Here is a 116,819-nt window from a genome sequence, read left to right as displayed (position 1 = left end):
TGGCAGGCCAGGTGTTCCCCACAGCAGAGCCAAGCTTTGAGGAATGATGTGGGGCAGATGCAGAGCAGCTTGCTGGGCTTTTTGTCAGCAGCTCTCCAAAGCACAAGAGCAAATGGCAGGCTGAAGACACGGAGTGCTAGTAAAGCGAAAAGTGGCAATTCTTGTTAACAATCCAGAGTAGTTACTGTGATGTGGAATCAAATCACCAAACGCTGAGCATACTGACTTACACTTCGTATTGTTTGTGTTGGTTACTGTGAGGAAAAATAGGGGCTGTAGCCAGGGTGTGCTCGAAGCACTGAACAATATTTTGAACAGACTGGAGGGGGAACTAGTCCTCTTTGTATGAAAGCACAGTTCTTGTCCTCACTAGATGCCAGCCATAGGGTTGATGCATTGCACTAGTAAAACTAAACCACGCCATAGCTTGCTGAAAGCTCGGCTTCATACTAGCACAGCACAGAGGAATGACTTGTTCTGGTACAAAAAAAATCCAAGGATAACACATGATTAGATTACAGTGGTGCAAAAATCTTGCATGTAGACCTCATGAATTTCCAGGCACTATCATGTTGTCCAAACATTTTAAAAAGAGTTTAAAAAGAGTTCCAGTGCTTTCTGGGGTTTTGGGTTTTTTCTTTCTTTTTTTTTTTTCACTTTATGGATATGGCTTGTTTGCAGCAGTAGCTTTTAAATTACTGCCCCTTTGGATTCCAAAAATTACTTCTAACTGATACATGTCATCTTGAATTGCTAGTACAGAGTGTTCAGTGAAGCCAGTTTCACAGGTTCAATGCCTGTGAGTCAACCCAATATCATGATAAGGACTCTAATCCTAAATTGTTTTGTGTTTTTTTGTTTTGTTTTTTGTTTTTTACCCCATGTATTGGTTTGTTTTTTTCATTTTTGAGTCTTGAGGTTTCAGATTTTCCAGTTTATTCCTGGAATGCTAGTTGCTGAATAATGAAAAGACAACTGAGAGCCCCACAATCCTAAAAGGTGATGCTTAAAAAATAATCATAAAAATGCAATTGTGAGATGAATGATAAAAATGGAATTGGTGACTGTATTTAATTTAGCACTGAGCCCAGCAGAAGCTTGAACTATGACTCTGTTTCAGTTGTATGGGCATTTTCCTGCTGCCTTTTCTGTCACCAGAGACAGAAAAGGGTTCAAGTGCAAGATAGGTGGATAGACTGGGAATGTAACCAAGCAGCTGCTCCCAGTGCTTCAGAAGCAGTTTTGTTTTAATCTCATGTCATTAATATTTTCCTAATTGTATTTTATGTAACCACATTCTATATCAACAATATATAATTATTAGGAAGAAAGAAAAATGGTTCACTAGAATATGGGGGCAGAGGCGTTTTTATTTTTAAAAAATACAAACATAATTTATATTATGTACATTCTGAATGTGCTCCTCACTGAAAACTGTGGAGCTTTAGAATCTGAGACTCTTCAAGCAAACAATCTACATACAATAGGAAGGACAGGGCTCTGTAGTTGCATGAATTCCTGTACCATGTTTTAGCAAAGTGTTCCTGGAGGTAAACCACCTTGTTGACGATCGTGGGAAAACTTTATTTACTCACATGTTCTATCAAGAGCTTCTTCTTGTATTCCTGATAAAATTTGTATGGATTTTTCCTTTGTCTATAGCCTTAAGATCTAGCAGAAAGTAAGTTGAGTGGTGTCAGGGCTGGTTCTTCTTAAGCCAAAACACATGATGGAAATGGGAAGAGATACTTCTAGATGTGGGTGTCATGTCTAATAAGAATTAAAAAAACAGTAAAATAAAATTTCTGCTGACTTTGCTGTCATTAAAATAAATCTAAGTATCATAATGACTCCTAGAGGAAATGATGGCTTGAGGGATTTTAGAAGTTGTGTTACCAATTCTCAATAGGAAACTTTTCTCTGGAAAGGACATAAAAAAAGAAAAACAAACAACAAAAAACTATAGAATCGAAAGAAAATTTTAGTACATAAACCCTAAAATTTCCAAATAGAATAACTAGAAATTACTTGGAATGTCTGAGCTGGTTGGTGCTGTATACACAAAGGAAATGGGGATGACAAGCTACTTTGGTATCTCAGTCCAGCTCCTGAAAACCACTTCTTTATTAGCATTCACTTCAGCAGGTCTCAGTATTTTGCTAAGCCTTTAGCATGACTGAAAATGTCTGGAAACAACATTCCACCAGCATGTAACTTCAGTCACCAACGTCTGAGCACAACAACATGGTGGTTTACCACTGCATTGCCAAGAGTGGGTAATTTCTACACGGGGCTGAAGATCGGTCACAGAAACTGGGAGGCAGAGTTAGTACTGCCAGGGGCTGCAGAGGCATCACTGCTGACCATTACTGGTCCTCACCTGCTTAGACAGATGTCATGCCACAAGCTAGGTAAAACACAGCTGCCAGGAAACCAGATAAGAAGTTACTCTGATTGCTGAGCAGGGAATTACCTGTCTGGCTTTCGGTGTCTGAGAAGGGACTGAAGGGAAAGGTCAGCACTTCCTGTGAGATGGCACTTCTCACAAGGTGTGTCAAATAACTAACCATCAGGACTAGTACAGTGCTGAAAGGTGTATTAGTAGAGCTAAGGTAATGCCTTTAGGTCCAGGAGAGTAGCTAATGTCAGCACAGTTTAAACTACATTTAAACAAAGTCTGGCTAGATAAGTGAATTTCAGGAACTAAAAAATAAGTGTCTAGCAAAACCAATCTGTCCTGGTCCTAAGGTTGCCAAGGGGAGGAGTGCTCAAAAACTTGTTTATTGATCAGGTTATCTACAGGGCTTTGAAGTAGCCATTGTCTCTAAGAAAATCCAGGGAAATATGAAAACATAGCACCATAATGATGGTGTTTAGGCTCCCTGATAAATTGTCGATTTTATTCAACTTAAATCCCTTTTTAAAAAAGGATTGCACCTGTGTTTTGGTTTGTTTTCTTCCAGAATTGGAGCCAGGAACTGAAACACTAAAATACTATCATCACTTTCTATGGTATAAAGGAGGAATAAAATGGAGGAGCAAAAGCTGTTTATACTAGCATAATGAATAAGCTGGCATTTAGCAGGAGAAAGTTCAAACAGATAATACCCTGGGAAAGTTCAGTGCTGAATGCTGCAAAGAACAAAATTTGAAAACAAACTCCAAAAATTCCATGTTCCTGCCTTAATTTTTCTTTCACTGGCAAGCAGAGTTTACGTAAGTAAATCCTTTTGTTTTCAGTCAAATTGTTCCATAACTGATGTTTCATAGCTGAGGACTGCAATTTTGTGCAAAGTCAGTTAACAAATAGTAAATGCAGAGGTACGTAAAATGTGGAAACAGATTCAAAGCCCCAAATTCTTCTTTTGACTTTATTGAGATTATTTGGATCAGGGTTGATAGCAAGCATTATATAAGAAACAGTTGTAAGACAGTTGAAGGCTGTAAAATCCCTTTTCAAAATGCTTTGTTACCATGTAATTGTACCTCTTTCAGGTTGCAGTCCTGTTCTGCTGAGCCTCTGTGCCCACACCCAGTTTGTCTCAGGGGGCATCTCCAAATCTGAGGGATTGTGCTGGACACCTGTATGACATGTCACACACTGGCTTTTTTCTTACCTAGTGTGCAGCTTGACACAGTCTGGAGGGCAGAGTAAGTTGTGCATCAGCTTACCATTTATGGGGTTTTCAGCTGTTTCATTTTCCTTTAGGAAGAGAAATACTAAACAAGATTGAGCCTATATCAGCTGCAATTTACTCATCTGTAAAATGGACTTGACATTTTGTAACTTAGTGTGGGGTGAAAAGTCACTCATATTTCAATTGACGTTGACAGGAATTTTAGCTGCAGTGATTGAGTACTTCTGACTGGCTGGCATTGCTAGAAAGTTAGGAAAGTGAGATTCTTGTCTGACTAGCTGGCAGTGAAAGTGGCACCGCAGCTCCTGTGTGAGCTGAAGTGCTTCAGCTTTGTGTTGTGTGCAAGGTAAATTGCATGTGAGAACATAACTGTTTTCTGGCACAATTCATGTGTTTAATTCCCTTGGTGGAGGATGCAGTGCATACTGCAGCCTGCTGAACCAGCCCACTATAACCATCCATGGGGGCAGGTTTCATTTTGAAAGGGAACAAAATACAGTAAGTGAATTTTTAATTGAAGGTGAGTTCTTTTTGTTTAAAACCAGGATGTATGGAAAAAGTATAAGCAGTGGCAAATCTCTTGCTAGGCTACCTGCCTAAACTTTCCATGAGCCATTATCAGCTCCTGAAATGCTTCACCTGAAAGTAAGAACCTTTGAAAATATAAGTACTGTATATATAACTTATATATATACATACATATACATATGTATATAACTTGTCAAGTTCAAAGCCTGAGAAAGAAACAGAAGATTACAAAAAGCAACAGTTACTCTCCTAAATAAAACCAACCTTCCAGTCTTTTAACTAAAATGCTAGACAACCATTTAATGTGCTGGGATTTGCAAACAAAATAATTTGGTTTTGTGAAAAGGTTTCAACCTTGAATCTTCAATTCCGTTTACTTACTTGTCAATGTTTTATTTTGAGGCTAATCTGTGAATTTTCTTTGTTCTCAAATTTAAAATGGTTGTTTTACATATAAAAAAACAGTTTCATAAGTCTGGAATAAATACATAGAGGCTTGCAGTATTTCATCTGTCTCCTCAAAGCATCTTTAAATTAAACTTCAAGAGCAACTACGTTAGTTCATGTATTTAGTGAAAATGGACTAAAAATTCTGAGAAATACTGAGTCACATTTTGTAAATATTAATTGCAGGGGGGTTATTGCAATTCATTGCAGAGATTCTTTTTGCTTTTTTTCTGGACTGAATACAGAAGTTTCACGTTTGATGCCTGCTCTTTGTCATGTAACTATTCTGCATTCAACTTTTGGCTACAGATTATTTGCATCAAAGTAAACAGCATTAAGACTTAATTCACTGCAGCACTGCTAATAAACACTTGTTTTTATTGCTGAAACAAATGTAAATGTATTGACGCTAAACAGTCACTTCACACTCCATAGTTTAAGATCTTTTGAAACTCTTTGTGATGTATTTTACCTCCATGCTGGGCATGCCTTTTAATAAAATCATACTTCTAAAGAACTTAATGATGTGTCACCTACATTTTATATTCATTGCTCTCTTCAAACCCCACTTAATTTAAAGCCTTTATTATTTATGTGAATAGAAAGTTACAAAGTATCAGAACAACCTAGGAGGCAGCCCAGGGGCTACTCCCCTTCAATGATTCACTTAAGTTCTGCCTGCCACCTTTTCCCAGGAGTGATAAGGAATCCCTGTTGGAGTTGCAAATGCCACCTGAAGAGTGCCAGACACTCTCATCCTGCAGCCCAGCACCCCTGAACCCTGCCAGCACCCAGAGCAGCATGCCAAAGCTTGGTTTACAGGTCGGGCAACCTTTCAATACCAAAGCCTTCCTTTCTTGGCATCCACCTGTTTTTCAGAGGCTAGCACAGAAATCTAGGTGTTGGCATTAGGGAGGCCAAAGGGGTGTGCAGCAGGGACCTGGGTGAGGAGGAAGAGGGCAGGGAGGAAGGGATGATCGCTTGAGATAGCAGTGGATAGCAATGGCTTGCAAGACCCTTATACAGTCTTCAGGCCACCACTTGGGCCAGCCTGACTTGTATTTTAAAGTGTTTTTGAAGCGCATCACATTCAGAAAAGTTTTCTGTGCTTCTTTTTCTAAAAATGACAGGCAACCATATAATGAGTTTTGGGGTTTTGTTTTTTTTTCCATCTTCATTTCAGAGGTTTTGTGAGAGATTTAACCAATTAGATGTGTTTTTAATAAACAAATCTAGAGGCTCATATTTCTTTTCTTTTGTCCTTAAAGTTGGAATGCTGTCCTACAGACAATTGAAAACAGCATAGTCCTAATAGATTAAATCTGCTTGCACTAGTTTTAAAAACACATTTTGGCTCTTGTTATCAGCAGAAACAAATTATAGTCTGTAGAAAACAAAGAAAATATGTACATGCTAGGATACAGTTTGACTCTAATTAGCATTAAAGACCTCTCAAACGTTTTGGGGTTTTGGTTGGGTTTTATTTTAATCTTATTATACCTGTACAGAGTGTCTAAAAAGATCTGGGACTTTTAAGTGAGCTTTATAACTGTATTTTAAATTTTAAAATCTGGTGCTCTGACCTGGAATAACCCACATGTAAAGAGAAGAGCTTTGTCAGAAGAGATGCTGCTTCACTTGGTTCCCACAGATCTGGACTTGCTACCCTGAATTCAGTGGTCCTCAAAAGTGTGGCCTGGAGACCATCGGTGTGCTTCCCCAGTCCGTAGAACCAGAGAGAGCAAGGTTTTAAGTCTAAAAAAGTCTGATGGTACTGATGTGTGGGACTGACTCCCCGCGGAGCTGAGCTGAACCCAAACTTACTCAATTACACATGTCTGTCCCTAAACCTAGAATAGAACTGAACCATCCTTCTGAAATCTTGCTGAACTCAGACCAGAACTGGAAGAACTTTAGCTAGGGCTGAACCCAAACAGAACCACAATAAAAGGTTTAAGGGCTTCTCTCCTTGGACTTCAAGTATTACCTGTGTGCATCCTTATCCTGTAAGTGCAGAGTACCACCAGCACCTGGGGTGTTCAGCTGAACATGAATCCAAAACATCAGTAACACATTCAGTTTCCACTAGGGAATTTGCAGCACTAGGTATAAAACAGTGGAAGGAAACACATTCTCCCTTTATTCAGACTTGGACCTCTGCTGTCACCCACCCTCTGCCTTACCAGGCTTATCAGTTCCCTTACACTGCTTTCCTTCTTTTATTTAGACTGTAAGCAAAGACGTGACCAAACACAGGCTGCAATACTGTTGGCATTTACACCAGTGGGAACCGGAGCTGCTCTGTCCATATCCATACATTTTGCTAACTTTCTAAGATATTCTTGGACAGTATAAAATAAATAAACCTAGTTGCTTCACCTGGCAAAAAATGTGATGTAACTGCTTGTCTTCATTTTCTATTTTAAAATGTAGGCACATCATCTGCAATTAAATGCAGCTGTCGGGATTACAATGATGTGATATTTTTAAGTCTCCAAGTCTAGCCGTTCCAATTCCAGATATAATGCAGTTGCTTAGATTGTGACTGAAAAAGAAAAAAGGAAAAAAAGCTGGCAATCAGCAACAGAGGAAGCACAGAAAGGAAACTCCCCGCAGCTGTGCAGCACTGCGCTGAGGAACGATCAGTAAGAAGGTCTCTGGTGCTCTCTGCTCCCTGGTGCCTGTTAGCATTGTTTACAAATGTACTTTCTCACAAATGGTACTACAAAACTATCCACTACATGACAGTGTAAAACCGCCTCAACTGTGCTTTGGCTGCTCCAACAGCAGCATACTTCATGTCTTACGATCATGAGTTACTTGTGTGGTTTCCAGTGCCGTCAAGGTCATAGTAAAGATGCTAATGCATCGACCTGAAAAAACCCATAGGAGTATTTAATTTTATGTCTGTGTTCCTAGAAGGCTAACGTGTATGCCTGAGGAAAAAATCAACATTTGCCTCGGTTTAACAGATGTATTGTAATATTATTTATCAATTATTCAAAAGCAATTTAAACCTTTTGTATCAAATTTATTGCCTGGAAATAATCCTAGATAAAGCATTATGTTGATTAAATAAAAATATTGATTTAAAATTGCCAAATAAGTAACATTTCTGCAGAAGCTGGCCACATATTGAATGTTTTTGGGGTGGGGTTTTTTTTGACATTTCTTAAATCCAGCGAGAAAACTTTGCTCTTAAGACTGCACTGTTCCATTCTGCACTCACATAAATTCTCCACTCTGCTGTCAGCCACAGGAAAATAAAAGGAAAACGATCTAAGCTCCCTCAGTATGACTAAGTGTGTGTCTTCATGCAAAATCTGTAGATAAACACCATATTAAGCATATGCAGTATGTGAGCTGTCTCAGCAATACTTTCAGTTAACATTTTTCCATGACAAGTATTTCCTGTGTACGGTATCTAGGGAAGGCATGTAAAGGTTTCCATAGCTAACCCCCAAATACCCTTAAATCTTCCCAAATCTGTACCATCAGTCTGAAGTGACTGTACAAATGAGATTCACACGGTGGCAACATTTCTAGCAGCAGCTGCAGCAACCACCTTTCCGGCTTTTCCAGAGGGGAGGCACTCGCCAGCGAAGCAGACCGCGGCTGGCTCACTGGTGCTGCCTGCAGCTACCAAGTAGTGTGTTCCATCACTGCAGGACCTTGGTATTTGTTTTTCCCTCTTATTGTTACCGCGATCCGGACAGGAAAGGAAAGGGCTCACACTGCTCAAGCCCGCGAGCCACCCGATGCCTATGTGAGGATCGAGAAAGGTTCTTCAATGATATGATAGGAAATGACTCCACCTTATTGTTACAGATCGATGAATCACAGCTTTCGCTCATCTACAGTACTTTCGTTTCAAATATTCATATAAAAGGATGTGAAAAAGATGTTTTTGTATTTGATAGTAGATGGATTAATCTATGAGAACGTGCACTCATGCCCACAGCACTGCGATAGGCACAGGCTGGATCTTACTGCACAGTTTTCATAGGTGAAAGTTTCTTCATTTTTAGGCTGTTCAGATTATAGTAATGGAGCTAAATATATACAGCATTCGATATAACATTGCTGTGTGTGTGATATGGTGGTACCAGCACCTGCATGAAGTCTCGTTTAGCACATGCATGCAGTTAGGAAGCGACGTCCCTCTCGACTAATAAAATCAGCAGTGTCTAATGTCACGAAAACTCAGGGGTTTAGTAATTTCTAATTTAAGATACACTCGCTAAACAAACAACACGCCCCAACCACCCACCCAGATGCTGAGCCTACAGCAGCTCCTCCAAACCCCTGCAGTGGAGCCCCCTTGGCGGAGACAGACAGACAGACAGACACACACACACACACCGGTGACAGCAGCAACTCGCGGAAGGAACCCGCTCCTCCCGCACTCGGGCTCATGTCCGCTCCCCTCGTCCGACCGGAGCTCCCATCGCACCCCCAAACCCTAACGCGCAGGCCTCCCGCCCGAGGCCCACCTTCCCGGCCGGGAGGAGGGGAACGACGCGGCCGCGCGTCCCTGCCCCGCTGCCCACAGCTGACATGGCGGCCGCTCCCCCCCCCACTTCCCCGCCCCGTCCTCAGCGGGGCCGGCAGTGGCGGCCCTTCCTCGGCCGGCCCGCAGCAGGGCGGCGGCGGCGGCTTCCGGCGAAGCCCTCTTGCCTTCAACAAAGATGGTGCTCCCCGCGCAGGCTTCGCGGGCGCTGGGGTGCCCCGTGTAGCTCCCCACTTCCCTCTTGTAAGTACTGGCCGAGGGTGCTCTCCCCTCACAGCCCTCGCCGCCCCGAACGCTCTTTCTCCCGCCAGCTCCGCGGTGCAGTACTGGTGGTCCCGCTCAGCTCGACCCGGCCCTCCCTATCTCCTGCTGCCTGGGCGCCGCCGAGGGGGCAGCAGAAGTAAAGGCGTCAGGCCGAGTAGTGCCGAGGGGCCGTACGGCGCCGGCCCCAGCACTGTGGGGCCGGGCTTCCGCGGGGCGGGCCGGGGCGGCGGGGGCCGCGGGCTGGCGGGAGCGCCCGCCCCTACTGCAGCCGCTGTGCTCGACGGGAGGGCGGAGGGGAAGCTCGGGGGAGGCTGTGGTGTGGTTGCCTGACGGTGGGGCCGCGGCGGGAGGTTCGGGGAGCAGGGACCGGAAGGTCGGGCAGCTGGGCGCTGGGTGCTGCAGGAACGGCGGCTGCCAGACCTCGGCCACGGTGAAATTGAAAGCAGAACTTGATCTTCTTGGGGGTAGATGTTTAGTCTGTAGCCAAACGCACCCATTGGTTAGGCAGGGGTACCTTAGTCGTGGCAAAGCAGGCGCAAGGGAACGCACTCGCAGTCATGAGCACCCCAGTGCAGTTGTAGTTTGGGCAGATGCCAGTGTTTCTAGCCAAGAACTAAGGGAATGTGCTTTTTAGGATCAGAAGGGGTCTCTTTAGGGTCAAAGCTTTAGAAAGTTTTATCCCTGTTCGTGGACAGATGCTGTGTCAGGTGTGGAAAAATGCATACCTGCCTGTATTGGTGTGGTCATGAGTCAAGGACTCTGCTGGTGCAGCAGGAGGGTGGGGGTGTGTGTGTATTAAGTTTGTCTCTACAATGGAAGATATATATTTTTAGAAGGGCCTGGGTAAGGTTTGAGATATATTTTGGGTAAACAGACACCTCATATTTTTACTTTAGCACCAGCATTACTAGAGAAAATTAAGTTTAGAGCTTACTTTGGCTCCCTAGATATAGACTGTGATTAAAATTAATTTAAATTAATTCTGTGTTGTGCTGACAAAGACTTGAAGAAAGAAAAATCTTTAAAAGTCAGTACACTCCATCCTGGAAATTTACTGGGCCAATGACCTTGGTGTTAAGGGCTTTAAAACCTCAGTTGCGCTCACTCTGCAGTCAGTGAGCCAGAGGCCTGTTTCAGCAGAAATTCGCCCTTCAGATTCCTGGCTTGATAGGTATTTTCTAGTGCCTCGAGGTGCAAACAGAGATGGTTTGAAAGGGCCTTATTTTGAAAAGTGTTGACCTCTTTGGTCATGAAGAAGAGGAGCTCATCATGTGCTATACAGTGACTGGAGAAGTCAGTGGTCCTCATCTGGCACATGGGTGAGGAAGCTCCTGAATGGGGATTCTCTGTGGCCTGTGAGAACATGAAGCACAAGAGCCTCATAGCAGCTGTGACAGTTTACTGTTGGGGTTGAGATAATGCCCTCGGAGCTGCTGCTGGGAGCCTGCTTTGGACTCTGCAAGTGCTTTGGGAGCTCAGGGGCAGTCAGGGAATCCCTGAAAGGAGAAATGGTGGGGACCTGCTGCCTGAATTTTGCTTTAGCTGAATGATTGCTCACAGTAATGTAAATGTAGTATGTTACAGAATCTTCAGCTTCACCTGTCCTAAATGAGCATCCTAACATCAAATAATGATTCTCAGAGGGCTGGAACACCTCTTCTGTGAAGACAGTCTGGGAGAATTGGGATTGTTCAGTCTGCAAAAGGCTCCAGGGAGACCTTATACTAGCCTTCTAGTAGCTAAAGGGGCCTAGAAGAAATCTTTGAGAGGGACTTTTTACAAGGGCATGTAGTGACAGGACATGGGGGAAGGGCTTTAAACTGAAAGAGGGAAGATTTAGATTAGATATTAGGAAGAAGTTCTTCACTATGAGGGTGCTGAGGCACTGGCATAGGGTGCCCAGAGAAGCTGTGGCTGCCCCGTCCCTGGCAGTGTTCAGGGCCAGGCTGGACAGGCCTTGGAGCAGCCTAGCCTAGTGGAAGGTGTCCCTGCCTGTGGTAGGGGGTGTCGGAACTGGATGGTCATTAAGGACCCTTCCAACCCAAACCATTCAAGATTGTATGAAATGGGAAAATACAGTTCTTTTTCTTGCCTGCTCTTTTTTCCATCTCCTTGCTTGCAGCCATCTCATCTCACTCTGTGATGGTGTTTGATGTTTGAGCAGTATTTAGCAAACCAGCATTTTTTAAGGACATGTGCCAGGATAGCTTTTGATTGATTCCCAAGTCACCCCTAGACACATGGTAGGCACCTCAATATTCGCTCTGGTATATGAGAAACTTACTAGGTGCCATCCAGCAATGTTTCAGCACTCAGGGGAAATGTTTTTGTAAAGTGGCTTTATCAGAGGGTTTTCCAGTCCTGCTCTTGTGGTCCTATGCTCTTGCATCCTGTGCAAGATGCCAGTTACATGCCTATATGTTGTGTTGGTTGCCAACTTCAGATTTCAACAACCAGACCAACCAACCAACCTTTGATGGGGTGCTGGGAATCATTCAGCACCTCTGATGATACAAAGGCTTCAGGAGGTGTTTTATAGAAGCTGTGGAAATCTCTGCCTCTCCTTGTATCCTTGAGCTGAATGAAGTGCTGTTTCTGCATGGTCTAGCTGTTCAAACAGCAGCTTTTAGTTTAATAATCAGAAACTCTCTTGGTAATCACACTCAACACCTGCTGCAGTTTTTTGACTTCATTATATAGTCATCTGAAAGTATTTAATTGTATTACTCTGTAATTTTCCTTTTCAAGTGCCATCAGTGGGCCTAGGGTTATATTTGTCATTAAGGACTGGACATCTTGATTCAGTTCATAGGTCTGGCATGGACTCCAGGTATGGTCTTGGGTGAGCTGTTTTTTCTCTCTGGAGCTTGGTTCCTCTTCTATATAGTGGCTATAAAATGCATCTTTTTCAGCTTTTGGCTAGTCAGAGTGTTAGTCAAGAGAAATGGAAGCTGGCAGAAGGCATCGGATTGCTTCTTGTGAACACATTAGAAGGCTAAACACCAGGGAGGGAGAAGAGATACTTAAGCTAAAGAACAGTTTTGGCAAAACAAATGCTTATAAATAGAAGGTGGATAAATTTGAGATGGAAATTTAGAGAAAATTTCTCATCCTCAGATCAGTCGAGTTCCAGAAGAGCCTTCCTGGATGAGTCAGGGGGATGATAAATTTGAGGTGGAAATTTAGAGAAAATTTCTCATCATCAGATCAGTCGAGTTCCAGAACAGGCTTCCTGGATGAGTCAGGGGGAAGAATGACCTGGTACATAAGGGACATTTTTACCTCTCCTGAAATTAAAATACATTGCGTAGGCCAAAGCTACCTGCTGACTGTCTCTGCTGATGATGTCTGGCACTGCTGTAACAGGAATAGCATCAGAGCCACAAGTAACAGAGGTCAGGTGTAACATCTCTCTACCTTTTTTTGGGTCCTTAAGAAAGGACTGGCAAATACTGTAGCTGCCCTTTGTATGGACCTTGACCACTTAGTAAGTGGAGTTATTTGGTATGGTTTTTATTCCAGGAAAGGACTGGTCTTCACAGTGCCAGAAGTTCTCTTCCTGTCTCATACTTCCTAGAAATGGCTGAATTTTAGCTTGTGAGATGGTGAAATCTGAGCAGAAATAAGATGGTGGGGATTATTAATGGTTTTCTCAGGTTGATGATTCTGAGTTTGGCATTCTTTCTAAAAGTTGCCAGGTATTAAACATTACTTCTGGATGTTAAAGGTTGAAGTATTTTCACCTTCATGCATTTCCTTACTCCTTTTCTCTGCTTTAGGTTGCCAGATGGATGCGAGAGACAAGCAGCTTTTGCGCTCCGTGCGCCTGGAGCTCTGCAGAGAGGTGCTGGTGGATGGAGTTGTTATTCAGTATCTCTACCAAGAAGGGATTCTCATGGACAGTCACGTTCAAGAAATAAAAGCCCAAACCACCAGTCAGAGGAAAACTATGATGCTCCTTGATATTCTCCCCACCAGAGGACCCAAGGCTTTTGATGCATTCTTGGATTCTTTGCAGGAGTTCCCATGGGTTAAGGACAAGCTGGTGATGAAGCGTAAAGAAATAACAGTCCAAGATCCTGCAGGTAAGGCCAGAATTATTTTTACTGATAGTTTGAAGCTTGTTCTCAAGATGTAATTTTGAAAGTATTGAATGTACCAGGAACTTCAAGTTATGCGGTGTGTGGATATGGAGAGTGATACTGAGAAAAGGGGACAAACTGCATTTCCTGTAAGTCAGCTAAACACCAGGAAGTATTGCAAAATTTGGGCAATGAGCAAGGTTGAGCTTCAGGAGACCAGGAGATGATAGGAGAGGCTGCCCTGGGAGAGGCTGTGATGTAGGAGGATGCAGACTCCATTACCTCAGAGGGAAGAGACTCGGTAGTTTTGACTAGCTGCAGAACAGACTTTTCACTATCCACACCTGATTATTGCTTGTTTAATGTTTGCTTTATAGTGGCTTGTTTCTGGATTGGTCATGTTATCAGAATTTTTATTTACTTACTTTTATTATGATTTTAATGTTGCATTGATTTAGTACTATATGCTAATTTAGAGTTATTTAATTTATTATATGTAACACGTTTCAAATACTTAGGATCATTACTTCCAAAATTACTAGCCATTGCTTGGTTGTAAAACAAATGTAGGAGCTAACTGATTTGGTAGGTGTTATATAATCAATTTTGTCAAATCTCTGGCTTTCTGACATTTACATGTACTTCTAAAACTAGTTTTCTGGACCTGATGTTTGTTCAGAAGTGATTTCTTTACCAACCTATGCGTGCAGTTGTTGGGCTGTTTTGGAATAAAGACGGATGCTTAAAATGCACATTTCTTGCCCTAGACTCTGGCATCATGTCGTGGCTGCTAACCTCATGTTACCACTGAGATAGCAAAATAGTCCTCACTTGGGAGCAAGATTTCTAAGCAGTCTGAATAGCCTTTCTTCAAGCTTGCCAACTCTTGCTGTTTGAGTTTGGTCATATGCATTTTGATGCACATGATGTATGGTTTTCCAGTGTCAATGTGCCTTGCGTGACACTGAAAGCCTGTGAAGGTGGGTGACTAAGACCCACTGACCATCTCCTGTGTCTCAGGAGCATTTTGTCAAGATCTGCTGGACAGATCTAACATTATCCTACCTTAGGACATTTTTAGTGGGCTATTGTGACATCTTCTCTTCCTGTTGTGTCTCTATGGAGGTAGCTTTATGCTTGCTTGGTAACAGGTAAATAATTTTCAGAGTTTGGGAAATAAATGTCCTGTGCTGCCCATTTTTTTCTGTAATACTGCAAGTTCTCAGCACAATGCAAACTTGTGTGTTCTGGTAAAGACCTTGCAGGCTGTTATGACAAATCCCGTCATGCTAATGCTCTTTATTTGCCTTACAAATCAGGCTGCTCATTTGCTCATTGCTGGTTAAGCTGTTGAATAATCCATACAGTTCTAGAAAAGCAAACACAGCCATGGAGTATTATTTTTTTACTAGAAAAAATGCTTCTGATTTTTGTTCTTTTGATTGTTGTGTGGATTACTTGTTCCTGTTCTTGATTGCTTGTGGCTAGTGTGCTGGATTTATGTCTGTCAGGTTCTCTGGTTTCGAGTGGGCTGACTGTACTTGATAATCCTATTGCCAAATTTTATGTGTAAACTAGAAGAGGCTTCCACATTAGATCAAAGAATACTGTTAAGTTTACTGTGGCAATCCAGAGTGTAAGAACAGGATAAGAGGCAGCTTGCCAAGGATTTTTTTTCTTTTCTATATATTTAGGCGTGTTCTTTAGAAGCCAAAGAGAGCACCATCTGTGCCCTAATATATGCTGAGTGCACCCTGGAATGAATTGGAAGCTACGGCTGCATCATCAGTGCTGATTACATGCAAGGAAATATGGTTTGGAATAAAAAGCCTTGCGTTGCATTCTAAACAACAAACTTGTAAGCTTTTGTCTAGGCAGAATACTTGAGCAAATGCTTGGCCTTAAGCATGGAAAAAGCCATTGGCTCTAAAAAAACTATAAGCATACTTAAAATTAAATATGTTCCTTAGTGCCATGCTAGATAACTTCTGCCCTATTTGAAACAGTTCTTACAAATGGTGATTTGTCAGTTTCAATTTCTTTTCAAGGATCCATTTATATTGAAATAAGCCTGCGCATACACTTTACCTTTTTCTTAGGCCCTAAAACTTTAAAATCAAAGTAGGTTTTATGGTCCCAGATTTTTAAATCTTTTTTTTTCCATTGAATCGTGCATATTTATGGAAATGGCATGCCTGCTGTTCACTTGTTTATGCTAAATTAAAATTCTGTTTACTCAAGCAAAATATCCTCAGTTTTTGCAGGACTAAGGACACTTGGCAAGTTTTTCTGTGAAGGAAGGTTTTATTTTGTAGTCTTCCACTTCTCATTGGCTACACGTAAGACTTTTAAAGTCAGTAAAAGTAGACTATTAGGTTTGCTGTATCTGAATGTGAAAACTGGCACATGCATAGTGATTTTTAAATGCAGACCTTTGGATTATTGTGTGTTTTGTTCAAAGAGATCAGGCTTTCTATCTTTGCTTCAGTTGATATATACAGTTTGTTGTATCCCAGTTAAAAATAAAATAAATCACAACTGTAATTGTTGAGAAGCTTTTAATTTGTTTTCTTCCCCTAGTAAAAAAAAACCAAACAAGCCCAAACCAGAAAAACCCCAAACAACAAACCAACTGGACGAAACAGGGACTTCAGAAAGACAGAAATAAAAACATTTTTGGTGATGTAGTGTAAACAGATCTGATGGACCAAGCAGCTGTGAAATGGAAGACAAAGTCTGAGACATAAACAAGACACTGCCACTGACTCACTGGGAGCCTTTGGGCAAATCCTTCTGAGGAAATGTATTTATTGATTCCTAACTTGTGTAAGGAGTAGCATAGAATGTAACTGTAAATTGGCTCAGGATTCAATCCGGAGTGTGCTGTTTGGCTACATGTAAGTAATTGCACTTTAAAATCTGCGGCATCCTGAGTCTTGTTGCTGAACGTTAGTTGACTTAAAAGAATTTTGTATGCTGCTATCTGCTGTAGTTTCAAGGAACACAGAACACCCTAATCCTGCAGAGCATGAGGAATAGTTTTTCTATGGGAACCAGGAGAGCGACGTGCAGACAGCTGGGGCCACTCGCATCTGTGTAATTGCAGCAAAGAGACCCAAGATTCCTTTCCCTTCCTTATTTACTTTATGCACAAAGTCGTTCGCCTAGGGTCACCTTTCTCTGATCTCATATGGATCTGTCTGATGGCCAGAGCTCTGGGAAAGCCTTTTCTTAAAGCAGGGAAAGCATCATTGTCAAACCCCAAAATTTCAAGAAGAAAATATAAAGCTGTGGCTTTTTGGAGGTAAGTATCTGTGACTTTGATTTTAAGATGATAAATTGTGTTCCTTACTTGTCTAAGAACCCATGATAAAACAGTTCACCCTGTCCATTGCAAGACTTAATCGCTATAAACCTCAACCACAGCATGAGTTCCTGGTTTTGAAGATCAAAACTTCTGCTGTGGTAAGGGTTAACAAAAATAATGTGGGTCTGTTTCATTGGGAAAAGACTATTCTGCTTTTTCTGCCCTAGTTTGGATAACTTTATGCCTTTGTCAGGAACATAAATCTTCAATCTAGTATTATAATTCCTATGAAAAACTGCAGCTGTTGGCAACAGAATTCCGTTCTTTCTAGGAATGGCAAGCAGTTACCCAACATTTTTTGCACTGGATAAAAAAATACAATCTTCCATGGTGTTTCTTGCTCAGAATGTTTTTCTGATCTCTCTCTGCTCAGAAATTCCTCTGCCCAATTATTATATTTCTCTCTGTACTGTATGTTGCTGTAAAATTATTTACTTCTAAAAGTGTTAGTACTGCACTTCTTAGTAGCTTAGATGATTTCTCCATTCCACAGGAAATCACAGCATACTGAGAAAAAGTCTGAGATACAGCATTTGCCAAAGGAGTCCTGCAGCAGCTGTCGCTGTCTGGGAACACTTAGTGAATTTGGGGCATGGAGTTACACAGAATTGTCTTGGAAAAGCTGTTCTCTCCCAACTAAGCAAGGAATATTTTCTAATGCTTGATTTTGCTGCTGTTGTGGTGCCTCATCAGCAGTCTGCATTAGGGTCCTGTTAAACTTCTGTGTTTTTTTATGTGAACAGATTTTGGTATGTTTGGGGTTTTTCCCTGGATGTGTGGGGAGCGTGTGTTCTCATATAGCTATATAAAGCTTTGTATTGTGTAATCCTTTGGACGAGGTATACAAATACAAAACAAAGCAAAATATGTACTTCTGTTGAGAAAGCACACACTACCTCCCCCCTCCCTGCTTTCTCAAAGTCCTTTTTACACAGCTGGATTGTAGGTTTCTAAGAAATAAGATTCAAATGCAACAGCATTAGGACATGGGAAAGTTTAGTGTCTCTTCTTACCTTTTGTTGGCTGCTTCCTGCCCTCTTCCTGTCTTGCTTCCTCTCATGTCTAATGCAGTGAGGAAACAGCCTGGTCTTTGCCTTTTCCATTTGGATGTCAGATAGGAGAGCAGCTGATTAATTCCTTTTCTCTAAAATGGTGGCAGAAGACAGTGGTTTTTTTCTTCTCTTTCCCTCCCCTTTCTTGTATAGTCCAGTGGCAGAAGGGGGAGTTTCCTGCTGTGTATGTCTGAAGGAAAGGGATGGGCTTAGCAGCCTTGGCCACACTGGATAGACCTGGAGATGAAGGAATGCCCTTGTGCCACATCCCAGTCCTGGAAGCTATAGAAAATGTTCTCTGCAGAGATTCAAAGGCATCCTCATAGGAGAATTTTCCAAACTCTTTTCCACATTCCCATCTTCCCTGAAAATTGGGTGTTACATTTATGGCTGTGGCTGTGTTCTGACTGCAGCGAGATCTGTGAAGTCTGACACTGAAGGTTTGTGTCCACACTCAATATTAACAGCATGCATCATGACATGGACAGGTAATTAACTGCCCTGGTTCTACAGAGTGTTCTGTGTTATGTATTTTGGTTTTAATGTGTGTATGAATGTAAGATTTTCTCCTTTTTTTACAGTTAAAGAATATTTGCTTTGTTGCTTTTTCACTGTGTTAATAAGCAGCTGTGTTTGTGCTGCTTACATCTATGGTTTTCACTTTGAGAAGCCCAAATCTCTTGCACTGCTGTTAAGACCTGTAGTGTTTCCTGCCCAATCTTCAACAGTTTCTTTCAAGTAAGCTAATAGAAAGATACAACCCTACTTGGTGTCATCCTCAGTAACACAAATGTGTGAGGCTAGTAACAATATAGATTTAATAATAAAAATACAGTCCCTGGAAACAGATGAGGAGGAGTGAGTTCTGGCAAAAGAGGTGTTTGGGCCAGCTGTGCCTGATCGACTATTCATAACCAGTGCTGCGAAGAGGAAAATGTTGTTAACTGAGATTGAAGACTCCTTGGTGTAGGGAATGGAGACATCCATCTGCTGACCAGATTTAATGACTTCCAAAGTTTGCTGTTTCCCCTGTGACTGGATCCAGGATATCACAGAGGATGCCAAGGCCTGGCCAAGCATCAGACTTTGTGACTCTTGTGTGGGCACCAGTAGTACTTCAGCAGATTAAGGATGACTATAGGGTTCAGAGATCCCATGTGAAGTCGTGGAGCCCAATCAGTGTTCTCCACTCTGCAATTCAAGGGGAAAAACCTGGGCAGAGGGACTCCATCCTGCATATTCGCATCTGTCTTTGCATCTGATGTCATGGCAGCACTTTGGACTCTTATGACCATGGGACTTTTTTCACCTTTTCAAGAAATGGGGGCTGCTAGGGACAGGTGGGATCAACTCTATAGTGGCGGGAAAAAGCGTCTTGCCCAGGAGGTCTGCACAGTTGCAGCACTGTGGTGTTGTTGGATTTGCAGAGCCATAGCAGGATAGTTCACACAACTGCAGTGACATAGTGCATGGCCTCAGGTTCTTAGACAAGGTTGCCATTGCAGTAGAGTGTCTTGAATGCACAGAGCTTTACTATTCCCTGAGCAACAGGCTGATCAAGAGCTTATGGATTAGGATCAGAAGGGAGCTCCATAAGAGAGACATCGTGTGGCATCTTTTATAGGGCTTCCCAAATGAAAGGAGGTAGAGCCTGGAGAAGGGAAGATAGCAGCTTTCCAGTACCTACAAAGAGGATATAAAGAGAAGACAGGGATAGGCTCTACACAGCAGTGCATAGCAGGAAGATGAGAGGTGAAGGGTGTTAGTTGAAACGGAAGGTTCTGACTGGCTCTAAGGAGAGTTTTTCATCATAAGTGGGATCAAGAAGCAGAACAGGGGCCCAGAGAGGTTGAGCAGTCTTCATCCATGGAGGTTTTCAAGACCCATCTAAATAGAATACTGAACAACATAGTTTGATCTCAGAGCTGACCATGCTTTCAAGAGGAGGTTGGACATGAAGCCTCCTGAGGTGTCTTCCAACCTGAATTTCCCTGTGATCCAATGAAGCCTTCTTAAAAGAGTGTTGCTATTGCAGGCCCTGGTTCTCAGGAAATCTTTAACAGCCCTGGTGTCTATTGGGAGTGTGACACAGTACAGCAATCCAGGGAGGCTTCTGGAAAGCAGAAAGGGCAATATCTTGATGAATGTCCTAGATGCATGTTGTGATTTAAGCCCAGCCACACAGCCTCTCTCTCACTCCCCCTATTCCTCCCCCAACTCCAGGAGGGACAAGGGGGAGAATCGAAAGAATGTAACTCCCTCGGGTTGAGATAAGAACAGCCCAGTAACTAAGGTGTAACACAAACCACTGCTGCTACCACCAATAATAATAATGATAAGGGAAATAACAAGGGAAGAGAACACAACCGCTCACCACCCACCAACTGATACCCAGCCCGACCCAGCAGTGATCAAATCCTTCCAGGTAACTGCCCCCAGTTTATATACTGGGCATGACATGCTGTGGTATGGAATACCTCTTTGGCTAGTTTGGGTCAGGTGTCCTTCTCTGCTTCCTCCTGGCTTCCCCTCCTCCCTGGCAGAGCATGAGGCTCAGAAAGTTCTTGATCAGAGTAAACATTACTGAGCAGCAACTAGAAACATTGGGGTTATCAGCGCTGTTCCCAGGCTGAAAGTCAAAACCACAGCACTGCACCAGCTACTGAGAAGGAGAAAATGACTGCTACTGCTGAACCCAGGACAATGCAGAAACTAAGGGAGGTGCTCTACTGGCCTGGGTACCCACAAACAAAGAACAACTGTCTAGGAATGTGTTTGTTTATATCCATCTTGGCTGCAGTTATCATGCAGTGCTCAAGTTTAAGATACTGGGAGAAGAGAGGAAAGCAAGTAGCAGTGTAAAGGTCCTGGACTTTTGCTTGTTCATAAAACTAGTTGATGGGACACTGTAGGAGACAGTTCTGAAGGCAAAAAGCACCCAGGGAGACTTAACTAATCGTCAGGGAAAACTTTATCAAAGCACAAAATTGGTCCTGGAAAAGCATCAGGCATGGAAGGAGATCAGCTTGGCTGAAAGGGAAGCTTCCCAGTTGAGTTGAAATTCAAAGAGGAATTGTCTAGGAGGTGGAAGTGAGAACAGGCTACCCGGGAGCAATACAGAAGCATTCTGTGGGCTTTTAGGGATAGAGTTATGAAGGGAAAAGCTCATCTGAGTTTGAAACCATTCAAGGATATGAAGGGCAACAAGGCGGGCTTCTACAGGTATACTGGCAGTGGAAGGAAGACTAAGGCAACCCCTGAATAAGGTCATAGAAAAGGCTGTGTCTTCATATATGAAGTCTGCACTGTGTTGGCCCTTGTCTGTGTGCCTAGTAATGGAATTTGGATAAGGGAGATTATGTTTATAGTAGAAGGTAATTTAGTTAGGAACTACCTGAATAGAGTGGACATATGCAAATCCACGGAGCTGAATGGAATGTGTTTGAGAGTGCTGAGGGATCCAGCCTATGTCTTTGAGAGACTGTTTTCTGTCATGTTTGTTAGGCTGTGGTAAGTCAGATGCACGAAGTACAGTAACATGACTGGGAACAGTCAGCTTGGGTTTACCACAGATAAATCAGACTTGTGCAACCTGATTCTTGCCTTTTGTGATAAAGTATGTCATTTAATTGACTTCAGCAAGGCTTTCAGCACAGTTTCATACCATTCTTGTGGCTAGCTGGGAAGAAAAGGGCTGAATGGGTGATTGGTGGTTCAGTATCCATCTAACTGAAGGCTAGTTCAAGTCAAGCTCCTCAGGGCTGACAGTGGGACTGATCCTGTTTAACCTTTTTGACGGTGGCTTGGGTGATGGGAGGAACTGCATCTTCAGGAAGCTTTTAGGTGAATTAACTTTGTTGGCACACTTGTTAGTTGGTGTTCTGGGATCTTCTGAGCTGTGCCTAATGCAAAGGATGACTCCAGGCCTTGGAGTGCCACATAAGAGTGGCACTGCCTCTCAGAGGGATCCCAGAAAGCTGGATGAATGGGCCACCAAGAACCTCATGACGTTCAGCAGAAGTGTCAAGCTGTGCACCTGGGATACAGAATTCCCACAGTATAATGCTAGATGGACACGGACTGGTGGGTTGCAATTCTGCAGAAAAGAAGTTGGATGTCTTGATAGAAAGCAAGTGTGATGACGAAGACTAATCACACACAGGATTGCATCAGAAAGAGCAAAGCCAGCAGGCTGAGGGAAGTTATTATTCCCTTGTACTTGGTACTAGGGGTCTGTATTTAAAATGCTGTGTTGGTACAAGGGAAACATTGACAAACTACAGTCCTGTGGAGCAGCACTGAAGTGGTTACTTTAACATGAAACACAGAGGCTGAGACAACTGAGTTTGTTCTTGGAGAAGGCCAAGTAAACTCAGAAAAGGTGGAGTCAGACTCTTCCCGTAGGTGTGCAGCAAAAGGAAAAGGAGTGGTGGCCACAGGTAGTAGCAAGGGAAATTCTGATATAAGGATATAAGAAAAAAAAAATATGACAAGACAGGTTAAGCACTGGCCACCCAGGGTTGCGGCTCAAGTGAGGCTGCCCAAATAGGCTGTGGAATCTCCATGCTTGGCGACAGTCAACACTCGGCAGTAGCAGTCCTGATGAGACTTTGAAGCTAGCCTTGCGAGTCCCTCCCAACCTAAATTTTTCTGTGATTCTGTAAACTTGGTATCATACTCAGTATGTGAGTTTTTAATCCATATACAACTAGTGATGACATAGGACACTTTGGATATGTATGCATGACTTCCAGTTCAGATTATTAATGTGCTTTTTAAATGAATTGGAATATTTGAATTAGATTTTTTTTTTCCGGGTGAGTCTAAACAGGAAGATGTGCTCTGGGTGTTCACAGTGTCCATAGACTAGAGCCAGTTAGAAGTGAAGCCTTCCAGCTTTGTAGAGTCTGAACAGCAGATTCTTAGCACCATCTGTGTCATCTATAGGGTCTCTCCTATTGCTCCATACTGCTTGCTAATATAAACACACTCTTTTCTGCCCAGTGGATGAGGCAGTTTTGCCCATAAACACCTGCAAAATAGATGTAGATGTGCATCATATCAGGGATGCTGTTGCATGCACATAAATGCCTTTAAAAAATTATTTATTATTATTTAAGTCTTTCTATTTCCCAGAGTTTATAGTACTGTTTCTCATCTTGGGGTATGTTCATTCTAAATAGCTTACAGAGTTCACTACCTGTAGTTTTCCATTAGACAAAATAATCTTAATTGTCTGTTCAATTTCCTCTTCAACTTGCATCACAGTATGATAAAATTGTGTCAGTGTCTTATAGTCCCAAAACCATGCACAATTACAGTCCTCTGTGATCCTTGAGATCTTTTGTTAATTGTTGCCAGCTTTCCTCTGGTGGTCTTGTTTCAGGGTGTGGCAAGGGAACCATTGAAAAAGCTTTGTACAGAGAATAAAATTGTTTTCTGGAATAGACTGTAAAACTTTCATGTAAGGACTTGACCTGCAGCATGATAAAGCCACTTGTAAACATGAAAAAACAAGACACAGTTGTTATTTTTGCATTGTGTCATCAGTATAGACATTCTGTTGATACTAATTAATGGTCCTTGTGGACCATAGATAAACACTAATATATGCTCCCAAGTAACTGGGAGACCTTCCTACTGAAGACTTTGTAGACTTCTTTTAATGAAAGTTTTCTTCATCAACCTTGTCCTTCAGAGCTGGCCAGCCCTTCTTTTAGCTCTTCCAGAATTGCCTTGTCGCTCTGTCTGAAAATGTTTAATTTTAGTATTTCCATTTCATGAGGAAAATCTATTATCTTTCCTAAATTTGGCCTCTGAATTTGGCTGTTTATAAAAGCCCACAACCAAGCAGCAAACACACCCACCATAATTTGAACGTGTTCTGGAGGCTGCATGGCCATCCGGAGTCAGTAAAAATGTTAACTAGTGCCTCACAGTGAAAGGTGAACTCCAGTAAAGTCAGAAGGCAGAATCTGGTTGACCAGAACAGGACAAAGGTCTTGCCACTGATGACTGAAATGTTAATTGTATATGATTATTGTATCTTGAAGCCCTGCCTGTGTTGCCATATGCAGCTAAGCTTTCCTTCCAGATTTGTTTATGATCATGTATATGTTTATATGAATGAGAACTAGAGCACCTGAATATCAGTAGCTGTTACCTCAGAGTGAAGCAGCTGTGGTTTATCTTGTTAGTTTATCTTTATGGTTTTGTATACAAGACTTTTAAAGCCAATTTTTATCTATTTGGCAATTGTCTGTGTAAACAGAAAACCAATCTTGTTGCTTTTTTAGCCACCAGACCATTGTTTCAGTATAATGTCTGATCTTTGTAGTAAGTTTTCTTCATGCTCTTGCTTTGTCTGTGAATGGATTTGTGTTGCCTCATAACACTGATGTATTGGCAACAAGTTGTATGCCTGTTTTGACAAACACCTCTGCTGTGAACTGAAGCAAAGCTTCTGTGTTTCTTCCAATCTACATTTAGAGAAGCTGATTTATAATATACAGTTTATGTGTGCAGGAAATAAGCTTTAATGCATTGGGTCAAGGGGAATAAATTGCCATTAATGCACCACTTCTTCTGTCAGCCTTCTTAATCTTAGTGTTTCACCACCTGGCCTGGGATTTTCAAAAGGACTCACAGTTAACCCAAGCTTACCCAACCCTTCTTCCCTCAAGGTCAAGGGTAAGCTCCCCATGGCTTTTAAAAAAGTCAGTTTCAGTCCTGTGCTGATGCTTTTTAAGGTCTTAGCTTTCATTTGTAGTTAATAATATGTTGAGCTCTTTAACAGATGGCCTGTTTCAGTCTCTGGATCTCTCTAATAACACATGTGCTATGGTTGAGTGAAAAGTTTGTACACAGGTAAAGGGTTGACTGTGCCCCTTGCCAGCCCTGGGGGTCTTTTCCTGGCTCTGGTAGGAGGTGGGCTTCCTCTACGGGTAGCTGGTGCTGTCTTTAAGCAAGAGCATATGAATCCTCAGCAAAATAACTGTTGAGAAAGGAAGGTTGGAACAAAAAGGAAACCCAGTACTTTCTAGTATTTCTGTGTGAAGAAAGTATTTCTTTAAATATGTTTTTATTTACTGTAGGGGATGGCTGTGTTTGCTCAGCCTTTCAAAGTGATGAGACATATTCTTTATTCTTATTCTTCTTCTGTTTAATTAAAAAGTCATGTATTTCTCTGTGTTCCAGTTCTCCCACAACCCACCGTGAGGTTAGTTTCATCTTCATATCCTTGAACAGCAATTGCTGCAGTTAGGGTTGCAGAATGCTCTCATCATCCCCTCTGTTCATGTACTCACGGTGGATCTGATGAGTTCACCTGCAAAATGCTTGTTCTAAAAGAAATGTCAGATTATATCTAGAAGTGCTAGCCAGCTGTTTGCAGTAGAAATTAACTCAGGATTCTTGGGGCATTCTTCTTGCAGGCACCTGGGTCCAAAACCCTTAAATCTTTCCCCATAGAGCTGCTGGCTGTGCTCACAGACAGGTCCCCAGGCACCACAGCTTTTGCCATTGGCACTCCTCAGGCACTTCAAAGCCTGCTTTGGGCAGGTCCCATGCTGTCTGCCTCTCAACAGTGCCGAGCCGCATGGCACCTTGTCACAGCCAGTGTCAGGACATGCGGCCAGGAATTCCTCCGGTGTTCTCACCTGCCGGGCTGGATCCTGTGGGTGCACACAGGTTGGATGGGGCTCCATCCCTTCCAGCAGCTGGCAGCGACGTGCAGCTCTTTGCATGGGATAGTTTAATATTAATATGACCCCACAGACAAACAAGTAGGATATCACCCTGTGTCACCTGGACGTTTTGGACACACATCTACAGTTGATAAGAGAGGTGCCCTTCAGCTGTGTTTTAGAAAATTGAGCTGAAATCTTGAATTTTGACTGAAGTCCTTCCAGTAGTTGAAAGAAATGTATCTAAGTCCCAGAAAGAGATAAGATAGGGCTTGAGTTGCTCTCTTTCTCGTTTCATCTGGGCTAATTGAGGCAGCTTTTCAGTTGGCACACAGGCCTCTCTGAATCCCCTTCTTAATGCCCCTAACTTTCCCCAGAAATGGTGCATGGATTTCAGTGAAATAATTCAGACCTGTTCTGCAGAAAGGGAATTGATGATAAACCTGCGTCTCTGCCTTGCACCTGAATGAAGGAGAATTGACTCTGGGAGTCTATTTTTCATATGTTGCTATTTGTTTATATATTTAATTTGTCCTAGTTCTCACATGTAGCAGTGTTAGTGTATCTTTAAATTGTTCAGCTAGGTGTGTAACTTTCCTTTTCCTATACAAAGGATAGATACATACACTTCACTTGTCTCTTTAAAGTTGTTACCTGTGTTAGGGATTTTGCAGCTTCCAGAGTGACCACTGTGTAAAATACAGGTAAGAAAGAAATGAGTAATATCTATTTAGCACAAATGTCTGCCATTTTATTAAAAGGCTGTTACCATACTTTGGTTTAGATAAAATTAAGTTGGTCAGCTGCTGGTTTTCCACTGTGTTGATCTGATATCTCGCACAAAACAAAGGCCTGAAGGGAGCTCCTCAGTCTTCAGAAGGTGATGGTCATCTTACATGGTGTCCATATCTCAATTAGTGGAAACATGTGCATTGCTAAAATTTGTTTAGTTGGAATAGCTAGTTAAGAGGCCTGAGATAATGTATTTTTCTTGTCAAACTCAACCTGCAAACATTTATTTGTGTGGCTATGCAGTTATTATGCTTGTTGGCTTCTGTTGGATTATGTGGATACTTTAGTTACCCACAGGATTGGGCCATAATGTATAAACAGAGTCTGTAGTTGTGACAACTATGTTTCCACTGATGGATGCACAGGGGGATATTGCAGGGTTGTATGTGTATTTTTTTCTGTTAGCATGTTTCTTTTGGTTTCAATTTCCCACCTACAGTAGTGTAAAGAATAAACATCAAGTAATTAAGAGAAAAAAATGAATCTCAGTAGTGTGGTGCCTTTCCATTCAGACTAATATCAGGAAGAATTGAAGTGTAAACTCTAATGTTCACTTGAGTTTCGTGCTCTAGCCTGCTGCATGACAAAGTGTTTGCCTTGCTAATGCTGATCAGAAGCATTCCTAGTGTGATTACATGTCCACTGCAGTGTTCATTTTGCCTTTGTGTGAGGTATGTGCACCCTCATACAAAATTCTTAGCATACCAGGCTCTGGTTTAGAAGATTTCTCCCTGTTTGTTTTATGAAGATGGATAAGAAGGGAAATGTGATATACAGCCTTGAATTTATGATTTAAGAGCTTTCACTTCAGCTGCTTGGTAGCCCATGCACTTGGTAAAATTCTTGCTGTATCACTGGGTATTTTTGTTGACAGGGACTATATTCTGATTAAGGAAGCAATGCACTGGGTTTTCCTCCTCTTGTTCTGCCTACACAAAGGTGCTATCACTTCCCATTCAAAACCTCTTTGGTGAGTGCTGAAACGCTTTGGGACTTTTTTACAGAAAAAAAAATCTTGTTAATGATAGCAACAGTAATCCCATGAGGTTCCCTGCAAGTCTTCTGTAATCACCTGTTGCAATTACAGTGTTAGGAAAGGCAGAACTAGGTTTTTGCTTTTGTGAATAAGCCTTTCACATTGGTCTTAGACATCAGGCTGTGTGTACTTGTTAGTATCCAGCCCTCCTGATAGTGTCCCCCCAAGATGAAGTTCACCATGGTACACTTCTTCAGGTTGGTTTTTCAAGTTCAGCATTCTTTTGTTGAATACTATCACATATTGGGTAACTTTTGTCCATAAAGCTTCAGAGGAAATATACAGGATGTCCATGTCTTGATGCTGCCTTCACATTAACTAATTTCCCCTGATATTACTTGTGCAAGTCACAGCATTGCTAGTGCTTCTTGTACTAAATAGTACACTGTCTAGTTAAAATTGCAAACCCTCCAGTTTATGTACAGGTGCTATTTTTGTGTGTGTGCTGTCCTTATCCTGTAGGTTGATTCTGGGAAACTGTCATCATGTCAGTAATATTGTCTGAGATACACACACCCAGACAAGTCTGGAGCTTTTCAGACTTCATCACTGTCTTGCATTACTGTCTATGGGATAATTATGAACTCTTTCCACACAAGGCTGATGAGTACCAGAAGTCCTGGGTTTGGGGATCTAATAACTTTTCATCGGGGAACATCAGAGCAGGCACAGTCCCAAAGCATGCCTATTCCTGGTGGGGAGAGTGAGGTGGTAAGAGATTCTGTACTGCCAGGCATTAATGAGCCTTCTGATTTGGCACCAGCTGACATTTTTACACCTCTAGGCTTTGCAGTGATAAACAAAGTCCTTCTATTCTATGCTGTAAGTGTGGCATTTTTGCTTTTTGTATTGCTTAGTTTTTATACAAGTCATTGCCATGGCCCTTTTTCTTCCAAAAGAGTTATCACTATTTAGTTACTCAGACTGCCAAGTTAATCTTATGCATCAAAAAAAGCATTTATATTGTCATATTATTAATGAAGAGTTACCCTCTCCATAGATTAAGTCCTTTGGTTTATTGAATAAGCTCATAGAGGTATAAAAAAATCCCCTGGAAAGCCTCCCCTTTGTAATCCTATCCAATTCAATTCAATCCTCTTCCATTCAATCTTCTGATTTTAAATGGCCCCCAAAATCTTCCAATTTTAAATGTCCCCATTTCTCCTTATCTGATTCCAGTCATGACTGAGCCACAACTTCTGAGCTTTTCCCCCAGTCTGGATAGATTTTTTTCTTCTCAATTTACTATTTCCATATGCATAACCCTTTCACTGATCAGTTAATGTTATACCATATAGTCAATCTAATTCTGAGATGCAAAGCCCATTGATTATACATACCAGAGAGGAGTTTAATGGCATTTCTGTGAACAAATCGAACAACTTCTTCTTTAAAGATCTTAAAGCAAAGTTATTTCTTGGACCTTTTTCTAGGATTGCATGTCCTACTCTTGTCAGGATATTTGAAATGGGTATGTTACTATTTCATGTCCTTTCTTATCAGCTTTTGAGTCCAATGATATGACAAGGTTAAAAAACGTATCATCGGCACATAGAATATATAAGGTGTGAGGAAATTACTGCTTTCCTTCACCGTAGAGAACTGCTTTGATTTATCTGAATGCTTGTTTTCTGCGTGTGTCATGGTTTAAACCAAGTCCACACACAGCTCGTTCACTCACTCTCCCCCCTCAGTCCCCTAACTCCTGGAGAGTTAGGAAGGAGAATCCAAAGAATGTAGCTCCCATGGGTTGAGATAAGAACAGTTTAATGGCTAAGGTATAACACAAATCACTACTGCCATTACTACTACAAATAATAATGATAAAGCCAATAACAAGTGAAGAGAATACAACACCTCACCAGCCACCGACCTATAACTCACCCCACCCTGCCCAACCGAGCACCGACCAATACCTCCTCCATCCCCAGAGCTCCAACCCTTCCCGCGTCTCTCGGTTACATCCTGGGTATGACGTGCTATGGTATGGAATACCTCTTTGGCTAGCCTGGGTCAGGTGTCCTGTCTCTGCTTCCTCCCGGCCTCCGCTCCTCCCTGGCAGAGCATGAGCTCAGAAAAGGCCTTGGACAAACCAAACATTTGAGCAGTAACTCAAAACATACTTGCTATCAGCAGCCGTTCTCAGCCCGAAAGTCAAAACACAGCACTGCACCAGCTACCAAGGAGAAAAATGACGGCTACTGCTCAAACCAGGACAGCGTGACACTGAAATTTGGGTTTTTGGTTATAATTTCTTTGTTGTGTTAAAAATTGTTAACACCAAAATGACCCTGAATTGTCTTCCTTCTACAAAAGCTGTTCATCTTTGTTTTGCAGTGGTAACATTCATGCTGGTGATTGTGGTCTTTTATCTTTTCCAGGTTGTAATATATAAATTCTAATGTACAGTTGTGATTGGTGCTTTGTCCTTAAATTATTGCAGCTGTGCAGCAGACACCCACTGATTCCTGATCTCAGCTGATGGGCTTGCTCCTCGTACTATGCTGTGTAGATTTTCTCACCTTGGTTTTGGAAAAGGAGCTTTCTGAAGACTTACTCATAATCCTATCCTACCCTTGCATAGCCTACATTACAAACTTACCATGGTTCTTTGCTGTTGCTCTGTAAGGGCATATATGCTTTGATGTTTGGGTTTTTTTTCCTACCACGTGTGGGATCCATTATGTTATTAGTAATATTCCTTCTCCTACAGTAGTCTTGCAGTTGCCCAGAAAACTTCCTGATTCATGAAATCTTAGCTGTAAAAGGGGAGATGCTTGAGGTTTTGTTCAGCATTTCCCTAATAAACTCACTGGGTTGAGTGATGATGAAAGGACAGCCATACTGGGTCTGTCTTGCTTAATATACTCACCACATTAAGGAACTCACCATTGACCTTTGCCAGGCTCTGTCAAGCTGTACACCCACAGCACCATGAAAGGAAGCTTGACTGGGGGAATCCCAACAGTGGGGTAAGACCTCTTTCCACTCTCTTCTTCTGTTCTGTGTCCAGACAGAGAGGTGCCAGGTGGCATTTTTGCTGTTTTCTTAATATGTCTTTGGGAAATGGTGTCAGAGATGCCTTGTTTGAGGCTCTCCTTTGCCTCCCCCCCTCCCCCCGCCCCCCCCCTTCTTACATTATTTGACTCTCAACCCTCTCTCTTTTTATCTTGATCATCATATACAGTCACTTTCTTGGTTTCCCCACATCTGTCCCTCTGATGCCTGTCTCAGGTAGGAAAGCCAGTCAGGAAAGCATAAGCTGAGAGTGAACATTTAATTACAGGGTTTTCAGTGGCTTCCTTTTTAAGCATAGGTTTTAGCACTCAGTTTGATTTTTTTTTTATTTGACTGGAGGTAGCTTATCAAAGTTCTGTCTTTTAACACCAGAGTCATCATTATTTTCATTCAAAGTGATAATACAGCACATACCTGAAGAAAGCGCATATCCCATGTCTGGAAAACCAAAATGAATTACCTCAGACATAAAGGCAGAAGACAATCACTCAAAACAAGGTATGATTTAGGATCAAGATACGGAAAATGCGCTATTAGATAATCTTCCACCACCATTCCAGATTTATAAAATAAGTATTGGCATCTGCACACAAACGTAGTTGGTGCTTTAGGAATGCCAAAGAGGATGTAGCTATTTGACAGAACTACAACCTATTCTATGTTTGGTTTTGCCTACAGGTTATGAGAAGGTGTTGAGAGCTATTCTCAGCTTTGAGTGGGTCACCCTGTTTTGGTAGCTTGAGTTCAGAATATACATACATACCTTAATAGTTTAGGTAGCTGAAAAGGAACTGGTGATTCTGGCAGACCACAGTTCTCTCACTTTGCAGTGTACCTGGATGGTGAACCTGTGGACTTGAGAGGAAAACCAGCTGAATCTGTTGCTGTTCTTTGTGTTTTCTAGTGGGGAAAACTACATTACTGAATTATATTTAGTACAGAATAAAGCTACACTGCTTGTCTTTAGAAGTGTTTTATATCACTTACATTTTTCCTTCCGTACAAGTTGCTTTAGGCAGCGCCCAGTTGAGCTAAGTCTCCTCAGAAAAGCTGATTGCGCTTTGAACAAGTAGTATGTAGCAGCTGGAGCTTTGCCCCAGTACAGAAATTGTATGTGTTACATTTATACTGTAAAATATGCCAGAACTTAATTTCAGGGTAGTTTTCTTTGTGACTTAAGCCGGAGGAAAAGCTGAACTTTGCCTTTTGTCAACAGCTGTTTTGTAGAGTTTCAATTAATCTTCAAAGCCTAGTAACTGGTCTAGTTTCATTACACATTCTTGAAGTGGAACCTTAAAGGATCATTCCCACTTGGAGATAAAGCCAGCTCTTTCTCCTACAAGTTGAAGATTCAAGTTTTGGTTTGTTTCTTGCTTTTGTTCTGAACACAAAGGAACTTCTCTAATATCAGAAAACAGTAAGGAAAAGGTGCTCTTGATGTGTGAAGTCCCGTTCATTCTGTGTTTCCACATTATATTACTTCATAGTTCTTGTTTTCTTATGGACCATGAGAAACATGAACCACAGGTAGAATGTATTTTGCAAAGTTTCTGGTAAACCAGTTAACTCCTGAGAACTAGGCAAGGCTGTCTTTTTTGTCACTAGGTTGTCTTTCTGTGATAAGTTTTTAGGGGCTTTTTTGTTCTTGCTGTGATTCAACAGCTGGGTTGTAATCTGTACAGAAAAAAAATATAGTAATACCTTTAGACAGTGACATGAAAAATCATGTAATTTGCTAATAATTTATTTAAATTGCTGTAAAGAATCTAGCCTATGGAGTAGAAGGCACTAAATCACCTGCCAATTTGTATTATATACATCTCAAGGTGAAGGTGCTAGGTTTTAGGTCTGCTCTCTGGTTTGCCCTAAGGAAAATGCAGGGAAAATCAGGACTTCAAACTGAGTTAGTGTTAGGTAACATCTCAGAGTAGAAACATCTCATATTCCCACCAGGCCCTGGAACTAGTAAGAGAGCTCCTGTTAAGAAGGACAAAGCTGCCAGGCTCCTTAAAGGCTAGCTTTTACAGAAGCACATAGATAAATAAATAAATAAAACCCAACTTGAAAGCCCTGATCTCACATAGCCACTTTGTTCTTAGGCCCTGAAGCCTTTACAGTAGTTCACGTTTTAAACTCAAAAAGAAGATGGAGCTGACTGGTATGATCCTGAGGATCCTTAGGGCCCAGGGGATCCGTGTTCCAGAGGATGCACTTTCTGAAGAGTTGAACTTTTCTTGCAAGGTATCTCTTGCTGCTGGAAGGGAATTTTAACACCGTGGATGATGCCTAGAAGTGCCGGGTATTCATAACTTACCATGGGAGATGTTTTTGTTAACTACAGCACAGGTTTTTTAGGGTTTCAGCAGATTGTGATCAGCACCTTGGATTGCATTTGGAAGATAAGAGGAAACCGGTCTAAAGTATACACTGTCATTTGACTGAGCTCATGGTTTCAGTAGCTGCACAAACCTCAGTTTTCCTTTAGTCAACCTGTTTTGATTTGATTGTATGATATTACACATAACCTAATGTTTTTGTCTTGCCCCACTCCCCTGGGACTGAGATAAGGTTTGCTGCTGGTAATGTCTGGTGCGTTGTCATGTTCTGCCTCAACTTGACTACTTTTAAAAATGGCACTGCATAATTGACTTTTCAGGAATTGTTGCTCTTTAAAAGGGTTCAGTTTGTTCTTATCAGCAAGCGTCATTGCTGCTTTATGCTGTTTTCTCAAAATTTCTAATCTGAGAGATTTATGACACATGAACTTCCCAAAATGCTCTGTAATCTACTTGACATGGATCTTAATCTTTGCCCAGGATATGCTGACTACCCATAAAAATTGTTTGGAAAAGGAATTTTCCCTCTCAACTCAATAGCAAATAATGATATAAAAAAGTTAATGTAACTGTCTGATCCGCTCCTGTGGGTGGCTGAGATGGTCTGCAGTCACACATGCCATCTTATCATTCTTCTAAAAAATGTTACCAGAGAAAATGGCTTTTAGATGATTATTTACATGGCAGTTGTGCTTGTGGAAGGGATACTTAAATGAGGAACTCTGGTCTTGATCTGGACCATGACTAAACTTTGTCTGGATGCCAAACCCAGATCCCAAAAATCTGCTGTCTCCTGAGGCCATGCGTAAGAACAGTTGCCCTTTGCCCAGGGTGTCTTGGGGGGTAGCTGGAGTACGCCATCCTCAGCCACAGCCAAGGCAAATGGGGCAACACATGGCTTTCATTTCTAACTCTTGAGAGTTAACATTTTCAAGTTTTTCCCCCTCCCTCCATCATGATGTACATAGGGATTTTTTTCTCCATGAAAACCAAGGGCAGTGTGTTTGGCAAAATGTTGCCAGGATCAGGGCATTTAGGTAAAACAGCAAGAAGTGTTGTTCCTGTGGAGAAGGAGCTGTTGGTGCTGGATCAGTAGCGAAGGTGAGGGTGGGCTGTGGACATCATGGCCTGGAGACCAGCCTGGAGAATAGGCCTGCACAGATGGCTTGTTCAATTTGTGCCTTCCTTGACATGCAGATTTCCATTTATTTGTAGTACTGAGCAGGATTTTTGTTCTTTAAAGAATAGTTTGGTAGCTTTCATGCATTCATGATTCTTGGCTCACTCACCCAGGTTTAACTGTGCCTTTTTACTGCCCATCTTGCAGGTCACAAATGCTCTCCTGATGTGCTGCTGTTGAGTTGTCTCTGAACACCCCGTGCCCTCTCATCTATGTTTTGTTTTATGATCTGGGCTGATCTGGTTCAGTTACCCGAATGCCATATGTCTTACACTTCCAAAGATCAATTCTTTTGTAGATTGAGTGCAGTAATCTCCCTTCCCCCTTTAAGATTGCTGAATTTACTCCCTGCCCTTATAATCACTGTATATGGTCTCTCAAAAGACTTCCTCCTTGAGTATCAGAAAGCTACCCTAAGAGCCATTTGCTTACATTTTCAGTAGATGGCTTCTTCAAAGCACTCCCAGATGTGCCATCCATCCAAGTAATATCAGGCTGGTTAGTTTTAGAGCTTATTGAGAAACATGAAATAATCCCCATATTATTGGGTTGTGAATAAAACCTTTCCCATGAAAAAATCCATCCCTGGTTTCTTAGGGTTAATGGTTGCATTTAAGAGGAAAGCTTGTTTTGATACTTGAAATGAAAAAGAAAACGGGAAGAAAAATTGCAGTGTGCGTTGGTGCCCCCTTGGTTTCACTTTGGTGCTGTGTCAGTGCAGAGCATTAATTGGGCAGGAGGTTGTTTTCTTTAATCTTTCACATTTGCTTTTCACTCTCACTGTTTATTCTCCCTTTATTCTGAGCAGCATGCCAGGGTGTTGAAATAACTCCCTTGGCCTATTCCACCAGTCACTCCCATGTATTTCTAACCTATATTTGCTGTCAAACTTGTAGCTCTGATTTTCTGTATCCTACCGATGTCTGACGGGGCATACATCTGAACTTTGCTGTCTCTGCTTGTTTCTGTCATCACATCAAGTGCTGTGCAGCTCCTTTTCACTTCTAACCTTACATGGAGAGCCATCTTCTGTCTCTATGTAAAGTATCTACAAGTATATATACTGTAAGTAGTGTGGTGGTTATTACTGGCTGCAGTGTGTAACAATCCTGCTTGTTTCCTGAACTGGTGTGCTGATAATGCCCAGGCCTCCTAAAATGATTCACTTTTCTTTGAGGTTTATCAGTGCTCCCATTGCAGGGAGGAGCTCTGATTGAGGCCAAATTCGTGTTGTGTGATTGCTATTAGCCTTATCATAGTGCTCTTATCTTGAAATAACTTACTCTTTACACCAAACTGTTAATTTTGTCTGTGTGCTTGTTTGGTATTTTTTATGCTCCAATCCAATGAATAGCACCTAAAACAGGAAAGTAGAATGATTTGGGAACTACATTCCCAGTTGTAACACTAATTTAAAGTGTGGTCTTGGGCAAGTGACTGATGGGTCTGCTTTCCCTTCCATTCACTGGAGGCAATGCTATTCATTTCTGCACCTCCTGGAGCTGCTCGGCTGTGCTATGAGTGCACAGGGTGGATGAATCTATGGGACCTGCAGTAACTAGCTGCAATGGGTACTGTCGAGTACTTCTTAATCACTTGCTGTATATTTTTCTTGTCCCTGTCCCAGGCCAGATGGATTTGAAATTTATGGTTCTGAGAAGCTGGATTCCATTGTTCATACTGTATGGTTCACATATCACCACCTCCCCCCCCCTTTTTTTCCTTTTATTTTTTTCAGAATGGGGTTATCTAATTTAATAAAAAATTCAATCAGCTGGAATGCACACACTGGAAAAGTGACAGACAGCAGAGGCTTCCACAGGAGGTCAGGAGCATGAGCTGGCTTTAGGAGAGAGAAAGAATGAGGCAACTGTAAAATAAAAGATACATAATGCAGTTAACATACAAACACTGTACATGAGATGAATAGTCTGCTCCCTTTCTTCCTCATGCTAGAAATGTGATGGTATTTCAGACCTCATTAATTCTTTACTTCGACTGAGGTTTCGTGCTTAATGACAGGTGACAGGTTTGATGGCTTTTCTCAGATTAAAAAAAATTATATATATATATAAATGTATACATATATCCACCTGCCCCTCCTTTCATCCGGAGCCTGCAAAGGGTTAAGGACTGCTGAATGCAGACATATATGGTGCTGTATTGATATTATGTACTTTGTAATAGAAAACAGAACAATCCAGGTCAAATATCAATAACATTCTATAAGCCTTTCTAGGAAAATATAATTAAAACCATTCAAAGCTGTTTCCCATAACTGAATTTACTGTGTCTTATTGACTTCAGTCCCACATCTACAATGTGATATTATTATTGACTTTTAGAACTCTGCCTATTTTAAAAATAAAGAAAACACAAAATCAGGTGGTGGTATTAATGTTATTAGAAATCTTGCCCTCCTTTTCTCCCTGAAGCAGATATCCTATTGAACTGTTTGAGCAACAAAATGGTGGGGTAGCACTTCAGCTGGTTTAAATTGTCATAGTGGCACTGAAAGCAGCTAAAGCAGTGGAACATCAACTGATAACCTGTTGCACAGATAACCAGTTATCAGTTAATTCTGCATTTAAGCAACTTACTCCTTTGCACCCAAGGCTACCTATTACAGCACTACCTGTGGTTTTACTATCAAGCTATATTAACTTGTTTTCATATTGAATATCGTCAGTAGGATTTAGAGCAGGAAGTTCACTAAATTGTTTAAATGTTTCAGAATGAGTTTGCTTTTCTAATTCTGTCACTCCCTTTCCTCAAAGCAAATATTTTGTCATATCCACATTTAAATCAGGAGTATATTCCTCCAAGTATAAAATTTTCATAAGAAATATATTTTTCTTAAAGCCTATTTGCTAGCACAGCCCCTTAAAAAAAACAACAAACCACCAAGCGAAAAAAAAGTGTATTATAGTGTCAGAATTTGAATGTTTATATAAAATAACTGATACCATGCTCATTTATTATATTTTTTTCTGAAGACATTTACCAAATATTAAGTATGTCTGTATTTTTCATAGAAATCTGCTTGTGGAATATCTTTTAGTTCTAAATAATATAGAACTGTTTCTGCAAATATTATAAGAACCTAAGAAAAATATTTTCTGGGAACAGTTTTGTTACTGCCATTGGCTGTGGGTAGCCCAGCTCTTCATGGCTATCACATAATATGTGATCAATATGTAAGATTTTTGGAAAAGTCACATGTATGCAGATGTCTAAAATAGATGTCTATACACACCTACCCACAGATACATATATACTTATATATATATATACAAACAGAAGAAATGGATGTAGAGCCTTAAAGGGAGTTTAATTGTGAAGGTTTTATGTTTTGTTTTGGTTTGTTTTTTTGCCATAAAATTCGGTGTGTTCGTGTAACCTTGGTCTGTTTATGCTGAAATCCAAAGTTTCCCAGAAGTTGGTAGACACTGTATTGTAGAAGAGAGGGAAGAATTCAGGCTGTTTCCTTTAACCTTGAATTGCACTATATTGGGTATGTTTGTGGCTCAAATAGAGTATCTAGATTTAACATTAACTTCCTTTAAAAGCATCCAGACATGTATATTTAGTGGTTGACAGCCTAGAATATTTTTTAGTCCACTGATGTTTTATGTGCTTGTATTTATGTAGATGGGGCTTAATTATTAAAATAAGGGGCACCTCTCCTGTCCTGAGGCCGACAGTGGCAGCACTTAAAAAAATCTGATGGTCAGTGGTAAATGTACTCCGAGGGAGATGAGCTAAAAGAAAATAATTCTAAAAGTATTGAGAGCTGAACAGGAATACTGTGCATGGAACAACAAAAATAAATCAAAATATTTTGTTCCTTCAGCAAGTACCTTTTTACCTTCCTATAACATAATAGATACATGTGAAGTTGGTAGACAGAGAGGCTTCTGTATAAACCATAATTATGTTCCTTGTGCTGTCCAAATTGCTACAACTCTGTGACTGAGTTAAAAAAAATATATCCTAAACATGATACGAGCTACTGTTCTAGCTGCTGTTTGATCTGAATGCTCAACTAGGAATTCATCTGGATGCATAGTATTTTTATTTGTTTTTCAGGTCATTTTAAGTCACCTGCAAATTGTAGGCAGGTCTGAGCCATGATTTTTATGTTTAACTTTTTGAATAAAAAAATAATCTCAGTATTTCAGTTTGAAGTGCAGAATACTTTAGACCCTAGCTATTTGTTTAATATTGTAATAACTGTATGTTTAGACTCTATATTTTCTGCTCATGGTGCGAGAAACTAATATATATATTTTATATAATAATACTGGAAATTAACATGTAAAAGGGAAGAAGAGTAATTTAAAAATCTGTAGGGCTGTCTTGTCATTTTCATTAGTTCATGTCATTTATATTAACGTCTAGCTTAAAAATGGCTCTACAGTCTAGTTTTGGATTAATATATGCCTTCTCTAAACATGGTGGTGGTGGTAGTAGTAAAATACTTGCCAAGAGGAATGCATAGTGGATTTTGATGCATCATCCTGTTGTTCTCTTACCTTTCAAAAAAACTGCTTAAAAACTCAAGAACAAGCACACAGACTGGGCAGTGACTATAGATTCTCACTCACACAATTCCCTCTTTCTCAAATCTAATAGTGCTGTGCTGTGCCATTTCAAGAGGAAATATTGATTACAAGCATTATAGTATCATTAAATGTTCTTCATTAAAACTCACTGTTATAGCATACAGGTGGTAGTAGGAAGATTAAACCAAACAGATGAATATTACTAAAAGACAACAGGAAAACCGATCTGATCCTGACCTGCATCACTTGTTTTCACTGCAACTTCCTCCTGACCCCCCGATTTTCACACAGCCCAAGAATACTTAGAAAAAAAACATTGTTAGATCAAATTTTTAGATGAATCTATAAATTTGGCAGAGTCAGTTGTTTGCCTGGGCCTGCCACTTTTATATTTGTAACTCTGTTTTTACTTGCTATGTGGGAAGCATCACTGCAGTATGCAGAGAAATTGTAACTGCAGTTAACACAGAGTAGCATATTTTTTTTCCAGCTGCAAATTAATTATTCCCTTTATCTTCAGGATTATTGTGGAATGCTATGATTTTATGATTATTATCAGGCCTCTTGAGGTAGTTAAGAATATTGTGTAATACTTTTATGAGTTCAGGGACTGAACTTTACTGTACAAGAGTGGTTAACGCATATGGATACACCCCCAAAGTTTCCAGTAACAATTACATTCCAAGAAAGGTGCTAAATATATTGCTACCAAGAATCTTCTGTTTTTTTCCCTCCCTCAATCTTTGATGTCATTTGGGAGTGCCAAGAATTTTCACTTCACCTACTTAAAATATTTAAATGTGAATGTAAAAATTTGCTTTAGATTTTTATCCTACCCAAGAAGTTTGATCCTGTGGCTATCATCTGGCAAAAATTCCCACTGTATTAAATGTGAGTCTTCCTTGTGACAGGGCTGCAGGAGTAGTTTGGAGTTACAGTCAGCTCTTCGTGGTGAAATTATTCTGAGCCCACGCGAGGCTGCTGGTGTTGTTATTCTAGCTGAAAACTTCACTATAAAGGCACAAGCCCTTGAAAATAAAGTTTGCAAGATCACTTGTTTACGTTTTATAATTCAGGGATGTAAACTCCTTGGTAGTGTTATGGTCAGTATTTATTTTAATTTAGAGATGTTTTTAACCTTCTAAGTTTGTGGTTTGGGTTGGTTTTTTGTTGTTTTTTTTGGGGGGATGGGTGTCGCGGGGGGGGGTGGCAAAAGAAGGTCTTAATGTATTTTCTTTTATATATGCCCCAAGCAAAAGCTGTAAACGGATTTGAAATTATGACATCTTTAGGTCAGCGTTATACTTCCTACATAGTTTCTACCCAGGACGGCTTTGCAAAGTCAGAGCAGATGATAATTGAGGTAGTTTGCAGGCAATAACAACCTGCATTTTCTCAGAGGAACCTTAGTAACAGTGTGACATAATGAAGGTAAAAGCAAATTGAATTAGAAAAACAGCAAACATTGTGTTTTATAACCCAAAATAAAATTCTTCGGCAGCAACTAGTCCTGTAATGTAATCCAATCTGTTTTAATACTGAGATTTTTCCAAGAAAGCAGGAAACAGTAAAGGGTAAGGCTTTCAAACCTCTGCTGTTTCGTTTACAGATCCCTTGTGTTAATTTAATGCTTCTAGGGAACTGGGGCTCTTTCTTTTTTCTCAGAATCCCTTCTCTAGGAAATACAGAGTGGTGTGGCGCTGAGAAGCAGTCATGGTTTACAACAGATAAGCCAAAGGACCTGGCTTTAAATTCCACACTTCTCTGAGAAAACAAGACACGCCAATGCGTGCTTCTCTCTAAGGCGGATAATTTCTTGCTAACAGGCTACAGAAAATTTACCTTAGAAGGAGATTAGCAGGCAACCTTCAGGGCCTTGACTCCCCTCCTCCTGTCTCTCCAGTGCATACACCAGCATCTCACAGTTCTGTGCAGCCAGGGGTTTTAAGCATAAAAGATAAATATTTACAGCTATTGGTTTTGGAGCATTACCCTGAAAGTTTTTCTGGCACAAAATTCACACTCCTGCTGGTGTGGCCACGCCAGCTGCAACCCCAGCCCCTTCCCGAACCCTGCCAGTGCATTTTCCCCATGCTTCAAACACCCCTTCCCTCCCCACAAACAATAGACACGCACCTGGACAACTGGATTTTGCAGCTAGAACTGACTTGTCTGGAGGAAAACACCAGAACGAATTGCTCGCAAAAACCCAGCCTGGCTGATGTCAGCTGCGTGCTTGTTCACAGCCCTGCTGCTGCAACATTAGAAGATGCCTGGGCAATGCATGCTTTGGCCTCTCGCTGTTTCTTTTCCTCGTTTTGCTGGTTCAGAAAAAAGGCTTTGCAGTGTGATTCCCAAAGTTACAACAGCCCTGTCTGCTGGGGTTTTGCTGGTGGTGCAGGTTTAGGGTGTAGGCTGCGGGGAGTGAGTGGAGGTGAGGTGCCTGCTGCTGGTCTCTATGCAGCCCCCGCCACCTGGACCACATGTGCTGGGGCACAAGCAGCCGCTGACAGCAAGCAGGAGACATCTGGAAGGGGACCATCACTAGAGACATGACTGGGACCCACTGCTTGTCCTCAGAGGGGCAGGGGGGAACAGGATGCATGGAGGAGAAGGAATAAGGGAGGCGCACAGCAAGGAACAGCTGTCTGACCCCAGCTGCCTGTCCTCCCACAGAGTGAGTATGGCACATGGGGAAAACAAGGGAAATTGAAGCTAGGAAGGGGGAGAGGTTCCTGTCTGGTCTGCCCTCCCCCCTCTGTCTGAATCAATAATTAACACTTTATGTTAATTGGCAATAAAGTGAATTGAATAAATTATTGGAATTGAGACTGTTTTGCCTGCAAGAAGAAGGGAAAAGCAAAAATTAATAGCGTGCTTTATAAGCAGCAGGCTCTTCTGTCTTTGTCTGTAGCTTGCCTGGCAAGGGAGGAGATTTTCAGGAATTTTGTTCTTGTTGTAGTACAGAACATCCTGATAGACTGATCCTTTCCCTCCAGTCACTGTTTTTTTTCATTACTGTGTAAAGGCAGGGAGAATATAAAAGGCTGAGCTGCATCCTCTCCTAGTCCATGAGTAGGCCAAAAGAATCTCAGATTCATGTGGTGGGAGCAGAGATTTGGCAGAAGAGCACAGATCTGCTGCATCTGTTCTTGGTCCCAGCCCCACCCCTGGTGCCACACAGTTTGAGAAGGAAAATCTAGCAAACAGTTCTAGGTGTGTCATTGAGATTCATGTTGCCAAGACAGGGCAGGTGCAGCTCTCCTGGAATCAGGCTCATGGCTTAGGCTTATGGCTGTGAAATAGGTAGTTCTTGGCATCAGTGTCAGAGTAGGATGTTGTGGGGCTCCAGAGATTTCCCAAGATCAAGGAAATATCTTGGTAATCTTTTTCAGGGACAGCTGTTACTCACATATAAGCAGAGGGAGGCATGTCTCATGCTGTGGTAGATAAAGCACTGTCCTGACTTTTTTCTCAAACCACCATTCCTGAGGTTTATGTAGGAGGGAGGGCACTGTGTCCGTTTAATCAGCAAGTTGAATTTACATTTGCAGTGTGCATTAGATGAACTAGTATTGAGGAGTGCTGGGAGAGAAAAAAGAGCAAGTAAGTTCTGGGTTTAGAAGATATTAACATGCTGAATACTGTGCTGCTCAGATAGAGCTTCTTGCTTCATTTTCTTTTTGCAAAGGTACTTGAATCCTGCAAAGAATTCTTGATAATGTCAAAATGTTGCCCTACCAATTATGGAAACAAACTTTGGAAAACCAGTTGGTTAGTCAGAAATTTGCAAAACAAACTTCCTCTTCCATCCCTGCTATTTCCAGATTTTTCATTTGTTTTGTCATCCTGGTAAGTCGCTCCGGGGTTGGCACTGTTGTACAAAGCACCACCAATTTCTTCCAATCCATGTGTTAACCCTTTAAAATAGCATCTTGTGTGTGGTTTTTTTTCTGCGATAACAGACTTTGAGAAAAAATGAATGTAGAAATAATCTAAGGATGGCCATATGAAGCCATCTGTTCATCTGTCTCAGCAACCTGTTTCTGATTGACATCACTAGCCCAGTGCCTGAGGGAAAGCTGCAAGAACAGGACCTGCCTGTAGCAGTAGCTACCTGCCGTGCTCTTCCTGCAGGTGGGGGCTTGGAGGCTTTGTGAGCTCCAATTTATTTCTTGGTGTTGTATAGCCCTTAATGGATTTTTCTCTCCCTCAATCTGAGAAGGAGTTGAGTTTGTTAAGATCTGGTGCCTGGAGATGACCTACTTTCACATTTGGTTGCATTTGATGCACTTCTGTTCCCCAAACATGGTTGGCTTGAAGGAGAGAGAGCAGTATACTCTCAGTGAGGATGTAGCCTGTAATGACCAATACTAAGAACATCTACTAGCACAAAGGCAAGTTCCAGTTCTACAAAGTGGTGTAGTTTCTCCATGGGCCTCCTATCCATTCACCATGGCTCTTCCTAGAGACCAAAGTGAGCCTTTTTTGCTCTCTAAAGTTACACAGTGAGAATGTTCTAGTCTGACAAATGCTTCTGATAAAGAATAATGCCATCTGACTGCCCGAGGGTGTCAGTTTGGTGATACTTACATAAAGCCTCATGCAAAGATTGAAGTATTTCCTTTTGTTGGTGTGCTATTACAAGACAAACCAGCTTCACATGTGCAAGGGCAATGTCTCTCTCTCCCCTGTATAAGATGTCCCCAGCAGTGTTACTGCAAGTGGCTGCTTTCTGAATGGCACAACTTTCCACATTGATTATTTCTTTTCTGCATAGGATTAACTTGCACTGTTTGTGTAGTCCAGCAGTAACACAAAATTCCATGTGCCATGATGTGGAAGTTGCTTAATGTGGGATGTCTTCCATATCTATTGAAAGAGCTGCTCCATCTACTCTGCTGCTTCATCTCTTCACTGAATTTCTTGGCAGTCAGAAGGAAGATAATAAAACTGTGCTCTCTGCATACCAGACAGATAGAATTTGCCCTGCATCGTATTAAGTGGTGCTTATTAATTCATAGCTGCTGGGGTTTTTCTAAATGAAGATGAAAGTTTGTAGGTGTTTAATTCACAGGAGGTAGAATGGGGTTCTGTATTGCCCTATAGGTTCTAATAATAATAATCAGCAAGGAAATTAAGAAAGGCCTCCCATTACAAAATATGTATTGAAACCAGTCAACTTTCATGCAAATGTGGTAATCCTTGTTTTCATAAAAAATTCTTCACACATGCAGCGGGGTTTTCTGCTCACCCTGAGATCCTTGGGTTTTAAACTGTTTCCTTTTGTAATGTTGTTGGGAGATACTGAAGTTGAATAAAACTAGCATTTTTTGAGAGACTCCTTAGAATATATTCTGTGAAAAGATATTAAAGATGAAGTTAAACTGTACATTTTTACTTTAATGTTAACAGTATGACTGAATTTGACCTTTGAACTTGAAGACTAGGGGTTATTAATATGAGGGTTTGTGACTGTGTGAAGTGTCATTATAATTGCATAGCCTTTTATTCACATATAATTCATTTACAGTCCAGAGCTTTGATCTTTCAGGGTGCTACTTACCTGATATGCTTGATGTGTTGACTTCCAATGTGGTTGGATTCCAGATCATTGCATGAATTTATTTGTAAAAGTGCAGCTGGGTCAGTCACTAGACACTGGCACAGTGGGAATAAGCCAGCAGAGCCAGCGTCAATCCCCATAGTGTGATCTACTATCTGTTTGCAGTAACATGAGAAATACGAAATGCGAACCAGCCCCATTGTTCTGGGCAGTCATCATCTCCAGGTGTGGAGGCCTGGATACATAGGGCAAGGAAAAAAAGATTATTATTTTACTTTTACAGCTAACAAATTAAGCAGCAAAATGAATTGTTTCCCTAAAGTTTATGGCAGATTCATGAACTACAGTTCCAGTCCCAGTTCATTGTCGTAACCACAGATGGTTTTTCCTGTCATCAATTAAACAAAATAATTCGAAAGCTTTCAAGGCGTTTTCTCAGGGATACTTCAGAGCTGACAGGACTGGTCCATCGTAACCTGTGAGTGTTTTAATGTCTGGTACATATTTTACTTTAAAACATGCAGGAATTTAACTTTTGAGATTAAAGTCTCCTACTAACTCACTTTTGAGTTCTTCCACAGTCCCAAAAGAAGAGAGCAATTTCTGTTTCTCCTGTGGAGAATTACTTGAGGTAGTATTTTAAAACCATCAGGGTGTATGTTTTCTAGAAAACCTGGTAAAATAATTCTTTAAATCCCTGAAAGATGGGAACTCTATATTAGCTCTAAATATCTTTTTTTTCCCTATGCTTGTTTCCTTCCTTGTAAATCCAGGGGCTTACTTCTCTTTGGAGAGTAGGTGGCATAGAGATGAATGTGTTAAAAAAAAAGGGAAATTCTTTTGCAATACATTTGTACGTGTCTGAACATTAGATTCCAGTGGGCATGAAGAAAAGGTATCAGATTATTTGCATTGAATTTTCTACTTGGAATCTGAAATTGGATTTGGGCAATTTTACCAAAATACATAAGTCCAGAATGCATGAACTTTAAGATGTTTCCATAATTCCTCATTTTTATAGTTATCACTGTTCATAATGAATTTGCTGCAGCTTGTTTTAATGGCTTTCAGTGTGCTGGCTAGGATTCCAGGATACTTATTGTTTGTACATCATAAAACCACCATGCTGTCTTTCAACAGAAAGGTCTTCCTTTTAACAGTCCTTTTAAGTACATTTCATGAAGTATCAAAGACAGCCATTAAAAGACAGCATTGAATAACTTCTGCCAAGTTTCAGTGAACAAATTTTTATTTAAATTAGGAATGGAAAAGATTTTCTGAACCTTGCATTCGTTCACTTACTGTTCCAGGCAATCTCCTCCTGCTATGCCATTTGCAAAGTGATCAAAATCCTGTTAAGTTCTTTGTCTTCACTACTGTCATTAAAATATGGTTCAAAACCTCAGTGTGGTCAGGCTAGAAGCCTTCTTCCAACTTCAGCCTGAATTTCATTGTGGCCTGTTTATATCTACTTGTTCTTGAGTTAACATTGTCATTTTGCTTAAATAGCTTTTTTACTTCCTCTGCAATATATTTATAGAAACAAACCTTGTAGCCCTCTCAGCCTACATCTTCCAAGGCTAAGGGAGCCAAGCTCCTCAGGTTCCCTTCTTCTCTAGGGAAAGCTTGTCTGTTCTCTTGACCACCCTGGTAACCCTGCTCTGCACCAGTTTGAGACCAGTTTCCTTCAATATGCATAATTAAAACCTTTACTCGATGCTCCAGTTAAGCTCTTGCTTCATAGAGCAAGAGCGCTGCAGTGATCTTTGCCTAGCAGAAGCACATCTGATACACTTCTGCTGTGTCTTTGCCTTTTATGATGATATCAGGGTGACTAATTGTTAGATTTTATGAGTTTGTCTTCCTTGACATTTCTAGTTGATGAGTTCCCAGTTTACAGCAGAAATTTTGCTTTCAGTCATTTTGTTCATGACCTTGCTTTTTCAGTTTCATTTTACAGCAGTGCTTCTCGAGCTCAGATGCTTCTTCCTATTCTATACTTCCTCAGGCCAGGTAATAATTTAGTAATCTGTTTTCTTTTTCTTTATTAAACTTTCTCCTCTGAAGTCCTGAACTTTTATTACAGGTATTTTGCTTTTCTCTCTCTTTAGTTTAAACAAGAGCAAATAATACTCTCATAACTCATGATTAATTTTTTAATCCAATTGTATTCCAGATATTTTTGCTACTCCCAAAGTCAACCCTAAGAATACTCACAGACCTTCTTGTTTAACCAGTGTTTGGTAAAGAAATACATAGGATCACATATCCAGAAGTAACTGGACTTTGCAGTTACTAGGTCCATTTGTTCTGGTGTCTGCATCCCGTACTCTAAAATCTTGTTTTCTACTAGGAATTGTGTCTTTTGAGTGTCAGGTAAAAATTTCTTCAAGCAAAAATGGAAGAAATCTGCTGCAAAGAAACTGAGAGTCTATTGTAGGTGTCTTTCTCCTAAATGTATTTTGTATTATCTATGCTGCTTCTTCTTATCACACTGCTATTAATATTATTCATGTTTAATTCTTGTCCATAATTTTTACTTTTGATTTAATCTTTCCCAAACACAGTCATGTTCTAGTCCTGATTGCATTTTCTGTTATTCCTACAATGTATTGCTTCACATTTTGCACCAGCAATTAAAAATCCACTTTTTCTTTTCTGTTCCATGGCCTAAATACTAGTACACAAGCATTTTACTTGTTTCTCATTAACCACATTCATTTCCCTTACTGGATTAGGCATAATAGTTTGTTTCTTCTCAATTGCTGCACTCTGCAGTATTGCATCTGTTTTTTCTCCGTTTTACTCACTGACATTCCTTTGTCTATAGCCATATCTTTTAAGTGCAAGATTTTTTAGGATCATTTTAAAACCCAACTACATATCCTATATACATTGATATGCTATTCTTATTTGTAGATCCAGTCAGATGACAGGTTTTCAGTTCTTGTTCAGGATGGTCTCCCATTGTTTGTACCTTCCACCTCTGCCTAGTTTTGATATGAATCTAAATCCTTTCTCTTCCATGCTTTCTTCTGTCAGTGTAGCATCTTGCTTACAGAGTTAGCTGCAGTTTCCAGTACAATGTCAGTATCTAGTCCCTTAATGTTTCTGTTCTTTTCTTGTAACGCTATTTTCCTCATGTTCCGTTTCCCTCAACTTCTTGTAGGTCTCATTCTATGCTTACGAAATCACCCTTATCTGGGAGATTTTTCATAGAATCACGGAATTGTTTAGGTTGGAAAAGAGCCTTCTCTGGACAGAAGCCTCAATGTCTCTCTTGTAGTGAGGGGCCCAGAACTGAACACAGGATTCAAGGTGCAGCCTCACCAGTCTTGAGTACAGGGGAAGTACCACACTAGTGACCATACAGGCCAGGATGCTCTTGACCTTCTTGGCTGCCTGGGCACAAGCTGGCTCACGTTCAGCTGTCTGGCCATTTCCTTTTCTGCCAAGCAGCTTTCCAGCCGCTCTTCCCCAAACCTGTACTGTTGCATGGGGCTGTTGTGACCCAAGTGCAGGACCTTGCACTTGGCTTTGTTGAACCTTTTTCAGCTGGCCTTGGCCCACTGATCCAGCCTGTTCAGCTCCCTCTGTAGAGCCTACCTACCCTCAAGCAGATCAGCACACCTTGTCTGCAAATTTATTGAGGGTGTACTTGATCCACTCATCAGTAAAGATATTAAAAAGAGCTGGCCCCAGTACTGAGCGCTGGGGAACTGCCCACTAACTGGATTCAACTCCATTCACCACCACTCTTTGGGCCTAAACATTCAGCCAGTTTTTTACCCAGCAAATTGTATACCAATCCAAGCCATGGGCAGCCAGTTTCTCCAGGGGGATGCTGTGGGCAACAGTGTCAAAGGCTTTACTGAAGTCTAAGTAGACAACATCCACAGCCTTTCCCTGTTCCACTAAGCAGGTCACCCTGTCACAGAAGGAGATCGGGTTACGCAAGCAAGACCTGACTTTTATAAACCCATTCTGGGGTTTGTAAAACTGGGCCTGATCACCTGGTTGTCCTATATGTGCTGTGTGATGGTACTCCAGATGATCTGTTCCATAATATTCCCTGGCACCAAGGTCATGTCTGGGAATACAGGAAATGCCTGTAGTTCCCTGGATCGTCCTTCTTGCCCGTCTTACAGTCACAGTTAGGGCTTTACATTTTCATTCTTTCTGAAGACTGAGGCTTTTATTATTATTATTATTATTATTATTGTAAAACAGCATAATTTAAAGCTTTTGAAAAATGCGTGGATGATCCTCCCTCTCCAGCAAAACCTATGTTAAATGCATATTAACATACAGAATATTAGTGGATTATTTCAGTCTGACATTTGAATAAGAGAACAAAACCTCTGCTACAATTGCAGGTGTTTCCTGCAGCTGAGTATGAAATTAGGTAAATTTTAATTAAGTTACAGTTGCTATTTATTGAGGCTTTGCTGTTCCTAGGCTTTTTTCTCAGTTACTCTCACTGTTTTCCAGGAATTCTGGAACTAAGAAATGGTCTACTTAGAATTTGAAAACAAAGCCTTCAGTTCAGTGAGTTTGTTTTTAAGTTTGGAAAGCAGTAAAATAGAGAGGTTCCTAATTTGTTATTCTATGTACTATCTTGTAAACTTGTTTAATAGAATTTAATTGCACTTCATGGAGCAGAAAAACCACAAACAGTAACTGTAGATGCATTCTTGCTATGTTAAACAAATGAACATTGCTCTCTGAAAGAGAGTGATTTTAATAACAGAACAGAAAGGAAGGGAGAAGTCACTAAATAATATTTTTTAAAAAAAAACACAGGAATTATGCAATAGCTCATTGCCATTCTTCTCTGTGCTTGAATTAAATATACTTGCTTTTTATTCTTACTGGCTTCTATGAAAGGAAGAAGTTCTTTGTTTCCTATCATTTTCCTATTAATTTTTCACAGTAAACATGCAAAAATTTGACCTTTCTCACACTGTATTCTTTTGCTTTTCCAGCTATTTCATTAGAAGTATACTTTCTTCAGTCCTTTTCTGTATTTTCTCCACCCTCATCCTTGTTTTGCTCAGGGCCCAAGTCCAGTGGTGCTCAGTATTTAGAGGAAACCACAGCAGTGTTTTCCTTAGGCTTACAGGTCCCATTCTGTTTGTGAGGAAAAGTAGAAGACATCCCTCCCATAGTCACCAGCACTGGAGGCTGCAAGCAGAAATGTATTATTAATGCCTACTATTTCAAAAACTATTTTAAATGGAAAAAAAAAAGAGGGAGGGAAGTGAGCTCTAGGCTGGTAAACATGAAACACAAGCAGGTATCACATCAGCAGAATTCAAGCTTGGGTTTAGGAACTGAAATTCACATGCCCTGTGATCTCAGAATGTGTGTCTCAGCTGCCAGACCTGACTTGTTGGGTTTTAATACCCAGTGTTAACTCTCCTCTTTTCAGGGTCACAATAATCACTCCTGGGAAAAGATGAAGCAAGTGGCCTATGAAGTTAAATGTACTGTATGATAAATGGGCTGGTTCCCACATAATGTAAAACAGTATAGCTCCACTAATCCTGCCTGGGATTACAACATTCTGCCATCCAAGAGAAGTGAATAATGTCTTTAGTGAATGACTCAGTTCAGCTTAATTGAGTGGTCAATCAAGAATACAAGTGCTCTCCCAGTAGTCAGTCACTGCACAGCGACAGCTGCTTCACTTATCACAATCCAGGTTTATTTTGTGAGTAAGAATTACTGGTGTGTGCAAAGAGGATCTTTTCCAACAGTCTATAGGAGGAAAGCATGTCTGAACAGACAACAACTGATGGCAAAATCAGCTCTCCCACAGTTCGTCAGAGGGCTGACCGTTTCCCTTTGCACCAAACCTGGGTATCAGCAGTTTATCCTCCAGCAGGCACAGACATCTCGCCTCCCTGAAGTGGCCCTTAAAAAGCTAAGGCTTGACCTTCCAAACCAGTACCTACCTATTTCTTGTCCTGATTTGCATCCTGGGGTACATTCCATACTTCTCGCATTTGAGGGCAAACACTATAGAATATACTGGTTGTGTGTTGTTAACCAGACAAACCCTAAGTAAGCAGTACATATGCCTGCATTTTTTTGAGGTTCTGCAGCATACCTTCAGAAGCAGATACATGATTACCCATTTCAAGATTTAATGCTGCTCTTTGAGATTGATGGAACATATAATTGATCTTACCGCCATTGAATAGTCATGCTCTTAATTTTCTTTATGTGCATTTTCCTGGGTAAAAGCTTTTCCTTTTCCCCATCCAAGTTTCTTCAATAGATTCTAATAAGTTCCTTCTGATAACTGGTGTTTGCTTTATGTCGACCATTGTAAACTAAATCATAGAATCATAGAATCATAGAATAGTTAGGGTTGGAAAGGACCTCAAGATCATCTCGTTCCAACCCCCCTGCCATGGGCAGGGACACCTCACACTAAAGCATATCACTCAAGGCTTCATCCAACCTGGTCTTGAACACTGCCAGGGATGGAGCATTCACTACCTCCCTGGGCAACCCATTCCAGTACCTCACCACCCTAACAGTAAAGAATTTCTTCCTTATATCCAGTCTAAACCTCTGCAGTTTAAGTTTCAACCCGTTACCCCTTGTCCTATCACTACAGTCCCAAATGAATAGTCCCTCATCAGCATCCCTGTAGGCCCCCTTCAGATACTGGAAGGCTGCTAAGAGGTCTCCACGCAGCCTTCTCTTCTCCAGGCTGAACAGCCCCAACTTTCTCAGCCTGTCTTCATATGGGAGGTGCTCCAGTCCCCTGATCATCCTTGTGGCCCTCCTCTGGACTTGTTCTAACAGTACCATGTCCTTTTTATGTTGAGGACACCAGAACTGCACACAATACTCCAAGTGAGGTCTCACGAGAGCAGAGTAGAGGGGCAGGATCACCTCCTTTGACCTGCTGGTCACGCTCCTCTTGATACAGCCCAGGATATGGTTGGCTTTCTGGGCTGTGAGTGCACACTGCTGGCTCATGTTCATTTTCTCATTGACTAACACCCCCAAGTCCTTCTCCTCAGGGCTGCTCTGAATTTCCTTTTTGCCCAACCTGTAGCTGTGCCTGGGATTGCTCCCACTCAGGTGTAGGACCTTGCACTTGGCATGGTTAAACTTCATGAGGTTGGCATCAGCCCACCTCACAAGTGTGTCAAGGTCCCTCTGAATGGCATTCCTTCCCTCCAGCGTATCAACAGAACCACACAGCTTGGTGTCATCGGCAAACTTGCTGAGGGCACACTCAATTAAATTGCCCATGTCAGCGACAAAGATATTAAACAAGACTGGTCCCAGCACCAATCCCTGAGGGACACCACTCGTTACTGGTCTCCAGCTGGACATTGAACCGTTGACCACAACTCTTTGAGTGTGGCCAGCCAGCCAGTTCTTTATCCACCGAGTGGTCCACCTATCAAATTGATGACACTTCAATTTAGAGACAAGGATGTCATGTGGGACAGTGTCGAATGCTTTGCACAAGTCCAGATAGATGGCGTCAGCTGCTCCACCCCTGTCCATCACTTTTGTAGCCCCATCATAGAAGGCCACCAAATTGGTCAGGCAGGATTTCCCCTTAGTGAAGCCATGCTGGCTGTCACCAAGCACCTTTTTGTTTTTCATGTGCCCTAGCATGCCTTCCAAGAGAATCTGCTCCCAGATTTTGCCAGGCACAGAGGTGAGACTGACTGTTCTGTAATTCCCCGGGTCATCCATTTTCCCCTTCTTGAAAATGGGGGTTATATTTTCCTTTTTCCAGTCATCAGGAACTTCACCTGACTGCCATGGTTTTTCAAATATGATGGCCAGTGGCTTTGCAACTTCATTCGCCAGCTCCTTCAGGACCCACGGATGGATTTCATCAGGTCCCATGGACTTGTGTACATTCAGGTTCTTAAGATGGTCTCGAACCAGATCCTCATGTACAGTGTGCCCAAGGTCTAGGTTTTCACAGTCCCTGCGTCCGCCTTCCAAGACTCGGGTGCTGCGGTCAGAGCCTTTGCCAGTGAAGACCATGGCAAAGAAGCCATACTAAAATCCTCTTGATAAGCATGCTTTTGCTTGACGTGTTGGCACTTGTAGTTGTGTGTAGAGACCACCTTGAGTCCACTCTGTAGCAGTTACAGGGGGCAGGAGTAACATCCGTTTTCTCACTTCATTGTAACAGGTAACTTGAATGAAGCAACAAGGCATTTCTTCTTAACCTGCTGTCGTGGTTTAAACTAAATCTGCACAGTTCCCCCTTTGTTTCCCCTCCCCCCCCCCCTCACCTTCCCACTCCCGGAGGGATGGGAAGGAGAGCCGGAGGGATACAACTCCCACGGATCGAGGTAAAATTAGTCCAGCAATCAAGGTATAACAGAAATAACTACCGGTACCAATAACAAATCAATGTTAGAGGAGACAAACAGTGGAAGAGAATACAATACCACCCGCCGCCAGGAGGCCAGCCCCGGAAGAGAGAGAGAGCTTCCCCCCTCCCCTCCTAGCCAGCTTCCATTTGCCTCCCCGAGCCCAGCCCGGCGTGTTAACTCCTTCCCTTCTGGCCAGCTTCCAGTCCCCTCCCCGAGCAGGACGTGCTGTGGTATGGAATACCTCCCCGACTAGCCTAGACCAGGCGCCCTATCTCTCCCACATCCCTGGCAGAGCATGAGCTACTGCTGAACCCATGACATTATCCACCCCTTATTCCATACCATTCACGTCATGCTCAGATCCCACATTTTCAATATGCCATCATATAGATATACATATATATATATATATATACATCTGTGTACACCCAGACAAATAAAAAGAAATCATTTCTTAATACATGGACCAATCCCTATAATGCAGTTGAGTCCATTTGGTCCATGATATTAAGTTTGTAATAGTCTTTTATAGCAGGGAAGTCTGTGTGCAGTGCTGGATTGTTGCCTGCCGATACTGATCATCCCTTTACTGCAGAACTCATCTGGTTCTCTCAAAGTCCATTCTCTGTTGGGACGATGGTTAGAGGGAAGTCAGGGCCAGTCGCTGGTGACCTGAAGACATCTAGTTGATGGACTATAAAAAAAAAAATTACACAGCAAGCAACAACGTATAATTAAGTTCATTGGCTGTTTTCCCCTAAAATCAAATCCCCTTGAGGTATACATCGGACTTCCCCATCTTCCTGCATTACCCACCAAGTATATCCGGGTCCTTGAGCAAAAGCAATCCCACGAGTGGGTTTGCCTTGGCCTGAAACAGGAGTAATCCAGACTGTCTTCCCTAGCAAATTTCTCATGTGCACTACAGGTAACTTGTCCCCCTCTACAATATGTAAAAGTTCTGACTGGGCTGGGCCAGCCCTGTTAGCAGATCCTCTGGTGTTGACCAACCAGGTGGCCTTCGGTAAATGTGTATCCCAATGCTTGAAAGTTCCCCCACCCATTGCTCTCAGTGTAGTTTTTAACAGCCCATTGTACCGTTCAATTTTCCCAGAGGCTGGTGCATGGTAGGGGATGTGATATACCCACTCAATGCCATGTTCTTTGGCCCAAGTGCCTATAAGGTTGTTCCGAAAATGAGTCCCATTGTCTGACTCAATTCTCTCTGGGGTGTCATGTCGCCACAAAATCTGTTTCTCAAGGCCCAGGATAGTGTTCCGGGCAGTGGCGTGGGGCACAGCATATGTTTCCAGCCATCCTGTGGTTGTTTCCACCATGGTAAGCACATAGCGCTTGCCTTGGCGAGTTGGTGGGAGTGTGATATAGTCAATTTGCCAGGCCTCCCCATATTTATACTTCAGCCCTCGACTGTGACAGATAGTGCAGCTATCCCAGCAACAAGTACAGTTGCCACTCAAACTACAGTGATAATCACTGCATCTGAACTAGAGGACCAATTCGTACCAATATCGGTTGCTCCTGTACACAAGAGAAAAACCAGAAAGGAGGCAAGAAGGAAGAGGCAGGATGAAGAAACTACGCATCCACTACCTGGTCTAGTATCTGATCAGGGGTCATCATCACACGACGAAGAAGAAGAGGTGACTTCTCGATCTCGGACCTCAACTGAGCTGCGGAATATGCGAAAAGATTTCACCCGTCAACCAGGGGAGCACATCATCACCTGGTTGCTCCGATGTTGGGATAATGGGGCCGATGGTCACGAACTAGCAGGTACAGAAGCCAAGCAGCTGGGATCACTTGCTAGAGAAGGGGGAATTGACAAAGCAATTGCAAGAGAGAAAAAGACCCTCAGTCTTTGGAGGCGGCTTTTGGCAGCTGTGAAAGACAGGTTTCCATACAAGGATGATGTTATGAGTCATTTGGCCAAGTGGACTACTGTAGACAAAGGCATCCAGTCCCTGAGGGAATCAGCTATCATAGAGATGATCTACCACACCAAGCCGAATAATGGGAATGTACCCATAGACCCAGATGAAGTCGAATGCACACGACCCATGTGGCGAAAGCTTACACGAAACGCACCGTCGTCATATGCCCATTCATTGGCAACAGTAACCTGGAATGACATAGCACCACTAACAGTGGATGAAATAGTTCATAAACTCCGAGAATTCGAAGACATTCTTACCCCTTCCATCATCTCAGCTGTGGAAAAACTGTCTCATGATCTCAAACAGTTGAGGGACGATCTGTCTGATTTATCTAGCTCCTCACGTGTGCCAACACGCATTTCAGCTAGTAACAAAAGGTGTCCTATTGCTCGAGAGAGAAAATATATAAGATACACACCACGGGCCACCCTATGGTTTTACTTGCGGGATCACGGAGAAGACATGACAAAGTGGGATGGAAAACCTACTTCAGCCTTGGAGGAATGTGTGGGTGAATTGAAGAGAGGAGCAAGGGCCATGACTGATCGCCCCATGAGAGCTGCAGCTTCAGTCTCTGGTGAACAGGTTCCCAGATGGAGCGGAAGAGCTGATTTTACTCCAGCTCCTGTGATAAAGAAGAATGATCCCTTTCAATACGACTTAGGTGTCCAAGATTGTGACGACGATGACTATTAGAGGGGCCCTGCCTCCAGCCAGGTGGAGGTAGGGGACAATCGTATTTACTGGACTGTGTGGATCAAATGGCCGGGCACATCAGCCCCACGTTGGGCGCCACAAAACTGTCGTGGTTTAAACTAAATCTGCACAGTTCCCCCTTTGTTTCCCCTCCCCCCCCCCCCTCACCTTCCCACTCCCGGAGGGATGGGAAGGAGAGCCGGAGGGATACAACTCCCACGGATCGAGGTAAAATCAGTCCAGCAATCAAGGTATAACAGAAATAACTACCGGTACCAATAACAAATCAATGTTAGAGGAGACAAACAGTGGAAGAGAATACGATACCACCCGCCGCCAGGAGGCCAGCCCCGGAAGAGAGAGAGAGCTTCCCCCCTCCCCTCCTAGCCAGCTTCCATTTGCCTCCCCGAGCCCAGCCCGGCGTGTTAACTCCTCCCCTCCTGGCCAGCTTCCAGTCCCCTCCCCGAGCAGGACGTGCTGTGGTATGGAATACCTCCCCGACTAGCCCAGACCAGGCGCCCTATCTCTCCCTCCTCCCTGGCAGAGCATGAGCTACTGCTGAACCCATGACACCTGCAATTTTCTCCCTGCCAAGGAACAGAAGAATTGGCCTTTTAGTGCAGATTTAGTTATAATTTTGCTATCAGTTGTGGTTTTGGCTTTTCCCATCAGGTTCTAATATTTAAGGTTAATATTTAAGGTTAATTATTTTAAAAGAGTTTTCTCAGTAATCATCATTCTGTTGGTCAGAAGTCTCTAACCAGCTGAAATATGTAAAAACAACAAGAAGAAAACTCAGAAGATCCCTCCATGAAATGTCCCTATGCTTGTGCTGCTGGGAACAGGCATCAAAATTGGGTGTGGTAAATGCTTGTGCGGTCTTGGAGAGTAATTTTTTATTCAAATGACTTGTTGGTAGATAACTGAAAATAAGAAAGGAGTCTTGCTACAGTGATGAAATGTGTTTTAAATGTAATGTAACCTGCATAACATCTTTCAAGGGAGGGTTGTGCTGCGTCCTTGATGCTGTACCACTCCTGAGCACCTCATACAGGACTCTGCTGGCTGACATCGCCACAGCTTCACGGGGCTTGGACATCCATTAAGAAAATGTGGCAGTGTTCCATCCTTGGAACTCACCACAACTTTTTCTTCCATTCAGCAGTGTTGACCACAGGGGTGGATAAGATAAAACATCCAAACTCTCATAACCCAGAGATGCCCAGTGATTTTTCATGCTGCCAGTCCTCTGAATGGCCACTACCCCTACCCCCAAGACTGTGTCAGCAAGTTCATCTGTCAGTCCCTTCAGCTAGTGGGCCTGTTGGGAAGAGGGACCTCTATCCAGCAGAAGAGAGGCTGATTCAAGACTGTATAGTGTAGCTTACATCGCACCCCAGTACAGCATTGAGAAATGATCTTCCTATTCCTGTGCCTTTGCCTTGTTTGTGGGTATGTATGTATGCATGTATGAAGCCAGATTTATCAGGATGATTTAGCAGAATGATAAATCTGGCTTCAGAGCTGTGGTGGATTCTACTGGACAGTGACACGCTGGATCCTGTTTACTCATCAGCAGAGTCTCCCCCCTCTTGGTGATATGGTGTACCCCCAGCCACACCCAGGTACCCAGCATAGAGCATAGAGAAGAATTGCTAATTCCCTAGAGGGGAAGAAAATGATGTAATGGATATATGTATGTTTCAGTGCCTTCTGTAGAGAGCTCTATTTCTCCCCAGTCATGATTCTCTTCATGATTTCCCTCTTAGAAACCTCAAGCTGTTCATGCTTTCACTCCCAGGTTTCCAAAACCTCAGTTCCTTCTATTAGACGTTCTCTGGCCCTTGAGTGTGACCAAGGCATCTGTCCTCATCTATTTCCCTTTCTGACTGCTCCTAATAGCCTTCACTGTCCAGCATGTACAAATGCTGTCACAGTCTGGTGGATCTGTTTGCTCTTTTTTTCCTATTGCTTTCTGGAATTAACTGCTCATGAATGCTTTGTAAGTGCTTAGGGCTCTTCCCAGGCTTCAGGAAGAAACCAACACCTGGATTATCTCAGTGCTTGAAGCAATCTGCAGAAGAAGAATCTGTTTCTTCTCCCCTGAATGAGGAGTATCTTCTCAAAAGAAGCTTCCCAGACTGTCTTTGTGCATAAAAAAAACGAGCTCTCCTTTTTTTCTGCTTAGCTGGAAGGCAGGCTTGGATGATTGAGGGAAGATGTGGTCATAATCCTTTCCAGTTCTTTTGAAGGAAGATCTTTGTCTTTACTTTTTCTTTCTCCTGCTGTTACTGTGCCTACCACTCAGTATCTCATCTGGGCTTGGCTTTGCTCTGCAACTTTTCCCTCTGACTCTTCCTACTCTCACATACCAGCTGCCTACCCTCCCATCCAAGCAGCTTTTCACACCATATGATGTTTTGCTGTTCTCCTTTCCTAGTGATGCAGCACAGTGGCTTGCCAAGCCAGGACACACCTCTGTCTGACGGGGAATGTGGAATATAGTGGGGGAAGCCAGGGCATGTTGTGCTGTGGTGTGCTTCAGGGAGCAGAGAAAAGGGAGTACCTGGGAAGAAGTGGCTGGTATTGGTCTGAGAAGGTCTTCAGTTGATTGGGGGAGATGAAGAAGGAGGGCAGACAACCCAGCAAGCAGAGGAGCAGGAGAACCTGTAACTAGTGGCAGTGCAGCTTCAGTCTTTCATCATGGAGGCTGCCCAGCCTACCCACCTCTGGCTGTAGTCAGTTATGCCTACGCACGGCCACCCCTGGCCACTCACTGCTAGCTGACCTCTCTGAGGCTTTCCTTGAGCCGCAAGAGAGAGCAGCCTTGCCTTAGAGCAGCCTCTTCCTCACTGGACACAGTCTGCAGTTCCCCATCTCTCCCTTCCTTATCTCTCCTGGGATCATAAGTTCTCCACCTGACTGAGGAAGGCAGGAGAAGATGTAATGAATGTATCCCAGGAGAGCAGAGAGGGAAAGATGTTGAAGAACTGCTGCTGTAGCTCACTTTTTCTCATTAGTAGGAGTTACAAGTGAGCTGCTTGTGACTTGGTGACTTGTGTACCTGGGACCTCCGCCAGAACATCCATTTGCTGTGAGCTTTGCTTGGTGGAGTGATGCAAATGGCAGAGGGCTTGCAGAAACCAGGGACTGTCAGCTGTAGTTGCTTCTTTGCTTTTTATTTTTATTATACTGTTAGGCTTTTAAAGTAATTTAAAATACTTTTTATCTGTAATAAACCAGAGCTTTCTAAAGCCAGCATTAGTAAAGAAATCCTCAAACTTAGGTGTAGTCCTTGAGGTTAGAGAGACTAGAACAGATGGCTTAAGTGTTCAGAGCATCACCCCATTACTGTTAATTCTTTTCTCCCTGAGGTTTGTTTGCTTGTTTTAATAGATTCTGTGTATAAAGGCCAAAATACTGAGTATCCCTTTTTCCTCTCAGAGCTGCAGTTTGCTTTTATCAGAGTATAAGGAGGCCCCTTTGCGTTCTTTGATGCCTGTGGAAGGTGGGGAAGGCTGATCAGTCTGTCCTTTAGAGAATTTACTGGCATTTGATAATGAACCTGAGTTATGCTTTTGAATTTGTGTTTTAAACAGTAAAAATAATCTTGGGGCTTATTTTTTATGCGAAGGAGAGAAAACAAGCGAGGGAGAAACAGATTCCTCTCATATTTCTTCTATTCAAGATAATAATAAGAGAGCTTTTCACCCACAAGTGCTGAGGGAGCTGGCAGACATCATTACTAGGCTGCTCTCATTCATCTTTGAAAGGTCATAGCAGTCAAGGGAGGTGGCTGAGGACTGGAAGAAAGCAAAGACCCCAATCTTCAGAAAGGTCAAGAAGGAGGATACAGGAAACTACAGGCCAGTAAGCCTCACCTCCAGCCCTAGAAGGTCATGGAACAGAGGCCATCCTGGAAGCCATTTCTATAAGCACATGAAACACAGGGAGGTGATCAGGAATAGTCAGCATGGATTCATGAAAGGGAAATCATGGTTAATTACCTTCTATGATGTTACAGCTGGATGGATGGATTAGGAGAGAGCAGTGGATGTTGTCTGCCTGGACTTCAAGATTTTTGACACTGTCTCCCATGGTATCCTCATAGACAAGCTCAGAAAGTGAGGGCTGGATGAGTGGACAGTGAGGTAGGTTGAGAACTGGCTGAATGGCAGGTCTCGGGGTTATGGTCAGTGACACAGTCTCTAGTTGGAGACCTGTAATTAGTGGTGTCCCCCAGGGGGTGTGTACTGGGTCCAGTATTGTTTAACTTACTCATCCTATCTTGTGGCTAGGAGTTTGAAGTGGAAATAATTTCTTAACAGCTCTATGAACATAGACCAAACTGATTGTGAACTGGAATCTGTGGCATAGAAACTACAACTAAATTAGGCATAACTTTATCCTCAATACTAGGGTCAATGATTGAAAAACCAGCAAGAGATGTGTCTGTGTTTGAGTTAGTCTGGCTTGTTTGGCTGATTTTATTGCCCTAAACTTTGTTCGTATGCTGAGCGGGATTCAAGGTGCTTGTTTGATACTCTGACTCGTATTCAGTGGAGTTCTTAATCACAACCCTAACTTCAAGCATACAGATAGTTCCACTATCTGACAAAGCCAGCTCCTAGAGTCCGTTTACTGACTTCTCTAAATATAGCCTATTGTATTTTGCGCTAGCGTAAGAAGTGATATTTGACTGTTCATCCTGTGTTATCTTCCTCTTCCGGATTTTTCACCCCCTCAAACGCATTAGGTTCTTTCAGACTGGAAGGTTTTAATTCCTCTTAACAGAGTGGATGAGGCACATAAAAAGTAATATTTATCAAAAAGACTAAGAACAAAATTGTACAGAGCATGGAAGTTTCAACACACATTAGTTTGTAGCAAGGGGCAAGTGACTTCTCAAAATTGCAAAATTATACCCCTGATGAAAAGAACTTCTACTTTCACATGCACAGTTGGAGTATTACAGAATGGTTAAAGCTGTCAGGGAACCTTGGACATCATCTCGTCCAACCCTCCTCCTGAGAGCAGGGTCAGCTACGGCAGGTTGCTCAGGATTGTGACCCATTGGATTTTGAGGCACTCCAAGGTCAGAGACTACAAACTCTCTGGGCAGGGTGGACCATTGATTGATCACTCTCTCAGAAAAATTATTTTCTGTGTTTTAGTTGAATTTCCTGTGTTTAAATTGATGCCCATTGCCTATCATCTTGTTGCTGGGCACCACTGAGAAGAGCCTCGCTCTATTTTTTTTACTTTCCCTCGTGTGGTATTCACATTCACATGCATATGAGCTCCCTGAGCTTCTCTTTTCCAGGCTGAACACCCCAGCTCTCTCAGCATCTCCTCAGAGGTCAGATGCTCCAAGCCTGTTAATTGTCTTCCTGGCCCTTTGGTGCACTTGCTCCTGCATGTCTGTGTGTGTGTCTTTCTGAGGAGCTCCGCACTGGACCCAGCCCTGCAGCTGTCTCACCAGGGCTGAGTAGAGGATCACCTCCCTCAACTTGCTGGCAGGGTTCTGTGTAATGCTGTCTCAGAGGCTACTGGCCTGTTTTGCTGCAGGGGTGTATTGCTGGCTCATGGCCAGCTTGTTCTGCAAGACACCAAGGGCCTTCTTTGGGTAGCTGCTTCCTAGCCTGTACTGGTGCCCGGGGTTATTCCTGCCCAGGCGCAGGTCTTAGCATTTCCCTTCATTTTGCTGCATGTGGTTCCTGATGGCCCATTTCTCTGTTGTGTCCAGGTAGCTCAGGATGGCAGCAAGACCCTGTTGTCAGACTCTGTTTCCAGTCCTGGCCTCAGTATCTTCTGCTGGGTTACACCTCTAGTGACTTGCCTTTAGCTTAAAGACTTTGTGCCACTAACTGCAATCCTTAAAGCCCAAAGAGCTTGTTCCAGTCAACCTCACTGTCCACTTAACTAGGCTGAACCTAGTAGACTAGCTTGTCTACTAGGATGTTACAGGTGACAGTGTCAAAGGTATTACTGAAATCAAGGTAAGTCAGTTACTTATCTTGACTTTATTACTGAAGTCAAGATAACATCTGCTGTTTTCCCTTTTTCACCAAGCAGTCATCTCATTGTATAAGGCTATCAGGTTGCCATGAAAGGATTGAGGATAAAAGCAACAGCTAATACCCTTTTGGATTACTTTCTCAGGTACTGAATTTGCTAGCTAGCTGTTGAAATCTCAATACATTGTGAAACTGAGATGAAGTTTTAAGACTGAAGCTGGCTACTTTTGAGGTGGACAAATGTATTTGAATTTAATTTAACAAATAATCAGTAAAACTTTTCAAGTTATTATTATTATTGTGATTGCAAAAAAGACATAAAATAAATGCAGAAATTATTCTTGAACTTTAGATGGAGCAAGTTAGTAATAATAATTTATGAGCTCTTCAGGCTTTAGAGGGAAGAAGGCCACATAACACTGCAATATTACAGCTTTTCAAATGCGTCTGAATATTTTTGATCCTGTAAGCTGGACCAGAGTGAAGCCTGGAGTTAGTAATTTTGTTTACTGTTTTGCTGTTCCAGTTTGGGTCTTTGGTATGTTTTTTTTTCCTCTTGTTTAACTTTTTAACTTCTGTTCTAGTTAATAATTTATAAGTGTTCAATACTATACTAGATTTACAGGGAGTAACTTTGGCTTGCTGCCTGCATACGTAGTGCTTTTTCTGTTTCTTTTTTTTTTCCCTAAGTTTTAATGTGTTGCAACTCTGTGGCCACTCTTGAGTCATGCTGTGTAACTAGGCCAAGCAGGGATGTCTTGCCTATTTCTGTCTTTCTAAGGATATTTCTAACATTTGGCTCTAATTAAGAGAATGAAGAAATGAGGGAAAACAAGATATGTTTTTACATGACCTCCAATTACTTAAGGACAGAGTTAAACTTAACAGTTTGAGGTCTTTTGTTAAAATGAAATTGGAGCGTTGGTCATTTGTAACATGCAAGTACTTTCATGGGGAGAAAATACTTGATGCTAAAATAGGGGGTTACTAAAAGGTCACTTTAACAGGAACAGAAGGCATAATAGGAATCAGTGGCTGGAAGCTGAGGAAAGAAAATTTCAAATTAGAGACAGGGTTCATATTTTTAATGAGAGGTGCTAACCTTTAGAGAAAAACTCTGGTTGACAAACATTTTTTTTAGTAAAGACTAAAAGATTTTCTGGAAAATTAGCTGTAGCCATACATAAATTTGTCCTGTATTCAAACACAGTTGAACCTGGTGTCCTGAACATAAGAAAGACTATGGAGCTGCTGGATCAAATCCAGAGGAGAGCCATGAGGATGATCAGAGGGCTAGAGCACCTCCTCTATGGAGATAGGCTGAGAAAGTTGGGGCTGTTCAGCCTGGAGAAGAGAAGGCTGCGTGGAGATGTCATAGCAGCCTTCCAGTATCTGAAGGGGCCTACAGGGATGCTGGGGAGGGACTATTCATTAGGGACTGTAGTGACAGGACAAAGGGTAATGGGTTCAAACTTAAAAAAGGGAAGTTTGGATTAGATATAAGGAAGTTCTTTACTGTGTGGGTAGTAAGGCACTGGAACAGCCTACACAGAAAGTGATAAATGCTCCATCCCTGGCAGTGTTCAAGGCCAGGTTGGACAGAGCCTTGGGTGACATGGTTTAGTGTGAGGTGTCCCTGCCCGTGGCAGGGTTGGAACTAGATGATCTTAAGGCCCTTTCCAACCCTAACTATTCTATGATTATATGATTCTAGTACAAGAGCAAAAATCTGAACTAAAAAGGCCTGTGATAATTCGAAATGTTAGATGGGACCAGGAGGTCCAGCATCTAACCCTAGATCACACATGGCCCCTCATCCAGCCTGCTGCTCTCTGTTACTGTAGTACCCATCATGAAATGGGGTGAAAAGTAGCATGTCTCTGGAAAGATTGTGGCTAATAGCTACTTCTGCTAAGACATACAAATGCCCAGCCTGTAAACCACTTTGTGTCTTCTCCTGGAGTTTCACCATAGAGAGTATTCTGGTGGTGGTAACCTGCTGTCAGATCACACTCTCAGTATGTGGGAACCTAGCTGTATCACTGCAAAATCACTCCAGCAGTGGCCATTGAAATTCACACTTGTGTAATGTGTGCTTGGTGTCTGGGATTAGATACACAGAAAATGCTGAAGAGAGTAGATAATTTAGAAAGACAAGGTGATCTACTCACAGTCAAAATTTGAAGACTGGAAAGTCTGGAATAAACTTGTACCAAATGCTCCAGGAAAGTTCTCATCACTGGTGTAGTGTAACCATATAGGAATGGAGATGAAGAACCCCAAAACTCCCCTTAAGAGGTAGAAAACAGTCCTCCCATTAAAACCTAGGAAGGAAAGCTAAAAGATAAAGATCCTGTCAATGCAATTTTAAGGATGAGATTGGCAGGGGAAGGGGGGAGTTTCAAGGCATTGTTTAGCCTGCCCTGCCATATTATAGCTCATGTATTCTGCATGGTAATTCTGTGAACCTCGTAATTTCTGTTGAACTCAGTCAGACTTTTCTGGAAAAAAAGTGCAAGGCAAGGATGGGCAAGGAGCAGTAGTACTGTAGCTCAACATGTCTGTTTGTAAAATGGAGAAAACATTTGGCTGATTCACAAAGGCATTGTGTAGATAGGGTGCCCTCTAATCCTCGGATGGAAGGTACGACAAATACAACGTTTTTTTTCTGGTGATCTTGGGTGTACGTAAAGCCTTGAAGATGAGTTAGCTATGAATTAGTAATGTGTAGAGCAATTAAGAAACCCATAGAGCTTAGTGGAATTATCTTCTTATAAATAAGAAAATGCACTCAGACTCCTGTAAGTAGGTCACAGTTCTCTCGCCACTTATGATTCTCCCACTGAAATCACAGTGGCAGTGATATTCAGTGTTTGATGTTGTGCTGAGTTGTATCTGTAGACCCATGAATCAGACTGTTGTGAACCAAGTCTGAGACTTCCAAATGTGTGTCAGTGCATTGGGGTTCAGTGCCCACTGAACTCCACTAGTCTTCCCTAGAAGTATTAATTTCCAAGCAGATTACCTGCTGTTATCTCCAACTATGAAAATGTTGTTTATATGTTTGCCTAAAAATAAAAACAACATTTCCACTTTGTTTCAGAAATAAGTCCATTATAATTCCTGGGAATTTGTGTTCAGAACACAGGAACAGCTCTGAGCCTTCTGTGTAGGGCTGAGAAGATGATAGGAAGCAACATGTTGTAGGGAAATTGGTATTTGTTGTGAGCTTTATTTTTTTACTGTGAAACACTGCTTTAAGTGGTGTGGTTTTGTTGTTATTTTTATTGTGTGCATTTTATTACAGGATTAGGGACTAACCAGGGACCATTATTCAAATGCAAAATATCATCTTTGGTTTGCAGATGGTTCCTGCGTAAGTCATACTTGACATGAATTGTCATAGCACAGAATAAATCATTTAATACTTAAAGGAAAGTTGTTAGTTTGTGTAAGCAGAAACATTCTTTGTTACTGAAATCAAAGAGGTACTCTTAAAATGTGTAACTCCAGCAGGATTTTGAGATCACTCTCATACTTAGATTTTGTCATCTTATTCTGTTGAGATAGAGGTAGAGTCACCATTTTGGAGGAAGCCTTTTATAGATCATACAAATAAAACCATCAAATTTTATTTCTATTATATAAATGGTGCTTTTATGACATTTATCTTGCTTTTGAATTTTAAACATAATCATTATGAACTTGCAAATACCTAATTGAAATTTTTTATTTCATAATGTCATATGTAAACACTTTAATCATCCCATATCACATTATCTTCCCACCTTCTCATTCCAAGCTGACCAGTTGACACATCACACATTTCATTGCCTCTTACCTAATTAGTAGGAAACAATTCTTTCTTCTGAGTTATGGAAAAACAAATTATTTGTCTTTTAGATTGGGCAACAAAGATGTTCATCAGCTGGGTCTCTCAGAAATCCCAGCCCTGATTTACACCACTGCAATTACTTAGCAAACCAATCAACCACCATAGTCCACAGTGCATTATAAAGTGGTATTTGTCAGCAAGATGGTATGCACTGAACTCAGCACCTCCATCCTCTGAATATTGTTGAATTTTGTAGACAGCATAGCAAAAGAGAATTTTGGGGAAAAAGTTGGAAGAAGATTATCTGAAGCAAGTGTCAGATTTTCTCTCCCAGTTAGCCAGCTCTTAGAGGAAAGGATAATGTCTGTTAGAAGATGCTGACATAACACAGAATCATAGAATCATAGAGTTGTTTGGGTTGGAAGGGACCTTAAAGCTGATGTAGTTCCTGTCCCTGTGCCATGGGCAGGGACATCTTCCACTAGACCAGGTTGCTCAAAGCCCCATCCAGTCTAGCTTTAAACACTGACAGGGGTGGGGCATGTTAACTTGTTAATAGAGATACCCATTTCTAGAAGTTCTGCAAGTATTCTTAATAGTTACTTCAGATATTCAGATGATCTGGGTTGATTTGTTTCTTGAGTCACAGTGCCTAATACCACATGTTAACCCTGTAGGGGTATTTAGCACTAACCTGGAGTACTAAGAGAGCTGAGATACATGGTAGGATCTTTCTGCTAGAGCTTAAGGGAAGACCGAGGCAGTTGGTGGAAAGTTTGATATTTTGACTGTTTGTTTGTTTGGGTTATTTTGTGGGAGGCCCTATTTTTGACCATTTCTCTTTGTTAGACAGACCAGCTGTGGACTAGCTTGGAAAAAGAGCCTATCTAGCATGGTGTTGCTTTTCTGAAAGAGCCTGATAGGATATACTGATAGAGATGTATAGGTAGGTCCTCAGTGTGTTCAAAGGCTGCATTTGGATCACTGTATTTTGTAGTCACTGGAGACTGTTCATCATCTGAATTTGTCTAATCTGTTTTGAACCCAATTTTACTTCAGCCTCTAGAACATCCTTGTCTGTGAATTTGGCAACTTGTAGGGTGAGGAAAGAACCTACTTCTTTCTTTACTTACAAGCAACCTGTTAAGGTATGTGTGGTAAGCACCTGTGCTCAAAGATGGCTTGCATCTGTCTTTCTGTTCCTTTGTTTTCAGCAAGTGTTGCTGACATAGTGATAGGTACTAAATATAAAAAAATATTACCAAATGGAAAGTATGAGGACAAATAATCTTTTCAAGAAGATTATATATCCTCTGCACAGATGGTGGCTTTTTAGTGATCTCAGACACAGTTTCAAATAAGAAAAGAATGTACTTTTTTATGATCCTTTGAAACTTACTGTAGCCCATAAAGCAGTTTGGGATATTGCTGTGATGTTGTTGTGTGGTGTTATGAGGTTGGCATGGTCTCTTTTAGAGGTTAACGGGTCGTATCCAACCTGGAAGCCTGTGATGTGTGGAGTAGCACAGGGCCTGTGCTGTGACATCGCCTGTTTAACATCAGTGACCTAGGGGTGGAGGCAAAGGTTCACCAGGTTTACAGAAGACCTCGAACTGGGGGAAGCAGTCAGTATGCTAAAGCACAAGGTTGTCAGACAGCCTGAAGAAATGGGCCAACAGGGACCTTAAATTCAGTAGGGACAAATGTGAAGTCCTGCACCTGGGAAAGAAGCAATACAGGCTGGGGATTGGCTGTGGGGAGCAGCTGTGCTGAAAATAAACGTCGGGATGTGATAGACAGCAAGCAATCATGAGCCACCACTGTGCCCTGGCAGCAGAGAAGGTCAACAGCATTCTGGGCACAAAAAAGGAGCAGAGCCAGTAGATCAAGGGAAGTGATTGTATCTCCCTCAGGATTCGTCAAGATACATGTAGATATTGCAGCTTGGTTTTGCCCCCTGAGCACAAGGGGCAAAACCAACTGAATGAGTTCAATGAAGGCTGACCAAGGTGGGCTGGGGGCAGGAGCACCTGCCATGTGAGGGGAGGCTGGGGGACCAGGGCTGGTTCAGCCTGCAGAAAAGATGCTTCAGAGGGACCTGATAGCTGTCCCTCACTGCTTATATGGGAGTGATCCATGAGAGGGAGCCAGGCTGTTCACAGTGACACACAGTGGCAGGTTAAGAGTCAACAGGCATAAGTTAAAACAAGAGGGGTTCAGACCGGATGTTGGAAGAAACTTTTTCTCCACCAGGATGGTCAAGCATTGGTTGCCCAGAGAGGCTGTGCAGTCTCCATGCTTGGAGGTTTTCAAGACTCATGTGAATAAAGTCCTGATTGATCTAACAGCTGATCCTGCTATGAGTAGTAGGTTGGACTGGAGTCCCTTCCAGTCTAGATTATTCTATGATTGCAAGATCCTTCAGATACACCAAGATTTCATCCAAGGTGCATTTGTGTATGCCAGTCTGTGGCAGGCTTCATGTGTGTTAAGGGCAGTTAGCATCAGCAGCATGTAGGTTGCATAAAGATAGGTTCAGTGCATAATGTGTGCCCCTTTAGAAGGCAGAAGCCAAATTGTTTTTTCGTTAAGTATATGTCAGTGTCCCATCCTACAGTAAGTATGTGTCAACTTGGGAAAGGTTTTTTTAATAGTTTTGTTTGTCAGGGTCACTCATGTTCTGCATGTCTGCTTGTCTTTCCAATGAGAAAATGAAAGATTAAAGCAAATGTGGTCCTATTACAGCTCCCCTTTTTCTTTCTGTAATACTAAGATGGACCTTGAAATGTATCCAACCAATTATTTTTAACAGACTTCAAATTTGTCCTTTGTAGATTTGTTTGGTGATTAAAGTTTATCCTCCTTTCTCCTTTGTCTGCTTATTTTTGGATGTTGCAAATAAATAAAGTACTAATCAGCTTCTCCACAGTACACTTTGGTGTATAATTCCTCAAGATGGTTTCAAATGTAATACAGTTAAATTCCTACTGTCTCACAACATAGTAACTGGAAATTCTGCCTGAGAGGACATAAAAGGAACTGCAAATAGCATAGAACATGTTAACTTCTTCGGTTTTGTGCTGTGTCCTAAAAAAATGCAGTAATGTCATCTCTGATGTAACGAATGATGACAAATTTTATAGAAGCTATGATAAACACAAAGATTACAAAGTATTCTTGTTAGCGCTCCATGGCCTGAAATAAAATTCAGTTGTTACAATCTAAATACACTTTGTTGTGCTGAAAGATACCTTCATGCTCATGAATGTGCTGCTGTTTGCTAGACATTGTCTGTTTCTTAAAGCCCTGGCTTCTGTGCGCCTGTTCCTTATTTTAACAGCAAATACACAGGAAAGGTTTTGTGCTGGTTTGTGTCCTCCCGGTTGACAACTGAGTTAAACTCCCACAGCAGGTTTTCCTTCCTAGTTCACCAGCCCCCCAGTAGAGGGTTTGATCATTGATGTTTCCAGAATACTTTGGGGAAGCCTAGTTGAATAGGTAGTTTCAGATATGGTATTCAGAAAACATCACATCCCATGAATGCTTTGGAACTCTGAACCATAAATATGGTACTGTAGTCTCACTTTTATCAAAAATCCACAGTGCAGACCCTAATGGACATTATCTATGTGATGCTTGACAATAAAATCCATCCATTGCCCATCCATTGTTTCTCTGGAAATACAGGAGCTCTCAAACTCTCCAAATTATGCTCTTAGTGTGGAATATCGCTGTTAACTTGTAATTTTCGGGAAGAAAATATAAATCTGTAAACTTGCAGAGTAGGAGGGCTGATAGAGAGCTGATAGACACAAGTGGGGCTTCCTGTGATGGATCTCATTTCTGCCAAAAGTGTTAACAGTAGTATCTTAATTCCAGGAGCATGAGTTCAGGGACACTGATCCTTGTCTGTTGCTTGTGATCTCCTTTTCTTTCTTAATTAGTTCCCCCAATTTCCAACAAGATTTCTAAAGGCAGAAGAGAGAAAGCCATGACCACTTTCAGAGATTCAAACTGGCTGAGGTAGAGTTGGCAATAACCTCTCTCTATTGAGACTTAAGCAGCTGGTGATTGCTTCACAGCATAAATACCTGTCAAAGAGCATAAGCAGTTCCACATTCTTTCCAGCAAACATATTGGGTCTACATATGATCATTATTACTGATGCAATTTATCCAGGATTTCACAAAGTTATAACTAGATAGATAATCTAAGCCCAAGGCTGTGGCAGCACGGCGCCAGTATGGGCATGATGATGCCATGGGCAAAGCTCCCATTGGAGAGACTGCACCTGACCTTTTCTGTCCAAGGACATGAAGGGGATTGGTCATTCAGTATTCAAGCTGTGCTCTGGGGCTGCAGATCCTCTAGCGGAACAGTTTTTCTTTCCATTCAGTCCATTCCTCTGCTGTACAGCCTTTCTCTGCCTCTGATTGTGGTGCTGTGATTGCTCATGGCCTTGCTACAGACTTATCCATCAACAAGAAACTTCCCTTGCCCACACGATCTTGAAACACTAGTTCCTTTTTTTGTTTATTTTTTCAGAATGATGATTTTTTTTTGCGTAGTTATGAATTAACTCTTTTCTGAGTTTTTACATTCTGTCTTCATTTACACTGTCTTATTCTCTTGAATGCACATCTTGTCCTGCATAGTTCTTACCACCAGTGTTAATGGCAGAACGAAAGAGGGCAACTAATTTTTCAGCTCCTGTGCAGTCAGTAAGGCTGAGAGTTAAGAAAAGACTTCACCAAAATACTGCCCCAAGACTATACTTTGTAAATGGAATTAATTTTATCTGGAAGTCACTGGGACATAAAGGGTGTAGAATTTTAATGTCATTTTGATAAGCCGCTTTTGAGAATAAATTTCACTTTAAAAGCTCAGAATGTCAGTAGATAAATATGTCTGTTAAAAGCCAGCAAGTATAGACATATCCGCAGAAGGGAATAGAAAGAAACAAACTAGTGCTGATTATTCAGAGAAAGTAATGGAATATATAAACCTCTGCTCTGTACTGAAAGAGACCTCATGAGAATATTTGGGTTACTAAAAGTTATTAAAAATTAAGAAAATGCTAAAAACAAAATTTTCTTCACTATTTAACTCCTCATGACTGTGTATTGCAACACTCTTGAATTATGAAGTAACATGTATGCATTTTCAGCAACAGCACCACATCATTGCAGTGAAATCAACATTGAAATATTTGAGGGGACTTCACTTAGGTTTTATTCAAGATTTCAAATGAAGACAGGCAGTTCTTATGTGATACTCAGTTTCCCTGCAGGAAATGTAGTCACCTTTGTTGCGTAGGCACAGTACTGTACAATGCCTTTTCAGTGGGTTGTTTTTTCCTGGATTTATTCTTCAGCTAGTCTTCACACTGAGCTGAGGAGGGATAGTGTGTAATTTAATATAATGAAGGTTATTGCAGAGGTAATTGTTGCATGGGTAATATTAAAGTAGTACTTGGCAGCTGATGAGCACTTCACTTCCCATTTCAAAGTGGAAAAAAAAACCTCAACAGCAACAAAAAAAAATAAGGAAGAGAAACAGCATCATTTAGATCTCTTTATAAGAAAGCATTAGAGCATTCTCCAGAATGAGGATATTTATCATCTATCCTCATATGTGATTTGCCAGCATAACCAATAAAGAAAAATAACACAAAGCCACCAAATGCTGTGATTGCAGATCCTCCATTATGGGCATTGTAAGCACTTTTTGAAGTTTGGGAATAAATGAGTAGGTATTTTTAGATATTGTTGCATGATGGGGACATTTGTGGTACATAAGTGTCACCATCATGCACCATAATTAAAATTTGCCTTTGTCTCATTAGTGTTCATAATCCTACTTATGTGCTGGCTGGCCTGTGCATCCCTTTGTTGGAATATGGTCTTATCTAGGATTAATAATCAGCGTTTGACTGTGCCCTGCCCTCCAGTTTGGACTCAGGTGTGTTGTGTTTGTATGTGCATTGCTTGACTTGTAAGGCAGCTGGCTGGCTGTGATGAAGAATCGGAGGGAAGATGTGGACTGGGGAGAGCAGTTTCTGGTTTCCTGGCAAAGTCTTCAGGTTTTTCAGCAAAACTGCAAGGCCAGTTTGATGGACACGCAAAGTGTAGCAGGTGATCTCAACAGACATAGCCCTTCAGCAGCAGAGCAGAAGATGGCAGAACTGCTGGGATGTTCATATATGCTTTAAAAGCTATAATAAGTGGATCATACTGATGCCTGCTTGCAGAGCCAGATCACAAACTCCTTATCTTGTAAATCTCACATGGCTGACTGAAAGCTCACAATATTTTCTGTGAGAAAAAATGCCTCAATTGAAACCATGGCCAAATCTCACATTATTTAGGTTTTAGAACTTCAGGGGCAGTTTAGGTTATCAGAATAGATAATATTGCAGTATTTCACTTCATTACAGCTGTATAGTTTTCTGTGTAAGAACTGCCAGCTTTCAGCTGCCAGGCTATAATTCAGATGAGGTTGAATTTCAGTAACAGACAAAATTATTCTTAAACACAGCTTGTTTGTAGGCCTGTTTGGGACATATCATGTATTTGTGTGAATGTTTTCTGTGAAGGTAGATTATTCAGGTCAGGTACACAGTATGTTCCCAGTGTCTTAAATTTAGGAAGTTTCCTACACTTCAGCGTTGTCTCAGTGTATCAGGTTTGGAAATGCAACTGATAGACAACTGGCTATTCTTTTAAGAAGACTCAGAATGCTTGAACAAATTACCAAGTTGTGAGGGCTTCTGAGGGCTTCCAAAGGGAAATTGCCCAGACTGGAGCTTGTCTGAGGAGAGTTTGTCATCAAGGGGAATTCTCAGCCATCTAAGGAATCTTTCACCAGCAGCAGACATCCCTTACATAGAAAACACTACAGAGCACTTATGGAAATATTTGAACTGGAAATGACTGGCTAATTGATTGACTGGGCTTTTTCTACCACAGCCTTTATTTTTCCTTTCCCCCCACCCCCTTTTTTTTTCTTTTTTCCTTTCTAAATCAGGCTGTTTAAAAACCAAAGACATTCCTGGCCAGAACTGCTTCCTCAATTGACTAAATTTTCCTATTTCCTCCCTGGCTTCCGCTTGCCATGCTGGGACAGGAAGTTCTCCTGTGTCCTGTTCAAGACTCATCTCCTTTTGCAGCTCAGACTGAGAGTTTCACTGGTCTTTTGCAGACCCTCAAGCAACCACTGGTTTTGAACCAGGCAGGAGGCTAGAATGCTTCATGCTATTGTTGCCTGAGGGCAGCCAGAAGAACAGCTTCATCAGGAGGGACGAAGAGGTTAGAGCAGTCTACTGGGAACTGAGGGGTGTGAATTCAAACCTCCTTAGAGCTGAACTATGGATGACTGGGCATGTTGAGTGAAGTGGGTCAGCGATAGCACTAGTCCTCAGATCTCATTGTGAGACAGTGATACTGCTTACTTTTGAAATGAAGGATTTATCCAGCTCTGGAAGAGGATTCTAGGTGGAGAACCATAAATGGAGACATACATCCTGTGTTAGGCTCTCATGTTATTGAGAGGAGTATGGGTCAGCATTTCTCATTTCTCTGTTTCTTGCTCAGTCTGCCAGCTATTGTGGATCATGCTCTCAGAAGTCTCACTCACCCCATCCACAGCATAGAGGGAGCCTCAGCCCTCAGGAAGACATCTCAAGGTCCCATGGAAATCCCTTCTTTGAAATCCTGCAAGTTTGCATTTCCCACTTTTCAATTACTCAGACCTCTGTGGTGCCGTTAACTGTTTAGAGCAGTTTTCTCTTTTTAAGCACTTAGCACAATAGCTTTTGTCAGCATCTTTTCCCTGAAGTGCCATTTATGTTTGCCTGTTTCTCTGAATAAATACAGAGCTTGCTTGCTTCTGAAACCTGAAGTGCTCTGCTTGCAGTATTGGAGCAGGTTTCCCCCTCTGGGCACATTCCAAACTACAGAACTTGTCTTTTCTCGGTTTTTCTTCTTTGTTACTCTATGAGGCTACAGCTTTTCCCACAAGATGACATGACGAGTAGATAGGTATCACTTCCTCTGCCTTCTCAGGGGGTTTACTTTCAGCTTCATGAGCCTCAGGAGAGATTAGCTGTTCAAGCTTTTGTCAGCATCCTCTGAGAATGTGTCAGACTTTTCTCCCAAAGCTTGTATTTCGTGCTTCAGTGCTGCAGGCTGCTGGTCATTTCATCCCTGAGTAAGATCACTTCTTTCTCAATGATGCTTGACAAGAAGTTTGGAATTGCCTTTTCTTAGACTAAGATGTTCAACTTGTTTGGGACTCAAGTGCACTGTCTTTCAGGCAATTTAATGCTTAATCTTCGGGTTCCCTGTTTAGTGGCGCATATCTCTCTTTCAAAGAGAGCTGTGGAAGAGAGAAAAGTTGCCTTACAGACATTTTGCTATCTTGCCAGTTTGAGAGGCATTGAGATGAATTGTGGGGTTGTCTGTGAGAATCTACTAGGGATGATGTGACTGCTTCCCAGTGCTGTAATGCTCATCACCATCCTTCTCTCTTCCCTCAGCATCTTCAACCTTGAGGCCCAGGGAAATGTTATAAAGGACAAATGAGCCTACATGAGCATCAGGATGCAAAGTCTGAGTGCTACCAAATATTAAAAAGGTAATTTTCCTTCAATTGAAAGGGATATCTAAAGGAAAGCTGAGTATTGCAATGTGTGAAACAGGCTGGCAAGACTAAACTTACAGCTGTGAAGTATTACCAAGACAGTTGCCCCAGGCAGTTTTTATGATCATGGTGGCAGTTGGCATTGCTTTTCTGAGTTCTCCATCTGCAAGGAGGTGGCTTGGAAGGGGTGCATCAGGGGGCTGAGGACAGTCTGTAGTATTTTCAACTGTCAGTTCCAAATATTATAATGTAAGCATGCTTACAAGCAGTAGTACCAGCTTGAATTGCTTAGTATGGAAGAATTTTAGAAGCTGGGCCTATATTTTCCTGTTGGGCTTACCATGCATAAATTGCATATTTACTGACATTCAGTGATGGTACCAGAGCCCAAATTTGGTTTTCATCACAGAATTTTCATTTCATGGTCATGAAAGGTGGAACTGGACTAGCCGCTTTCACTTTCCTTTTTAAGGGCTATTTTTAAAGTGTTTGAATTTCTGGATCCCCTCCATTTGACCTGTGGTGTAATGTTTGGACTAGAGATGCTTCTGGGGAAACATTAAATACAAACAAACTCCCTTCCACCCTGTTTTTCATGAAATCTTTCTTGGATGGTCACTAATGTTCTGGGTTTTTTTTTCCATTACATTCTCTGTTAAACACAGACATGCACTAGAGAGCTCATGATTAGTAACTTCCCAAAACTAGAGCCATTTTAAATGCTTTATTTTGTTTGTTGTATTTTGGAAGGCGATTAAAAACACTGTGGTACTTACTTTTTTGTGTTTTATTTTTCTTCACTTTGGGGTTTTTTGGATTTCAGCAGGATTTTTTTAATTTGTTTTTCCCAAGGATGGGCTGGGAGAAGTGAGAGATTGGAAACCCTGGAAAGCCTTATTGCTAAAGTCAAAATGTTTTCCCCAGGTATCTCTGGAAATGAGGAGAGATGAGTTGTTAAAGAGTTGGTCTGTTACACTTTGATAGATGAAAACTTTCAGTAGTGACAATGCCTTCAGTCATACCTAAGAACATATGAGTTCCTTCTTTAACAGCATGCTGATGTGTTATGTCTTCCTGAAGCTGCGCAGATCATGCAGATGCAACACAGGCACACTCTGGGAATGTTTTGAGGAGAGGTATTTCATTTTTACAGGGAGTGTGGCAGAAGCAGAATGAAATATTCAAGGCTCACTTTTAGGAGTTTAATAAGTGGATCCTCTTTGGCTGATTCTCCACTAGATATGTCCCAGTAGAGGAAGAACTGAAGGTCAGAAACAGAAGGGAAGAGGGGACCAGATGATCAGGGAAGAATTGATGTGGGGTTTGCTGTGGCTGTGGTCTGTCTGAACCTTTGCTGAAGCCTGGCTTCACAAGAAGTTGCAGTTATTTCTCTATTTTGCTTTATCCATGCTTTATTATTTTATTTCAAGAGTCGTAAAATCATCAACTTGCAATGCAATGAAATCTCTGCTTGCTTTGCTTATGTCTAACATACATCTCTATCTTCCTCACACATGGAATAACATGACAAGGGGTCTCCTCATGTCTCCACAGACTGCCTTTGTTTCAGGGGTTTTAAATCAAATAATTTACTTTGTGTCCAATTGTTGAATAAAATACATATTTCATATGCTGCTTTGGTAGCCCAAGTTTCTTAAGAGATTTACATTCTTCCTGCTGGAGTGTTTTTTCAAATATATCTGGTTTGAGTTGACGAATCTGAGAACTATAATCTCTATTTTTATTATGAGCCTCTTGGCACTGCTATGTAATAAATTTGCTTCGTTACCCCATCCAAGAGAAATACTGCTAAGTTGAGGGTCATGAATGTTTCATATCAATATCCTGTCTTTAATAAATCCTGGTCACTTCTGCAAAAAATCTGTCTGCTTTCTGTTCTGGGATATGCAGGAAGAAAAATATGGAAAAGTGAAATATTTCAGCCTGGGACTTCCTTCCTTTTTACTGCTTCCGTCTCCTTTGTCTTCTTGGTAGATATCTCCATGATATGCTAATTTGCCCGGGCTGCAGCTGAGCGCAGGAGCCAGGATGGATTTGGTCCATCCATACTTCTTGTGGCTTACTTTCCAAAATGTTCTGACCTCTAGAATTTTAAAGCTTCTGTTCTCTTGAATCCTAATTTCTTTGTTTATTAGAGCTTCCTCCCCAGCCCATGATTTTCTCTCTGTGGCAGGGGCAAGCAAAGAAGTGGCAGCATGAGACCTATAGGCTTGTGAAGTAATGGAATAAACCAAGAAGACTTAAGTGATGGGAACCGTATGCTATGCTTGGCATATAGTATGTGGCTGTTGCTCATGGGCATAGCTGGTTTTAGTAGTAAGAAGGCTTTCTCAGTATAGCATTGCTTACTCCTTTGTACTCTGGCAGTGTCCCTGTCTTGCCAACAGGCCAGCATCTAGGCTGGCAGCTTGTTCTGATTTTCTTTGGTTACTTTGTTAATTGGGGATGGACAGATAACCTTAGGGGTAGGCTGGTGGCTTTGTGAGGGAGTGACCTCAAGTGAAAGAAAGTAGATGAAATGAGAATAAATTAAGTCTATATGTTTTTATTCTGGTTGAAGTTTCACAAGATGATCTGTAGGCACTCTTTCAGTACACAAGCCTGAGACAGGGAAGATTAAGCCACATTCTTTGGTGTAACAGCACCTGTTATCTATGACAAACAAAAATTCAAGCTATGTTCTCATAACAAATGAAAGCTATGGCATAGTAGCTTCCCAGATGTGCTGTGATACCAAGATTTCAGTTTGCTTTGGAAGATGCTACCAGGATGTAATTTCATAGGTGGGTTTACTGGGCTGTTGTAACTTGTCAAAACACACTTCAATTAGTTCAATTACTGGAATTCCCTGGAGGAAGGCAGCTTTCAGAGGAATGAAAACCACAGCGTACCAGCACAAATAGTTTTTCCCTCTGTTGCATAATAAGGTGACTTGCATGGTTATCCCATCGTTGGTCCTTTCCATGCTGAAAGAAGTATTTCCTATAAAGAAATAAGAACAAAGAAAAAGTCCAGACCATGTTCAGTGGCTTGAACTTATTTTGAAGTAAGGTTCTGAAATGGTTTAGTGGTGGACTTGGCAGTCCTGGGGTAAAAGTTGGACTAGATGATCTTAAATGTCTTCTCCAACCTAGTTGATTCTATGATTTTATGATAAATGAGAGAAGAAAACAAAGTATGGGAAGCCTTGGGGGAGTTTCCTAGTCATCTCACCCCCTCCATGATGATGGGAGAAGAAAGATTTGCTGTGTATGTGGAAGACAGGAGGCATGATTTTGCAATTATGGCGTATGACGGAGACTCCAGAAATCCTGAGCTTTTAGCTCTGCCCCAGATTTGTTTGCCATTCCCCGCTCTCCTTGCCACAGGCAATATTAAAATCAGTCTGGGCAGATGCTGGAGTCTTGTGAGGAAGGACCCACGTTGTCTTTTCTGCCTAATGTTGTTGCAGAATATCAGGATCCATCAGCTCTGCAACACACCTAGATCCTCCCAGAACAAGAACAGGGTGGGTCTAGGTTCAGGCCATTGAGTGGGTTGGGGTGCAGGACACTTCATGTACAGTGTAAATAAAGAGGTAATGTATTAGCATTGCTCCAGACGGAAAATGTCTACAGTGTGCATAAACTTATCCTTTGTTTTGAGAAATGGGACCAGCACCAGATATTAAAACCTCTGGCCTGAAGCTCCAGACTTTATCACTTGTTGTTTGGTCTGCTTTTCAGCTCACAGAGCAATTCTTTCCCACTCTAAGTTCAGCTTATCACACCAAAAATGCATAGTGCTATTGCAGTATCTGTGGCAGATAATGCTTTCAATGGGATGTTCCATGTGGAAAGCAGCAATTCCACGCAGTGCAGCTCAAGGCTCACTGGAGCTAGGGAGAACAGCTGGCTTGGCCCGTGCATGCTCTGTGATACTGAATTTGGGCTGACACTATAAAATCTGACCCATCAGGACTTTATCACTGGTGTAGAGTTGCTGTGTTTCAGCTGCTGTCACTGGATCAGCAATTGCTGGTGGTCTGCTGAGGAGCTGTTTGTGTATGTGTGTGGTTGGGTGCTTTTTCCACTCCTGTTTCCAGGTACAAGGGTGCTGAGATTTACAGAGGAAAGAGGATGGCAGCTGGTTGTCCCCAGAACTTGTCATGTTTCCAAGAGCTGTTATTTGTGTTGGTTTGCATGGAACTTATTTGTGCCAATGATGGTCACTGGACTCCATTTACTTCATGTTTTGTAGGTAGCTGTTGAGTTCTAGGAGGCCAACACTCTGCTGCTGGGACAGGGTAGCACTGAATTACATCTTGCTATGCCAGTAATCCCAGTCGCACCGTCAGAAGGGGGGATATCCATAGGAAGCCATGCTGCCTCGTGACCACAGCACACCCTTGGAGGCTCTGCTGGAGCAGCCCTTAAAACCCTCAACAACCCTCCACCACCAGTTAAATCAGGAGGATTGTTGCGGGTAGTTAATTAAATATTGTGTAAAGGTAGTTATGTAGCCTGGCTAGGTATGTTCTCCTGTGATGCATAAAAAAGAGGGAATTGGAGAGATGTCTATTTTTGCATTGGTAAAAGAGTAGCAGTCTTTATTTCTGAAAACAGCCAGGGGCTGGTTTGGCAGAAAAAATCTTAACCCAGCAGCAGTCATGCTTTGCCATCTGCTCAGACAAAGCACACCTTAAACCAAGTTGACTGCTGAGCAGAAACAGAGGCAGCATGCAGTGTGTACATGCACGCCGTTCTCATCAGTGATTGCAGGGTCCCAAACCTTCTCAGACCCCTGCCCATCAACACCACTGGAAAATCAATAGCCTCCATGCTTTTTTCTTCGCCTTTACTGGCTGCTCTGATATCTGTTACACTCTACATGCATAGGAAGTCTGCCCTGGCTTTTGGCTGCTCTTGTCCTCTCCTCCCTCACCAGTGCTTTCCTCCCTCCTTCCCAAACGTGGAGGCAGTGGGAATTAACACTAGGGGCATGCAAAGCCAACTGGCAGAAGAAAAGCATCACAAGCTGTGCATCTGCACTGGGCTATGGGGTTTGACTTACACAGCCGAAACCCTAAAAGAGGTTTGCAAAATACAATTTAAGAGAAAAAATCAAGCTGATCTCTTGTCAGACTTAAGGCTGGGATCTATCCTAAAGGAAACAGAGGTATGAGCTCTCAGCTACCTTCCACAGCAAATGCCAGTATTAACTGGACACTTATTTAGGAAATTTTAAATAAAAAAATGGCTTCTGAACCTCACTGAAAAAAAAAAAGAAAAAAAAATCTCTCTTGGTGGAAAATTTTGTGTTTTTTTTTTTTTCCAACAGAAGCTGAGGAAATCATTATTCTCCCTGTCACTCTCCTTCCTGCTTCAAAAAGTGGGTGGGGAAGGAGAGAAAAAGCTGGACAATGAAGAAAAAAAGAAAAGAAACTGATTTCATTATTTAAAAGTAGGAGGGGTTTTTGTTACGGAAAAACTTGCAGCATACCTTTGACACAGCTGAATACACCCATCCGGTGGGAGGTCTGCATGCCTGCCCAGCGTGGGATAGGAGGCAGACCAACTACCATTCTGTGGTGGAGGGACATGGAGGTAGCACCCTGCTCCAGCTCCAGAGTCCTCCAGCAGCTGCAGCACAAGGCAGAGGGGAGAAGAGAGATGGAGGAGATGGCAGATTATGGGAATAGACTGTCAGTGCTAAGAGTGGGAGACCAGAAGGAATCTACACTGTCTGGGAAAATCTCACTTTGTGTAAATGCAGACATCAGAATTTGACTCAAAGGTGGTTTTTTTTCTAGATTAAATTCCACGTGAGGCAACTGGCAGGGTAGAGGTGAGGTGTAGATGTTGGAGGATGCTTTGATAAGCAGTGACCACGGATCAGCTACAGTCCTGGTGTGGCTTTTCATGAATTTTTGAGAAATTGTCATGGCAGAACCTGCATGAACAGATAGGAGATATTTTCAGATACTTTAATGAGTTACTTGTTGTCACTGGATGACTGAAAACAGGGCAAAATTTCACTGTCTCCATCTTAAGTGCATGGAAGCTCCTCTGTGTGGAGCCTTCCCAGCTCTGCAGCTCAGAAGCTTCAAGAAGATCCACTCTGCACAGGCCTGCAAGGCTGAAGCCTCAGCCTTGTCCCGGGCACATGTGTGCATATTTGCCTCTGTAATGTTTCAGCCTTTCTAGCTCAAATAGCCACTGACCCCTTTGGTTGTCTGCTCCCTTTGGTTATCAGTACCTCAGTGGATTTCCAAACTCCAGTAAGCTCAATTCCATACTGAGATTATTTGGGGCAATTTATTATTTTACATTTCTGGGACTTGGTAAATTAGGTTCTCTGATTAAAGCTGCAGAGGCATAGCCATCAGCATCTTGAAATGGGCACCTTTGAAAGCAACAGTTGTGAGTAGGAAATCCAGCATGGATGAGCTTACTGGGCTGTCAGCTCTTCTGGTGCTTTTCCTTTTGTATCTGTGTAGGCTCAGCTCTTTGGAGTTATTTGAACATACTCACAGCAATCTCTGTGTACATAAACTAATACATGGAAAGCCTTTTTCACAACCCATGCCTGAGATTGCAAACTTTCCGGGGCAGTGTCTCCTCCCTACATGTTTGTATTTAACAGGCCAGTCTCACGGGGAGTTTCCAGACAGTACAGTGTGGAAGCCATAAGATACAGTAGTTCAGATTTAAGAAAGGCTAGGAGGCTGTTGGTTCAGAGTTCCTGGAAAGCCTGGGATGGTGTACAAATGAAGTAATATCTAAAACATCTTCAAATATGTTTCTAAAGCAAATTGTTGCACAATTAAATGAAGGCTTCAGAGGAATAAAAAGTAGAGGCAGATTTGTTTTTCTGTTGAACAGGACAAGTGTGTCATATTTAATGATTCCCATAGAAAAATATGGACTTCAAAATTAAAGTCACAGCTGTGTTGTCAGTCTGACAAAGTATATCAGATTGTTATGTACAGAAGTGTAGACCATTTCATAAAACCTGAGGAGTTCTCACGATCTTTTCTAGTAGAGTTTTGTCTTTTCCTAGGCTTTCTCTTTTGGTCCAATATGTGCATTCATGCAGTAATTATATTTTTTCTAAGGGTCAGAGACCAATGAGCACCAGAACTGTGCTACAGATTGCTTCAGCTGCCTCCTGCTGTCCCCACGTGTAGCTCTGATCTTAGTTGATAGATATTCTCAAGCTGTGTTTCTTAATGAAACTGTCTTTAAAATAGCAATCCGTGGGTTTACAGAGCTACAATTTTTTTTACGGTTGTATATCTAAGACAGTTTTATACGTTGCTTGAAATTATTTTGTTAAGCTTGTGTTCATCTGTTCCAAACACACTTCCGTTCCCTGTAAAAGTTGTGTTCCTACCGCACTTACAGACACAGGCGTCTTTGGTTGACCGAGTTTCTCTACTTGCATGTGGAAATAACTGCCTGACAGAAAGAACAGTATTACAAATGACTTCTACTTTCCTTGCTTGGCTTACAGAAGGGGTCCGTTGACTCTCCTTGTCACATGCTTTGGACCTGGGTTGTTTAAAAACGACTAGTGGCTTCTTGTTCTGAGCCTCACAATCTGCCTGCACAGAGCTTTCTGAAAAGAGGCTCTTTACAGTTTTCAGCTTGACTGTCTCCATTCACTTGGCAATTTTGGGTGTGAAAACCTTTGTAAATCTTTAAATGCCATAATTCCTCAAGCTAGGAGTTTTGATGGGATGCCTAGAGTTCTCAAATGATTCAAATACAGTATTAATATCACTAAATAATATCTAATAAATAATGCATCTTGAAAAGTCTGAGTTGTAGCTGACCTTCATGTTCTTGTCAACCTCTTTGAGCAGACAGTAAACCGTCGTTTTCGATCTACAAAACTGAAGATACTTAAATAGATCAGTCTTGTGGCTTTAGGAAGCAACTCCTGCACTGCATAGCTGGAGTCTCCCAAAATGAGGGAAAACCAAAGCATTGAAGCCAGATTTTCATTTGTCTTTTGCACTTGAACTTGTAAACTTTCACATGAGCCCTCTGTGCCTATTGTTAGCATATTTACACACACTAAAGTGCAAGTGGAAGGTCAGATTAGGTAGCTGGGCACTGTTTGTGTGGTTTGCACATAGCAAAGTTGGGTTTGCATATGCTGATGTGGTATGGCGCATTTCTGCTGATGGAAACTTGAGGCCGCTTTGGCAGAATGTGTTAACCTCACATCACCAGATCATTTGGCTCTTCTCTGATGAGCACATATACAAAATTACGTAACACATTGACTGTAAAGCTCAAAATACTTAGTCCTGTCTACCACCAAAGTCAATTAGAACATTCATTGCAGGGTGTGTTTGATCCCTTTATTAAAATAACAGCCCTTCTCTCTTGTTCAGAGCAGGATTTTCAGATTTTGGCTCCCCCAGGGACACAAGCATAATTTCTATTTCTGCATCTCTGGGACAGAACAGATTTGTTTAGTTTTTTGTTTTGCCTTTTGGTTTTGTTTCAGTCTTGCTTTGGTTAGGCATGGCTGTATAAAAATCCCAAACCAAGTAAAACAAATCTTTTATGGTCTGTCTGATCTTCCAGCCTTTTTATTTCTGATGTTAAAACATTTGTATTTCTGATTTGCTATGTACAAATGCCAGTATGACTGAAATTTCAGTTCTGGACCAAAATCTGGCAGCTATTAGACTACAAAACTATGAGGGAAAACATTGTTCTTTATGTGTGAGACATGAAATTTAATTGCTTAAGCAAAAGATTTTTTCAGATATTTAGGTTTTGTGTTTTGATTGTTCCACTAATGCTAGCATAAATCTTCTACAAATACCATAAGTAATACAAATGTTTGCTAATAGCTTGTTTGATTTTGATCTGGCTTCAGTGGCTTTGGCAAAATTCTACTCTTGAGTGAGTGAAAGAGTAATTGGGTCCGCAGCTATGAGTCACCTCATTACTTTCAGTGCTGCCTTGGGATCTGTTATGACTGCAGCTGGTCAGCATGCCATGTCACCCAGTATGAGCCGTGTCACAGGGCAGCCACAAGCCACGCCAGTGAGCACATCACATGGGATGTGAGGTCAATGCTGACTCAGAGGGGAAAGGACTACTCAACAAACCCATGGTAGTGTAAAATGCTCTGTGAATTATGACCTGTTTGAGAAATTACTTCACCTATGTTCCCATTTTCATCTTTTTTCTCACAGGGTGATGTGACATTTCCTTAACCTGCATTTGTAGGAATGAACTCAAGAAGGGGATGAATTTGCCTTGCAGATATCTAAGACATTGGTATTTTTTTTAACTAAGATTTTGAAAATGTATGTGTGTGTGTATATATATGTATACACATACAAACATAATTTCACATTTGTTCTACAAATGTGAGATTTTAAAAATACTGTGACTGTGACCTTCTAAAATGACTTCCCTTTTGGTCAGCTAAAATTACTTTTGGACTGATCCATCAAACCATCCATGAGATTTCAGATGACTTGGCACTTGATAGGGCCGGTTGTGATGCTAAGCCTCCCACGAGTGTGGAAATGGAGAGAAGCAGATGATGACACCTGAAGCGCTCCTTCCTGACACCTATGGAAAGCGCTGCCTTTTGACTCAGGCTGATGAATCCCACTTGGCAAGCCAGGCGTAGCGGCTGACTGTAGCTGAGCTGTGTATTTCAGCACCAGTACCTGGTTTTCCCTGTGGATTTTCAAATGTCAGAAAGTCTTCTAAAGTTCATAAGCCTTTAAGGCACTGACACAAGAAAAAGAGGGGAAAAGGAAACCAGGATGGGTCTAAGTCCATGTTGCTTATGGCATCTCGTGAAGGCTGTTACACCTGTGCAAAATGTCTGTAAAGAGACATTCAACTGACCCACTGCTTTTTTTTTTACTAGCTTTGCATGGGTGTAAATGATTAAATAAAATGCCAAGCAGTGTAGGATTCAGCATAATGATAGCACTGTTTTAGCTTGCTCTGCATGGCTTGTTCTATTAATATATGTTTGTGGTCAGGAAGGAACGCAGTCTCACTTTGCTAAAACCTGAAGCTTGGTAGAGCATAATATGTGCAGTATTAATTTTGGTTTGACACCTGCCAGGCAAAGATCCTTACAGGCATTCTTCTCAACTGAGCTCCATCTGTTGCACAGATCTTCAGTTCTGATATTTCTAACTACTCGAGCCAAAAAAAAAAGAAGAGCCAACTTGAAGAAAAAAAAGTATCTGGGAGGAATTAACAGTTTTATCAAGGCTAAATATAATGCCTTGTTGTCATATAAGTTCTGTAAGGGAAACATGTCCAATTAGTTATCTTACAGGAAAGAAGAATCCTTCATACTGGCAGTATGATTTTTGTTGTTGGGTGAAAGGAACATCGATAGCTGAAGTCCAAGCACATGCTTTTATTATTGAATTGCTGCAGCCTTTAGACAGGTTTCTTGGTAGGAAAGTTGCTAGTAAAAAATGGACTCACTTTTTGTACTCGGCAGATAAAAAGCCAAAGGACTCTGCTGTGATTGTTGCATGCAAAGGAGGAACAGGATTAGCACTTGCCTCAGGTCTTTGAAAAACAGCTCAGGCTACTTGAAATAAACATTCAATTAGGGTCTGTCAAAGAAGTTAACTTCCAATCCCCTGACAAAAGTTGTCTGATGAGTTTGTCATCTAGCTGACAAAACAATCATTAATTGCTCCAGTTGTCTTTGGTTTGCACTTAGAGTGGGTGAATTATTCTGTCAGAGCTGCCCAGCCCACATGGGTAAACATTTGCCTTCTGTGAAACCATGAGAAGCCTACTGCAAATATGAATGTAGCTTATGATCCTTGTGACTTCATTCACCCATCCTCTGTTAATTATTATTTGTGGTAGAGTGGAGGAGAAACCTTACTGAGGCAATTGATGGCTCTGTGTGCTTCAGACTAACAATTAATAGTTGAAAGTTCTGTATTATCAAACTCCATTGAATTCACTAAGAACTGCAGAGCATTCAAAGGTATGTGGAGATCCACTGGCATACTTCAGAATACGATTTTCTTGGCATTATTTCTAGAGTTGACTCTTGGTGTGACTGCCAGCATATAAACCAGAGGCTCTCATCTCTGCTCTCTCTGGCTGTCAGGTAGCTTTATGCTGTCTAACAAGTAGTTACTCTCCAAAAAATAGTCATATATCTTCTTTCCATGGAACTTTTCAAATCACATTTGTTCATTTGGGGAAAGATCTTTGGCCAGGATCTGAATGCTCAGTATCTGTGTTCAAGCAGTTCTTCCAAATAATTCCTAGTAGCTCAGGTGTTCCTCAGAACCTCCCAGCTGAGTAGATATTTCTTTCTTCCTTAGTGTAATGCTGCATGCTGAACCTGTTCATGCATTTATAGAATCATAGAATCATAGAATAGTTAGGGTTGGAAAGGACCTCAAGATCATCTCGTTCCAACCCCCCTGCCATGGGCAGGGACACCTCACACTAAAGCATATCACTCAAGGCTTCATCCAACCTGGTCTTGAACACTGCCAGGGATGGAGCATTCACTACCTCCCTGGGCAACCCATTACAGTGCCTCACCACCCTAACAGTAAAGAATTTCTTCCTTATATCCAGTCTAAACCTCTGCAGTTTAAGTTTCAACCTGTTACCCCTTGTCCTGTCACTACAGTCCCTAATGAATAGTCCCTCCCCAGCATCCCTGTAGGCCCCTTCAGATACTGGAAGGCTGCTATGAGGTCTCCACGCAGCCTTCTCTTCTCCAGGCTGAACAGCTCCAACTTTCTTCAGCCTGTCTTCATACGGGAGGTGCTCCAGTCCCCTGATTATCCTCGTGGCCTCCTCTGGACTTGTTCTAACAGTACCATGTCCTTTTTATGTTGAGGACACCAGAACTGCACACAATACTCCAAGTGAGGTCTCACGAGAACAGAGTAGAGGGGCAGGATGACCTGCTGGTCACGCTCCTTTTGATGCAGCCCAGGATACGGTTGGCTTTTTGGGCTGTAAGCGCACACTGCTGGCTCATGTTCATTTTCTCATCAACCAACACCCCCAAGTCCTTCTCCTCAGGGCTGCTCTGAATTTCCTTTTTGCCCAACCTGTAGCTGTGCTTGGGATTGCTCCAACCCAGGTGTAGGACCTTGCACTTGGCATGGTTAAACTTCATGAGGTTGGCATCAGCCCACCTCACAAGTGAGTCAAGGTCCCTCTGAATGGCATTCCTTCACTCTAGCATATCAACAGAACCACACAGCTTGGTGTCATCGGCAAACTTGCTGAGGGCACACTCAATTCCATTGTCCATGTCAGCAACAAAGATATTAAACAAGACTGGTCCCAACACCGATCCCTGAGGGGCACCACTCATTACTGGTCTCCAGCTGGACATTGAACCGTTGACCACAACTCTTTGAGTGCGACCATCCAGCCAGTTCTTTATCCACCGAGTGGTCCACCTATCAAATTGATGACTCTCCAATTTAGAGACAAGGATGTCATGTGGGACAGTATTGAATGCTTTGCAGAAGTCCAGGTAGATGACATCAACTGCTCTACCCTGTCCATCATTTTTGTAGCCCCGTCATAGAAGGCCACCAAATTGGTCAGGCAGGATTTCCCCCTAGTAAAGCCATGCTGGCTGTCACCAAGCACCTTGTTGTTTTTCATGTGCCTTAGCATGCCTTCCAGGAGAATCTGCTCTAAGATTTTGCCAGGCACAGAGGTGAGACTGTTTATATCAACATATTAATTTGATGATGCCACTGTTAACTGTGGATTCAGTGCTTATTTATGTATAACAATATAGAAATCAATAGGAAATATCAAGCAAATTTTACTTCCACTTCAGTGCTACAGCAGCATCAAATGCTGCTAGAAATGAAAAATTATAAAAACACAGGATAGTTCAGTCAGTCTGCAATGCAGGGTAATCCTGCTTCAAAAGAGAGCAGATATTATAGTATGTTGTGTTTGTGTTTTCTCTGCATAGATATTCTTTTCCTTGCATGCATCCATAGTCACAATTTTATTTAAGAAATTAACTATTTGATTTCATGGTCTGCAACAGCTGAGAAATACTAGAGAAACAGAGTAACATCCACACTATTAACTGCTGAAACTTTCTCCCTGTTCTTCCCAAATAAAAAGCAAATTTAAAAGTGAAACCCCAATCTCTTTCAACTCCTTAAACCCAGGGATTGCTCCCTATGGCTTGAAAAGGGTGAAAGTTTATGATAGCATGAATTTATTTAGCAGCTTCTCTGTCAATCTGTTTAATATAGAATGATATTGAAGGCCATCAGTATAGCAGAGATCTGTGGAGGTACTGAACCTGCAAAAGAGATTAAGAGAAACAGGAAAACTGAGTAGCTACTGGAACTGTGTAGTAGGAATAGAGTTGAAAATGTTTGTCATCAAATACGAATGTTTTGTTTCAGGTTTAGCAGTCTGCTGCCACATTGCAGCTACTAGGCAGTCATTAGCAAGTGATAAAGAATATACAAATTAGCTGCTGTTACTGAGCCAAAACAGAAACATCTGCGTTTTTAAATTGCCTGTAGGTTTACAAAATCTTATATGTTGTCTTTTTTTCCTACCCTAATACCCAAAATGTATTTAATATCACAAAGCATGATGCTTGAGAGCTCACACAGGAGATGAGATTGTCAGCAAATGAAGACATATGTATTTTTTAATAACATCAGTAGTTCAGACTCCCAGCAAGCTTTTGGCAGGAAGGAGCTGAATATTGTACAATGGGTGGATGCTGCTTCACTTGAGCGAGACCGTTCAAAGTTGCCATAGATTTGATTATCATGGATCATGGCCACAATTTATTCTGCACGTTGTCTGTCATAGTATTAGATTCCAAATTATTTAAAATAAGACAGAGAACTTGGTGTCTTTTCATACAAGTCATAAAAACCAGCATGATGTGGAAGAATGCAGCCAGTCTTAAAAATTAATTTCATATTCACTTTTATTTTGATTAGTGCCTTTCATAATTAAATTAGGAGACATGGAAATGGAAGTTATCATGACAGAAATACACTTATGAGTAAGTATGTTACGATCAGTAATTGACAGAGGTTGATATTATTCTGTATATTAATGGCTTTTTATTCATCAGATCAGAAGTTAACAACCTACAGAAACTTTACAATCCTGCAGTCATGAAGCAGAAGTGCAGCATATACTCAGATAAACATAAAATTCTCTGTCAAATTTGTTTTACTGTAATGTGGTTAGTCGAAAAAAAGAGCCACTTTCTAAACCTTTGTTTTAGGTGTTTTTCTTTTAATGAACTTACAGTACAGATTCCATGCTGTAGTTTAGTCTGGGTATTTAACTAACCAGGATTTGATTTTGATTGCATTTGAGAAGATGGTATTTATTCTTTGGAAGGTAACTGGGCCTGTTGTTCCTACAAAGGTACAGGTTTTCCATCACCAGGATTTCCCCTGTGCTGAGTCAGATTTCTGGGAGGAAAAAGTGGGAGTCCCAAGCAGAGAACAATGTATGCTTGGCAGTCATCATTAAGTGGTGTTCTCTGATAGCGTCAAATGGGATGAAGGAGGTGGGCATCTCTTTGGTAATGAGCAGAAGTCTACAGAGGAGGCAGTCTGGAGATAAGTGGAAGAGCTTCTACAGTCTTCCATCTCACAGCAATTTATGTGACTCATGAGAGAGATAGAGAAACAGAAAGAAACAGAGAATTAATGATGTACATACTAAAAGCCAGAGAAGTCTTCTCCAAGTTATTTTAACATCTTCTTCAAGTTATTTTAATATTCTTTTAGGTTATTTAATCTGAGTGTATTAACTTTGTATATGGGAATATGTCTATAATGGGGTCAGTTATCTGTCTTTAAATAGTAGAGGATTTACAGTTCAATTCTTCTCTCTCCTTGGCCAAACACTTTCTGAAACCCATTAAGACCAGGTGAAACCCACTAAGACCAGACCGCTAGGACCTGGTAGTTTTGAATAGACTTTGGATGGGCTGTGAGATCCATGCTGTTCGCAGATATATAGAAAAGATATGTATATAGTGATACATAGAAGAGAAATATTCTTGCACATTCTGTGAAGCGCAATTATTTGGAGCTGTTGCAAAATGCTAATGTTCCTTCCCAGCCTTTGAATCTGATGTTTAATTAGCAGCAACAACAACAACAAAAACCCCAACACTCAAATTATATAGTAGGGATTAATTTCTGAATAGCCTGTTCTGTTCTGTTTTCACTGATCAGGCATTTGAGCTTGATTCTTGTCTTTAAACAGGTCCTGAATCAGACCATTCTAAAGTTCACAGCAACGAAATAAACTTCATGATCATTTTTAACTTGCACAGGAGGGAGTAAATGCTTCATTCTCCATGCAGGCCTGCCAAATGCTATATATGCAGCATGATACTTTCCCATCTGGCACACTAGTCCTTCATTGCTACAGGTTGGCTTAGAGCTCATGAATTTGGATGTGCTGTAGGAAGAAGGCAGGCCTTTGCCTGCAGTTCTGCCTGTTAGGACTGGGTTGAGAGAGAACAGCTGAACAAGAAGGCAGAAGATCCCACTGTCACCTCCCACCCCCTTTCCTAACAAATCAAGCCAAGCCAACCCCTGCAGTTACACAGAACCTGTGTTTATTGCACTCTTCTCTCAAGAACATCCACCATGATCTTGTCTTTGACTTGAGTGATCTACGGCACCCACTGGGATACCTCAAAATCCTTACTCTCTGCTTTCCCTTTCATCCAGCATCTCTGGCAGCTCAAGGGGGGCTGCAGCTCTCCAAGTCTCTGATCTCTCCATTAGTGGGAGCGTTACACACCTTCCAGTTCAGATTCCGGAACCCCACCTCACAGCTCTTGAAAGCCTGTCCCAACCTGATCCACCAAGTGTTGTTCTGCTTCATGACCCACTTTTACTGTTGTGTTCAGGCCAAGCGGATTTCACTTTAAAGTAAATATACCTGGAAAAGTGCAATTTATTTACTATTGTGACATTCAGTCATTAAATAAATTACTGGGTGTAACACAGCTGGCAAAACACACAGCTCACAGCCTTGGCAACCATGACCATGCCTTTTCAGTGCCCACTGCTGGGTCTGTGGCTCAGGCTAGTTGAAATCAAGTGCACTGCACTCCAAGGGGTCTGGAGTAAAGCAGATCCTGGAACTAGGTTCTTTATTATATATATATGTTTTCCTTTAGCTGAAGTGCCCCAGATGTTACTGGCTGCTGGCACATTAGCCACAATGGCTCTGTAGAGCTTTGAAGTCCCTTTCAGCATAATTTCTTAGAATAACCAAGGCTGTGTGTTCCTCTGCTATGGGCCATTGTGTGTATGCATGTACACCTAGTAGCTGCTGAACCTGTTGGCCAACCTCAAGAACTCTGCCTTCTCACTGTTGTGGAGAGGAGCAATTTCATTACTGTCTTGAGAATCAGTAAGCAGCTGGAGGAGAGAAGTCCTGAAGCATGAGCAACTGTAGGACTCACACCCAGTGGAAACAAGGCTGCTTCTGGAAGTGCTTGATCTAACTTTAGCACTTCTCAGGGAAGAACTGTACTCCAGATGCCAGAAAAGGCGATTAAAGAGGACTGAAATAATTGCTTTGAACTCTTCAGAAATTATGAGCAGCATCTTATAAGAAGGTCAAGTGAACAATAGTGACTTCAGCCCAGATCACTGAAGGATCACTCTTTACACCTACTAGGAGGAGATGCTGAAGCTAGATGTATGCCTTTTTGTTACTCCTTTTTGTGGCCCAATTCCAGTAATGCGGGGTCTGAAGCCCAGAATCACTTACCTGTTTCTGGTGTGATTATATAAAATTGAACATTTGCCTAGCACTGTTTCTGCCAAGGGTTCTTGCATGCAATTTTGCTCTGTTTCAGCATATCCCTTGATTCCCAGGAGAGTTTTCTTGCCATCAGGCCCCATTCTAGAGGTTGGGAAGCATTCTTGACCCTTCCCAGTTGCTTTTGTGTTGCACTGTGTAAAAGTGTATTGATAAAGCTCTCTGATCTCCAAGAGATGCTTTTGGTCATGCACAGAGAAGTCATACTTACATGGAGAGGGGTCCTTTAGACAAAAGCATAAGGCACTTGGGGTTGCCAGCAGTTCTGAGGAATCAGCTGGGTACTTTACAGATCACTCAAAAATCTCTCAGCACTTCTTGCTGCTGTGTCCTATGTTGGAGCTAAGCTCGCTTGCTCCCCACTGCTTTCCAGCAGCACAGAGTGGGAGGTCAGTGCCTTGATGCTGATAATGATTTTCACATGCTGCAAGTCAGCCTAAGAGATGGTATCTGCTTTTATTCATCACCTAGAGGTGGTAATGAGAAAGCAAAAGCAGAAAGAAGTCTTGAAGTGATTCAAAGTCCATTTTCACTGGACTTTATCTTGCATTCTTCCACTTGTGCCTAGTGGGACAGAGCTGGAGTGAGTTTATTTTCCATCCCACTCATTGTTGCAATATCTTCTTGGAGTCTCCTACTTAAAGCTGGAGAGGTCCTAAAGAAATAGAAATTCTAAAGTGGTGACCAGCTGCCTTTGCCCCATGTATAGCTTTGGTATCTGAGTTACTCTGTTTTGTCTGTGGTACCATCTATTTATATCCACTTCTGTTTCCTGTCCACACTTACCAGTACCATCGTGTCTTCCAGTCTGGAAGCACAGACGTACACATAGGCCAGGAGTTGTCAATATCTCCTGTTTTTTAACTGGGACAGCTAGGAGAAAGGCTTAGGGTGGGATGAGCTTCCTTGACCAGCGAGAGCAGGAGATGGGGAGAAGAGCATTTCCTCATGCTGCAACTTTGAATAGAAGGAGCTGTGTGTCTTTCTCTGGGTCAGTTTCAGCTCCAAAGCCAGGGTGGAGAGTGTCCTACCTCTCTCCAGCCAGGAGGAAGGGGATTTTAAGGGTTGTAAGCTCCATGTCAGCAGTCTGGCTAGCAGACCCAGAAGAGCAGCTCTGTACCAGGCTGGCTCACTCTCCAGCACAAAGCAGTTGGTTCCCCATTCCTCAGGGACTTAGTGGCTTCAGTGTGAGCAGTTAGGCTTCAGCCTCTCTGTCTCTGCAGTATGCAGCCCTGGCACTTTGTGGCACAGACCGTGGTCACAGCTGGTCATGGTGTTTCACTTGGTGGTGAAGGCACCGAAATTACCATCTCCTGGGAAGGCCACAACACCCTCCGGTGGTGCCCCAAGCCCCACTTCTTCCTGTTTCTAACAATGCAGTCCTTGTTTTGCTAATCTGAAGCATATACCTAACATAAACATGTGCACCTCCACATCAGATCCACGTCAAGCTAAAAGAGCTTCACATTTCTTTTGCAAAACCTGAGGTCTCAGTATCCTAAATGTACCTTTCAAATACAACTGCAGGATCTGCATAATTGAAACTTTTGCTCTAATCTCATTACCTCCCTCAGGCAGTTCCTGACAAATGGAGATTATAAGAGGTCTGTAGTAAACATAACTAAAAAGGCATCTTTAATGTTTTTGCAATGTGTTCAAAGCAGCTTGGGTGCTGAGCACAGAAAACTCATTTCCCTTTTACCTGAAATGCCATTATGTTTATTAAATGAAGAGTGGCATTGATCCAAGAATATACCCAAATATTTTTATGATTTTGCATTTGTCATAACTGAAATGTCACTAGATATTTCTCTATATCTGTAAATAATATTGTCCATCATGTAATATGTGTCTCAGATTTTCCTCAGTGACTTTGTATCAGGTCTGAAAAAGAGCTATCACAGAAAATAAAATGGTACTAAAATAACAGTCCTTTGTATTAAATTTAACATTTGGCTTCTGTCCCAGAATTTTCCGTGTCCATATTAGAATCAGATGGTAGCATAAGATGAAAAGATTTCCTGGATGGGTTTTATTCTTGTTCTTATTAAAGGGCTGATAACAGGCTGAAGGCAAGATACTTGTTGCAGGAAAAAATCTGCCTAATATCAAAGGCTCGATGGACAAGCTGACATGTATTATAGTTAGGTCTCGCTGCTTGATCATATTTCAGTATCATAAAATCATTCTGCTAGTGAACATGAAGCATAAAAATTCTAGCGTGAGAGCAAAAAGCCCGGGCTGGCAGGTAGTGCTCCTTTGTGCACACTGCCTTATGGTTAGTAGCTGACCATAAGCCAAGTCAATGGTTAAATATCAAAAAACAGTGCTGGCGACAGCACAGTGTAGCTATATTTAAAATTTTAGTTATTCTTAAATATCTGCATCCATGAAAAGCGGTCCCTTGCCCTGACTTACCTGTGGAGCTGGTAGCACGTGAGGTGTGACAGCACAGGGCTGCCCCACCGGTACTGCTCAGCCTTCTTCAGGAGCATCCTCTGCTCTGTCCTGCAACCAGCCACTTGCCCCAGGTTTCTTTGGCAATCCAAAGACAGAAAGATCAAAGGGACCTAAATGCTCTTCAGAAAGCAATTTTCCCTTTACTCAAAGCAGCTTTGTATAGTACTTATGTATGATTGGGCTTAAATTGTACAAACATTTGCAGGCTGTGGATATTCTATGCAAAACCAATTACTTTTGATAAAATGAAGGAGTGGTGTTTTCTAGTGTTGTTCTTCTGCTGTAGTGGAGGCTGAGAGTATGATGTTGGAGCTATAAATTAGATTTTGAAAAGTGGCTCTTCTGTAGGGTGTCTGCTGCTTCAGATTGACAGGCTATAATCAGCTTTTTCTTGGGGATATTTTTTGATGTTTTGATACAGTATCTTAGAATCATAGAATCATAGAATAGTTAGGGTTGGAAAGGACCTTAAGATCACCTAGTTCCAACCCCCCTGCCATGGGCAGGGACACCTCACACTAAATCATATCACCCAAGGCTTCATCCAACCTGGTCTTGAACACTGCCAGGAATGGAGCATTCACCATCTCCCTGGGTAACCCATTCCAGTACCTCACCACCCTAACAGGAAAGAATTTCTTCTTTATATCCAGTCTAAACCTCCCCTGTTTAAGTTTCAACCTATTACCCCTTGTCCTGTCACTACAGTCCCTAATGAATAGTCCCTCCCCAGCATCCCTGTAGGCCCCCTTCAGATACTGGAAGGCTGCTATGAAGTCTCCACACAGCCTTCTCTTCTCCAGGCTGAACAGCCCCAACTTTCTCAGCCTGTCTTCATATGCAACAAAAGTAGAGCAGCAATTGCAAGCTGCATTGACCGTTCATTTCAGCTTGTAATTGCAAAGGGTATTGAAGAGCAAATGGACTTTATAGATATCTTAAGCTGCTTTTCTAAATACACCTTTTTAAAGCAACTGGTATGTGGTTTGCATTTACAAGCAGCGAGAGAGTTGTTTCACCATCATTGAGTGTTTACAGCATCAACTTCAACAACCGAGCTTATAACCAGTGCTCCTTTTATAGTCAATTGAGGGAAATGTGCATGTTTAGAAAAGTAATTCATATGCTTATTTTAGACATCTTTCTGGTGAGATGGATTGTGTTCTAGAAGTGCCTATTTCTCTCCTTGGTGATAATTAATCCTAGTGTAATTAGACTACCTGTAGTTAAGTAAGATGGATCCCATACAGGATGTTTCTGAATAGTACTGTGTTCTCACTCTGCTGTTAACACTATTTGTATTAATACTTTTTTTAAAATATAATGATTAGGTTGCCACAGGCAATACACAAAGAGATCGCTTGTGTTTGTAAGAAATACTTGGTGCAGTCCCCAGGAGGTTTTTGTCACTGTTAATTACAACTACCTTAATGCTTCCTGTGAAAGCTGTTTTAGTAGTTGTATTGATCTTGTCCTTCATGACTCAGATACTAGCTTGATGCTGAACACCTTCTCAGATAAACTGTTGGGGGCATGTTGGGTGCTTGGATGATACTCATCTCTGCATGACTAAACAGTTGAGTATATGTTTTTTAGGAAGTGTTGATGATCTGATAGACAAGAGAGTTCGGGTGTTGTGTGTGCTTGTCTCTCAGCCTGTTTGTGGAAATTAGCTAGCTTGTGTTGCATCTTCTTGTTCAGTTTTGTCCACATGATCATCTTTGGTTTTTGTAGAAGACTTGGTTGTCTCATGGTTGTTTGGATTTATTGGCACTCCATCCTCAGGAGACTGACAGCATTTGGATTGAGCACTTCATTCAGCTCATATGGTTCACATAATACATTTAGACTGATTTTTTTCAAGTCATAGCATTACTCAGACCTGTAAGTATTCTGCACAGTGTACTTGCAGAATTCAGTCATTAGTAATGATCTAGGTGCATTATTGTTTTTTCGTTGCATCTCAATATGAATTCTATGGAATATTACTGATGCCCACATATCACTTAATTCATGTCAAGCTGACTATGATATGTCAGTCCAGGTGTAGCATAGTTTCTGATCAGATTTCTAGTTGTCTTATCGTGCTCAGCTATCTCTGAATTACTGATTCCATCTGTAATGAATCTTAATTTTCAGATGGCGATGGCTGCTGGAGACGTGTTCCTTGAAAATCTTTCTTGTTCACTACCCTGAAATCTGTAATTACTTTTGGAAGTCTTGGCTTTGGAATAGAATTCTGATACTTGGATGTCAGAATAAGCTCCCTAGTATGGTCCACTGAGCATTAGCTTTCCTCTAATTAATCTTGTAGTCGATTGTGTCATTAATTTTTCTAGGTGAGTATGCAGTCCGTTTCTTTAATTAATGCTTTCACCTCAGCTTTGCTTATTCCCTCCTTTATCAAGGTCTTACATTAATATTTGCAGCATCACCTACTGACATGTGTATGCATTTTCTTTTCTTTACAGATATCACTGAAATTGCACCATTTATTTTGAAGACTTCACCAACAGATCAGCAGCTGAACAAGCTTGCGAGGAGACTAGGACCCGAGTGGGAGCATATAGTTCTGTGTTTGGGTTTGTCCCATACTGACATCTATAGATGTAAAGTCAATCACCCCCATAACCTGCAGTCACAGATTGTAGCTGCATTTGTCCTTTGGAGACAGCGCCTGGGGAAAAGAGCAACAATCCAAAGTCTGCAAGCCAGTCTCATGGCAGAAGAGGTGGATCCATCTGTGATACAGTATATGCTTGAGTGAAGCTTTGCTATTGATCGGGAGCTTTCAAGTACTTTGTTAAATTAAATAAAGAGAGTTCATGGAAATGCATGTTGAAGATCTGATGTCTTAAACTGGAAAAAAAGGGGTTGGGAACTATGGTTTTATTAAGCTTGAACATTCCAGTTTCCTGTGGCATCTTGTGGCTTGTAATTCTTTTCATGCCAGATTAATTTTTAGCAAGCATTAAAAAAATTGATCACTCTTTCCTGTTCACTTTTATACTTTTCCAGTGGGGATATAGGGTGACACTTAAATTGCTTGTAAGCAGGCGCCCCTGCAGTGAGGTCAGCAAGGTTTCTGGTTTCATTGAAGGGGCAACACTTGGTTTAACTTATTTGCTGGAGGAGTCCTTTTTGCTGCTATTCTGTGCTAGTTCCCTGATACCCCAGCAAGAAATGAGAATAATCACTGTTACTAATTTAACAATTTTACAACAGTTATAGCAGGTGGCTAGTTTCACATTTATAAAAGCTTTAGCACATGGAGTTTATTTCTAGGGTAAATGGCTGCCACCTTAGTCTGCCTTTGAAACTGGGGTATCTGAGACGGTTTCTCTTGTTATTATTTAATGGGTATATCTGCAAGGAGATTGGCACTGTGCATGTATGCCATCTCTTAGCATAGCACAGGTGGGGAGTTCTCAGGGAAGACACACAGTAGAAAAGTGACCAGAAGATAGGCAGAAACAGGCAAACAGAGTGAAAAGAGACTTGAAAAATGAGACAACCTTTCAGTTGTCCATGTTTGTCTCCACTAATAAACTGGGAGACAGCCTCGAGCCTGCTGAGTCTTGCACTGTGCTCTGGATCTGGGCAGTCTTGTTTCACAGAAGTTTTACTTTCAAGTCAAGTACCCAGAGTCATCTTCCTCTGGCCACCACATCCCCAACAGGGTAGGGAAGCTTGCAGATCCTTTCTGGTCAATATGAACTCCCCACTGCTCTCCCTCCAGCTTGTGCCATCCACCAGGCTTGTTTGATTTCTACCAGCCTTTCTGAATCTAGTAAGAGACAAAACTGTGTCTCCTCTCCCCAGTTCTTTGCCAGATGTAATTGTACTGCCTGTGAGAATTAGATTTTATCCAGAAGAACAGTAAAGCCTGGGCTTTTCTCTTCCTCTTCTGTCAAAGAGATTTTCTTCCTACAGGAAGATGCCACTGAGGTTTTGCTGACCAGGTAAAGGGGGATAAGGCCCCAGGGTATGTATCTGAAGGCAGTGGGAGTGACCAGCTGCTCTCTGAGGCCTGATAATAAGAGGCAGAATATGTTTTAATTCTCCCTGAGCAGTTTACTGCACAGTAAATGAGGAACAAACTTTAAATACAGGGGTTCCAGTTGTGTTTATGAGCAAGTTACAGTAGACTACAGAGTCATTGCCCAGTAACATCATGTGGGATGTTACAATATCAGCCTCATATGATTTAAGAGCTGCCTCATCAAAAGTCTTAATTGGGGTAAGAATTATTGTTTGGGTTTTTTTTTCTTTTTTTTTTTTTTTAATTCTTCATATATCTAGATTTCAGAAGACATATGGGCAATTAGGAAAGACAAACAGGTTTTAAGGAAATCCTTTCTGCCTTGGTTTTTTTCAGAAGCATAGAAATAGAAAACATCCTAGCAAGGTCAGCACCTGCAGGTCCTGAAGCAATCTGGTGGTATTTTGGTTTGAATCTTCTGTATACAGTTATGGTCTTTAGTAAATCATGATCCTGTTATACCTTACTCAGATCTTAACTAATCATACGCTATTATGGCTCCTTACAGAGTTTATCAACAAATGACAAGTAAACAATGCAAATAATTTTGGCCTTGGAATTTATTTATTTATCTGTTTCATGATGCTTTAATGGCATCATTAAACATGTTCTCCATTTTAGGGAACTGGGGCAAAGCAGTGTCCCTGGCAGCAGTTTGGAGGAGCAAAAGCTGGAGATGGTGAACAGAAGAAACTACTGAAAAGATGATTTAGAGGAAGAAACAGGCTCCCAGTGACATAAATACAAGTATCCTATCTTGTTCTGAGCCAGCATGGGCCAAGTCTGAAGACAGACTGGTCTCCAAGGGAGTCATCCCCATTCAACCCAGCATGAGCACAGAGCTCCAGGAAGGCAGCCAGTCTGGGCAGTAAAACAGCGTGATGGGCACACTCATGGGGCCCTGGTACCTTCTTCTTTGGGTGAACATTGCATTTCATGTTCTTCATTTGTAAGGCCAATGTCAGCTTATCCATAGATAATAGATTTAGAGTCTTTTAATGGTTAAGAAAACAGCCTGCGGTAGGTATGAAGTGTCATGTCAAAAAAGCCTTCCCTACAGATCAAGTATCCTTCTGTGTATCTCCTGTGGGCCACTGGAAACCTGATGGGTCAGTGTCATATCAGGTAATTTCTCCACTGAAATTTGTCTTTCAGTGGGCTAAATTCTTCCTCCCAGCAGTGGTACTGAAATTAAAGGAGCTGCGACTCGACAAGGAATTTAAAACCTGGGCCTCTTGTACTGTAGAACAAGGCACTTAATTCATAATTTATGGTTACTTTCACATTCCCAGGCCTGAAATTAATGTTGTAATACTTGAGTTGCAAATATTGAAGGGAGAGGTTTACTTATTTTATGAGATTGTTTCCATTGCTGTTATTAAATTCATAGAAATGTTCCTATTAGACTCTTCAGTTTTATTAAAGCTTGTTTTTTGCACCACACAAATGCAGGCACACATTTAACTAGACAGTAGTATTCCTTTAACCCAGTGGATTTTTCCATCCACTTAGAAATATTTTTCTTCTGTATGTAATGCTTTATTTTGCACAAGGATGCAATTAAGACAATTTAATTCTTCAGATGTATAGCAAGGCCTCTTATTCTCTCTTAGGACAGCCAAAAGGTCTTAAAATGTTTATTCTTCTCTGGCTAATTTGGGAGCAAATGTTATTTATTTAAATCTCACTCATAGACATGCCTGCAACTTGAGTATTGTTCAGGAGTGAGGCAACTCAGTCAACAAGTTTCCCCATCTCTCCCTTGGCCTCAACCCCCTTGCGCCACTGGGTTTGGGTGATGACAGGGGGCTTGCACAGGGGCTCCTATCCTCCCTGCCCACCATGCCCCCAGGACTGGTGCACAGGGCAGGCTGACAGCCAGGAGCAGCCCCCAGCAAGGACTCATCCCTCTTCCACTGCTCATCACTTGCAGTGAGGCATGTGGCCACTCCAGGCTTCAGGCTAGCATGTGGTCTCAGGGGAAAAGGTTAGCCAGCAGCAACTGCTCTCTGATGTGTTTAGGTTTCTTAACTGATGTTGAAAATGCCTTTCCAGTGAAAATGGTATAATTGCCATCTACTTAGTTGTGGCAGTGTTTAGGAGCCCCTAGAGAAGAAAGCTTAAAGGTGGCCCCTGCTGGACCTTCCACGAAATGGATGGCTTAACTTCAAGTCTTTGGAAAAAGTAGCCACTGATTTTTCTTCCTTAGTCTGTAAAGGGGACTTAGAGATCCCAGTAACTCTCCTAAGTGGTAAGTATGCTTTACAAAAGCTCTTTTGAACTCTGCAAGTAGAGGTGGACTCAGCATAGCAACAGGCAAGGCCTAAGAGCACTCTTTCTCCCCACCTATATAAAGTAGCATGGATGTTCACAAAGGAGGGATCTCCTCAGGGCAGAATCAGGTCAAGGAGGCTTTACAGGGCACTGAAGAGTGGCTGGAGTGTACAGTAAAATGAAAATGCAGTCATCTTTGAGCTGCTTCGCCCAGATGATGCGGGGGAAATTTCCATCTTGAGTCATCTATTATGACAGTTGTTGATCTATGGAATAAAATATTCTGCAAAAGGCTGGGAAAATAAACAAAGTCGTATTATATTCGAAGAACATCAAAGGCGCATTCATCTGATGCTAATGTGGTATGCTGCCAGTTTTGTTTTTTACTGGAAATAAAAACAGTCTCTGAGAAGTAATCTCTTTCTAAGCTTCCATATTCATAGCCACAGACTAATGTCAAGGCGTAGTAGCAGAGCTGAAACCACAGTTCCAGAAAGTTTTGTGTATTTGCAATGAATATTAAAAAGGTTTGTCCAAAAGTCCTTTGTCCTTCTCACTAAGTGAAAAGAATTTTGACTTTTAAGGTGTCTTTCTATCACCTGATAAATAGACCTAAAAATAAGTCCAGTGATCTGGCTTTTTTTTTGGCCTGAATACACTCTTTTTTAACGGATTTCCTGAGAAAAAGGAACATTTGCTGGAAATGGAAATAATCTTTCAAAACATCTTTCCAGATTAAAAAAGAAGTATGTGCTTTAGCAGAATTCACTTCTGAACCTAGCATTTTGATTGTGGAAAAAGACAAATTGCAATTTCCCTTTGAAGCTGTTGGGGAGAGCTGAATGATCAGCAGAGCTGATAATGGCGCAGGAAGACTCCCAGCATTCCTGCAACAGGGACTGCTTTAAAATGCCTGCACATGTTGCAGATACCATTTGTGACACTGATGTCTGGTCCAAGCCCCAACAGCAAAGAGACAAAAAGTCTCTTGTTAACTTCAATGCGCTTTGGATTAGGCCTTCTTTAATTGGAACCTGCTGAAGTGTGGTACTTTACTACCTCCCTTTGAAAAGCAGGATTTATGGATTTGGGACAATAAAAAGGGAAGGGTTTTTTGTGGGTGTAGTAAGCATTCTAGGTTATGGGGTCCTCTTTTCACTGCCTCAAGTGCTACTTTGCACTATTTGCTTCAAAGTAAGCATCATGAGAAAGGAAAAGAAAGAGGAGTGGAGACATTCAGCAAAGGATATCAGTAAGTTTCCAAAACCAAGATCATTTTGAGTTCTGGAATGTGAACAGTCCCATTAAGAGGTGGGATTTGATGGCTCAGGAGATTGCTTATACATTCATGGAGTTTTCCACCTCAAGATCAAGGATCCAAAGCCACTACTGATCCAAAAGAAAAGCAACCTAATGGCAGCCTCTGCATTTTCTTTACTCTGTCTTCGCAGTTTTCGCATCTGACCTACACAGCGCCAGCCCTTGCTATCAGTCTTAGAAAAGGGCAGAGGGGATTGAATGAGCCAAGTAGTGGAACTGCTCTCTGCCCAGGGAGGGTAAAGTGGGTAATATGCTTGGCCACAGCTGACGTTAATGTTTACATGGCGTGTGCAGAGAAGCCACCAATTTCCTGGGTTGCGACCCAGACCTCTCCCCACCAGTAGCAAGCTCATTCACACAGAGAGGACGCACAGAGACATCCTTAACAGCTCCTTGCAGCATACTCTCAGAGGCTGTTTTCACTGGCTGGCTAGTTGTTACTCTTTTTGCAAGTGCTGTCATAGCCCTTCCTGAGGAATGTGTGTCCAGGCATAATATTTAACTGCCCAAAGTCCTTTTTCTACATGACAGAGGCTCAGGGCAAGGCAGGGCAGGACAACAACTTATCTGGGAGCACTGCTCAGGTACAGATCCCATTGCAGTGTAGAAAATGTATTTCCAGAGTTATTTTCTGGTTAAGAATACCTGTTTTTTCTTAAATTCAGAGCTGGTCCTGGTTTGATTTCAGTGCTGGTAGAGTGAATTTTGACCTGTGATTGGGATGCTTGCACTTGGGCATTCAGCAGCTACCCCACGGCATGCAGCTCAGGCATGGGGCTCAGTATTAGCCCTTCTGAATTCCAAAATACTCAATTCTTCTAGCACCTGGGACACCTGCATGTTCACTGTGGTTTCAATCATTAGCTGTTTTATAGGTACTGAGTCTAATCTTGCATCTTTGCACCATTAATCTTGGATTATCCTGAAGGGAATCACAGTTACCCTTACAAAAAAGGATGAGGTGGGGTTTTTTGCATGCATGCTCAACACCATTCCCTAGGAAGCAGATATGTGGGCACTCCTCCGGACTTCCTTTTGACCTTTTCAGTGATACTTTCTCTGCTCAAGAGGGTGATGCTTCCCAGCTTCACCATGTGAAATCAAGGAAGGGGCAGGGAGTGTTCACACTTGGCTGAGGCCAATTGGGATGAACTAACAACTGTATTTGCCTTCATGGCACCTTAACAGGAATGGCGCTGGGGATGCATGGCACAGCCATTGCCTTTGAAACCTTCTGGTCACCCAACAGCCCTGTAAAGAAAGTATAATAAAGACACACTAACAGGAAAATATCGTTTACAACTATGTAAGCAGGCTCACCTCAGAGATACTGCCTTTTATTGGGTAATTTTATAGGCACATTTGCTTGGCTTATTTAAATAAAAAAGCAATTTAGTAACCAGAGCATGTGGAGACTCCGGATAAGGATCTGTCTTTCAGGTTATTAAACAAACTGCATAGCAAGTGCTCAATTACTCTTCAAAATGCTTAAGCAACACCTTTTGTTCAGATTCCCATCTAGAACTACCTCCCAGTAAGTTACCTCCCAGTAGTTCCCAAGAAGCAGTGTGCAAACAGTGCACACCCCTGTTCTGGATAAAAGAGACTTCTGAGAAAAATCTCAGGATTAACAAATAAGCCACGCAGGGACCTGGGAATTCAAGCCTTCCGAAGGAATTCTGCTTGCCTTGTGCTGGGCTCGCTCTGCCATCGGGTCTGATGTCTTCATGTGAAACGAGCCTCGATAATTACATATTCTTCCTCTCCATTGCTGATTCTGACTTTGCTGCGTTTGAGAAACCACTTCAGGCTGCAGCTCGCAGAGTGATGCAGACTTCTGATGAACAGAGTGCAATGAAGTTGCAGTGAGCCTGAGATTATTCATTTAATGCACACTTGAGGTTTGCTGCATGAGCAAGTGGCCATTGCATGGCAAGCAGGGTGCAGCACTGAAACCTCTGAGCAACAGAGAAGACCTCTGAGGAGCTATGCTGCAAAGCGTGTCAACACAGGCCTCGGGTAAGCATCCACAGGGTTTCCTCCATGTGATACACACAGGTTTTCTCACCCAGCAGCAAGTATTTGGGTCCCACAGAGCTCTCAAAAACAATAAAGCAAACCAGCAAAACAAAACCAAAACCCCTCCTGAAGCTGGCTCCCTAAAGCAAGAGCCACATCACAGAACCTGGCAAGAGTAATAGCAAAGATGGGAAGAATACCAGACTGGAAACAAAGCCCTGAATCTGGCTGATCAGTCTGTTGTGAATTTGAGGGCTGTGATATTTCTGTTCCAGCTGCAGACAAGCTCCATCTCGGGTGCTGTCGGTTTTTCCGCTTCCGTGTCAGCTTGAGGTTCGGGTGAGTCAAACCTTAGGGAACCTGGGGCAGAGAGGGGGATAGCAGACAGGGAACAGCAGACAGGACAGAGAGGGGCACGTGTGCACGAGGGCAAGAGTAAAGGGGTCAGGAAAGGAGGGAATGAGGTCTAGAGCTCCTGGAGGGCTCGCTCCCACCACTGCCCATCCTTGACAGTGACCCAGGTCCCTGCCTGCTGGCTTCCCATCCCTGCCACGAGGCCACACATGACAGGAGACGTGTCTTCTGACGTTAGCAGATGCCACAGCAGGTAGGGTTTTCCTTTCTCTCTTATTTTCCTTTTCGTAGACAGACACAAGTGACACATCAGATTTCACCCTGAAATCCAGTTGACGGGCTGGCTCCAGCATTAGTGTTCTTTCCTAGAAGGGACATTGCTCACAGGGCACGCAGCTGCAATTTCCAAAAGCTAATCCCATGAGGTGTGCATCCTGGCATCGTAACAAGCCATGCGACTGAAGCTAAGTTGCCACTGAGAACAAGCACCAGCAGGCGCCTGGCCAGCCATGGCTGACAGTAACCACTCCTGGCCACAGCTGCCACCCACCCAGCAGTGGGCAAGGGGTGCACGGCCACCACCACATCCCTGCAGTGAGCCAGGGACATGAGCACCGGGTCAGTGCTGGGACATGGAGCATGCTTGACTGGAGGATGAGGCTTGACCGTCCCAGCCAAAGTCTTCTGTTGGTTTTTGGGCCTCAGTTTGGGGACATGTTTAACTGCCCAAGCTGTTTGGGCCAGTTTTGGTGGAGCTGGAAGGTATCATGGGAAGGTCAGGCTCCATCAGCTGGAGAAACCTGCCTGCTGCTCTGAGCTGCAAGGGGCTCTGGTCCAGGATTGTGAGTCAATACACAGCCTTGCTTCAAGAAACTGGCAACTGAAGTAACTGGTTCCCTGGGAACCAAAATAAGTCAACAGAAGCATCAGCTGCTTCAAAAACTCTCTCAAGTGTCTCAGAAATGCAGGTCGTTCTCTGAAGTGTTGTAAAATAAGCACCTTAAGTATGGAATCATAGAATCATGGAATCACAGAATCAGAATAGTCTGTATAGAAGGGGCCTTTAAAAGTCATCTAGTCCAATCCTCCTGCAATGAGCAGGGACATCTTCAACTAGATCAGGTTGCTCAGAGCCCTGTCCAGCCTGACTTGAATGTTTCTAGGGATGGAGCACCCGCCATCTCTCTGGCCAATCTGTTCCTCTTCCAAAAAGAGGAATGGGTGAGTGCTGAGCTCAAAACTGAGGTCCATGTTCCTGTTTGCTCCTCACAGTGCCCTTTTGCCGTATGTCCAATGTGGCCTCAACCCATGCTCACAGACAGTCCCATGCTGCTTCCCCCACCATGGACATCCTCAGCACGGGAGGATGATGGTGTCTCACAATCCTGATGAGCCCAGGAGAAATCCAGCAACGATGAGCGTGGCCTGCTGTGTCTGAGCTATCCATGCAGTGGTGGATGCCGCTTCCCCTGGCAAACTGCAGTGTTTGTCATTAAAAAGCCACCATTTCTCAAATGCTGCCATAGTGTTCTTCTGTACTTGAGCATGTTGTCAGACATGTTTCTTAAGGGCCATTACAGCAACAAAGTAGGAGTGCTGCATAAAAGTAAGCCAGAAGTGCAGCTGATCAGAAGCAGCAACACAGATTTGCCACGTTTGCTGCTGTGAACTCTCCTGGGGGCATGTCCTGGGTTTAGCAACAGGACATAAGCTTGGTAAGAAAAGAGGGAAAGATGAATGGCACCATTTGACAGTGGTTATAACTAACATGGCAGGAAAAATCCAGACCTAGTGTATAAGAGATGATCATATGGCATAACAGAATTGCTCATCTGTTAAACATTACTGAATGCTTAGTATAGTAAGCACTGCCGATCTCCAGGAAATGTACCTAGGTGAAGCTGAAGATTTTTAAATCTAAAACTGATGGCATAAATCAAACCCTTCTTAGGCTCCTGCAATAAGAGGAGAAAAGGAAATTGCTTTTCAGCCCAGAAAGTATGCTTTTGGTAGCTGATAAACTGGCTGTGACTCCCCACAGAAGGTACAATGAATAGCAAGAGAACAAATATCAGAACTATAACAAGCCTCCAAAGGGATACAGGGAGTGACAGTAGCTGCTGCTGGAGGAATAGGGGGCCTGAAGCAGATCCCCTGCATGGGAGGGAGGGCAATGGGTGGAAGGGGAACTGCACCCAACATGTGGGTAAGGGCCTGTTGGGTGCCTTGGTGGAGGTGCTTAGCATCCAGAGGCTTTCCTGTTTCACTTTAATTGCTTAAGCCTCTGCTTTACCCTGGAGCCAGAAAAGATACCAGAGGAAACACGAAAGCACTGACATGTTTGCACCATGCCAGCCAAAAGATGAGCTTCAGCCTTATTGAGGTCATGGATGAGGGTGTGATCCTTAAGCAAAGTAATTCTATGAGACGGAGACTTGACTTCATCCTTTCTGGCTTTCACCAGGTAAAGATTAGGCACGTATCCTATGCTTGTCCCCTGAACAGCAGAATGAAGATGGGCACCACTGGCAGGCTCAGCCCACCTGTCAGGTAGGTGTGGATGACAACTTCTAGAGGGATCTCTTTTCCACTGGCTGTCAAGGGAATGTGGATGACTTGCTTTGGCCAACCATTTAGCATGTAAAGCCAGAGAAGGATCCATCCAACTTTACTGTAGAGACACCTACGTCAGAATTGATCCCTGTCACATCCTTCCATAGGGTAGGGAGAAAAGTAGGCATCTTTTGGGTACACTTCATTTACCTTTCCTTGTGGTTTTGCTAGGATGAGATGAATTCACATCCTGGTGGCTAAAATTGATGCCTAGCTCAGCTGTAGGCATGTTCATTCCTTGATATGAAAACCTTCCCTTGTGTCAGATGAAATCAATCCCACCCCAAAGCCCTGATTTTTGAGACAAGGACAAGGTGTTTTCAGCTCCTGATGGTTCTGGCTGCCAGTGCTGATGGTCACTGGCTGTAGAAGTCCCGACAACGTGAGTTTCAGGGGGGCCATTCAGGGGGTAATAAATAGCTCAGTTATCCAATAAAAGGAATTTTAAACTTGGTAGAAAAGCTTCCCTGGAAAAAGACCTACTCGGTTTGTATAAACAGTTCACACACAGCAAGAGGGATTCTGGAACAAAACGCACCCTTGTAATCCAGTTCTAGTCTTAGCTGTGTTTAAATATTGAGTGGATCTCTGCTACAAAAACAAATACATTGGAGGAAGCCCATAAAGAGGAGGGTGTCTACTAAATGTGATAAACTACCAATCAGGAGATAGCTGTGTTACCTTGACTGAGACACTTGACTGCTTTGTGAAGCACCCAAGCAAAACCATTCCATTTCACGCTTTATGAGAGGTTTGGTGGTTTTGCTTTCTTCCCCACCCTGCTCTTTGTTGCTAAAATTTTAAAAACTTGAATTTGGAATAGTCTTGCATTTCCTCATGTCTGTGCGTCTCACCTCAGTGCCATTAAAAGTCATGACACGTAATAGAGAAACAGCTGTGCAGGAAACTTCAGGCATCTGTTTAATATTAATTGCATGTATTCCTAAAAAGTCATAGCATGTTTTTAAAATTTCCCTGCACATCTGGTGTGTCACTGCTTAGGAGCTCTTTTTAATAGTCTTTATCTGTGAGTCACTGAGAATTAGCAGCCACAAGCTGGCCAGAGCCAGGGGTGATACACAGGCAATGAAAAGGGAAGAGGTGTTTCTAAATAGCTGCTAAAACCCCATCACTCTGAACAGAAAATGACAATGCCACACTGACTGTTAGCTGCCTGTTAGCAACAGCAAGCTGTAGGGAAGCTAGGTTCAGGAAGGAGAGCACATTCTATTAATAAACACTGTGTGATTTAAAAGATTTATCTATCTTCCATGTGAATCCTATCCCAAACTTTATGCTAGGATTTTAATTCTCAGCCAGAGGAACATGAGTTCTCCCGCAGCTACTCAAAACCCCACAACTTGTCCCCTTCTGCTACACCCCTTCCCCACTCTCATCCCAACGTACTTGTGTTTACACATAAGTGGCTTTTCCTGCAGACTTGGCAAGTCTCACACTAAAGAAATTGCTCTCCTGAAGGTCAGGTGAAACCTGTGTTCTTCAGCCTGACACAGCCCTGCAAAGCCCTCCAGCTCCAGGAGGTCCTCCCCTGCTCTACACTGAGCTAGCCCAGGGATTACGGAGCAACAGCCTCCCCCATTGGGGTGGAAGCCCCAGGCTCCAGGGAAGGCACAACAACCGGGCCCACCAGCATCTGTGAGCCTCTGAAAATTAAACAAAATCTCTGAGAAGCTTTTCCTGAATGAGTGAGTGAATGAATGAATGAATGAGTGAATGGATGCTGGATAAAAGGTTTGTTGCACATTTTTCTGTGTGTCCACCCACTAGGAAGCAGGGACCCACAGAAGTGTCACTATGAACAACTCTTTCTTATTTTAGATATCTTATTTTCAAGAGCTCATCTTAGGTACTGCACATGACAGGCTGTTTCCTACTGCCAGCTGTTTGAAATACTTGCTGGGTGGTGACAACCAGTAATTAAGTCAGTAACAAATGATGATTTGAGGTCTTTATTAATGCCTCAAAGAAGGAATAGGAGGCATAGATTTGGGAAAACACAGCTCTATCAGTGTTACAGAGCAGGTTCATCCCACAGAGAGCTCAATTTAGAGACATACAGCAGTAGGTCTACGCTGTGTGTGTGCCTGGTGTTACCTTCAGAGGATGAGAGGGCCCATGGGTGATGGGGCAAGGGAAGGAGGGAAGGAAGCCATGGGCATGGCTCTCACCCCAACATGCTGCAGCAGGTAACTGCACCCACGTGTAAGAGAGTATCAATGGGAGAAGCATTCCTCAGTCCCATGCTTTGGAGGTAAATCCTGAAGAGTGAAGGTGTATTCCTGTTCTCTGCTCAGAAGGGTTACAACTCTCTCCCTTTGACAGTTTCTCTAAAATGACCTTTGAATTTTTTACCTCCCTCCAGTCCTGGGGAGAGTCCTTGTTTTGGATTAAACATCATGGTTGGTTCCTGTGTCTGGAATGGCGTGAGCAGCCATGAGTGCCAGGGTCCTCCATGAGGGCTTCCACTTTGAAGCCAGTGGCCTGGGTGTTCTGGGAGCTGTGAGCTCATGTAGCCCATCTTCAGACCTCTCCACTCACCAGTGAAGAGGGGCAGGGATTTTACTTTTTCCTTCCAAAACATACTTTGAATTTTTCAAAAGGGGAAGCCTTGCGAAATCTAAGAGCCAGTGGTAAGATATGAAGAGTGTGCTCGCTCCAGAGGTGCAGGGGCCAAGTGTACACTGTCTGCTCACCTCTGTTTGCATTGAAAGCACAAGGGATACCTTCCGTTCCTTATTTTTCCTATCCTAAAATACCTCTGCCGTTGTATGATAAACTAGAGAAGATGAACTCCAGGCCACTGGGAATCAAGGAGGAGGCAATAAGGGGGAAATCAAGCAGCAGTGCAATGTATCCACAATGTGAGAGGGGGAAAGGGAAGGCTCTTCTGAGCCTGGGGACCCAGCAGGTCTGGTGCCAACTCTGGCAACTATCTGAGACGAGTGTGTTTTGTCTCGATGTTTTTACAGATATGGATGAAATTTAATTCCTGGCAGAGAGCGAGTATGTTATTTGTGGAGAGAGTTGAAGGGGGACAACACAGGACCTGCAGAACACAGTTTAAAAGCGATTTTAGTGAACAGCTGCATTCACAGGCTGTGAAAGAGAAAGCAAAAGTTCATGGGACTCAGGGCAGACAGTATTTAACCTGCAGAATCACCACAGCCCAACCACAGAGGTAAGGGCAGCTCTTTGTACCTCATCCCAGATAAGCACCTCAGGTGTTCCTCAGGCCCTTATCCATGTCATGCTGCTAGGGACAGATATTATGACAAGGCCTGACTGTGCTCCTCTTGTGGGACAGGCAGGAAGCATTATGTGGCTGCTGCTGGTGGTATTGGCATATACCTGCTGGCCTCTGCTGATACAAAGACCCTTTAACATGATAACAAGCTATCTAAGCCAGAATTAAACCCAACCAGACATGCTAAATCTCTCTGAACACGGGGAGAAAGTATCTATCTTGGGTAGAAGAGCAAGCCTGACCCTGGAGCTAAGACACAGAGAGTGGCCTGAGCTCCCATCTGCAGCCAGGCTGGGATGGGATACTGCAGAGCCAGGATATGGCACTCTGATGGGAGCAAATCTGCGTGCTTTACTAAAATGGAGCAGCTTTCCTCCCTGTCTGGTGCCAAGAGGACACAACCCCAGCACCCTGTACATACTGAGGCTGGTAAAGAGAAGCTGGGTATGCCGGATCATTTCCACTGCTCACATATCCCCCCCACTGCCACTGCTGGGGCTGCCCTGGCACAAAGCAGCACTTCCTTGCCCTGGGTGGGAGTGCCAGCGAGGCATCCTGACCTGCCCTGGCTCAGGCTGGGCAGTGATCACTGTCCAAGACCTTTTTCTCAGTTAGCAAGAGGTGCCAGGGTCCGCCCCAAAATCAGCGAAGGAAACAGATCCCGCCAGGGCAATTGCAAACAGGAACAGGTTAAAGGCAGCAGATGTGCTGAAGAAGAAACCACCCAGCGTGGATCTTGGGTGTTTTTCCTCACCAGCATGCCTCACCTTAAACAACTTTCTGCTAGCATGACTTCACCCTGCACTTCCTCACTGCTGGCAAACAGCAACATGCTGCCAAAGCTAAAAGCCTGTCTCTGGTTTATGCCTCAGCTCAGAGGGATGGCCAGGGATGAGCAGAGATAGCATGGTTGGGCAGCCTGTATTGCCACAGTCCTGGCTGCCACATGCGTGTGTGTATGTGCACAGGATTCCCACTGCTCCAATGTGTATGTGCAAAGGGCCAGAAACATCATTTATAGTCTGGGGTCGTTCACCTTCAGGCAACATTAGTCCTGGCAGCTCCGGACAACCACAGCTCACAGCACACTGAATCCTGCAGGCCATTCAGTGAGAGCATGGCTGGTGCAGCCCTGAGGCTGGGGAGGAGGGATGGCAAGGTATTGGGATGGGGGGGCCGGGCACGGTGTGAAGGTGAACACCACACCATTGCAAGAGAAGGAGCGAGCAGCGTGCAGAACAAGATCTGTTCAATTCCATCAGTCAGCACTCTCTTCCAAAAGATGACCTATTGAACATTTCCAGGAATAGCTGTGCCAAGCCTGTCAACTGTTTCTTGGAAATACACTCAAGACAAATGGCTTTCTTCCAGTAGGGATCTGCAGAAAGCCTGGACTGGATCAAGGTTGTAGACTGACATTGAGGTGGTGATGTTGATGCAGTGGGGAGGAGGTGGGTGTGGGTTGGGGCTGTGTTTTTTCCACCTTCTCCTCCTTGTTTCACATCAGATAGGAAGGACAGGGAGGGAAGGAGTGATTTTATTTTCTGTGGCTGTCTCAGCTCACTGATATGTTTATCCTCACTCGCAGTCTCCAGCATTAAGCAGACAGGAAAACCTGCAGTGCCGCATGTGACTGGGCTGTCAGCTGGCACACAACCTACCTGGGCTATTCCATAGGCAATGACTAGCATCAGCTACCCACACTAGCACATGCTCCCACAATTATAACTCGCTCCCAGTGTGATATTATTCACTTGTTGCTCTGATGCTGGAATTAACACAATAGCCTGAATTTATCACTGAGGTTTTGCTCCCAGCACCAACAATCGCATGGGTGATGGGGTTGAGAAGGGGTTGAAACGTGCTCTGGGGAGTCCTGTTGCTGTGACTCTGTGCCAGCTGGGGGTCGCACCACCTCCAATCAGCTGGCAGGGAGAGTGGCTGCAAGTTGTAGGCAATGGGGTACTTGCTGCAGCTTGTCCCCAGAGCACATGCCCTGACCTGCATGTCTGCCAGTGCCAAACCCAGCCCTCTTTTGCCAGCTGGAGCCAGCAAAGAACAAACCAGGGTCAGACAAGGACCAGAGTTGAAATTTAAGGTGATTGTCTTGCATTAACATGTCACCACGTGGTACCGCTGCAGCAGATGACTTTTAGGGGTCCACGTCCCTCTTCACATCTCATCAGTCACTTTCCATCCACATGTTTCTGGGTGAACAAAACCCTATGAAAATGAACATTTTCCCACTGCTGAGTGAAACCAGCAGATGCTGCTCTGCCATATGAGAGAGATTGCAGAGTTACCTTTTGGAGTTGCCTTGGATCACCTCCAGATGGATTTGTACTTGGTCTTTTCTGATGCGTTACAAATAAACTAAAGTAATGGGATATCATTTCTTTGTTTTAAGAGTGGTGAGGCACTGGAGTGGGTTGCCCAAGGAAGTTGTGAATGCTCCATCCCTGGCGGTGTTCAAGGCCAGGCTGGACAGAGCCTTGGGTGATATGGTTTACTGTGAGGTGTCCCTGCCCATGGCAAGGGGCTTGGCACTGAATAATCTTAAGGTCCTTTCCAACCCAAACCATTCTATCATTCTATGATTCTATGATCTGGCATGGCTTGGCAGACTGTTAATAGGATATAGAGTCTTTAATTTCTAGGTCATTAATTCAAACCAGCCCAGATGAATAGTGGGCACATTTTGTTGCAGTCTAAGAGCAGTGTAATAGCCTCTCTGAACAGAATTAGGGAGTCCATCACCACAATTCATATTAACTTTCATAACTTTTGTTGTCTGTCTCAGCAAAGGGCTGGCTATGCCCCAAAGTGGGGGCTCCCTGGAGAAGTGGAGGCAGGTGGCAGTTCTTCCTGCAGCAGCCCAGTGCAGCTTCCTGGGGCCATTCCTCAGTTGCTGGTTACAGAGGGGAGCTCCCCAGCTTGCAGAAACCACCTGAGCAGTAAGTATCTCTGCAGCTATTAAAACCAGGCTCCAGATGTAGCCTCCAGCTTAGAAAATCCCCATAGTGCCTGCTGGACTGCTGGAAGTGTGGGATCTCTCTATATTTGCTTGCTTATACTCTTTCCAATGCATCTGTTACTGGCAACTCTTCCAGTCAGGACACCAGGCTGGGCAGGTCTATGTCTGACTTAACAGGGATCTTTCTTCTTCTTTTCCCCCTTGCATTCTTATGTTCTGAAACCCTCAGAGGGAACATTAATGATGTGCAGTGTGCTTGTCTAGGACCCTGCACATATTTACCCCTAAATTCACACATGCCCTTATATATGCTTACACACACACAGCATTTGTCTGCGTTTTTGTAATGGTCCGCTAATGAAAAAGCCCTTTGAATGATTTACGACTCCTTTGTGAGGAAGGAGGGTCATACTGCTGGGGGTTTTCTCCCTCTCTTTCTGTGTCACATGCAGCCAGCTGGCCACCAGCTCCTCTCAAAATCGACTAAAAAAAGCTTTCTGTTTTCCTGGGAGGAATATCTTCATGTTTCTTGCTGGGTGTGGTCAGGATTTTTGGCAGCGCTTTGCAGAGCCGGAGCATGTGTCTGACTAATGCAGCAAACAGGCTCGCACACCATGCTGTTTGCAGAGATTGTTCACTTCATACCATCGGATCGAATCATTTGCAGTTTGTTTTAGCGATTCCAAAGAGCCCCGGAGCTTGATGCTCAGTCCGGTTTACATGTAGACACTTTCAGCACAAGGCAGATGGCACCTGGAGGGAGGAATGCCATTAAACTCATGTATAAAATGGGGGCAGTGGAAAACATCAGTGTGTCAGGGGTCTATAAAGGAACTTATCTACAAGGACAGCTTTTCATCAATGGGTGTTCTGCAGCAGTGATTTGTCACAGCTGACAGTTCTCACTTCCTTGCATTGCTAGCTTTGACACTCCAGTTCTGGGGGGTTTAAAATATTATTATCATTAAATTTATTGTTCTTCTAAAAGAGGACCTGAGGTCCTTTCCTTACTAAATGAGCAAATGGAGCTGTGAGCATCTCCTGGCTGACTTGTCGGTGTCCTGAGTGACTAACTCATACATCATGGTGTCTGCTAGCAGGGCTTGCATTTAAATCTTGCTCTTCTAGTTTTCCTAGTAAGGAGGCTTCTGAGGGGTCTCCAAGTCTTGCCCCCACCCTTTCCTCTTGTAGCACAGTTGCTGGCTATCTGTTGTGGACCCAGCCTTCAGCTTTAGCACCTGCTTGTGAAAATCAGAGAGATGAAAGGTGATGCAAGAGCAGGAGTTAGGCCTGAACACAGAGATTTTTGAACAGAGATTTTTACCCCTCTTGTTCCCCACTGGAATCCATTCTCATTCCATTAGCAATGAAATGGTGTTAGTGAACGGTCGCCTTGCAGTATAGGGGACTGTTATTTTGAAGGCCAGCTTTCCCAGAGACACTCAGAAACCTCTTTAGTTACTATGTGCAAGCAGTTTAAGCTGGACACAAAATAAAGCAGAGCACTTGCAAACACCTCAAGCACTGAGTGCTCAAGGTACCATTGGAGTATCAAGTGCAGACATTATTTAGATAATACAGAGATTTATGTGCAGCACTGTGAACTGGGATAAGTTTTGGAGGAGTATAACCAGGAGCTTAGACAGGTTTGGAGACCAGTGGTGGTAAATAAACAACTGAAAACCTAAGAGCCTATCAAAGCATGGATACTGCAAGGTGTATAGATAGATCTCAGCTCTATTAAGATAATCATCTACACGCCTGTGCCAGTGACAAAAGGAAATAAGCCCTTTGATGGACAAAAAGCTTAATGGGGTTTGCAAAGCTACTGAAATTTATTGTGGAGGCTGTCATTTACATCCCACAGCCATGAGTACAAAATTAAGCTGTTATAGGAAAATTTCTTCAACAATAATACAATTGTTTTGGAAAAGCGTGATCAAAGTAGGCCAGTAACTTAACCTGTGAGTATGTAATGAGTCCTGTGCTCATTTTTGAGAAGACTACGCTGATTAAAACTGCCTACAACCCCTTTCACTACCACCAGCAGGAGCTGTAGGCAGCTGTTGGGTGCACATGGCCTACTGGAGCGTGCAGGGCAGGAGCACTGATACCTAAAGGCTGAGGGTGGGTATTGTGCTGGGGCATGGAGCCTCACCTTGGCAGAGCCTTGCTCAACCTCTCTCTGCAGTTCTCCAGGGAAGGCAGGATGGAGGAGACTCTGTCTCCTGCAGTGCAGGTCCAAGTTGGGCTGAGCAGCTGCCCTTTGGTGGGCATGTGTGAGGGGTCTCTGAGCGGGGCAGCACAAGGCAGAAGGGAGCTGTAAGAGTTGTGGATATAGCTGGAGCAAGGCTGAGGCTGAGCTGGTGAATATCAGCATTGGTGGTTGTTTGCTGTTACATTTCCAGATTCTTTCAGCAGCCACTTCCTAAGGATACAGGAACATCTGCCCTCCGAGAGTCTCCAGGTTTTGGTCTGGTTTAGATTTAAGCTGATGAGATTGTAAGTGGGAAAAGGCTCAAGACAACCCTTGGGCAAATTTCTGAAGCAATCAGCAAGGGAGCTAATTCTACTGATCTTGGTGACAGCGTTGGTAATTTGATCACTTATTCTCTGAGAACTGTACTGACACCAACAGCTTGTGTCCCATGGGTGATGAAACAGCTATCCTGGGAGACAAACTTGCTCACCACCAACAAACCCTGGCTTTCAGTCCTCAATTCTACCATCTGGTGATATTGCCAAATCCTCATGAGCACCATGGGATTGCTCTATGTGCAGTCTAAACTTGATGAGAGACCAAACATGAGCCGGCTTCAGTGTGCGCTCGCAGCCCAGAAAGCCAACCGTATCCTGGGCTGCATCAAAAGGAGCATGACCATCAGATCAAAGGAGGTGATCCTGCCCCTCTACTCTGCTCTTGTGAGACCTCACTTGGAGTATTGTGTGCAGTTCTGGTGTCCTCAACATAAAAAGGACATGGAACTGTTGGAACAAGTCCAGAGGAGGCCACGAGGATGATCAGGGGACTGGAGCACCTCCCATATGAAGAGAGACTGAAAAAGTTGGGGCTGTTCAGCCTGGAGAAGAGAAGACTGCGTGGAGACTTCATAGCAGCCTTCCAGTATCTGAAGGGGACCTACAGGGATGCTGGTGAGGGACTATTCTTTAGGGACTGTAGTGATAGGACAAGGGGTAACGGGTTGAAACTTAAACAGCAGAGGTTTAGATTGGATATAAGGAAGAAATTCTGTACTGTAAGGGTGGTGAGGCACTGGAATGGGTTGTCCAGGGAGGTTGTGAATGCTCCATCCCTGGCAGTGTTCAAGGCCAGGTTGGATGAAGCCTTGGATGATAAGGTTTAGTGTGAGGTGTCCCTGCCCATGGCAGGGAGGTTGGAACTAGATGATCTTAAGGTCCTTTCCAACCCTAACTATTATTCCATGATTCTAAATGATGTATAGGCATATCTAGCTAGGTCAAGAGATGTAATCCACAAAAAGTAACACCCATGTCCCAAGCCTTTCTCTTGACTGTGTAAGAATTACCCTTAGTATATTACTCAATCCCCATTTAGGAAAGATGCGATATGGATGTCTTCCATATTTCCTCCCAGCTCTTGTGCAAAGCAGCTATTGCATATCTCTCAAAAGATGGTGCATTTTAAGTGGGGGTAAGATTGCTTGCTGAGCTCCATAGCACTTTGAGATCCCTATCTGATGTATACTACAAAGCTGGACTGTATCACTGTTATTTTAGCACTGATGTGAAAATTGTTTCTTTGTACAAGTCTGCTGGGCTAAGCTAGTTTGTTTCTTCACATCATTTGAAGGAGCAGTCTAATTATTTAATTGCGCCTACATCCCTGATTGAAATTCAAACCTTTATCAGAATCTTCCCTTCAGAAAACAACAAATGACAGACTGCAAATGAAAGCAAGGTCTTTATTTTATCTCATTTTATGTCTAGCTCTTTTGGAGACCAATTTCCCAAAGTAATTTCTTCTGTGGAACTGTGCTGTCCCTATGTGTCTGTCAGGCCCTTCTTCATAGACTTGACCAGGCTGACTAGATCCCACCATATCTGACAGTGAGAGAAATCTCAAAGATCCTGCAAGTCATAGAATCAGAGAATGGTTAGGATCAGAAGGGACCTTAAGTCTTGGGATAACAGGCAGCTGTGAAAATGAAGGAGACCCAAATTTATGGCCTTTCTGAGGGGAAAGCTTCTATACAGTGGAGCAATTATTTTATCTAATCTTTATAGCTCTATACAGCATAGTACATGCTGCCTTCTGCCCAGGTTGCAACTGAAGGACATTGAAAGTAGTTGATACAGAGAGGGGAGAAGGGTATGTGTGAAGAGAGTAACCTAGGAGGTTTTGGAGGAATTGAAAGTGGTGTAGCATGGGCAGTCACTGGAACTTGAAGATGGGAACTAGATTTGCTGCAGTGTAAGAGGACAAAGGTGGAGGAAGGAAGGGACAGAGAACACAAATCCCCAAGGAAGTGGTGTGTCCTCCACTCTGCTGCACCTGGAAGAGCATGTGTCTCTAAAAACCTTTACACTAATCTGCCACTCCTTACCTGCTCCCCACCAATATGTAACCACCCATAGGCCTTACCATTGAGTCAGAGGACAATCTATTCACCTCCTGTTAGCGCATTTTGCCATCTTCCAGATGCCTCTGCCTAGCTACCATTGGCAGGAAATTTCCTGCATACCCTGTCCTGTTACACCATGGGTATGATTTTTTACCCTTCTTCACATAGTCTGTGACATTCATGAAGTCCTTCCTCTAGTTCCATGTGCCCAGAAGGTCTTCTTCATGCACACCAGCAGTTTTCCTTACTTCTGCTAAAGAGAACACTTCTGTCTGTCCTGTTGCCCCTTTCTGGGCCATCACAGTTTTGTCTGCCTCGGCTGGTGTGAGCTGCTGTAGGGCTGCTCTCAAGACCAGAGTGCCTGGGTTGCACATGAGCCAGCAAGAACAGCAGCAGGTATGGCCAGGACTTCTTCACCAAAACACTTCTGCCTGCATGGCAGAGGACAAGG

General features: G+C 42.5%; 1 protein-coding gene across 3 annotated transcripts; it reads left to right on the top strand.

Moving 5' to 3' along the window:
• Nucleotides 1–9,141: 9,141 nt before the first annotated feature.
• Nucleotides 9,142–95,924, top strand: CRADD (CASP2 and RIPK1 domain containing adaptor with death domain). Of its 3 annotated transcripts, XR_004549613.1 has the most exons (4): nt 9,142–9,366; nt 13,167–13,472; nt 73,475–73,572; nt 95,375–95,471. XR_004549613.1 is itself a non-coding variant. In XM_034062804.1 (3 exons), the coding sequence occupies exons 2-3, from the start codon at nt 13,175–13,177 to the stop codon at nt 95,668–95,670; spliced, it is 594 nt and encodes a 197-aa protein (XP_033918695.1). In that variant the 5' UTR covers nt 9,175–9,366; nt 13,167–13,174; the 3' UTR covers nt 95,671–95,922. The 3 variants fall into 3 exon arrangements, 2 of the variants coding, with proteins under 2 accessions (XP_033918695.1, XP_030899583.1); XM_034062804.1 differs by lacking the exon at nt 73,475–73,572 and having other exon boundaries at nt 9,175–9,366; nt 95,375–95,922; XM_031043723.2 differs by lacking the exons at nt 9,142–9,366; nt 73,475–73,572 and adding an exon at nt 12,729–12,782 and having other exon boundaries at nt 95,375–95,924.
• Nucleotides 95,925–116,819: the final 20,895 nt, after the last annotated feature.

Source organism: Melopsittacus undulatus, chromosome 5, assembly GCF_012275295.1.
Source record: "Melopsittacus undulatus isolate bMelUnd1 chromosome 5, bMelUnd1.mat.Z, whole genome shotgun sequence".
In the NCBI taxonomy this organism is placed as follows: domain Eukaryota; kingdom Metazoa; phylum Chordata; class Aves; order Psittaciformes; family Psittaculidae; genus Melopsittacus; species Melopsittacus undulatus.
The sequence above is the reverse complement of the archived record's forward strand: the minus strand, read 5'-3'. Positions and strand labels throughout refer to the sequence as shown.

What these genes read in the sequence shown, in the direction of transcription:
- CRADD (XM_031043723.2), top strand. Translation starts at nt 13,175, where the DNA reads ATGGATGCGAGAGACAAGCAGCTTTTGCGCTCCGTGCGCCTGGAGCTC. An exon ending in AACAGTCCAAGATCCTGCAG is followed by an intron (nt 13,473 to 95,374) that starts GTAAGGCCAGAA and finishes TTTTCTTTACAG; the next exon opens with ATATCACTGAAATTGCACCA.